A 121896-nucleotide genomic window follows, 5' to 3' on the forward strand; every position below is an offset into this window, starting at 1 on the left:
CTAAAACAAGACTCCTGCGTGAAAAACCAGCATTCCAGAGATATGTGGATTTTACAGAACAAAGACTTGCTTAAGCAACGTTTTAATAAATCTCTTTCGGTTTGGACTCCGACTCTGACATTTCCAGGCTTAGTCACTAACCCTCACGGCGTATTTCACAGCACTGAAAATGAAAAGCAGCAGAGAGATAAAGTAGAGAGCAGCAGCAGGCCCACTCTCTGCCGTCTGAGTTAAAAGGAAATAATGCATCTAACGACTCTTTTTAATAAAACTGTGAGCACAGTCTCATTCTGTTTCTGACTGAGATCCACATCTGGGTCGCAGAGTAGGTTTTATAGAGCAGGATTTTGTCCCAGTTCTGCAGCGGCAGGAGAGCTTCTTTCCCCCAACATTCATCTGGTTGGACCCTGGGGCTGTGAATCGACACCAACCACTACGCTGCTTTCTGATCTCTGGAAGGGGTTTTCAGGTCTTTGAACAGCGCGAAGGTTGATAATGGCATTTGGGGCCCCGGGGTTAAATGAGTTGCAGAGTTTAGTGGATTATAGTGCCAAATCAGCAGTTACACTAAAACCCTGCTTCCAATATTAATGTCTTTATGGGTGTGATTTGTTTTTTAATTAGTTGATTAAAATGATTGAAGGATTAAAAGTTACATGTACACATCAAGGCCACTAGTGTAAAAAAAAATCATCATCAGTGCCTAAAGTGAAAACCTGAACAGCTCGTCAGTGTGCACAAAAGCACAGGAGGTTAATCGACTGTTATCGTAATTAATGAAGGCAGACACACACACTGCTGCTGCTGCTGGATGCAGGCTTTTAACTCAAAAACAACTTCACACTTTCTCACAACAGGTGCGAGGTAGAATTCCAGGTGTGTAATATTCTCTTTGCTGTTTGTCTGAACAGAGAGAAACTGAAGTTAACACGACCTCCCGGCCAACATGGCCGCCGTTCCTTCCTCCGACTTCAGCATGTATCAGGACCTCGTTTCTCTCTCTCCCCATCGTTAGCCCTGAGCATTTGCCCGTACCGGCTCTGCTGGATGTGTGTAATATATTAATGTAATATTTCATCTTTCATATTTGTGATCAATTCTACTGTATTTCTCTTGTAAAGTTCGTCATATGATAAGATACTAGGTGTGTTTCCATCCATCTGTTGTTATGTGAATTTTCAATATAAAAATGTACATGAATCATGTGACTAAATGTCGCTCGTCGCAGGTCTGCGAGGAGCCGTGAGGAGGCCGGAACCTTCCTCACATCAACACATGGAACCAGCAGAAACGGCAGGTTTCCATCACGTTCTCCACGTGGTTTTCCATCGACTCAGTTTCGACTGCAGCTCTTTTAACGACCTCGTCTCGCCACGTCCTCTTCTTCTGTGGTGGTTTATCAGCTCAAATTCAAAATGCAGCAGTGGAGAGAACAAGACTTCACTCAGGTTTTACTAAAAAATTTTTCCCTACCTTTGTCGTGAAGCTTTGTATTTGTAAAAATGACTGTGAAATCACAATGGTAATGTTTTGTAAACCTCGTATTTATGGTGACCTATAAGTCATATGACTAACTGACGGACTATATATATAAAGAAACCGCAAACGGCCTCAGATAGCGTGAAAAATCGTCTGCTGAATAAAGGAGAGTGTTGTATGGGGAAGAGTTGTGTGATGAGAACATGTGTCACGAGCTGAGAAGAGTCCATTCACATGCTCACTGCTGGACTCAGAGCCAACTTCCTGTCACTGGGTGTGTGTGTGAGTGTGTGAGTGTGTACTTGTATTAATCACGTTTCAGGACAAACGTATTCATACAGTCACATGATCATCTTTAATAGAAAGAATTTTCTATTATTAAAAGGAAGGAAAAAAAGTCTTTGCGGAAATATCAGAAATCTTCCATATCGTCTCTGCCTGCTGGAGGGGCGTGTCTGCGTTTGACTGACAGCAGCCGGAGGGGCGTGTCAGAACGCTGACCGACAAACTGGTGCTGTAGCTACACTTCAGGGACACACGGTGTGTCAGTGGTGTTGAAGAGTGAGGAGCACGACGGCATCTAACCGGACCCGAGATCTGCAGGTACGTCTACCTGCTGTTTAACGTGCTGCAGCCGAGCAGCTGATGAGGTGAATGTCGTCACTCGTTCACCAGGCTGAGCTGCAGGACGAGACGGCTTCACGATTGTAAGGCAGATAAGAAGGAGGCTTCAGCAGGAAGCTGATGCGAGTTGTCGTCCGGAGTCCGCGCATGAGCCTCTGTCGGGCCTCGCGGCTTTATGCAGCATCTGGCCGGCTGTACGGAAATACGCTCTCCACCTCTGTAGACGCATATCTAACAGTCTTCTGTTGATTTCATGCAAAACCAGGGGGCGCCGTCATGAAACCAGAAAGTATCAAACACAAATTTCTCCGCTTTGGTTTCTGGCTTTTTTCTCAGAAACCAAACACAGGAGGACCAGAGATTTACAGAGCAGATATGTAGCTGGTGCAGACAAAATAAAAGATATTTTATTTAATTAGGATTTAATTAAATCAATGTTATTATGGTTTTGTTAACGACAATTCCATCCTCAGACGTTCAGGAAGTGTGCGGGAGTTTTGCCGTTTGCTCTCTTATTCTGGATTTTGGATCCTACGGACCTGTCACTCAGATCCTAAGGTGTGCAAGAACCTTTTTTGAAATAAGCAGTTCCAATGTGTAAAATCTGAATTATTGTTGATTATTCTCTTTTGGATCTTATTTTACTTTGGAGAACTTTGTGTCATTTTCTGTTCTTTGATTTGATTTAATTTGCTGAAATTGTGTGCAAAGCATTTAAGGCACAGTTTATCATTAGCCAGACTTGTTACTATACGGATACATCAAGAAACAGACATTATTAATTTCTCCGCCTTGAATCGCAGCAGAAGTCAAAAGCTTTCCGTCATCAGCTACATCACAAACGTCAGCTCAGGATGCAGTGAATTCAACACAGCAGTCCGGTCAGTTTTATTTATACAGGTCTTTACAATCTGTAAAACATATGACACCTTCTGTCCTTAGAGTCTCAATTCAGATGAAGAAAAATTTCAAAAAAACTGGAAACAGATGTTGTGTGTACAGGATAGAGAAAAAACAAAAGTAAAAAAAACAGAATGAGAACATTACTGAAGGTAATTACAGCGAAAACTAAGAAGTAAAGATTAAGTGTAATAAGTGGAAGAGTTTCGGGCAAAACTCATGTTTACATAAATCTCAAAAACCTCTTTTAAAGAGTAATACAAGTTAGAAAACATGAAATATACTTCAATTTCTTTGCTTCCCTCTCAATAGAATAAAAAAATCTAGATTCTGGGATGCAATACTATAATACAATATTAGGTAACAATATCATACCATCTAATTCCCAAACCCTTATGTATTAGTGTAAAGATTAATCAGAGGCTCATGGTGAGTTCCTGAGTTAATGCATTGACTAGATTTAATAGGATGGTTTAGATTCACTTAAACAAATTGAAATGTCCTTTAAAATGGTAGAGGACATGTGTCGTGTCTTTCAGCATAAATAAACCTTTGTTGATAAGCTATAATCTGCAAAAAGGCATCAGAAATCCCTTAATGACATGAAATATCCCTTAATTACAGCATCAAATTCTGTAATTACTGGAGGCTTGGTGGATAAACCCATGGACAAAACCTTGAACACCCCGGTCACTGCACGGCATGCGAACGAATAAATAATGTGGACAAATGTTTTGGGACTTTTCAGGGATAAAATCTAGCGTTTTACAGTAACAATAATAAACTGAGCTCTGCAGTGTTGGAGGGTCTATGCTGAGCTCGGTCCCTGCCTGAGTCCCTGTGCTGCTCCAGAGTGTCAGCTCTGTTGGCAGTTCTCCATTATTTACGCGGCAGCAGAGAATGTGACACAGATTTCCAGAACATGGTGTTCTGGGCGAACTGAACCCCCCGTTCTCACCGCAGCTGTGTGGGCGGAGCGCAGACCCAAACAAATCCAGCCTTTGTCCTGGTGCAGAACGCGGAGGGGAGGATTACCAGGACCAGACACCTGTTGTTGTTCAGACGCAGATACAGTGTCAGTGTAGGGCTGCTGTCAAATGATCAGTTGACCACATTATAAAGATCAAGATGCTGCAGAGGAAACTGTCAGGGAGTCTGGAGGTTCAGACTGGAGGTCAGAACATAGAAGCTTTCTCTTTCTTTCTGCTGATTGAAGTCCACTAACCTTAAATCAAAATATTCCAACAAACAAAATCAAGTTCGCCTTAACTCAAACAAAACTCCTTTAAAAAACTCCTTCGGGAATAAAGGCGGAAGTGAATACAGCTTTTCTTTGCAGTAGAATCACGACAAAAATAAAAATGTGAATCTGAGAGACGGGATTGAAAAGTTCAGGGTCATGTGATGATGCTGTCAGATTATAAAGGTTCAGAGAGGAGGAGGGGAGGAAAAGCTGCAGTAAAATGCTGAATTCACTTCATCTAAACCGCTTCTCTAAAACTTAGATTAACTGTTGGCCGAACACTCGACAAAAACCAAACCACAAATCAAGAATTTTCTTTTCTTCTTTTCTTTTTCTCTCTGCTGCTGCAAAACACTTTGGAGCAGCTATGTTGTGTTTAAAGTTCTTTATTCAAAATATTAAAAGTGCTATACGAATAAAGCTCAGCGCAACAGTTCATTTCACATCCACAATGCACTAATGCAACAAAATACCCGATCTACATCTCAGGAACGTCTGTCCCCCAACAAGAAAACTTAGTCAGCACAAAGCATCAGGTAGGTTCTCTTCTAAAAAGGGACTCAGCTGTGGTCGGCCTGCTCTAGTTTCAATTTGGGCTTTTGACTGACTGACTGTCTGAGTGATGAAGTTACACCATTGGTCGGCCGGCCGAGTGTTGGAGTTTCCCGTTGGTCGTTGCTCCTTGGAATTGATCTGTTGCAAACACTTTCTGTTGCGTCACCAGGGGTTCGTTTACGGGCAGTGTTACCAGCTTAGCACGCTTGTCGTTGGATTTACTGACTTTTCAGACCCCGTGGTGACTTTTCCTCCCCTAAGCGGCGAGAGAAGGGAGTCGCCAGTATTGCCCCGTGAGCGAGCGATCCTGTTGTTTTTCTTGCGAGGCGGTTTCTGAAGTTGCCTCAGTTCATCAACATCATCAGGACGTCAGGGGCATCACTTTGTTAGAGATCTCTGGCCTTTATGGCCTAGGCCGCTGAATACTTTGAAACGTGGTCGAGCAGAAACTGACAAACGGTCCTCATGCTCTTTAGTTTCCAGATGTTAAAAGGATTCATTCCACAAAAGAGGGAAGATAAATAAATGAAGTTTCCCAGAGATTTCTCGTTTCCTACCTTTTTAAAATATTTCTTGATGAAAGAGTGAATCATTTTCACACCTCTGTCCCAGCTGCTCCAAGCATCTATCTGTGTGGATATCGGGATCTGACGGCGTGTTATTGTTGGAGCTTTCAGGCTTTTATCTCGAGCTCCACCACCAGCTGAGTGTTTGGACTGTCACAAACTCCCATGTGCAGCTCATTAATCTCACCGCTGCTCATTTCCTGAGCTGAGTTTACGTTGGAGTCACAGAGGAGGTCTGAGCGGTGGTGGTGATGAAACATGGCTCTGGACTGGCGCCTGAGCCAGAGGCCTCCTGACAGCACCTGGATTAATGACAGTCTGATGTTTACACTGAGAGCTTCATTCACAGATCAGATTCCTGTAACAAAGTGAACATGTGAACGTTAATTACACCGATTTAAAAAAATAATAATCAGTGTTGGAGGCCAAACTAAAGACATCTCATCCTGATAAACCTGTCTCTGTGGACTGAGAAAATGGATTTATTGTTTCTGATGCGAAAGAGTGTTGAACCACATGACGCTGCAGATCCTGCATTATTCACCCATCTTGTGGTCTTGTCCTCTACAGAGACCCTGAGTCTAAACATGGCTCTGAAGACTACAAGTTAGAAAAGCAAAAGAGTCTGGGGGTTAGAAAGAAACCCCCCGTTCCGACTAACCCTAATCCCCCCCCATCTCTGCTGCAGGCTCCAGGCTTCAGGATACATTAGCTACTAGCATCCGATCAAACTGCATTGTGTATGTAGGCGCCAGCAAGAAGAATGTGTGGAATGAATGAAGGTAGCGCTCATCGAATGATGCGGGAGTGTGGTAAATCTGTGGACTGTATCACTGAGGGATCGGTCAGGCGATCCACGAACCTTATATAATTATGCCTCGGTCACAACACCAGTTTTTCTTTGGCCCAGAGCAGATGAAGCGAATGCAGGTGTGAAAGACGGATCATTTCTAACAGCCACTGTTTCTCCAGGTGAAATTTACATTTTGGATTCGAGATTACTATTCAGTGGCAGCCAAATGTATCTCTTATGTAAAAAGGCAATCGCAGTATAACCTGTAACCATCACAGATGCATACACACAGTATACATACATGCCGTTAAGAGTAGCACATTTCAGCAACAAGGCACTTCAAACTGCTATACATGAAACATAAGACAAAATATAAAAGAGACACAAGGCGATTTAAAAAGACACAGGAAAAGGATTTAAAAAGAGTAAAACAAAAGATGCAAATAGAGGAAAAGTAGAAAGTCTTTCTGTTAATGTGAGTGTGAATGCGTTCAGTTATTAGTGGGACCAGAGTGCCTGGATGACCTGACACCATTAAATCTCTGAACTAAACGTTCTGACCTGCATATGACAGATCATGGGTTAGCACGAGGACTGGCATTATAGACCTCTTCTGGAGCGTAATCCTGATCATAATGTGCTAATTGTTCCCAAATGTTCAGGAGGAGTGGAGGAGGAGGAGGAGGAGGAGGAGGTGAGCAGGATCTGATGAAGCAGAAGGAATCGACCCAAATGCACAGTATAGAAATTATTATTACGAAGAAAAGAATCAAACCCGAATCTAAACCGCAGCCTGCGGCTGAGCACACCTGCCCACCTCAGACGGAAGATCGTAGTAGAATCAAACGAGAGGAAACGTTTTCCGATATGTTCCAAACTGTTTTAAATTTCCTCACAACATTGAAGCACAACAGCCACAAAAAGATGATCTTTCAGCTCATTCGCTGATCTTCATCTGGGACGTGTGGATCAAATCTCCACTGCAGATTTTTTAATGTCTATGTCAAGCTCTGGCTTTGGTTTTGAAAGGTTCTGTACAAATAAGGTTTTCCTACTTTGCTTTTAGTTTATAGGAGGATTGAACTCATTGTTCACGATCGTTCGTGTCGTGCTTTCATTACTGGTGATGGGAAGTGTATTCATGAGATGCTACTAGTTCTAAAGAATTTAACAGTTTGCGGACTCATTTTAGTAAAAAACATTATTCAAGAGGCATTTAATTTCTTTCAAAACATATTTGCTGTTGAAAATGAGTAGCAAAAAATCATGTTTTCTAGGGGACAGAGTTGCATATTCTAACTGAAGAGAGCGAAAACAGTGAGGACAAAATCTGAAGACAGTTAGCACAAGCAGCCAAAAGTTAGCAGTGCCACGAACAGTAAAATGCAGACTTCCACCTTGAAAGATATTTGTGCTCTGCAGCTGATATAACAAACATCATACCTGAGCATCAGCACTTATGAACACTTCTTTCCTTCACAAAACAGGCCTGCAGCCACACGACTGGGCTGTTGAAACGAGTTTTTTTAGGTGGGAAAACTCAGAGTTCAGCAGCTGCACGATTGTCAGGCCGAAGAACAACACAGTGAAAATACATTATTTAGAGAGAAGCCTGGGGCACAGTCAGTAGACCCCCCCCCCACACACACACACACTTTGGGTCAGAGAAGAAACTAATGAGGCAAAATCTCTATCAGATATTAATATTTATATGACTTGTGACTTAGAAACACATCAGCAGTCGTACACTGTCTCATTTTCATGCGGTATGAAATGGAACACATTATTTTTAAACTTGCTGTCTTAAACTAGGGACAGAGAGCATCAGGACGCCTGCACAGCCACTGCTGCTCAGCTGTTGTCGAGAAACTGCGGCTACGTGATGTGCGTGTCATTAATTAAAGCCCCCCTGCTACAACAGGCAAAGGCGAACTATCAAATGTAACGGAGGCATATGTGTCCCACGCTTAAAGCAAATATTTCCCGATAATACACTCCATCAACTACAAGAGCATGTTTCAGTGATTATGGTACAGTTTAGTCAGACAGCAGCACTGTGTCAAAAACACTGTCACTTGCAAAAACAGTTCAACCTGACTCAACTTTAACAGTAAACCTGTGTGATGTCATCCAACAATGCAGTGTGTCGGCCAATTCAATTCATGCAAGAACACATTCCCGGTAACATGAAGAGTGTATTTCCAAAGTTCACCGTGAAAACCTTCCTGAGTTCTGTCTCAGAGGATTAGAAACTTGTACATCTGTAAACCTTCAAACTCATGGATCCGTCACTGAAACTGGACTTCAGATCAGATTTCATCTTCTGGGCCTGAAACAACACGCCACCACCAGCACTCTCTGTTTTTCTAATAAAGAGCTATTTTCAGTCTGAACTGTGATTGTCTGAAACTGTCATCTCACAGGCTTCGCTTCGGTTCTTGTGGCTTCTCTGCAATCTTAACAGGTAGGTTCATGTTTGTGGAGGTTCATGTCAGTTCGTACAGAATCTCCACATCAGTCATCGGGCTGATACACAAGTCTAAGTCAGGGTTAAAGAGACACCTGATTAAAGAGGAAGAGAGAGATGAGGTTTCAGGGACATGACGAGTCCACCATTTGTATTCTGCTCAAACAGCTGTCGACAGTTTAGGCTAAAACATCAACATCGGCCTGTTGCATTAAAGCAGTCTGAGAGTATGAAGGACGAAAAACGACATCAGCAGAAATAATTTAAAAAATACATTTCAGTAATGAAAAAGGCTATTCCTCTATTTTTACCTTCATTTCTTTATCTCTGGATTGTTATAGCGGTGTGATCGGAGCTACTGCCGCTGCCTTGACTTGACTGAAGTTGTTAAAACTGTGTTATCGATGCAAAGTTCTGGACAAGCTATTGCCAATGATTTAAGATAATAAGCAGACAGTGGATGTGAAGTTGACGTAGCAGTGCTAGACAGTCTTAAAGAAGTCTCCCGCCAACGTCATATCCTCTCGGGGACAGAGGAAGTGAAGACTGGACATCCATCGTACCTTGTACCTCCAGATAGACTGTAATTGAAGCTCACCTCCTTTTGGGGCACGCCGCTGCAGACATGGCACAGTTGTGTGGGAAAGAGAAATTTGTCATTTTAATCAACGTTCTGCCTGGTCTGTCTGTGGTTTACGTTTACATGACGATGCACCAGCAGTAGGTCTAACAATACTTCACTGGTACGATTGAGTTTTTGTTTTCTGTGACTGAAAAGTTCACAGGCACCGTACTTGCCCTTATTACTGCCCTCTTTGCGGTCAAGTACTAGATTTGTGCTTTAGTTCATAATTTAGTTCTGAGGCAGCTGTGATATCTTTTGATACACAATGAAATTAGTTTGACACTTAGGTTTGTGTTTCATTCATAAACTGAGCTCTCTCAGAGTCACCTTATCTTGGTCTATTGTGTTCATAGCATCTGTTGAATCTCTGTCGGGAAGAGTGCTCACTCCTCTGCAATTTTTTTATGGATCCGAATCAAGGGTCTAAGGATAGTAAAGGCCATTGAGGCAAATTTGTCATATTGAGCTATACGAATAAAACTGGCTTTACTTGAAGTAAATCTCTCTTCCAGTGCTTTTGTTGCAGACAACACAGGTTTACCTACAGCTAAGCTAACGACGGAGCAACTGACCTCTTGTGATCTCTGCGTTTTGTTCGTACTGTGGTCATATTTGTGTCACGTTAACTGTATGTTTCTGATGATCAGAGTCCACCTTCTATTAACTCCATTGGACGACAACTATCTGGATGAAACTGTCACCCAAATTCTGCAGGGTAATTTACCCACAGGTTGGAATTTGGGCTACTTGTGAATTTACTGCGAGATTGGGAAAGGGAAGGAAACACCTAATTCGAGTTTTGATGCACACCCTTCATTCAGTTGCATCAAGCAAGTAATCGTTGCAGCTCTACTCTCAAGTTCATTGTTGTCATGTACTGAAACCAGTGGCTGCCCTCCTCCGTTGTCAAAGACAAGATCAGAGTCGACTTTGAACACTGTTGTATCTGTTTGACTTGTCTGGAGGCCGTTCCACGGACCTGAAAAATATTTGCATCACATTAGAAAAGCCAAGCAGCCGTACTAATCTTTAACTCACAGCTCACTGTCAAATGTGAAAGCCCAAACGCAGTCCATCAGAAACTCCGATCCCATCAGTCAGTGGGATTTAAATTCTGGTAATACGCAAATAGTCACAGCAGGGAGGAGCAGTTTGTCAAGCAGCCATCTCCCGTTCTCCAGCTCACTGATAACGCACTTTTCTTCACAGGATAGTTCCACTGTACCGTCCAGCTCATAATGCAAATTAGAATGAATACTTATAGTTTTCACATCTTAATATGAAAATGTGTTTTTTAATCTATAAATTTAAGTTATTAATTGAATAATTAATTAAATGAGAAAACACCATTGACTGGTCTCAAATTACATCTACAACTATTTTATTTTTATTTAATTTGTTATCAGCAGAATATTCCTCAAGCAAAATCAAAGCCACCTGGTTTCTCTTTGAATTAGTAAATTGTTGAAACCATGTTTGTTCAAATAATATTTTACAAAGCAGCATCTGCCACTATAATTACGTTTTAAAAAAAGATTTATTCAAGTTTATTGTGTTTTAATAATGCCCTAGCACTCCCAGCTGGTGCAAAGTAGAACTACATGTCGTGATCGTGGAATTATCTTCATGTTGGTTTGCTGAATAAATTGTATTTAAATTGCATTACTATAAAACCATTCATTGACAATTTTTTCCTGATGTCAGATATTCTTTTTACTGTTGTATCCCAACTCATTATCAGTAAAATGTTTTTTGAAAAAAGTGATCATACCAACTCGATCGTCTCCGTATATCAAGGCCAGCATATGCGGGACTTCCAGGCTCAGTCCACCTAGGCGTGACCCATCATTGAGGGATTAGTGACCAACCATTTGGCCCGCGACAACAAAGAAGTCGCTCTCCAGACGGAAATGGGAAGTGGAGGGAATCAAACCCTCAAACAGCAGAGGAAAGGTAAACCACATAGAAGGTAATCTAAAGGACATAGATATTCTGCTGCCATACAGCATTGGTAGAGTAAATATCACTCAGCCACTGGATACTCAGGTTGAGTTAATCCTGCAGTCCCTAAGAAGGCTACAGGTTAAAATAAGCTATATTCACATGTATGTCTAAATCACCAAAACCATACAGAAGTTTAGACAAGATTGTTGCAAAGAAATGATGAGTCACACCTTCAACAATTGCTGGATCCCTTGAGCAAACAAAACACACACCACACGCATGAGTGAACCGAAAATGTAGTTATGAAAATGTAGTTTGCAGTTAGTCTGGAGGGATGATCTGCATTTCTACCTCTCCGTAACTTAAAGAACCTCCCGATAACTGTTCTCCACCTGCGTGTCACTGCTTTCACTGAGCCTGCACACTCCTGTCTAATGTCTGATATTTTAATGTTTGTCCTTCTTTGGACACATTAACACATTTACCCTTCAGTGTGCATGTCAATGGGGAAGCCCACTCAACATGAGCCATCTTATAAACAGAAAGGATTACCCTTTCCCTGTCCCCAGCACTGTCTCCAAGACCCAGGGCAAGACTCGGTGGTTGCTTTGGTTGATTTAAAATGTCTTCTTTGAATCTCTTTGCTGCCTCTGTGGGATCTGGCTCAATTTTAACATCTAAAACAGTTTAAAAAAATAAATATTAAAAATGAGTATTGTATTGTAACGTAACAGACCAGCAAAGCCTCTCTCCTCAATGGGATCTAGATCAGTGGTCTGAGGAGTAGGCACCTGTCCCTGAGGGTGTACACACAAACACTGCTCTCCAATAGTCTTCGATAAATAGAGGAGATTTTTGTTAGTGTAATCTTCATATTAAAAGACACATTTACAAAAACTGCAATGTATTACAACAAAAGTAGAAAAGGAAGATCGTATTAAAATAAAACATTTAAACCCAACAGCTCCTTAGAACCAATATCCAGAACCTGGATATTTGGGGTGTGACTTTTCTGGAATTAGAAGAGGAACATCTGGGCCCATACTTAAAACATCAAACAGATGCTGTTTCTCGTGATGTTTTTTTCCTCTTCATAAAGTTGTCTTGATCCTACATTCACACACACACACTGTCAAGATGCTCTACAACTGTTGGCTGGTGGTGGACTCACACTGCCTCACGCCCCCTGTCTGATGTATGACTACACATGCAATGTGCTTATAAATGTGATACCTCAGCTCTACGTACCTCATGCATTCATCACTATGAGCCTCGATACTTGAAAAAGGGAATTCCTCTCCACCAACCAGCTCGCTTCTGCATTCTGCTCGACACATCTGTAGAAGAGATCGTTTGAAAAATCCACACAAAACATAATGATACAACTGTCATTCATAGCCTGCATTTTTAAGAGGAGCATAGAACAGTAGCTTTAAAGTGAGATTCAGGTTCCTTTGAGAGTGGCAACACGACCAATCCGGGTTTGTGGATCCTTCAAATGTCGGACATGGTAGCCGTCATTGGGACAGGGAATGAGGACCATTCAGCGACTTCGAGTTGTTCCGGAAGTTTTATGCAATTCAAATTTCTGATACTTTAAGTACATTTCACTCGCAATACTTTGGTGCTTTTTAAGAAGGATTTTGTACTTGTAACAGAGTATTTATACATCCTGCTACTACCACTGTTACTTAAGTAAAGGATCAGAGTACTTCTTCCACCACTGGACTGCAGATCACGTTTCACAGAAGACTGTCGCTCACAAATTGCAGGAAAAGCGTCAGGACACAGAGACCTAACTTAAACTGATCCACTGAGACTCAAACTAAATTCACTTTACTGGCGGGTCACTGTTGTTGCTGTTTCAGCTCACGGTCACAGAGGAGTAGATTGGAGTGAGAACAACCCTGACACCATACAAAAATGCCAGAGCAGAGTACATTCAGAGACAATGCCTTTAAAATAACCATTTTCTTCAGTATGTGTCCATGAAAACTACAGTCTGGTCAAGGTTGTTTTTCTCTGAACAGTGGTACCGAGTGTAAACCTGTAAAACTGTGTTACAGAGGAATGAATGTGGAGGTCTAAAAAAACTTTCTGTTTCTCTGTGGTACAGGCGGTAGAGTGGCACTGACTGCAGCAGGTTTTAAAACATGCTGGTCAAAAGCTGTTTCGCAACCAGAAGAAGCCAAAACTTGCCCTGAAAACCAAAACCTGAGACGAGATGAGAAGATAAGTTTCTATTTTCAGCTGCCCTGCCTTCAAACTGCCAGCATTCCTAGCAGCGTATCAGATCGGATCCAGGGCTCAGAGGATCGGTGAAAGGCAGCAGGAGATGAGGGTGAAAGAAAAACATCTCAACATCAGCTCATATTCACAGAGGGGGTTATCCAGACGGACTCACACTGCTGACTAAGAGTCTTTTCGAGTGAACAGACGGCTGATTGTCAAATGGTGGGATCAACCAGAACCCCCATCAAACCAGGCTGAATCCATTTTCACTTTAACAGACTTTTAGGTCTGACTCAAACACTGATTAAGGGAATTGAAATTCCTGACAGTCTAGTTAGGGTATGTTCTCATATAGTCTGTTATCAAAAGATTACAATTTTAAAGTCTGTGGTAACCAGACAGTGGTCCCACAGGTGGGAACTAGGCTAGGAACTAAAGGTGGGACTCACAGTGGGAACCCTCCCATGGGAACTAAGTTGGTCTCTGGTGATTGGAAGACTCCAGGTTCAGAATTTATTATTATTATTATTGTTATTGTTATTATTTATCGGTAATTGCATTGATGACCCCTTTAGCACAGATCCAACACACAGACAGAAGAAGTAGAGAAACCCTCCCTCAACAGAGGAGGAGGTCTACGAAAGCACTCATCAACCACCTACAATGCTGTCCTCTCATCCCTTCCCAGGGGATTTAACATCCATTCACACTTGGCCTCAGGTGACTCCAACGACTCTAAAGACTGTCGTTACAACGGGCAGGAGCACTAACGAACCAAGTGAGGTTGAATACCTGGGACCCTCTACCAGCCAGTCAGAACTCTAGAATCCTCTTGGATGAGAGGTAAACATCTTCAAGACCTACAGCTAAGTCCAGTCACCCCCGATTCAACTCTTCTCGGATATATTTCTGTGATACCTCGAATACTTTGCATTGCTGACCAGGATTGGAGGTGGGAGTTTGGGTATGGGGTATGCAAGGGTAAAATCTTAAGTCAGGGGCTGAATCTGTACCCGTGCTCATCCAATCTGAGGTTTTCTGTCACAGCAGCATCAGCAGGTCGGTTAGGCTCCTTAGAGACAGTCTGACGTGATCAGGAAGTAAACGACTGGCTCAAAGTCTGTATAAGAGCTTGTTTCTGTAAAAACAATAATAAGCTTGTATGATTTTGACTGTAATCGGCAAATCCGTGTTGTATGTTCGGTGACAACATGACACCGAGACAATGCGTGTCCCACCGCACACGCATGTTTCAGAGTTGACACCTGCGAGTGTGAGTGTGAGTGTGTTTTGACCAACAACACAATGGTAACCTGGCCGTCCGCAGAGACACAGTTTAGTGACAATCAACCCCTCAGGTCATTGTCCGAACTCGTACACTGGCACTAACACCTGTCCAGATGTTCAGATGTGAAGTAACACACTGCTTTATATTTACCATGTGTATCAGTAATGCTGCTACGTTTTACCTACCAGACCTGCGAGTGATCAGCTGTGCATGACGTGCAGATGACCAAAAAGCTGTGTCCTGTGCTCCCGAGCCCGCCACGGCTGTTGTGTTCACTGTTGTTGGTTGACACGAACGTCGACACGAAGCAGCGAGTGTTACACATCCGGCACGTTTTGGACTGGTTTTAACGATGAATATCGAGGGAACGGACAGCTTTCTTTCAGCTTTTGGAGGATTTGGTGACATGACCAGTTACCATGTGAACCAGTTTTCTTTTTTTACTTTGCTCTGTATAACAAATGGCTTCTGTTGAAAGAACCATCATTTTTATTTTTTGGGACAAAGACAGATGTTTACTTTTATTTCAGAGTGTCGTCTGAGTTCATGTCTCTTCAGCTTGCCCGCACACGCTGTTCACTAATGTCCACATTCCTCAAAGGATTAGCTATGTGTGTGTGTGTGTGTGTGTGTGTGTGGTGGGGGGTTACATGTGTTTATGTTGTTATTTTCCCGAAAGTACACAGGCACATGTTCCAGAAGTCACACTTGGTTGGATTCATTCATGATCTACACACACACGGAGTTAAGTATTAGCAGATGTGTGTTCTCTGGCTGCCAGCCCTGCTCTCAGTCCTCTGCAGGTCTGATGGTTGATACAGACTCAATGCAGCATGAAACTGAAGGATCACAAAGAAGCGACACGAATCCAAAAGGTTTAGCACTAAACTTTAACCTCTGATGACAGAGGAGGTGAGTGCAGGGAGATTGTACGATTACACCCTGATTTTGTCATAACTGGTAAAGGAACAGTCCCACATTTATGCAGTCTTCACTATGCACAATCTTCTCCTGAGAAACCTGATGAATTCTATCAGAGGGGTTTCCATGCGTTTCTGTCTAATTAAACATGTTTACAACCATAAAACAGGGATCTGGTCTGCACTGGCAATGACGCTTTGTTTACAGGAGTTTTCCATGTCAGCATCAGATGCTCAGATACTTTCCTGATCCCCTGAAATCCTCAGACTCACCAGGGGACACCCAGAACCTCCACAATCAGCCGCCTGTTTGGATCAGACCAAATGCCAGAGCTGTGAATATGTACACACATCTGTCGGGATGATCACAGGTTGCAGGTGCTGCATGTTTTGACAGTGTGTTATCTATGACACAAGATGTTACATCAATGCATCAGACTAAAATTATGTAGATGTCTCGTCCTGAGAAGCAGAAACACAACACTTGTCTTTCTTTTGATCAGTGACCAACAGTTTGATGTGACTCACCTCCTGAAACACCTGAATCTCAGTAACAACTATTCAATTGTTCCTCCAGTGCTTCGGTGTGTCTCTTCCATTATTTAGTTGTTGTTGCGAGAGTCAGAATAAACACAGATCGTTCCAAGTCTAATGAGCAAAGGTGATCAGGGATTTCCTGACTTTCAGTCCAAAAACACTGGATCCTATATATCCCAGGGTCCCAGTCTGGTGCAACAGCTGCGATGCTTGGCTATTGTATGATGACCATGTCTTGGATCACTTTTTAATTTTTTACCAGTCTTCTCTGTGCTCTCAGCAGTACTGTGGCTGAGCGTATCCTGCTGTAGACACAGAGTAAAAAACCTCATCAACAAAGACAATGACAGCGCAGTGTTTTGCGTGTGGAGGAGTTCATGTTGATGTTGTACTGTGAACTGATAATGACAGGTTTCCAACTGAGCTCCCAGAGCGAAGTGTGATGGTTTCGCAGTTTAGTAGATTTTCCCTAAAGAGTCGGGCAGACCCAGATACAGTCTCAGACTGATTTTAAGCCTGACTAACTGTAGAATCGTATTGTCTGTGAATTTGTTTGGTCACTTGACACACAGTTGCCACCATTTACTGTAAACAAAGGTACACCTGGGTAAGTTTTCATCTTTTGAATATCTTGCCATTTTGCTCAAGGCGGAACAACCAGTACTCATTCTAACAATATACTGTTCAGCCCTCCGAAAAAGTTCTCCCTATTTCTCCCAGACTTCTCCCAGCTGGCCCCTCCTGTTATCACAAGTTATGATAGAATAACTTAACATGAATCTACTTGAAAGCCTTGAACCTACTCAACACGTCACAGAGGCCACCCACCAGCATGGCAAGATCCTCGATTTGGTTGGCTATTGAGAATGTGTCTCATATCCCTGTCTCTGATCATTACTGTGTGTTCTTTGACAGTGTTCTTTCCGTAGCTGGGATCACAGATGAGAGTTTGGTTCAGAAGTGATTTTTAGATGCTGCAGCAGAAAATGACCTCTCGGAGTTTGTAAGTTCTTTTGATCCATGTGATGTAGGCTGCTCACTAGATGAAATGTTAACACGGTTTGACATTGTCCATTAACTCTAGAAACAATGGAGGCAAACAGGTCTGGAGGTTCACCCTAGAATTTACAAATAATACATAGTAACCTATAATAACACTCTACACATTGCCAGAAGGGCTGACTTTTCTAAGATAATAACAGAAAACGAAAAATAAGTGTACAATACTGTTCTCTTTGTCATTAAGATTGTTAATGTGAGAAAACCGTCGTCCTGTTGTCTGGACCCAGTCCCTTCTGTACTCTTTAAGAGTGTTTAACAATATCGAAGACTCTGCCCTGAAAATTATTAACACATTCTTTGAAAATGGAGTTTGTGAAACCTCTTCTGAAAAAGCCTCATCTAGACTGTGGAATTCTGGGCAATTACAGGCCCACATCGATCCTTCCATTCTTAAGCAAGATACTTGAAAAAGTTGTTTACCTCCAGATACACAATTCTCAAAATAAAGATAATATTCTAGAGCAATTTGAATCAGGTTTCAGAGATAATCATAACACAGAGACAGCTCTCACAAAGACGTTCAGTGATCTGAGACTCAGTGCCAGTGACAGCGAGATTTCGGTTTCGGTTCTGGTTCTCCTAAACCACCTCGAGAACTGGGTTGGCTTCTCCAAAATTGTTATAAACTTGCTCCAAACATACTTTACTGGAAGAAAATGTTATGTTGGTCTTTGGGACCGTGTGTCAGAGAAACATGACATAACCTCTGGTGTTGCACTGAGGAGAGGCCTTGCCCCTCTGTTGTTTTCACTATTCATGCTTCCTTTAGGAGAGATCATCTTCCCTGATGAAGATGATGACATAATGTTAGCTTCCATAGCTACGCTGATGATACACAATTGTACATGTCTGTTCAGCCAAGTGATGTAGATGCCTTAAGCGCTCTCACATCCTGCCTGTTGGCAACAAGTAAATGGGAGAATGATAACTTTCTAAAACTGAAGAGAAATTGTCTGAGGAGAAGACAGAAATTCTATTATTGGTTCCAAAATTAAGAGGGATGAACTGCTTAAAAAACAACCAGAAGTAACAAGTCTGGCTGTTAGATATAATCATTTCTATTGTTACGTGTATAAACAGAGTGACCAAGGTTCGCTCTACTGTGAAACATGCATTTAAATGAGTATCAAAAGATCCTCCAGCTGCAGAAAGGCACCAAAACATCTGGCTGTGAGTGCACTTTAAAAACTGCTCCTGATTAAAGAATCAGACGGAGCCTGTGAAGGACTTTAGTGCTCTGATGTATGTTGATGAGGATCGAAGCAGACCAGCTGCTGACTGCCAAAACATTTGTGATATTTCTGCTGCTATCTTGTCACTGCAGCAGCAGCAGATGTTTTAAAAATTAAGCCTTATCTGACTTATCGCGGATAAACCAGATACTATGCCTCTTTACGAAAGGCAAGCGTTGTTCTGTCCAACCTGTGCATGGTGTCTCAAGAGACAGAGTGAAAAGAAACAACCTTTTGAACCGATGACTGAAATGTTTTGAACCTCAAACATGCTCATCCAGGACTGTGATACTTATGGTCCTGGATCCGGACTTAGACAGAGAGAAAACTGCCTCCATGACAGATGTCTGGATCATTCTTGTCAGCTTGATGGTCCTGTTACCAACAAAGGAGACTCCATTTCAGGAACAATCCTGCAAAGATTTCCACAGTTTTATTTTACTGTTAGGACCACAGTAAGGTTCTGGTTTTTGGTTCGGGTTCAGGTTTAGCTTGTTTGCACTGAGCTTCACCCCAGCAGCCAGTGTTTCTCATCCCGCTGAGACTTTTTTGACTGTTCTTCCAGGAAACTGATTCTTAACAGAGTTTGATTCAGACACAACACTTTTAGAAACTTGTATGGCTTCCTGGCTACAAGCAGGGAGAATGTGAACAGCTGACGGCAATTATAGAGATGAATTTAATGTTTATGATGTTACAAAACAACTGTTATGTAACTGAGAAAACCAACATACTCAAAGACAAAGAGAGAGAAATTAACTGAGAGAGAAAGCAAGTAGAGTTTACTGGCGACTTTTCTTTCATGTTTATTTGTTATTATTTAACATTTATAACTTGTCACTTTAAAGCCGAACAACCATGTTGAATTAATTATCTAAACGTCTGCAAAACATTTTATGGAATATCTTTAAAATCTGCATTTTTCAAGGGTTCCCAGAGGGTGGCAGGACAAATTTGAGTGGCCTTGAGATGGAAGGATAATATACAAGAAAGCACAGTTACCCAGAGCCCAGAGACCCCTTCAAAGTGTTTGTTTCGTCCAACCAACAGTTGGACAAACTACAATAATGAATAAAAAAAGACCTGGAACCATGAAAACTTTGGTGTTTTTGAATGAAAAATTACTGTAACGATTATTTAAATAGTTTTAGTTTCATTTTCTATCATTAATCAACCAATCGTTTCAGCTCACTTTACATCCAGTACTTGTGGGTAGTTTAATCTGTAACAATCCATCATATAACTCAGCATACATGAAAGCTGCTGCGGTGGAGAGCTCTGTCTTTTCCTCTTACAGCCACACAAATTAGTGGGTTTTTTTTGCTCTTTGTGATGTTGGTGAAGCAATGTGTGTGCTGAAATGTCAGTGGGTGGCAGTCAGATGTTGTATGTGTGCGGAGCAAGCCTACATAACTACATAATTACAGTTTCCATCAAGCAAAGAGCAGCTCCTACAGATTCTTCCTCTCAGCTCACCGTGGACTCACGAAGCAGAAAGCGCTCAAATGTTTTAATGTCTGAAGTGAGCGAAATCAATACTTTGTTCTAAGTTATCAGTAGTCTGAAGTATTGATTATCTACCTGTCTGAAGAGTTAAACTGAATTCCTTGAATTCAAAGCTCCACAGTGACCGTGTGAAGAGGAGCCGTGTCCTCCACTCGTCTCTGCACAGCAGATAGAGAGCGTTACGTCCCGCTGTCTGACCTCGATCTTTAAGCTGACGGACAGAACGAAGCTTGATAAGGTGAAGTCCCTGGACATTGAGCAGTCAGGAGAACATGTGGATCCAGCCAAGGATCTGTAAGTGACGTGCTCTGACAGCTGCTGCTACTGCTGAGAGCTCAGTGATACAGATGTTATCAGAGGACATACTTTTATTCAGCTACTGCACACAGGTACAGCTCTGCTCAGGTACTGAAGCTGTGAGCAGTGACATTAAACGCTGAAACAGTTTTTGGTTGTTATCATTGTTTTTCCTGTTCATACTGGCTGTGATCCAGATCCCTTCCCAGTGTGAGGACAGCGTAAGTGATGGAGGACAAAATCTACCGTCCTTGCTCTGTGTAAAGAAGATATGAGGGTTCATCAGTCTGAGTTTGACAAATTAACTGAGTATCATCCCAATGAGAGTGGGGGATGAAAAATGACCCACATATGCTCCGGACGGGACGTAAATCCAGTCTGAATGAGGCTCTGGTGGGTCTTTTTGGTCTCCACACCATCACTTGTACAGAAGTGGATGTTTCCACAGAGTTTCTGCTTGTGTTGACGTCAGTCGTTCACATAAAAAGAATTAATTCTGCCCTCAGTGGGAGAATAAGACGGAGCTGGACGAATGGACAAACCTTTCAAAGCAGATTCCCAGAGTTGACACTACGGGCTATGGCTGGTATTTAGGGAGATCTCTAGTGACAAATGGGGTGATTGCCTTTTATTCTGGCAGTTTTCGGGGGGATTTAAAAGCTGAGAAAAACTTGAGCAAATATAAACTTTAAAGTTTGTGGTCTGCATGTTTCTTGAGTGTTCTCCTCGACTCCCAAACATCTGGAGTTCAACAACTGACAAGAACCGCAGAGGGAAAACTCTCAGTGTGTCCTGAACTGATGGCTTGATCCATACTTACACACTCTAAGACTTCATCTTCTGGTAGATTACTCATAATTTCACTGGGACCTGAGGCCAGCTGCTTTGTGGTTGTGCAGCTGTGCAAAGAATCAACATTAATCAGCTGTAGAATAAAACCAGATCAGAACCTTCTGGTGGAGTAAAGTGGGTTCAGTTTAGATGTCCTCCTCTGGTCTGAGAGATTCATGTCCACAGGTGTGAATGTGCGTCACAGAATAAAGTGTTTCTTCATTCGGCACATTCGCGCTGCTCTCCAGCATGGACAAAATCAGCAGGAAACATCTGAGTCACGTTCTGCCTCCATCGCAGCTGCCGGAGACGGTCCGCTGCTGTTCAGTCGGTGTGTCTGTCCAGCGGGTCTGTGAGCCCGGCTCGCTCCCTCCTCCGTCATTTTTACGTGCCAGATCTATTTTTGCAGATTCTCTTGCATCTCTGACGGCCTTTAGAACATCTGTATTTACTGACAGTTTATGCTAAATTAATATTTCATGATGCATCTCACCTCTGCTGACACCAGATACCGGTCCTGTCCAGTCTGATGACATTATCAGGTTGATAATACGTTGATGATACGTTTTATTTCCACTGGCAGATATTTTCTAACACAGTTGTTGATCTTTGGTTCAGATGAAACGACCAGCAGAGTTTACTGTTGAGCCAACACTTGAAGATTCTTAATTGTATTTTGCTTTATTGGCATGAAAGTTTCAAAAACAATGTTGCCAAAGCATCAAAATACAATTAAGCCAAATAGAGAACCAAAAAACAACACCAAGAACAATATGCATGTATTTATTAATTGTATATTTATAGTCTATTGTGTGTGTGTGTGTGTGTGTGTGTGTCTAGGTTATTCACTGTCCCTCAGGATGTGGCATGTTGATATGCACTGGGCAAGTGAGATATGTCCTGTCTCCTTCTCCTGGGAGTATATTCTTTATTTCTGTCTCTCTCCCTCCCTCTCTCCCCCTATTTCCTCCCTCCTGTCCTCTCTTTTCCCTCAGGCTCTCTGTGCTGGACCATCATTGTCCCGGGACCTCTCCCCCTCTCCTGGCTGTTGGTGCTTCATTCCAGATGTTTTGGATCTGGACCTTCATCCTCCAGGAGTCCAGCCTCCTCCTTGTCTCCTTTCTACACTGTCACATATAGAGAGAATGTTCAGCTATCCACATGCTTTTGAACGTGTAGTGTATGGTTAAGATCTCAAGTAATAAAAGCACTCCTCCACATGAGAGCATTCATGGAATTTAAAAATATTTGAAATATCAGGTTAATGTTGAATGTGCTGATGCTGCTTTGGAGAGCTTCCATGTGAAATCTGCAGATGTTCGGCTCCAGCTGTGACCCGCACAGGGAATATGTGAAGCCGAACACGATGCTGAGCAGTAGGAGCAGAAGAAGAAGGTCAATGGGCTGAAGAGTAGAGAGCTTAGTGTGTGTTGAGTCTCAGAGCAGCAGAGCTCCGCTCATCTAAATTAATTGCTGTTGAACTGATGGAAAAGCACTTTGCCACGATGCTGTCCAACATCCTACAGCAGCCGTTTCCTGGAAGTAGCAGTGTGTTTCTGAGTACATGCTCTCCGAAGGCTGTTATTTGTTCTTTTTTATGTCTCTGAGCTTCGTGCTGTAAAAACACATCTCAGCCCAGAAACAAAGTAGCATCCAGCTCTCCAAGAACAAGTCAACATCACAGCATCCAAAAGCTTGACAGCCGACTGATCAGTGTCAGGGTTACCAGCACTCTGCTGTTTAGAGTTCACTGTGCCGCTCCGTGCTGAAACTGGAATCCCCTCGTTCGACATCTCCTCAGTTTATTCAGCGATTCAGCAGCAGTGTGCGTTCTTCACAGCTTAAAGAGAAAACCGTCTTATCAACCAGATGTACAATGTAAACCTGGATATAAAATTAGGGTGATGTGTAATGGAGAAACAAATGAGTTTAAATGAAGTCAACTCGAATGCTAAAGGATTCGACGTAACAACACAAACTCACTGCGCTAAATTTAAGATATCTGTACCTACAAATCTGCAGAAAAATCAACTTTTCACCCAAGGTCCATGCATCTGCGCTTCATTGAGTTATTTCATTAAGTGTGAAGCCTCTGTGTGAAGTCTGTGTGTAAAGTACTGACATTTATTGATGGTAAATATCTACTTATTCCCAGTGTAATTTACACCTTTCCATGATTTTTGTGTATAACGCTGTGTGAGTCACTTCTATGTTAATAACAGGCTACAGACGGTTAATAGTTCTCTTTTATATACGATACTATATACTATATACTTTAATACTTTCCCTAGATTTTATTTCAAATCACAACATCAATTAGCTTTCAAAAACACTGTAAAACCTTTTGTTCGACTCGCTGCAGTTCAGGCTTCGCTGACAGAGCAGAGAAACTGAGAAATCAGACTGGTTCGGGTTGTTGTTTATTTGATCACCAGTTCAAGATGAAAAACAGAAAAACGTAATTTTCTCTTTTTGGTGACTACAAAACATGTTAAACTAAATTCAGATTTGTTTTTGTTTTTTGCTTTTCCAGCCTGAATGAGATGATTGAATGAGCGGATGATAAACAGCCTGCACAACTACAACTATACAGCAGTTTAGATAATAATGGCATCTCATTTAGTGTTTTTATCATTTATTTAAGTCAAATGTGTAAAATAAGAAAACTCAGATGGTGTCCCGTTCACTAATAAACACACAATGCTCTACTTCTTTTTATTTTATTTGAAAATGACCCACTTGTGCGTTTGACATGGTGAAAAATAAGTCATAAGTAAAAACACAACCAGGTGGTAACCAGTGTAACAAACTGATCTCGACACACCACAGACTGCGACTGACTGAAACCCTTTTGCACCAAAATATTCAATGAACCATCATTTCTGTCCCACGAAAACAACAATCTGCATTTTGGAATATAAGCATAGCACATGAAAAACTATGAGGCAAATGATGGTTTACTGCCCACAGTGCAGTCCGAGTGTTACACCCAAACCGGCCAACCAGTCCTGCTGTGAGTGGGTCCTCGGTGAAATGAAGAGATAAAACAGATACGGATTCGGTCGCTCTCTGCCACAGATGACATCTTGACTGAAACCTCTGGATGCTGGGTTTCTTTGTTACTGCTCCTGATGTAGGAACTCACACGAGAGAGGTTTTCCTGTTGTGGATCACAGAGGAGCAAGAAACATGAATCGTCAGCAGGAGGCCAGGAGGAGTTCTTCCCACAAACAGCAGCGGGACTTCAGTGTGTGTAGTCTGAAGGTCGATTCCAGGACAGGTTGACCCTGATCTGTCCCGTCTGCCAGGACTGCAGCATACTGTCTCATGGCTGCTTTGTCTCCACTAATCAAGGCTTTTTAATGAGGACACTGTAGTTTCCGACGAGGGTCACTCAGAGGCTGCCAGCATGGAGACAACCTGGGTCACAGAGTCCTGCAGGAGAACAGCAGGTCCTGGATCAGCCAGAGAAGTCATGTAGAAGCAGACTGGTCGTGAGATGGTTTAAAGTGAAGTAAAGTAGAAAACCTACACTTCTGCTGCATATGTGAACCGCCTCCTCCCTCTCTGTGGTCACCCTGACAGCATTTTAATGCAGCTCAGTTCACCTGATAGTTGTTCTCATTCACACATTTTTCCGTTTAACTGAATGAGGATAAAATTTTATCACAGCTCGTAAATTTAGGAGCTGAGCTGTGAGATCGGTCGAGATACAGCCTCGAGCATCTGGTAGCATGTAAATGAGCTGCAAACACGCTTTTATGCTGTAAAACACGGTGTTGACCTGCAGTCGTTAGCTGCTGATCACATTTTATTTCAGCTGCATTAAAACTCAGTGAGGGCGATCACAGAGAACAGCAGGTGTGTGAACACTCGTTTCACTTGGCTGTCGGACGTGCTAACACAGTTTATTAATCTGCCCACACAGATTTCCACATCAGTAATTGTTTTCTAACACATAAATCACGGGGGCCCCCGCTATGTTTATTTTTTCAGGCTTTCATCTAATCTTGGCATTTTTCCATAATGAGTTACTGGATCAATCTACATTTCCAGGATCCAAATGAATAAAACTAATTCGATTTATGACTAAAAGTCTGTAAACGCAGACCGAAATATGCAGAAGTATTCTTTTCTTCAGAATTGCAAAGCTGTGAGTTCACATGATCATTGTGGAGCCTGACACGCACACCTCGTTTCACCTCCCACAGTTTCACAGAAATGGACGAATCAGGCCCTGAATCAGCCGTTTGCATGTCGATACTTGTGCTGCTCCATCACTCATTAGACCTGTCAGCGAGACGAGCAGCAAAGAAGTGTACGGCATCATTGTAGTTACATCTCTGTCATCATCAGGAGGACGATGGGTGATTAATTCATAGAGCTCTTATTGACGCAGAATGTACTAAGAGAGAAATGCTGGCTCAAATGTAAATAAAACTAATGAAAAAGTTTAGCACTCAGTCTATAAAATTGATCTGATGTTTTTGTAAAATGCCAAAAATAATAAGTCTGTCGGTGAAACTGGTGAACAACCTAAACAAACAGTGTTTTACTCTGAGGTTACGTCTCTCGCCTGATATTTAGCCTCGTCCTCATCGTTTCACCAGCAGATATCTCTATTCAACCGTGTGTTCGCTGCTCTGAGGTCTGTCAGAGGTGACGCGTGCTTCTTTTATAAACCAGTTTAAGTGGCAAATGGTGTATGTGTGGTTTTTGTGTGTATGTACCATTTATACATCAGGTCCCTGGTTTCTAAAAAGTATTGAAACAAAAGACAGTCAGCTCATTAAATGTGTCACAGGAGCAATGTTAAAAATGCAAACTCACCATCTTATTAGCAACTTACAATGTGGAGAAGTGTTATGTCAAGCAGGTGCAGAGTAGCAGAAACAAGATTTACATTAAAGCCGATCTAAACCATGTAAAATCAAAGGTTACAGAGGATTTGTTCTACACTCACAGACAGCAGAGTGCTCAGTGCTGCCCCTGGTGACCAGAAGATGCTGTCTATAAATGAGACTTTTCTTCAAAAACCGCTTTGAGACAAATCTAGAGAGTCGCCAGTGTTGCCCCGCGAGCGCGAGGTCAGGCTTTCCCCTCCACAGATCTTATTCAACTGACAGCACGGAAGCTGTCACAGGGGTAAATACACAGCATCAAAGATATAAAGAGTCTCTAATTAGTCTAAATGTGCGTAAGTTTGCTTTTGTGACCCCAATCGCCATTTTACTTCACAAACCTGTTCAATTCATAATCCATTAATCTTTCAATTTAACTCATTAATCTTGTGATGAGGGCCGAAGAAAAGCAAAGTCCCACGGTTTTCTTCATGTTGAGTGTAAGACAGGAGTTTTCAAACGGTGCTACTTTAAACTGTGACTACGGTGACAGCTGGGTAGAAAGTGATAAAACAGCTCTCCTTCATATAAATGAACAGTATATGTACTGCACATATATCTCTATATATTCTGATTGACGGTATTCAGTGCAGTAAACGCTGTGATTATTCTGCAGTCTTCAGACTCTTTGAAGCTGTCAGATGTACTTAACTTCACTTAAACTCTCAAAGGGAGGAAAAAATAAAATAAATAAACCCAGCCTATTCCTTTATTTCCAGTAAATCTATTTCCAGTGAGAGCAGCAGAATAAATCAATAAATCAGAGGCTTAGTTCTCACATCTTATTCATTTATTTATCAGCCACATAACTGACACCACCTGTGTAGGTATGCATGGCATCTATAATACTACATCAAGATAAATAACTAAATTAACCAATTAATCCTGTTGCATGTGGCCTATACTTTTTCTTTTAGAAACAAACACGTCCTTCAAGTGTAACTTTGAGCCTCTGGTGTTCATAAAGATCATAGCTGAGCATTTTCTGCGTAGCTCACTGTCGCTGATCGGGGATCTGCTGCCCCCTGCTGGTCTCAAACCGGTCACACAGCTGTCACAGCCCGAAGGCTGCTCTCACATCAGTTTGTATTTATAGCAGGCGAGGGGCGGGGTCAGCTCATGGACCAATTGGAGCGGACCTGGAGCGTTACCAAGGAAACGGCGTACAGGGCTGGGAGACGGTGGGAGGTTAACAGCAGTTAAGCTAGCATGCTAACAGGCTGGTTAGCGGACAGTTGAATCACCCGCGGCCGTTAAAGATTTAAAATGATCTACCCCGTTAAAAATTAAACGTTTAGGCCCAGTGTTTGACTCACGAACGGCGGTCACCGCTTCACCGTCTGTCGGCGTTAGCTAGCTCGCATGGCAGCAGCGGTGTCCGGCGGATAACGCTAGAGCTAAGTGTAGTGGTTAACCCGCTAACCAGTCACCAGACCAAAGATTTACCCCTATTTCACCCGGTAAAAGTGTTCATGTGCTCGGTCAGCAGGGATGGATGTGAGTTAAAGACTGGACTAGGACGGTCTGACTCGGGTCTTTGGCTCTTTGCAAGGAGCCTTTGTGTCAAGTCGAGCAGAGCAGTTCTCCTCAGCAGCAGCGTGGTCCTCCCGGTCAGGACCAGACTCTGGGAAGAAATGCAGCGGAGCGGAGGGCCCGGTAACCCGTGCTAACCAGGTCAGCTGCCTCTCATGTCGGGCTGTTTAGGGTCTACGGTTCTGTCGTACAAAATATGTAGATATGAAATAAAATTATCACGGTATTATTAACCACTGCTTCATTTTCAGAGCTTTTTTTCACTATGGATTAATCGATCACTCAATTAACAATTGCGCCTTTGATTAATCAATCAATCGATTGCTCTAAAAAATGGTTATAAATACCTGTCACAGTGACGGAAATTGTCACATTTAGGGCTGCAGCTAATGATAATCTGTATAGATCAATGTGATAATGATTTACTCAGTTAGTTAATTAATTGGTCTACGAACTGAGTGAGTATCAGTCTCCCAGACATGATATAAATCAGGAAAACCGCAGGCTTTGTTTTCAGAACGCAGAATTAAAAGAACCACAAACTATTCTAATAATCAGTTAATTGCTTAAGTAAAGTTTGAAGCAAACTTTCCACTAAATTGGATCATATTTTCTGTTTTTCTCTGTCTCATGTTGCAGTAAACTGAATAGTTTATCTAATCTCCAATGAGAAATAATGTAAATGATTAATTGATTATTAAAATAGTCGCAGATAGATTTTCAGTTGATAGAGGAATAAATTAACTGCGTACTCGTTGTAGCTGTGTTTGTGTTTGTTAGTTCTTATACTAAAGTATCATGAAACCACGAGTTTCCTCTGTGTTGGAGGTGGTGCGATGGTGAGGAGCTGTGAACAATGAACAACAATGTCTGTTGTTGAGAACACCACGATTGTTCGATAATGTAATGAAAACAAAGAGCGGACATAATCTCTGATGCTGAATCTTTTTTGCAGGATGGATGTGTGCAGTAGGAACCCAAACCGCACGGCACCGGTTGGTGAGGATGGCCCTCACCGAGCCGACGTGCCGCTCTGCTCTCGGACCAACGGCTGGAGCTGGCCGCCACACCCCTTCCAGCTGCTGGCCTGGCTGCTCTACGTCTACTTCGCCGTCACCAGCTTCGGCGTGTTCGTCCCCCTGCTGCCCGCACACTGGATCCCTGCAGGCTACATCGTATCCTTAGACTGCATGTTGACACTCACTAGGATGGAGCACTAGAGCCACTGTTGGGAAAATAAATAATCTGAGATTTCAGTCAAACTGTATCAAGATTTTAAACCTCCGCCCTGGTAATCGGGTGAGAGCAGCTTGATGTTGGTGACCTGAACTTAGAGGTTTCACCAATCAGACCCTCATTATCAGAGATTGTAGGAAGTTGTTTAAATAGATATTTTTGATTAGGATCCAATTGACTTGGTAACTGGACATGCTGCAGGGTGGTACAATGATCTTCCAGCGTTTCTGTGTGAGTCCTGATTTGTGTGTCAGTGTACGGGCATCATGTTCATCTGTCACCTGTGTGTCCACGTGATGGCCGTGTCCATCGACCCGGCGGACTACAACGTCAGAACAAAGAGTGACAAAGGTCCGGTTCCCGTGTTCGACCGCTCCAAACATGCACACGTCATCGAGAACTGCCACTGCTACCTCTGCCAGGTCGACGTGTGAGTAACGGACATGCACTCAACCTACAAACCTCACAGAGCTGTTGAAGAGTCAACACCTATGCTAATGCAGGTTTAAAGTTACAAACATTTCGGTACCGCCCGTCTTTGTTTTTAATGCAGAGCTGCCGAGGCCAATGTGCAACACACAGTGTGTCGACTGATGAGAGGAGGGGAGTGATTTTTTTTTTTTTTTTTTTTTAATCTGGGGGCCTGTGTATTACACTGAGTCAAATAGTTACATGTAATGCACTGAACACAGTTCATTGCATGGAAAATTTTGAATATTAATTTAGATAATTTTATATGTGATTGGCATGTTTTTTACATGGAGAGTGGCGCTTCAACAATTAGTCGATCGATGATTGATCGTTTTGTTCATTTTTATAAGCAAAAATACCAACATTTGCTGGTTCCAGCTTCTCAGATTTGAGGAACTGATGCTTTACTTTCTTGTACATGACAGTAAACTGAATATTTTTGGGTATTCGACCGTCGTTATGATAAAACAAGGCATTGTAAGATGATGTCGGAGATTTTAAAAAGGATTTATCACTATTTTTCTTTTTTTTTATAGACAAACTGATTAATTGATTAGTTGAGAAAATGATGTGCATTTTAAATAATAATGACAGTAATCAATAGTTGTATCCCTAATGGAGATACATTTCTGTGACAGATTTAAAACATATCATCCAGCTCTAAGGTTCATTTATTCTGCTGTGGAGAGGGTTTTGGATTTTCTTTAGCATTAGATTTGATTTTAGAAAGTGTGCAGATATCCTACTATTGTACCCAGTCATGATATATTTACATGATGACTATGTACAGCAACAACACACATGAAAGTGGAAGTAGCTGCTGGTTCTGGTGTGGTTGTCTGTCCATTCACTACTGACTGAGATGTTTAAGTCTTAACCACCGTGTCACGTTGAGCTGACAGTGTTAACTTCCAGCTGTGTGTTCCTGAAGCGATGTTCTACGGGAGCCTGTGAATCTGTTTCCTCCAGAGTGCGTGTGCAGTTGGACAGATATCATGCCCCAGCCGGATGCCCCCACCAAACAATCATTGTGGATGTAGTAATATCCGTGGTAATCAGCTCAAAAGCTCAGCTCTGTCAAAAAGACTTGTTATTGAACTTTACGCAAATTCACGAGTCAAAGTTCAGACAGACGGAGAGACGGACAGAGAGAGAGAGATTCAAACATCAACAGCTGCTTCTATGCGCCTCCCCCTGAGTTTAAGTGATTATGGTGAATGCTCTGGTTTTTCTAATTATATCACTGGTACAGGCCATGTGATGTAAAAGCCACTCCAGTCTAAAATGCAGACAGGGCACAAGTTAAAGGAAGAACCTGAAAAAAGGTGGAGAAACAGGATGACATGCCCCCACCAATGGTTTGATGAGTGTGAAAATGATGTGACTCATATGCTGTGGCCTTCACAGTCACCAAATCTCAACCCAGTTGAAGACCTATGGGACATTTTGGACTGACTTGTCGGAAAGCGCTCTCCACCACCATCATCAAAACACCAAAGGAGGGAATATCTTGTGGAAGAATGTGGTTCATCCCTCCAGTAGATTCCAGAGACTTGGACAATCAATGATGAGGAGAACTGAAGCTGTTCTGGAGCCTCGTGGTGACTCAACACTTTAATGAGACACTTTATGTTGGGTTGTCCTTTAATTTGTCACCCGTCTGTGTGTTACTTTATTTTTATTATGTTTTTTAATTTTTTTTCTCCATTTTTTTTCTTCTTTCTCGCCTGGCGACCCCCGGGAATGATCTCGTGACCCCCACATTTGAGAAGCTCTGCTTTAATAAAACGTTGTGGTAAAAAGCTGAGAGCTGCTGACTCCTACGTGTTCTACATGTTTAATGCAGCACAGTTCCTCAACATGGTGTAAATAATGAAAGTGCTCAGTGAAGGCAGGAGGTCTGATGTGAATCATTCTGATAGATCTGATCCTGAGCTGCACGAGAGCCTCAGAAAAACAGGTCAGTTGGCTGCTTCCTCCTGGGAGAACACAGAGAACTGGGTCAGAGGATCCAACGCACACCGAACCTGTAGTCCGCTTACATTATCCAGGAGAGTCATGTGACAGTCTGATAGTCCTAAATACTACCACAGCTCTGAGCCTCAGCTGCTGAGGACTGGTTTAAACAGTTGAATGTTTGAATAGGTTTCTCACCGTCAGCAGTGTTAATGAATAAGATGAAACAATCAATACATGCTCAGGTTTGACCTCCCTCACTGTCACAGTTCAAGATGTGTGTGCGGGAGCACCTCATGGTACTTTGTGTTTCCGAAAGAAACGGCTCCAAAGGAGACTGACGCTGACAGATCCGATGCGTGTGTGTGTGTGTGTGTGTGTGTGTGTGTGTGTGTGTGCCTGTATGTGTGTCTGTGTCTGTGTCTGTGAATCAGTGTATTGATCCTACAGTGTGTCTTGTGTTGTTTCAGGGGACCAAAGTCAAAGCACTGCAGTGCTTGTAACAAGTGTGTTGCCAACTTTGACCATCACTGTCGGTGGCTCAACAACTGTGTGGGGAGCAGAAACTACAAGTGAGTCATCTGTCTGTTGGACGTTTTCTGTCACTTATGTTCATATATTAAACGTATATATATTTATTATTATCATGTGTCCTGTTCTTTAGTAATCCGCTCTGTGACCACATTCATACACATAAATGTAACAACATGATTTTGACCTCCCACCTGTTGTAGCCATCACTGAGATCAGTGTTTTATTCAGTTCTCTTTGCGCTTAACTCTAGTTTTGAGGCTTCATGAAGCAGGCTCACGCTCCTACAGGATCCCGACAGGGACAAAACAGTTTACAAATAGATATTTTTTTGGCAGTTTGCTGTTTCAGCCTCTAACAAACAGAGGGAGCGTTTGTGGCACTAAATACATAATGACAAATCTGCAGGTTTACAAGGTTTGTTTGATTCCTGACGGTATTACAACAGTGTAAAATGCTTTCACTCTCATTCCATCACTGCAGCTCAGAACAACATGAGGAGACTCTGTGATGATAATTGTACATAAAAACGAAACCCTCTACCTTTTATCTGCATCGCATGTTCAAAACAGTTTGTTCATCATTGGACAGAAATGCTCACTCTGTAATAAAGACATGTAATGATTCACACACTTACTGTATTAATGACCTTACTTTAATGGAAATTAAAACTAGTGTTGCTGCAGCTTGTGCTGATATTCTTTACATTTCACATCACTGATCTTTGGTTGTGGGTATGACTGAGTTTCCTCAAGCGTATCATCATAGTATTTCATGGTTCTGATGTCATGAACATCTCTGCCTCACAGCTGCCCAGTAAATGAGCCAGATGTCCACCAGCTATCCAGGATCAAAGTGTTAGACTCAGTGAAGCAGGGAACCCAGAGAGCCTGAGCTGGTTCAGCTCGCTTCATGATACAAGCCCCTCAGTACAATACCCAGCTCCCCTTACTGAGGACAGCAGTACTGTATGTACTGTGAGCACTCGGCAGGACTGTGTGTACTTGGCAGTACTGTGTGTACTCGGCTTACCTTACTGAGGACAGCAGTACTGTGTGTACTGTGAGCACTCGGCAGTACTGTGAGCACTCGGCAGTACTGTGTGTACTCGGCAGGACTGTGTGTACTCAGCTTACCTTACTGAGGGCAGCAGGACTGTGTGTACTCAGCAGGACTGTCTGTACTGTGTGTACTCGGCAGCATTTTGTGTACTCAGCAGGACTGTGTGTACTGTCAATCCCGCAGGTTGTTCCTCCATAGTGTGGTCTCGGCACTGTTGGGTGTCTGTCTGGTGCTAGTCGTCGCCTCCTACGTCTTCATCGAGTTCTTTCTGGACCCATCCAAACTCCGCACTGACAAACACTTCCTGGGTGAGATCTGACTCTGACCTCTGAGCTGATAGAGCCATCACTTTTATAAAAAGTTTGAAATGACACGTCATTTTTTTGATTTCAGCGTAATGCTTCTGAAAGGCTTCAGAGTCCTGATTATCTGACCAGTACTGTTTTAACCCATTGTTACTGAAAAGCTTAGTTTACTGATAGATCAGCAGCAGAGCGCCCTCTGTGTACCATAAGCTGAACTACTTCAGACCCTGATGAGGTAATAGACTGTACATGTTGAACTCAAACAGCTTGTTACTGTTTGAATCTTTAAATTTTCCCGTGTTTCAATCAAAGTTCGAATTTTGAATAAAAAGTCACGTCTCTGCCTACGACTTGGTGTCATTTTACAGGCTTTACAGCTGTTTGGAAACAGTTTAGCGAACTGGTCCACAGACCTGCTCAGTGATGATAAACTGAACTCTTCCCTCTGCACACTTCGCTGCTTTTCTCTTTCTGAGAAAGAATCACCCTCAGGTCCTCCGGGTCTTACAATGTCCCCAGAAGTATAGGAGGACCATTGGCGAAATAACTAAAGTCTGCCTAATGACTCCCAGGGTTTCTTCGAACAGAGCTCACCTGTCTGTCTCTGTGTGTGTCCTGCAGTGAGAAATGAGACAGGTGTGTGGTTCCTCTTCCTGCCGGTGGCTCCGGTCCGATCAGCAGCAGCAGTGATTCCTGGTCTGGCTGCTGTCACCATCGCTCTGGGTCTACTGTCGTCGGTGCTGCTCTGTCACCTGCTCTGCTTCCACATCTACCTGAGTACGACCTAACACACTCACATGTGTGCTCACCTGTCCGTCTGCTCACCTGTCTGCCTGTTCACCTGTCTGTGTGATCACCTGTCTGTCTGCTCACTGTTCTGTTCACCTGTCTGTCATGTCAGTAAGCAGGGGTGGAAGTAACAAGTTACATTTACTCCTGTTACTATAGCAAAAGTTCAAGTTTTCTTGTGCACTTTAAGTCGTTTTAATAATCGGTAATTTCCCTTTTACTTAAGTATTTTTTAACTCGCTACATTTAAAGTGGAAATCGTTACAGACTGAAAACCAAAGTCACATGATGAAGTTATGTTTAAAGTGTGAGAAGGCAACAAATGAGAAGAACCATATGAGCAGCTGCAGCTGCACAGAAGAAGCTGCTGGTGAGTCTGTGGCCTATGGAGGGCAGAGCTCTGTGTTCAGAGAGGAGCCGCTCTCAGCTCACGGTCTACATACATGTTCTAAATGTTTACATCCACTGACTCAGGGTCAGGGGGGCGAGGGCTACGTTCACACCTGGACCAGGTATAATTATGCAGTAAAATAAGGATGGTGTCTTTATACGGCCATGGTTCAGAGTAGCATTACCTCAACATAGATAAAAAAAGGTTGCATCTACCTTCATTAATCACCGATTTAATGCACCACCCGGCGAAGACGGCAAGTGTCCCCAGTCAAACACACCTGCCATGTTGCCTGACCAAGCGGTGGCTGCTACTGGACCTTTCAGCTTTGACCTCTATATTCACTTCTACCTCAGTGAGGTGTGCACCATCTTCCCTGTTGTGACCGTAGAGCAAATTCAGCTCAGTGTCTGAAAACTTGGAGGAGCAGTGAGACAGAGTCTGAGTGGACTGGTTTTATTTCACATTGAGAATGAAATAGCAGAGAAGTAGGATTTAGAGCAGATGGAGGAGGACTTCGCCGTGCACAAGACTCTCAGAGTGACGTTTAGACAGGTGTGTGCAACAAACATCTCCGCCTTTTCTGCTAATTTATTTTGCTGTTAATGCTATAAGAAGTGGCACCTATTTGATTTATGTGGTTTAATATTGCTACACAGAGTCTAAGGAAACCCACTGTGGTATTCATGTGTTTCTATTATTTTGTTGAAGGTAGGCTAAATAACAGAAACACTTCTCTGTATAATGAGGTACAGCTCAGCAGCACCACACTACATCCTTCAAAATGATCAGACAGTTGAATCAATGACTCTAAAACAGTTTTTAATAAAAACTGAACATTAGAACCTTCATGAATGGGAGATTTATTACAGGACTGTTGTATTAGACTGCATTAGCTTTAGCGAGGTGTACCTAATAAACTGCCAACTGTGTTTATATTTGTAATTATCAGTTGAATGCACAGGCAGCACAGTGCCTGACTGGAATGTATTCCTTGCTATCGATGCAGTTCTCACCTGGGAAAATACCAATGCATGTATGCCTCGTAGCAGAAAGATCTTATTTAATGTAATAGTTTTATCATATGCCATTATTATCACCATGTAACATTTTTTTACCCCCTTCCCCCTTTTAAAAATGTAAAGCAGTAACGTTTACTCAGATTACATTTTTACTGACTTACTTTGTACGTACTTTGTAAGTAATTTTACTTCTACTTGAGTAAAATTTCTGTTACATATCAGTACTTTTGCTTGAGTACAATTTCCAGTTCTCTTTCCGACCCTGTAAATTACCATCAGGGTCTGAAAGGGGCCACAGACACCACCAGGTAGAGGTAGACAGTTCTATCATTAGTCTGTGTGTGTGTGTGTGTGTGTGTGTGTGTGTGTGCGCGTGTGCATGTGTGCACGTGTGCACGTGTGTATACAGTGTGGAACAGACTCAGTACCTATGAGTACATTGTGCGGCAGCGTCACCGTCAGGACAACAGAGACTCAAGGAAACCAGGACCAGTGAAGGAGACGGCAGTTCCTTCAGTCATCAAGGTAACTGATGCCTCTGACTCTGGTGGGGGTGGGAGTGTGGGGGAGGGGGTATTAATTCCTGGGCCTGAGTGTATGTCTTTTGCTGGCCCCCTTCAGGACTTGAACTACTCTGGGACTCTGGGTTACACCAACCCTCAGCTGGACGTGGAGGAACCTACCACTGTGTCTGTGCGGGGGGAGGCAGAGTAAGTCTTTCAGTTCCATCCTTTTCTAGTTCTGTTCTGATCCAGTTAACACACCTCGTTAAAACTGCATTAAATCCAGATCCCTGCAGACCTCGTCGTTGGTGCGTTAAACAGCAGACGTTCAGGTTCAGCCCACAGCCTGCTGTGATTGGCTGAGGCTGACTTACTCCGTCCTGACACGTTTCGGTAAACAGCCGCTAACAGTCATTTCATAACACAGTGAGGCTGGACCTCGGTCGCCATGGACACCGTTTTCTTTGCAGTAAACAAAGTGTACAAAATGAAATTCTTTGGCCGTGACTTCCAGGAAGCAAACAAAGTGTGTATTGTGTGTGTTTGAGCTGTGGGAGGAGGGAGTGGTGTGTATTAGTTTAACAGAAGGTCTTCATAAATAACTCCACTCACCGTGGCTGTTTGCCCTGAACCTCGCCTGCTGCCGGTGACGGAGGAAACTTTATTTATACTGCAGCTTTCACAGCAGCGGGTACAACAGGAGAGAGGAGAGGGTGGAGAACGTCTCCCAACCACAAATAGAAAAAGACAAAGAAAACCAAGTGGAAGAGTTACTGAATGGCATGTACAGTCACTTTTTCATAATGTCATTTGGTTCTGGTTCCAGTCGGCTGTGTACACTACAGTAACAACACGTATTTGTTTTGGTTTTTTTTGTTTTTTTTTTAAAGAAAACCTGGTAAATAATCCTGTAGATCAAAAAAAATAAATCCGTCATTTCACCTTGTACTCCACACCAGATCACTGGGGCTGGATTAAAACCATTGATTTCCCGATTAATTGCAGTTTTTATATGAACGATCCGATACCTTTTCAGAAGACATCTGTGCTAAATGTTTTGTGTGTGAAATGGTTACGTGTATAAAATAATGTGGAAAATGTCCACTTTTTGGAAATCGAGTTATTACAATGTGCACAAAAAGGTTATTTTAAGTAAAATAGTGATTTAGATGATAGCTGCTGTATGAGTCAACCTGAGTCACCACAGTCCTATAAACTGTGAGGTGAATAGTTAAAGTTTAGCCAGTAGTGTGACTTTATAATTTTAAATTAAGTTGAGTTGCTCACTTGTTGAATGTAGGAGAAATGTAAGTTCCAAGGATAAATTATCAGAAGAGCTTTATGCAAAATTGTTTTTTATCTGATGTAACTGAAGCATCAAAAATGAAATCAAATCGAAATGAATCGATTCTGGACTTTGTGAATCGAAACCAAATTGAATCGGGAGATCATTGTTAAATTCCAACATCACACTGACACTGTGGTGCGATAGCTCACAGTGTCTGGTGCAGGCAGCAAGAGTTTGTCTGTAATTACGGTTTTACTATGGCAGACTTTCAGATGTGTGTAGATGTATTAACTCGTAGAGACATTCATTGGAAAGACAGAGGGACACTGCAGCAACAGTCTAACAGAGCAGCGTGCTGCTGCAGTGACACAGATCAGAAAGTGTCTGATGGTGCGTCATGTTGATTCTCAGTTCTACACCACTTTGGCATGAAAACTGTACGTCTCTACTCTTCCACTGCCACATACCTCTCCCCAGGAGCAGAGTGGGAATAAAAGTCTGCTTGGGACTGACCCTACACCCAAGGTTAAATTAACTATGATCATTTGTAGAACAATGCATGAACCAGAAACACCTACACATGAATTATATTTCTGTCAGTTTGTAATGTTATAATCTAATTGTTATTTACACAGTTCAATTACAAATTCTGTGATGATTTTATTTCCGTAGTTTGTGAAGAAAAACTGTCAGAAACACCTTTTCATATTACAGTCCACAACTACAACACAGCTATAGTCTGAAAGTGACCACATAACTGAGTCCACACACTAACAAGTATCTACAATAGCTGAACATTACGAAGTGAGGTAGCTGCAATTTACTGCTGTTCAGTTTGTATATTATTAAATAGTTTTTTCTATTTTTCACTTTCCACTCTATAAACTACAAGTTAGTAGCTACAGAGAGTGAGATTAGAATTCAGACTGGACAGTGAAGCAGTAAATACAGCACCCGGCATACTTTAATTTTAGTGGCTTTCATTCCTTCATCTGTAATAAAGTCCACAGACTCTGACATCTTTAACCCTCTGGGGTCTTGGCCACGCTTTAAGTGCACTGGTGCCTCGAATCTCTTCTATTCTATTTAAAGAACTGTATGAATTCAGTACTGTAAGATACAAGCAAGTAACTGATATCATTTTTTTCAGCACAGTTGTGCTATTTGAAAATGTTTGTTGCTAAAATGCCACATGATATTATAAATAGTTATAAAACCGTAAAGCCAAAAGAAAAACTATAATGGAAATAGAATTTATAAAATTGTATTAATGCTTTTTTAACACAAAAATACAATGTACAGATGTTTGGAGTCTTCACCCATGAAGCTCAAGGCCTTAGGCAACAAACAAAATAAAATGAAGTCTCTACTGCACACACCGGCAGAGGTATTTGAATTTCTGTCTTTTAGACTGCAGTCATTTCTTCAGTGGTGCCATTGTGCAAAGAAGTTTCTGTTCAGGATAAGGCAGAACACCAAATCAAACACTCTGCACTTCCACGGAGTAGCCCGCTCATGTAGTTTTGACCAATCCAAATCTTTTCTACGTGAGCACAAACTTGAATTTCTCATGCTGATTTATTTTACAGGTTTACAAAGGTTGATTTACAACTACAACCTTTGGAATTATTTGTGAACATCACTACATTACAGAGCTTCAACACGTGATGCAACAACAATCACTTGAAATTCAATGTCAGCAGGACCAGACATCTGGTAGAGGGTCACCAGTGAACCAGGAGGCCCCCTGTCCTGGTTATCATCCAGAGAGAGGGGTTAGAAAGTGGAGAGGGTCCTTTAGGTCCATATAAATAAGAAAACTGGACTGGACACAACACTGATGCCCTCTTTAAGCAGACAGAGCCGGCTGTACTTTTGAGGAGACTCAGAGCCATGGTCGGGCTGGAGCCAGAGATCCTGGAGAACCCCTCTCTCATGCTCTATGACGAGCTCTGGCTGATGGACAGCTCATTCAGAGGTAAAACAGCGCTCCAGATGCTCAAGTGTGCCCTCTGCCTTCAGACTGTACAACAGTCAAGGCTTCAGACTGTCTGACCAGACAGTTTCATATTTTATGTACTTCTAATTCATTTATTTACTTATTTCTGTCCTGCTGCCGCAACACCTGAAGTGAGTGATGAGTGTCACTTATTTATTTATTTACTTAAAAGTTGCAATGAGGAGTCGATTTATCAATCAAAAATGAATAATTTTGCTTGAATAATTTTGATAGTCAATTAATAGTTAAAGTGAGACCTAGTGGTCACAACAAGAACTGCATTTCAATACAGTCGGGGGGACTAGTTTGATTTTAATTAACTCATGGGCCACAGGGCCCTGGACTTACAGTTTGGTTTTTACGAAGGTTTCTGCCGTCACTGAGCAAGTCAGACTATCTCAATTACCAGGTCAGGGTGGTAACCTCAGAATGTGTGTTTACCTTTGTTTGTCTGTGCGTGTGTGTGTGTGTGTGTGTGTGTGTGTGTGTGTGTGTGTGTGTGTGTGTGTGTGTGTGTGTGTGTGTGTGTGTGTGTGTGTGTGTGTGTGTGTGTGTGTGTGTGTGTGTGTGTGTTTACCTGTGTGTGTGTGTGTGTGTGTGTCAGGTTCCTGGCTAACGGCAGAGTAAGGAGTGTGTCCAGTCCTGTCGTGGAGGAAGACGCTCCACCCACCATTTCCACAGAGCTGAAAGCAGCAGCACATACACAAACACACCGACGCATGCAGGTAAACACACACGCGCGTGCGCGCGCACACACACACACACACCAACGCATGCAGACAGGTAAATGCACACTGAGACACCTGCAGCTCAGTGAGGCTGAAAAGGAAACTGAATCTGGTTTACGTTGTTGTGCCTTCACAGAAAAAGAAGAAGAAAGTCCATAAAGTTCCGGCAGAGGTGACCAGAGAGCGCTGCCCAAGTACAGCCCCACCCCCAGGTACACACACACACACACACACACACATACACGTACGCACACACACATTTCCTGCGCTTGTACTTACGTTTGACACACAGGCAGATGGTCTGTCCATCTCCAGCTCTGTTTCAGGATCTTCTTCTCTGCCTGAGGACGTTCAGTTGTCTGGCCTGCATCATTCTGGTTTGTCCCAGTGTCCTACAGATTGAAGACACACACCATACAACCACAACATCCCTGGTTCAGCTCTGTGTTTGTGGTTTATGGTGTTGAAACTCAGTTAAAAGGCGAATGGTAGATAAAGACACGCACACCGAGTGGTCGTTGTTTTTGGCTTGCGTTCATTCAGCCACCGCAGAGACATCAAACATGAATGAAGCTGGTGGGAAATAGAGGAATCTGTTATACAGACACACACAGCTGGTAGTTTCACACTTAGACTAAATGATGAAGAACGTGCAGAACAGTATTATTGTGCATCGTAGAAGGCGTGACATAAACGGACATACAAACTGTTGCAGCAGCACCTCATAGAAATAGAATAAAATAATTTAAATCAAACAAACATACTTTCTCTGAAAAATTAGGGATAATAATAATATTATCCCGATAATAACGGGATCACATCAGTGTAAAACCTTTGACGTTAATATTGCACAAATCCCAAAGTAATAATGGGGTAATCGTAAGGTGGGATAATATTTTGATGAGAAAGACGGTAAAAGTTTGGTAATCAGACGTATTTACACAATACTGTCACTGATGAAGGATATCAGTAAATTACCATAACTGTCATTAGTAATTATCAACGAATACTGCTGAGTTTCTTGATTTTCACCTCTACAGATATTTACTCTCTTTGATACCGTCAAAAGTTCGTAAATGCAAACACTGATGGTGGTTTCAGTGTAACCATCATCAGTCCGGGCTGGAAAATGCAATTTTAGAGTTTACGTTTTTGAGTTTATCACATGAAGCAGCACTTCATTGTCTTATTGTGTTTATGGTTTATGTTTGTCATGCTGCCTCTTGTGCGACTGAAATAACTGAACTGAGTCACAGATGGTGGTTTTAAGCAGGAAACAGTGTTGGTTAAGACTGACAATCACTTTTACCCAGAGTGATGTGATGATGAAAACATGCAGACAGAAAGAAGATGAGAGTAATGTCTGGGAAGGTTTCTCCTCTCCCTTTGTTATTCGCTGTCTTTTAAACCTGTGGCCTTGGGCACTACATTTCTCGGTATGCCGATGATATTTTGCTTTTTGTCCACAATGTCCGTCTGTCTCTTCCCAGCCCTCTAAACATTTTCTATAATATTGAGTCAGATCTCAGGATATAAAATTAAATCTGCTTAACTGCCACTCAGTGCATCTGCGACCACAACAAACATATGACAGAGGTGGAATGTGATTCACAACGATGGACAATTCCTTCCTTATTATTCACTGTCACATCTCTGTTATTATAGTAAAAGTCCTGCCTGCCTAAAGCCCACGGGAAAAATCCAGTCCTTAATATCCAGATTTGTTTGGGAAAAACCCCAGACTCAACACCGCACTCTCCAAAGACAAAAGGTGAAGGGGGATCTGTTTTTTTGTTCTTGCGCTGTCCGCAAATGATTCAGTCCTACTGATCATTTGTTTTGGAGGCCCAGAGAAGAAGACGTGGTGCACCCTCACGGGCCAAAAGAGCTAATCTACTCCAGCACCTCCATCAAAAAGTCAAAAAGGTAACTTGGCCCTATTATTACAGAAGTAATCAGCATCTTGCTGAGAAGCTCTGCAAAATCATTTCTGACTGATATCTCCGATCACCTATAGTTCATAGTAATTAATCTTTGATTGGGCGGGCAACCAGTGTCATTCCCTCGGTGGAGTAATAAAGGTCTCTGCGGGATGTGTGGGCCTCTGGGCGTCCCAAGATTTCAGGAAAACCTTTTTATTTACCTGACACCTCTTTTACCTCCAACTCTGCGCAGCGATGCACACTTCTGCACCATGAGAATGCACCCTTTGCACTGAAAATGCTTTGGACACGTTTTTTCATATAACTGGGGGTGTCCAGGGGCTGTGGATTACTGGACAGTTTTACAAATGGTTTCAAGTTTTTTGTCCAAACCAGTAGTAGGTTTGGAGCGTGTGCAAACCAATGCTGTTATTTCTTGATTTGGTTAATGCGTGAGTGACTTGACATTGTTTCTACCGCCTCCTCTGTGGATGAACATACCTTGTAACTCCAGCCCTTTATAACTCTGTTTAAATCTCAACAGAACAGTGATTTCTCCTGATTGTTGTTGGTGTGTTTTGTTGTCCTCCAGCAGAGTCCAGCAGTGTGTCCTCTGTATCCCTGAGTCAGCGACTTCCTTTTCCAGCATTCCCTCTGAGGGCCTCCCTGCCCCCTCTGGCCCTCACCGCGGGCCCCGTCCAGGCTGCCGCCCCTCCTGCTGACTACCACTCGGACTCTGCAGAGTCTCTGGAGGAGATCCCGGTGGCGTTGGCCAAATTGGGCTCTTCGTCCTCTGCAGCTGCTGCCGGAGACACCTCCATGTCTTCACACAGAGCCGTCCCAGCATTCCCCCTGCCCTCCCCCCAGCCCAGGACTAAAAGGAAGGCCTCCTCCCGTGCAAATAAGAGTGCAGTGGAGCTGAGGTTCGAGATGGCTTCTGCTCAGCCTCCCACCGTGTTCGTCAGCCGGGCAAGCGGAGAGGCTACTGGGCTCCGAGAGGAAGGCCTCAGTCTGGGCAGGAGGCAGACCGGCTCTAAGCCCAGCTCTAGGCCTGGATCCAGGCCTGGCTCCAGACCGGCGTCTCGTGCGTCACTGGGCTCAGGTGCGGCCTCCTGGATGGAGCGATAACCTGAGCAGACTGGAACAATCTAATCTCTTTTATCTTTTTACAATCACCTGTGCTCTCTGCAGCCACGCACAACAGTCTTTATTTAATCCAGTTTTATTTTTGAAGAGTTTTTGTATCTCTGACTATTTATTGGTTTTGACAATGACTCAACTTTTTAATTCTGAATGCCAAAGGTGAGATCCTGTCTGTGCACAATATCTATGCACTACCGGTCGAAAGATTTATAAAACCTCCCATTTTTCCAGTTATTACTGAAAGTTCAGCAGCTCAAGTCTACTGAAAAACCTTAACTTGGTACAAAGGTCAGTGGTAAACTTGTAGTCAACCAAAACCTGAGATAACCCTGTAAACTTTATAAAAAAATATAGTAAATGAAGCTTTGACTTTAGTAGATGACTGACAAACCCTCAATATGTACAAAGACAGTGTTGGAAAAAAGTGTGTTACTTCACCCTCTGATGCATTATAGGACAACGCTGTACTGCGGTGAGGAAAAGACAAGTAACAGAAAAAGACACACTGGTTGTTCAGGGCTTCATCCTACGGCACGATAATGACCCAGAACATTAGAAGAACAGGATCAGACGGTGGCCTCACATGATGGAAGACCAGCACAGTCTCCAGACCTGAACCCCATGGAGCTGGTTTGGGATTCTGGACAGAAGGTGAAAGCAAAGCAACCTGCAGGTGCAACAGTGTTGGGATGAGCTGTCTGAACAATGTTTGGTTTCCAGTGTAGAAAGAAACGTCAGGAGTGAGTTCAGCTGCTGGATGAGTCAAAAATTTAGATTCAATTTAGTTCAACAACAAGATTCAATGATTCCTTGTCTTTAAAATCTCAAACTGCTTATTTGTTCTGTGCTTTAATTTCAGAAACACTGAGTCACTGAATTATGTAAATTTCAGTAACAGCTGGAAAAATGGAGGCGTCCTAAGACTTTTGTTGGGTAGTGTACCTGAAGGACTTTGATTTCTGACTGGACGTTTTTTACTGAACCCCCCCCCCCAAAAAAAAAAAAAAATTACAAACTCATGAGCTCCTTGTTGTTGTTTTTACTGTTTCCGGAGGGCTTTATAGGAAGCTGATGTCCTGATATCACTTCCTCACACATCTCTGCTACAGCTGCAGTAACAACCGGAAATACACAAGAACGGTAGTGTAAACACCCCATGTTCAGAACATCTGTGGAGCCCCAAAAGGACCAGTATTAAATAAATACATGAAATGAATACGAGTCACTACAGTTTATAGTAAATTGTAGAAAAGAACCAATAAATTAAACAAAATAATTAAACTATTAAAAGTCATGGCTCTAACATATTTTTTCATCATTAGAACTCACTAGAACTTATTTTTATTTGTCTATTGATATTTGTATTTCAAAAAGCTTTTTTACTGCATTTTTCAAACAATTTTATTTTTTCTTTTCAGCCAATCAGAGACCACCTCCTTCTCTTTCTCTCTGAGTGTTCAGTGTTGGCTGATGTCCGGCCAATGAATGATTCAGTACAGAAAACCTCCTGAAACAGTTAGTTATTGTTTTTACACTTTGTTTTTTGTACAGAGGAGCCAAGTTAGTTGTTTCCCTCTGTTTCCAGTCTTGATGCTAAGCTAAGCTAACTCTTTTCCCTCTGTTTCCAGTCTTGATGCTAAGCTAAGGTAACTGTTCTCCCCCGTTTCCAATATTGATGCCAAGCTAAGATAACTGCTCTCCCCTGTTTCCAGTCTTGATGCTAAGCTAAGGTAACTGTTCTCCCCCGTTTCCAATATTGATGCCAAGCTAAGATAACTGCTCTCCCCTGTTTCCAGTCTTGATGCTAAGATAAGGTAACTGTTCTCCCCTGTTTCCAATATTGATGCCAAGCTAAGATAACTGCTCTCCCCTGTTTCCAGTCTTGATGCTAAGATAAGCTAGCCAGCTTAGTGGGCTCAGTCTGAACACCTGACTCTCACAGGGAAAGAGAACAGGAGGATGTACCTGATTGTTGAACATGAAGTCGTGTGCAGGAGGATGTTTCGGCTTAAGTCTCTTTTGAGATGCTTTTGATTTTATTTTTTTTCACTTGTCAGCTGATTTTATCTGTTTAACAATAAATGACGAAAACTGATCAGTTTCCTCTACCTTTATATGAAATGCTGGTCCTGATCCTTAAAGTCATCTGATTCATTCAAATTTTTGTTTTCGCGCGATGTCTTCGGCATGAAAATTCAGTTTTAAAACATGCACAAAAAAGTTTATATTCAATCTAAAAGTAACGCAGATGAGTCCTTACGATCCTGTAAATTGCAACATGCACAGCTTCATGTTGGTCTGGTTCTCCGTGGCTAACCTGCTTCTCTGGGTCGAACATGGCTGCCCTGGTGACTCATATCATGAAGCTGATGATCACCTGGCTCAGCTTCAGCTTTCCGAGTTTTCCAGTCGGTTATATATAATATATAATTCAGTTATCGCAGCAGAAAGGGATATTCAGCAAGGTGACATATAAACAGCAGAATCATATAACTAGAAGAATCTGCAGAAACATTGGAAATAATTTCCAAATATAAAAGTAAGGCAATAAAAAACTGTGTGAACTATTATTATGTCTTTATTGCAGAGTGATGCAGATAAAAAGTGAAAGTAACGTCAGACTTTTCTGCTTCTACATTATAGAGAAGGATACCAAATGTTCATTTATAATCTTGGGAAATAATTAACAGTGTTTCGGTCATTTTAATAACAACAGACAAAAGAGGGTTTAGTTTTTATTTAAAATTAGCACCACAGTCTCCTCGCGTTATTCTGAACTGCAGTGATGCAATCAAAAAGTAAAACCATCAGCTCCTGTGGGCATGATTCATTTTCCAGTGATCTGATTGGTCAGTAGTCAAGCCGTGAACAAGTGAGACCTGCAAACTAGAGCTGAGCCCAAAGAGAACTGATAAAACTGATCAGTTTGGGAGACGTGTCCCCGGTCCTCTCGCTGTCCTGAAAGTCGACGGACCCGTGAACAGATTTGACCTTGTTCAGCAGCTATCAAACAGATGTGAACAAACACAAACAGAGCAGATAAATCAGTGTTTGGACTTTTCTGCTCCGTCTCTGCTGAAGTCAGTTGAAGTATCTGCTGCTGACGGTCCACAGCTTTATGAAATGACCTGCAGATCTTTTATTATTAATGCTCAGCTCTCTTACACATGAAAAACTGATGTTCCAGTCATATTTCAATCTTCCTGACATTATTTTTTGCCCCGACGCCCTGCCGCTGCTATGTCTCTACAGCCACGAAGTCACGCTGTGAAAACAGGTGGAGGTAAAACTGTCTTTGACTCGCTGAGCTCCCGTTTAAACTGTTGATTGTTTCGTGCAAACAGGATTCAAAGGAAATCATGACCCGTGAAGGAAGAAGGAAAGGAAACGAGGCGACTGCTCCTATTTCTTGAGTGATTTCACCTTGATCGCAGATACGAACTTGGTTAGTACAGTGTAAATATTACTGATAGAAATGATGGACAGAACTATAAGAATAAGCCCAGAGTTGTATTGAACATAAAGTTATCCTTTAATGTATGTTGGCATGAACAGCTCAGGATGCACTAACGTATTCCTAGTCAGAAGACTTACTGTTCTGCCAGCAAAGGCTTTCCAGGCTGGTGCTCCTCATTTTTTACAAACAAGCTCCCAACAGCTCGGAGGACACATGTACATGTCCCATCTCTGAAACAGTGTCAGCAACAAGAAACTGATAAATGATCAGTCTGGTGGTGGTCTATATTTTTCACATAGTTGACAAATACAGAAAGCTCCTCACAAATATATCATTTCATTTTTAAAAAGGTTTTTAAATAGTAATTTTCCTAAAACAGCTGTTCGCTGTGGTTTTTTTTATCAAACAAACAGAAGGAAATAGTGACTTTGTTTGGGACTATTTTCAGCTGCGGATTAATCCACATTTGGTGCAGGACGGTGTGTGTCACTGAGTCAAAATAAACCAAAGTGGAGCTCTGAGGCTCAGAGGAACCAGATTCATCACAGGACGTGATGGAGACAGTCAGTGTTGGTTTGGCTGCACACGGAATCAGATGATGAGAGGAAAAATATAGAATATCACCAGACTTTTATTGGAACAGAGCAGCAGGGGTTCGAGGTCATTGAAACTCCTAAAACATGAATTGTTGCATGGTGAATTTACGACAAAAGACTTTGTGTTTTCCTCCTTCTTACTTTCATTATTTGTGGCTCAACAACAGCAGCCAACACGGTCACAGTGATGACATGATGATTTTCTGTTTCTCTGTTGCAAAATGGATTTAAAATGAAAGTTCTTGTTCAATTCACTAGAGACCCGGTTTTTCGCCTCAGCTGTTTCTGTTTCCATCCTCAGTGGTTGTGAGAAGCAGCTCAATTAAAACCATGCCGTGATGAGGAGTCCTGATGGTCCATTAGTTCATTAGAGTTACAGTCAGTAAGTCTTTTCCTCCGACTCCACACTGCTGACATCACCAGCTGGTTCCCACTGGTTCTTCACACAAACCAGTTACAGACAGCACTGGGATGAACCCTATGCTGCAGCGTGAAGTCACATTAAACCTAATAAATCAGATTATCATCAGTGATCAGGAGCAGCCTGGGCTTTTATTTTGACAGGCTGATAACATCTGCGTGTGTGTGTGTGTGTGTGTTTATGTTGTTGCATGTCATCATCCCTCCACGATGTGAGGAAGGGTTGCCCCGACAACACGCCACGACAACATCATAACAGCGTCAATCAAAAAGGAGCGGCAATGAGAAGTATGTGTCTCTCACACACACACACACACACACACACACACACACACACACACACACACACACACACACACACACACACACACGTGTTGGTCTTTCTATAGCTGTGAGGACACTCATTGAGGTAGCCCCTAAACCTCGTTCTAACCTGAACCCTAAGACCAGGCCTGAACCCTTAAACAGCCACTTAAACTTGTGGGGTCTAGCATTTTATTCCCCACAAAGCTGTCTGACCCCATAAAGATAGTGGGCTCCCGGTTTTCAGACCCCATGCAAATAGTAAAATAGGCCCACGCACACACACACACACTTACAGAGTCATGTTTCCGTAATTTCAGAGGACATCACACTGACCTACATTCCTTTCCTGGAGAATGACCCTGACCTAAAACCAAGTTTTCACCTTGGTTTTTGTCCCCACAAAATGAGTAAGACACACATACCCACACACACAATAACACATTTATCCTTGCGTGGTTCCTGTGGGGACACCAGAGACCCGAACAAGTCACTGAGAACAAACACACACACACGTCTGTGTGGTCTGTGGTGTGCCCAGTTCAGCCACAGCCTCATACTGGTTTCCACTGAGCAGCTGAACTGTTTGTTCTTTAACCCTCTGATTGAAGAAGTCACATAAACAGACCTGCAGGTTTTATTTGCAAGATGAAGTCAGAGGTTCCTCATGTACAGAACTTGTGAAAAAATGTGTAGAGTCAGGATTCTCTCTAAAATAAAGCCATGACCAGTTTCTATTTCTCGCTGAACTTCATCCAAAATGCAGTAAAGACAAAAAACCTAAATCAAATCACTATTTGCTGTGACCCCCCTTTGCCTTTAATCCAGCACCAGTTCTCCTCGCTACACCTGGACTCAGGTTTTCAGGTTCTTGGCAGGTAGGTGGTTCCAGCATCTTGGAGAACCTGCTACAGTTCCTCTGTGGATTCAGTCTGTCTCAGTTTCTTTTTTCTCTTCACGTGGTCCCAGACTGACTCCATGATGCTGAGATCAGGGCTCTGTGGGGTCCAGACCCTCTGCTGCCGGACTCTTTGTTCTTCTGGTCTCTGAAGACAGTTCTTTATGACTCAGGCTGTGTGTTTGGACTCATTGTCCTGCTGCAGGATTAATCTGGGATGATCAGACTCCTCCTGATGGGGCTGATGATGGAGAAGAACCTGAACTTCTAAAGCAGGGGAGGGCAAACTTTTTGGCTCAGGGGCCACAATGACTTAAAATTTGACAGATGGGCCGGGCCAGCTCCAGGTGCATACATATCAAACATAAACATAAAAAAAGCATTACAGTGTTAATACTTACATTCAGTTTTAGTGGGAACAGTGTTGTTTATCACCCTTTTTTGCCAGTGCATCAAAGTCTATCGTTAGTTTTTTTGTGGCAATTCTCAGAACAGATCTGAGGTGTTCATCACTCAACTGGGATCTGTGGGGTGCTTTGTTGGTGTTCATCACACTAAAAGTCTGTTCACACATATACTTAGAGCCAAACACCGGCATCCTCTGTGCCATCTTCTGGAGGTTTGGAAATGTGGCTGTGCTTAATGAAACATAAAACTCATCCAGTTCAAGAGAGTTTAACTTCTCCTTGAAGACGGTGTCACATTGGAGATCAATCAGTTCCAACTGCAACTCCTGTGGCGCCGTTTCAGGGTCTTGAGCGAATGACTTGTTTGACATTTGCTTTGAGAACAAAGCTATCTTGGTTTTGAAGGCCCTGACCTTTGTGTACATTTCATGCACAAACTGGTCTTTCCCTTGTAGCTTCACGTTCAACTCATTCATGTGTGTCAGTATGTCCACAGAATAAAGCTAAATCACAAAGCCCATCTGTGTCGTCATCAGGAAAATCGCCAGCTTTCTCAAGTAGCTCCAAAAATGAGGTAATCTCCTGTTTGAGCTCCCACACTCGTTGGCATACTTTCCCCAAACTTAACCACCAGACATTGGAGTGGTACAGCAAGTCCTGGCTGACCAGTGTCAGTTTCTTCAAGAAACTTACTAAACTGACGATGCTGAAGACCCTTCGCTCGAATAAAGTTAACAAGTTTTACAACTGGCTTCACTACGTGGTCAAGCTGCAATATGGATTTACAAAGTGCTTCCTGGTGGATTATGCAGTGTAAGAAAATTACCTTGTGCTCAGGGTCGTCCTCTTTCACCCTCTCCTGGATTCTTTTGAGCAATCCGATGTTTTTTCCTGTCAGATTTGGCGATCCATCTGTGGTAACTTTGGTGAGCGTATTCCAAGGTAGCATTTGCCTCTTGATGACCTCTGACACGCTATCATCTCCCCGCGTTTCCCCCTTTAGGGATTCCATGGCCAGAAACTCCGTGATCTCAAAATTGTCATTAATCCCCTGATAAAAATTAAAAGCTGAGCTGTGTCCTTTATGTCATTACTTTCATCCATTGCCAAAGAATATAATGTAAATGACTCCGCTTTTTTGATTAGCTTGCTAGCTATGTCTTCGTCCATTAGCTCAACACGGCGAGTCACTGTCCTGCGTGATAAGCTAATTTTTTCAAATTTGTTCTGGCTCTCAGGACACAAGATACCTGCTAGACATGCACTCTTTGAGAAACTCCCCTTCGGATAAAGGTGCTTTGCTGAGCCTACAAACTAGCTGCCAACCTCTGAGCGGTAACCGTCCGTTCTTACGTTGACTTGTTTTTAGCATAATTAGCATGCTTGGTGGAAAAGTGACGGCTGATGTTGTATTCCTTTAAAACCACAACAGTTTCTTGGCAAATAAGACACAGAGCCTTTGACCAGACTTTAGTGAAATAGTATTTAGTTGTCCATTCCTTATTAAACACTCGGCACTCACTGTCGACTTTTCTTTTCTTTGGCCCACTCATTGTTGCAGATGGGTTCAGAGCAGTAGCAGAGAGTAGCCTGGGCTCCGCAAAATCAAGTCAATGTATCAGTGCGCCTAATGCACCACCTGGTGGAACGCCAGGAATTACAAGACAAGGTCAAATGAATGCCGTCATAATTATGATATGATTTGATTTGGGCAATTCTGTACCAATCTTCGGCGGGCCGGATAAAAAGATCAACGGGCCGGATGTGGCCCACGGGCCATAGTTTGCCCACCTTTGCCCACCTGTTCTAAAGTGTTTAAACCTTTGGCACAGATTTAAACACTGCTATGATCATTCTCTGCAGGTTTGCATGTATTTACTTGGGGTGGGTGGATCAATCCCCATGTATCGATACTAGTATCAATATGATTGATACAAAAAAATGGATAAATCACATGTTAGAAAACATCCTGGACACTTGAACACTCTTCTTTGTGCTGCAGTATTTGGACCTCTGCTGCTGTTGTGTGCAGTGACGCCCTCTGTAGTTCAGAGAATTCACACCATGAGCATTTTGTTTGTCATTTTGTCAGCTGCTTTTAACAAAAAACTTCTGATATCAGTGATCCTCACCTGGTTTTACTTGGATTCAGATCCAAATAAAAATTTCTGGAATTGCCCACTTTTAGTATTTACTGACCAATAAACATCAGTCTTTATTGATCCAACATGAAAAAGTAAAGTGCTGGAGCCGTTGTTATATTGTTAATCAAACAAATGCTAAATGAGGTTTGGAGATTTGTTTTTAGAGAAGCCTCAGCGTCAGAACCTTCATGTGCAGTGTTGGGAGATTTAGATAATGAATCAAAGTATCCACATCATGTCAGATGTGTGTAATACACACAGGAGAGCTCCCAGTGTGATCCTCTGCCAGTGAGCTGGTCAGCAGGTGAAACACAGGTGAACATGATCTGTAAAAACAGGCAGTGTTTCAACACTGAAAGGATTCATTTGTTGATTTTTTTTGTCATGAAATCAACGAGAAAGCAGCTGAACAGCAGCGGTCTGACGATTCTGTCATGTGACTCTGTCCTCGCAGGACGTCCTCATTCCCAGTGACCCCCCACCCTCAACAACATGATGTCATCTTGAAGTCTTCCCACACTGACATCTGCTTCCTGCTGACACAACCACTGACATGAGGTCGTTGCCTGCTGCTGAGACACACACACACACACACGCACACACACAAATCCTTGTTTTACTACATTAGCGGAGACCCGTCATTGACATAGTGCATTCCCCAGCCCCTCACCATAACCCAAACCAGATTCTTACCAGAACCTTAAAACCAGTTCTAAACCCTCAACCAGCCCTTTGAAGGTGTGAGGACCAGACAAAATGTCCTCATAAACGACGGTTTCAAACCAACATGTTTCCACACAACCACAGAAAGACATGCAAACACACACACACACACACACACACACAAACACACACACACACACATAGTCAGAAGGTAAACACTTTGTTTAGTTTCTGAAGTGAAGGAGAACAATGATCCACAGAAAAGAACAACAGGTCTGTGTGTGTGTGTGTGTGTGTGTGTGTGTGTGTGTGTGTGTGTGTGTGTTTATTCATATCTGTCGTCGTGGAGACAGATGTGGAGCAGTGTCCCTCTGGTTGAAGTTTCAGTCTGTTTCTGCCCTGATCGCAGCACCATCACAGGTGTGCTCGGTGTCACCTATAACTACACCCAGCAGCGACTTCACAGCCTACTGCGGTACACCTGTACATCACTGCAGCCAGGTGTGAAGCTCAACCACCTGAGGTCTGTAGAAACAAGTCAGTTTGGATAAGTACAACCCCAAAAAGTGTGGTGACGCCTGCAGAAACACGATGGCGGTGTTTTCACTGTGACCCGGCCGCCATCTTATGAAGGCGGTGTCCATTTGTCCTTCACCCACAGATGCCCTGTGGTTGAGCTCAGACACACAAACAGACAAGTTTGCTTTAGCTCAGAGTGAACAGTAGTCAGTGACAGTGGATCTGACCTGAGCTCATTTTGAGTCCGATAAACATGAGAAGCTGCTGCGTGAAGGTTTTCTACTCTCAGCTCAGATCATGAGATGGAGAGAGAAAAGTATTTCACCAAAGTCAGTGTCACAACTGAGTCGGTCCGTTCACACTCTAATGCATCGGTGTTAATGCAATACATTAGAACATGCCAGAGCACTTTTACATTCTGATACTTTTAGTACATTGTGCTGATAATACTTTTGTACTTTTACTTCACTAGGATTTTGAATGCAGGACTTTTACTTGTAATGGAGTATTTTTAGACTGTTGCATTTGTGCTTTTACTGTAGTGGAGGATGTGAATACTTCTCCCAGCTCAGCCTGTATCTGAAGCTGCGGCAGAGCAGCTAACTGCTAACAGCAGCTGGCTCGGCAGCGCTAACAGCTGAGAGGTTTACAGTAGAGCTGCGCGATAAAACCATCTCGGTAATTATCGCGAAAAACATTCCCACAATAACGATGATAAACTCAATAATGTACGATGACTGTATCCGTTCTGCACAGTCAGTCTGTCAGGGTTGTTAGCTAAAGCTGGGTTAAAAGCAGAGCGAAGTCCGCCGTAAAATATGCAGTGACCTGAGCAGGTGAACAGGTGGTGTCACCTTCCCGCAGAGTGAACAGAAAGACAAAGTCTGTTCTCCCAGACTGTTAGCATTAAAATTAGCAGAAGGGCTCGATAGCAAGCCTCCTGTGGTGGAGTTAGCTCAAACCCCAGCAGCAGCCGCTCGTGTCGGACTTCACTCTTCTCTCAGTCTTTGTCAGGAACCAGACCACTCGCCGTTTGTCTGATTTATATATTTTCATTTTTTATTATTATGTGGCACATAAGGTAAATTTAAGGGTTGTTGTTGTTGCTGTGTTGAGGTGTAAATGTTAAAGCTTGCCGGCTACGGAGTAAATTATTGATTCAATGATAACTAAATATAAACTAGAACAAACCTTTATGTGATTTATGTAGGATTCAGTCCTAAACTGAATATATCCTTGGAACTTCAAATTAAAAGCCCCCCTGAGGAATTTACTTGTAAACAATGTTTTTCTTTTAAGTCTATCAAACATGTTGAATGCGTTTCCATTAATTGTATTATGTGTATATATCAATAATTATCTCTATTGACCAATATGAAAAAAATATTGTGATAATATTTTTTTCCATATCTTCCGGCCCCAGTCTGCAGTGTAGATTAGTTAGTAACTGTTATTAATTTGAGTTACACAAAGTAACTGTTGCATTTAACCAGAACTCACTTGGTGCAGCTTTAAAAACCAGTCGGCTGCAGCGCTGAGGACCTGGAGATTTCTCTGTCTGAACAGGTTGAGTGCTTCTTTTGTTTTATATTTGTGCTTTATTTGAATCAGTTTGTGTGTGTGTGTGTACGTGAGTGTGTATATGTATATATATATATATATATATATATAAATAATAATTTATATTGTACTGCTTTATTTCTAATAAGAATTGTCGTGGAACACTTTGATATGATCCTCTGACCTTTCACCTCCAGCTCCAGGAGCCAACAGGAGCCTGCATGGACGCCCTGCTGGAGGACCAACTCCTCCTCCCTCCCAACCTCCCTCCCTCTGTTTTATTGCCCTCCCCTGATGTTGGACAGGATGTCGTCATGGTGACAGGGTAAACAGATGATAACAAGCCCTCAGCATTTCAGGGCTCATTTGAATGCTGCGACCGCTGCTGAGGGCCAGAGGAAAGACGGAGGTGAAGAAGAGGAGACAGACAGAGGAGGACAGACAGGTAGGACACTGTGTCTTTTAATGCTGGAGAAGCAACTGGATTTTAGCAGATTATTGGGAAATGTAAGAACTAAAGAGACAGAAAAAATGTCCAAAAAACAAACAAGTTCTAATTACTGAAATGTTTTGTGGGAACCAGATTCCCAGAGTCTGCCTCTGGTCTCCAGTGGCTCTCATTGTTCTTTGCACCGATCAAACACAACAATAAAACCAGTTACCTGTTTAACTGCTGTGGCTGATCGGGGCACATGCAGTAACTGATGAACAGATTTATAGCAGGATAAATGTACACATTCAGCTAAACAGACAACACTCAAAACTGATAACACACATGTACAGGAAAATAAGTATGACAGAGGTATAAATACACAACATGACTCAATAGGAGAGACACTTCTAATGTAAAACATTATTTTGAATGTGCAAAAAGAGTGGACTGTGTGTACAGGTTTAGCTAATCTGCTGATTATTTACTTAACAAATACTGCAGTTTATAGACTACAGTTTATGACTGTCTCTATAAAATGTCAGATAATCATGAAGATTCCCAAAGTAACATCAAATTTCTAATTTCTTGTTTTGTGCAAAACCCAGAGAGATTCAGATTTTCTTCAGAAACTGCACCAAACAGCAGCAACATTTCACATTGCAGAAACTGTAACTACTTCATTTCTGGCTTTTTTGAAAAAGACCTGAGTGATTAATCTCTTAAAATTGTTAAAAACTTTTTCTAACTCTTTTTTTGTCAGTCAACTAATCGATGAATCAGCTAATTGTTTCAGCTCTAGTTGGTGTTGTGCTGTGCAATGCTGGAATAAATACTGTGAGTGTTGTACGAATATTAAGTGATGGTGGTGTATACTGACATCACACATGTACAAGACTGTACATGCTGTTACACACAGTGACAAACACACAGTGGCTGAATCTATAGTCGCACTGTGCATCAACATGTTTTCATGTTTAATGACCTCGTATTTGGATAGTTTAAGGACAGTCTGAAATCTGGGTTTCAGTGGCTCTAAATGACCTGAGTGACTCTGTGTGTCGACACTTAGGGTGCATACCAACAAACACACACACACACACACACTGACAAACCCATACAGTACACACACTATAACACGCTGTAACCAAAACGCACAGACTAAAGGAAACCTGCTGTTCTACTTGGAAACAGAAAAACCATGTAAATCAGCTTTATTTGTATCATTCACACAGACCTGCGGTTAACAATTATTCTTATTAATTATTGAGGATGTTAGTCTGTTAAAATGTCCAGGTAAAGACAAAAGTCTATCTTTGGGTCTCAGAGTCCAAAAGCAAAAAAAAACCCAATTGGTTTTTACATGAGAACTAACTTAAACAATGAATGAACTATCATGATAGTTAATAATTATTTTTCATAGATTAAATAAACTCCAACTAAATGATTATTCTTTTCTATCGTGTTGGAGCCTGACCTGCAGTGTCGCTGTCCTGCAGGGTCCCTGATGATGGTCCAAGTAAACATGTTTTAGCCTTTCACACCCAAGCCGGAAAACGCAAAAACTAGTTCTATTAGTTCCCGTATATTGTCCACCTGCCCCTTATTCAGAATTTTTACTGAATTCGCTGACTTTTTATCTGAGTTTGTAATTAGTACAGATAAAGTAATTACAGTAGGTGATTTCGACATTCATGTAGATGTTGAAAGCAACAGCCTTAGTTCTGCATTTAACTCATTGTTAGACTGAACTGGCTTTTCTCAAAATGTAAATGAACCCACTCAAGGTTTTAATCACAACCTTGACCTTGTTCTGACATAAAGTATGGCATAGAAACTGAATATTTAATAATGTTTCCCCAAAGTCCTCATCTGTCTGATCATTTTTTAGTGACATTTGAGTTCACAGTAATGCACTACACAGCATTTGGGAAAAAATTCCATTACAGTAGGTGTCTATCGGATATTGCTGTAGCCAAATGTAATGGAAGAATTCCTTTGTTATTTACTCCATTGCCATGTGTCAATACAATGGAGGACAGCTTTCCCAACTTTACTCCCACACAGGTTGTTGATCTTGGTGATAGCGCTGCAGCCTCACTGCTTATGACACACTACACTGTTGACCCTCCAAAAAAGAAGCTAGTGAATCGGAGGAGGCCAGCTCCATGGTACAATTCACAGATGTTCAAGGATGCTTTACCTTCAGTTAACACTTCCAAATTAGATCTGATCAATTTATCTTTATTAACGGGCTACTTATCACATGTCTTTAAGGTTGCAGTAATTAAACCTCTTTTTCCAGATTCCTCTTTTTTCCTCCCTTTTATTTCTAAAATCTTTGAAAAAGCTGTTGAAAACCAATTATGTGATTATTTGCATAGCAATGGTGTGTTTGAAGATTTTAGGATTTAGAGTGAATCATAGCACAGAAACCGCACTGGTGAAAGTTACCAACGATCTTCTCTTGGCCTCAGACAATGAACTCGTTTCTGTACTTGTCCTGTTAGATCTTAGTTCTGCACTTAACGCCATTGATCACAAGATTTTATTAGAGAGACTGGAACATGTCATTGGGATTAAAGGAACCGCACTAGACTGGTTTAAGTCATATTTAGATTGTTCGTATTGACAATGACTCTTCCATCTACAACAGTATCTATAGCTGCCCCCCCCCTCCTCTCAGCCCAACCGGTCAAGGCTGACGGCCGGCCACCCTGAGTCCGGTTCTGTCGGAGGTTTCCTCCTGTTAAAGGGAGTTTTTCCTTGCCGCTGTCGCCAAGGTCTTGCTCATGGTGGAACTGTTGGGTGTCTCTCTACAACATTGTCAGGTCTCGACCTGACTCTGTAAAGTGTCTTGAAATAATGTAAATTATGATTTTGTGCTATATAAATAAAATTGGATTAAACTGAAAATTGAATTAGTTCCAGAGCATCACGTGAGCGGAGTCAAACTGCTAAAAAATAAAATTCATGTTGCTGCACTAAATGGTTAGAACCTTGATGTGAATGACCTGGCTGGACTGGTCTTAAACAGTTACTGTGTGTCTGCACAGGAGGTGTTTACGTCGTGTTTTTCAGTTGTCCATCTCACACTTTGCTGACAGAACAGCTGACAGAACAGTTGTTCTACACAGGCTGCGTAACAACTCATGTTTTACTCACAGTATAAGCTCTTCAATGTGACCCAAAGCATATTACATGTGTAATAGCACCAGTTATTGTGTCGGGCTCCGAGAGCTGCCAAAACACAGATGACCTACAATCAGTACTGACCCTGCACACATCCTGTGTGACAAGAGACGGAGGACAAAGGCTACTGATCTACAGGGCGGGGTCCAGAGGGGTGGCAAAGTCCCAAACAGTTGGCTTGTAAATATAAAAGTCTCTGTATGAAATGACTCCGTCAAACAACAACTAAGAGACAAGACACAAAAAAGAGACAAGACGCAAAATTAACCACATTTTGCATCTTGTCTTTTTTGTGTGTCTTTTCTCTCAGTTGTCTGTCTGTGTACAATCTGTCTATGGCTGTAGGATAATTGGAGTTATGAATATTATTGATGTTATTTCATACTAGAATATTTAAAGCTGTTTATTTGTCAATCATTTACTACAGCGAAAAAACACAAGAACTATTATTAATGTGCAGTGTTTTATTAAGAATCAGGGCTTTGAATGTGAGTCTTGACATGTTTGTACACATCTTATAAAATGTGCCCTCCTTCTCTGACTTCTCTGTGCAAAGGTGATGGCCTGCCTGGATTGTCGGGACTGCCTCACCCACTCAACTCCTGCGCTAATGGCTTCAGTGATGGTCTTCAGGACCTGATCATGCCTCCATCTATACCATTCCTCTCCAATTGCCTTTCTGTAGCAGCTGAGGATGTGCTCCATAGTTCCTAGCTTGGAGCACAGAGGGCCCACTGGTGACTAAGCTTTGCCCCATGTGTGCAGATTTGATGGGTTTGGAAGAACATCGTACACTGCCTGAATGAGAAGTTGGATGTGGTGCGGCTTGGCTTTCCAAAGCTCAGCCAAGGTCACTTTCCTCTCTACCGCATTCTCCAATCTTGTGCGAGCTCCTTCCTGCTTTATTCCCACCGCCTCGTCTCCTCCACTTCTGCTCTCAACACCAACTCCTGAACTAGGCAGCGCCTTTCCTTCTCTTTGATGGTGCCACCTTCGGATCACTCGAGTACCTGTACTATAACACTTCTCTGGATCTTGTTACGTTGAAGACCCATTGTTGTCTTTACTTCCTCACCATAGAGGAGATTTTTGCCTCTACAGTTTCTCCTAGGCATGGGATATTTGGTCAGTGTGTGCTGCACCAGCTTGTGTGGAATTGAGCCATTTACATTTGTTGCCTTTGTTCTCTCTGGCCTCCTTGATGAGCTGTGTCATCACACCAATGTGCTCCAGACAGCCGGGCATCCCTGATATGCAGCCCTTCTGGACTGATGTATAGTTATTCTGTAGCTGTCTACCTTTGCCAGGTAGGATGGACAGCTGATTGGAAATGGCACTGAATAAGATCTTCGCCTCAGCGCACAGCAGGGAGATTATGCGGAACTGGTCTACTTGAGTGGAGTTTTCCTCCTTTAGGATCCACACACCTTCAGCCACTCCCTGTTATGGGATTTCCCCCCTACTCAAAAAGACTTGCAGGATCTTTCACAGATGCGGCAGGAGATTAAGACATTTGTTTTACACTTTATACGAGGTGCTGCTTGGTCCCGGAGCAGACCTTGCCCTTGCTTTGCAAACAACCTCTCTGACCTCCTTCAGTTGCAGCTCTGACATGTCAAACTGCCCATCTGGTTCAGAATTCCTCTTCTCCTGCCTCCTTGTACTGGGACTTCAGTGCTTTCATCTTCTGTCTAATTTTGTGGATCCTCAATGCTCTTTGTTTCTTCGATTACGATGCCCCTCTTCTCTGAACCTTTCAGCGGTAATGACGACAATGATTGTTGGAGCTGAATTGGTACAGTGGTGGTGTCAGGACATTGTGCTCGAACTCAGAGCTTGAACATTATGGCTCTCAGAGGGATTGGGGGTCCAAGACAGGTTACTTACTATGTTTGCTAAAGGAAACATGTAAATATATAAGAAACATTACAACAACCATACAGGTGATAAAGGTGTGCTTGCGTCTCAATCTGGTATGTGTTTTCTATTATCGTCATGCTTCACTGGGGGCTCAGCTGTTTCAGAACAGTGAGAGCAGTGATGTGATTGGCCACACCAACACCACCACCACCAGCACCACCACTGCCACTATCACCACCGCCACTACCACCTCCAACAACACCAATATCACCAATACCACCAACACCACCAACACCACCATCACCACCACCACCACTGCCACTATCACCACTACCACCTCCAACAACACGAATACCACCAACACTACCAACAACATTAAAACCAGCAACACCCCCAACACCGCCACTACGACCAACACCAACACTACCACCACCAACATCAACACTACCACCAACACCAACACTACCACCAAAATCAACACCAACAGTACCACCATCATCAACACCATCACCACCACCACCACCACCACCGCCCCCAGTACCACCACCACAGCTACCACCACCACCTCCAGTGCCATCGCCACTACCACCACCACAGCCACCACCACCTCAAGCACCGCTGCCACTACCACCACCACAGCCACCTACACCTCCAGTACCACCACCACAGCCACCTACACCTCCAGTACCACTGCCATTTCCACCACCACAGCCACCACCACCACCTCCAGTACAACCACCACAACCACCACCAGCGCTATCCTTGCGCCAACACCAACACCACCACCACAACCGCCACTACCACCACCAAAGCCACTACCACTACCACCATCAACACCACCGCCATCACAACCAACTCTACCTGCGCCGCCACCAATACCAACACCAACCACACCACCACTACCACCAACATCAGCATCAACACCAGCACCACCAGCACCAACACTAGCACCATCACCACAAGTGCCACTGCCAATACCAAACCACTGCCACTACCACCACCACAGCCACCACCACCAGCTCCAGTGCCATCGCCACTGCCACCACCACAGCCACTGCCACTACCACCACCACAGCCACCACTACCTCCAGTACCACTGCCACTACCCACACCACAGCCACCTACACCTCCAGTACCACTGCCACTACCACCACCACAGCCACCACCACCACCTCCGGTACCACCACCTCCGGTACCACCACTTCCAGTACCACCGCCACAGCCAACCCCAACTCCAGTGCCATCGCCACTACCACCACCACAGCCACCTACACCTCCAGTACCACTGCCACTACCACCACCAAAGCCACCACCACCACCTCCAGTGCCACCATCACAACCACCGCCACTGCTATCACCGCTGCCAAAACCAACACCAACACCAACACCACCACCACAACCGCCACTACCACCGCCACAGCCACTACCACCACCCGAAACACCACCGCCATCACAACCAACACTACCACCGCCGCCACCAATTCCACCACCAACAACACCACCACAGCCACCAACATCAGCATCAACACCAGCACCAACACTAGCACCATCACCACAAGTGCCACTACCAATACCAAACCCATGCCACTACCACCACCAACAACAATGCCAACGTTACCAACAAAAACATCAACACAACCACCAAACATATCGCCGCTATCACCAACACCACCACCAAAACCACCACTACAACCACCACCAACAGCACCAACACTACGACCACTAGCTCCACCACCACCAGTGCCACTACCAACACCAGCACCAACAACACCACTACCACCAACATCAACACCAGCACCACCACCAACACCACATCTGTAGATTTACAGAACTATAATTACATCCAGGTAACTTATCATTTCTCCGTGTCTGGTTACTGAAGTGCAGGTAAACACAGAGAGACTGAAGTTCAACGTACTGAACTGGAACTGTAAATGTGCTGACTGACAGGACATATGACACCTGAATACCTGTGTAAACACACACGAACACACGTTTCTACAGGAGCTGTTGCTGTCTGATAGTAAGAGCAAATTCAATTTCAATGTATTTATATAAATTGAAATTGAACCTTTATTTGAAAAGTGAATTTAGTGACAGACGTAACAACCGGTCTACCTGCAGGAGGATTCTGTAACTGCCACTAACAGAAGGTGATGTCCAACCAACAGTCCAACACCTGCTGACTGACAGTCCATACATCCATTTAGAAATCAGAGAAGATAGTTTTTCAGTTTGCTCCAGTATCACATGCACTGTTGTTCTCTTTGGACCCTGTATGTTTCATCTATATTTGTTTCCATTCAGTCAAACTATCCCAGTAAAAGTTGTTGAATCAGCTGTGATCAGCTCCTGTTTGCAGTGTAGCCATGGATGTAAAGACCACTATCAATGGAATACTATTTTTATATAAGTTTTTAGTTATTTATTAATATCTCAGCTGACTTCAGTAACGTGTAAAGTACAGATTCGTTCAGATGAAGTCATTATAATTCTTCAGTCAAACTGGGGTTGTCGACTTTCTGAACATGACTCATATGAGAGGTCTGAACTGCTCCTGAGATTTGTTTCTTTCCAAGAGAAAAGTCGAAGTTTAAAAACTGGTGAATGTGATGAGTTCAGCTCACTTGTTCCCACTTAATTGTGAGTCTGCTGAGGTGAATGGTTCTCACCTGAGGTCCAGTGTGTCGTTTTCTTTCATTTTGAGCGATTTCTTTTTGTTCCGAGCAGAGGTGGTTGAATTGATTTACATCACAGCAAATCATCAGTTGTGCTTTTCTTCTCCTTGGTTTTGTGTTGCAGATCTTTTCCATTATGGCGGAGAGTGCAGACATGGAGCAGCTCCTGACGGCTTTTAAAAAGTTTGCCATTCATGGAGACATGAAGGCCACGGGGAAGGAGCTGAATGGGAAGAACTGGGCCAAACTGTGCAAAGACTGCAAGATCATCGACGGCAAAAATGTCACCTGCACTGACGTGGACATCGTCTTCTCCAAAGTCAAGTGAGTCTGCAGACCACTTTCAGTATCCACAGTCGCTGATGCAACACATCCAGTCCTAACGAGTCAATTTCATTTCATCATTCATGGGTATTTCTGGTCACTCTTTCATACTTGACAGTCAGAGCTTAAGCTCTGCCTCTGTGTAGGTCAGTGTATCTCCCCCTTGTGGTGACCTGTAATACTTTGAATGCTATCCTCACAAATAATTCCAAAGGTTGTAGTTGTAAATCAACCTTTGTGAACCTGTAAAATAAATCTGCATGAGAAATTCAAGTTTGTGCTTGTGTAGAAAAGATTTGTGTTTGTAAAAACTAAATAAGAGTGTGGGAATAAAATCTATGAACAAATGATTCAGTGGTGAGGGAACACGAAGACACTGTGAACAAACAAGTGCTTATATTAGTACAGATATAAAGCACAAAACTGTGGAAAACTCAGTGTTTAAAGTTCCCACACTGTGTGTAACACTGAAGTTACATGTACAAATTTTGACCCTGCCTTTATACCTTAATTTGACTGGACAATGACAGTCCAATCACGAAGCAGAGTCAAAGTGTCCAATCAGAGGGCAGATGGTTCGGCTGTCAGAAAGGTGCAGTAGATTTTCAAGATGGGTGACGCAGCGGGCTCTTCCACGACCCAGGTTTATTTATATGTGGCGATGCTGTGGAAAAACAACATTTAATGTGCTGTGTATGTATGTAAACCCAATTTCAGGACCTGTGACAAAAAAGAAGGCAGCGGAACCATTTGCCCTCTGATTGGACAGTTTGAACTCTCTTGCTGTTTTTCCATAAACTGTGACATAAACATAGCTCGCACAAATGAAGCATAGGTTAGTTCAGACAGAGCACTGAAGTCACTCTCACATCAGCTGATCAGCGTCAATCATCGCATATCATCGGCTTATTGATGCATCTTGTATCATCCAATCATATTCATCCAGGCGTTTTATAAACTGTCTCCATTACTCTCCCTCCACCACCCCAGTATTATCTCACTCAGTTCATGTTCATATATATTTCTATCTCTGATGCTGTCCAGCAGTGGTGAACAAAGATTTCTGATCACGAAAATAGCACTACTGCAATTTAAAAATACTCCGACATTGAAGATTTCAGCAAATTGTACTTAAAGTATCAAAAAGCGGACGTCGACGCCTCATAATTCAGTAAAGTGCCCCCGTGACTGCTATATTCTATTGGTATTATATTACTGGATTATTGTCAGTGATACAGCATTTTACAGAGGTTTGTTGAGGTCACGGTATATCGACCCACCAAGACACCATTACACCACTGGATCTTCTGCCCTTTCAGAGGTTCCCAAACTGTTGTATAAACTTCATTCATATAATAATAAGACAATTCAAGTAAAACCAAAAAACTGTGATAAATGTTTTGAAGATGCTTTCTGACATTTTATAAACTCAATCATGATAAAAAGAACCCACAGATTACTTGTCAACACCTGCAGTTCTTTCACAGTTAACAGTAACTCCAGGTTGGTGGTTTCTGTGACTCTGAACTCTGTCTATGGTGTATGTGTGTTTCATTGCACAGACAGAAGACATCTCGGGTCATCACGTACGAGGAGTTTCAGAGAGCTATGCAAGAGTTGGCTCCAAAGAGGTTCAAAGGTCAAAGTAAAGAGGAGGCGCTGCAATCAATCTTCAAACTGGTGGAAGGCAGAGAGCCCACCAACGTTGGAGTGACAGTGAGACAAGGCGCTTTTATTAAAAACTCCATCATGTGTTTTTAGTACAATCAGGAGGGTGATGTGGACGGTTTTCTGTAGTGACAGTCTGAGGGTAAATGGTATATCATATGACTTGAACACGACATTAAACACAAAACTGTCTTAAAACTGATAAAAGTGAAAAGTCTTGGTCATTACAGCCAGTTTACTGACATGAAAGCTGAAGCCTAATACAGCTCTCACCGCCGAGCATTTGACACCTGTTGCACACTGAACACACGGAACACATCATACAGACAGAAGAAAAAGTCAGGATGGGTTGATCTCGGGGTTGAATGCGTGTCTTTGGACTGTCCTGATGCTGTTCGCTGTTTCACTAGTGGGGGTGGGCACAGTAAAGTCAACAAAAAAACACTTTTCTTAAGCCACAAATAAAACGTGAATGCTGTGTAAAATGCTATATCATTAGTGCACTAACTCTGCACCATACCCATGTTTAGTTTCTATGATAGTGATGAGGAGCTTGATTTATAAAACGGTGCGTAGGATCCACACTGAAACTTTACATGTGCGCAAAAGACAAAAATGGTGTAAATTTCCCTTAATGAATCACAATCAATTTGAAAATGTGTGCACGTGGATGAGCCTCATATCCCACCCACTACTATCCACAATCAACGATAAATGTTAAATGCAAAACCGTTTATGAATATTGACAAACACATTGTTCTTGTGAAGAACAGCAACAGTGTTAGAAACAGAGGAAAGGCTGATGGCTGCAGCAGCTGCAGTCAGTTCAACAAGCAGGACCATGAACAGCAAGAACATCACTTGTGTACACCATCAGAGTGGCACTGCTTGGTAGTAGTTAAACATCTATGTTTCATTTCTTTCTTTCTTTTGAACAACAAAGCACATGAATGAAGATTTCTGTAAATGTGTCAGCGTTAATCAGCTGCAGTCCTTCAGATGCTGCCGGAACCAGTGCAGGTGACGGTTACAAATTACAGGCAGAAAAGAACCTGACGCCATAAAGGTAGCAACTGCAACATAGTCAGGATTCTCAGTGCACGAGCCATGAAGAGCAATGGTAAACAGCAAAACATCGGTACGATGATAATAGGAGCCGTGCAGCAGCACAAAGCAAGGAAACGCAGCGAAACAACACGAGTCCAGGGGTCCCTGACACTTGCAGAGCGGCAGAAAGACGGAAATAAAATACCACAATCGTGATGCTGATCTAGATTCAATGTTAAAAGGTGCAGTTCTAAGTTAGTAAAATGTTATATCATACGCCAAAGACATGAACCCTGCAGCACAAAGGTCAGACCGCACTGGTCATAAAGTAGCATTGAGTACACCAAATAACACCGGGTAATAACAACAACAACAACAACAACAATAATGACGACAACAACAACAATAATAATAATGACGACGACAACAACAACAACAACAACAATAATAATAATAATAATAATAATATAAAAGGACCTATGCATGTTGTAGATTAAAAGTCTCCATGTCTAAATTTTCAGAAGCCAGACCTTGAGACTTTGTCTGAAGGTTCGTGGTACAGTTTGTTATTTAAGTTGGGAGGGTGGTAAACAATTGAGAAGCTCTTACAGAGAAGCAGAATTGGCTGAAGGAGCTGGACCTGTTAGGAATTACACAGTTCCCTCTCACAGAACTGAGAGGGAACTCAACGCTCAAGTACATCTGTTGTTTGAGCTTTTCTGTTTAGATTTTACTGGCAGGAGTCAGACAGTGGTGGACTTGGAGGAAACCATGCACTTGTTCTTACCTACATTTAAAAAAATTTGGTGAATAGAAGTGAGCATTGGAAAAAGCAGAAGACGATGAGTAAGAACCAAAAGAAGATAAAACTGTGTCATCTGCATATACGTTTATATTGCTTTACTGATTAGTTTACACAGATTTTAGAGAGGACATTACATTGATAGTGGAAAAGTAAGGTGGATGTCCCCCATCCACAGTGGACGTGACAGCTTATCTGACACCAGAATGAGGTTTGATCTTGAGTCCAGAGCAGATGAGACAGCAGAGCGTCTGTCTGTGAAGAACATCATTAAAACATGATCGGACACGATTGATGATCTGCTGCTCATCTTTAATATCAAGCACAAACAGCGGCTCATTGTTACATCACCTCTGGCTCATTTTCACGTTGCATCGTTCAGCTGCAGGAAACGAGTCCAGAGCTGCTATACAGACCTACTGCTCACTCTGCTCTAATGTCTCAGAACTGCAGCTGTCAGACATCGCAGCCTGTTCATTAATACTTATCAGATCACTGCCGCAAACATCAGAGAGGTTTAATATTATAATGATGAAGTCATCAGAGTCTGAGCCAAGAGGTGAGACAGTCTGGATCATCTTCAGATCATTAAACACTCTGCAGTCAAAAGAGAGGATCCGGTAAACACCAATCTGGCTGAAACACACACTTTTAAAATGGTAATTAGACACACAACGATTACACTCCAGTCCCTTGTGAGTGTGCATGAGGGGAGCAAGAATGCTCCAAATGACTGAAGTGTTTTTGCTTCACCCATCACTACAGCCAGCAAGCTTTGGGAGCTGACTGTAGGTAATGGACCTTCCAGTGCTTGTATTTCTGATCTCTGAGCAAACGCGAATGAGGATACACAAGACCAGTTCACTGTCCAGAAAACTTTTAACCATTTCTTCTCAACTTCATTGTTTCTGTAGCTAGTGCGCTGTATACTTTCCTCACCTGTTGGGGGCAGTACGGCTGCAGCACAGGTAGGTGGGACAGTTGGGACTTTGGTCTGATTTGATTTATTTCCTGTCTTCTGTGTTTCCGTCAGAAAGTGGCGAAGACGGCGGCTGTGGACCGTCTGACTGATACATCCCGCTACACTGGATCGCACAAAGAGCGCTTTGACGAGAGCGGCAAGGGCAAAGGTCGGGAGGGCCGGGAGGAGATTGTGGAGAACACGGGTTACGTGGGAGCGTACAAGAACGCCGGGACATACGACACCAAGATGAAGCCCGAGAAATAACAAGGCAGGAGGCTGCGCCCCCTGCTGGGAGCTGAAAGAAAGTACAGCTCCTCTACAGCACTTAGTCTGGATCAAACCTTGAACTCTGAACCCTCTGTGTGTGTGTGTGTGTGTGTGTGTGTGTGTGTGTGTGTGTGTGTGTGTGTGTGTGTGTGTGTGTGTGTGTGTGTGTGTGTGTGTGTGTGTGTGTGTGTGTGAGAGAGAGAGAGAGAGAGAGAACTGGACAGACTGACAGAGTTTCATGTTCAGTCTAATGAGCTACACTCAGATCAGAACTGTAGACTATAATAACCCATGTATATGACAGAAGTATCACAGTTTGTTAGTAATGATACATGACCAGGTGTCCTTATTATGAACAAGACTGTCTGTAGACCCACCAGCCCAAGTTCTTTGCTTCTAATTTGACTTTTGTGTGAAAATGGAGGAAGTCAAGATGTTTCTGCTGATCTGACGAGTGGAAACATGCTGACACCAACGTACAGGCCTGAGTAGGAACCAACATGAGGACAGACAAATTAAGACCATGAGGAGAGAAAGACCCCGTATGGTCTTTTGTAATGTAGCTACAGGTTCGTACGTCTTTTTAGCCTGTATTTGTTTCCATTTGGTCCAACTGTCTGTGATACTGAACAAAACTTAAAAAAAACAAGATTCTGAATGAAGTTCTGCAGCCTCTTTTCCTCTGGTTTCTAAGTGGATTTCTGGAGGTTTATTTTCAGACCTGTTGAATGTCCATGTCTGTTACTGACCAGATCCTGTCATTTCACCAGGGTTAAAATGTCGTCCTGAACCGTGAGTTTATTTACCGAAGAGCACAGTAAGGATTTCATTCCCAACTCCCCCTGTGATGTTCATCCTGACTGAGTGGGGATTCAGTTCTTGTGTAAAGTTCTTCTTGTTGAATTCTTAGTAACTACTAAGGAATGTCTCAGCTAGTTAAGACTAAAGTAGTGTAATGTCTTCTGAAATATGTTGTTATAGCATCCTAATTCAATCCCCAAACATCCTCTGAGCTCACGGTTTCAGCTCTGAGGACAATTTGGGATTTTCAATCATGTGTCTTCAATCTGCAGCAACTTTGGGATCCATGTTGAATTAAACTGAAACAGATTTGCAGTTTTCTGAAAACTGAAGCCATGTTGGTATTTTTTCTTTGTTTTGTAATATATTATTTTTGCAGCCTTGTTCTTTATCTGCATTATAATAATTTTAAACTTGCCCCATTAACTGGTTGTGTATGTCTGAAGCTCTTTCTGTTTGGAGTCTATGCAGGTGCAGAAACTCGAAGCGGAAGTGACTTTATTGAATGAATAAAGACCAGTGTTTTCTGTTCTCTTGTCCTCTTGCTGTCTGTTTCCACCGCAGAAACATTTTTAGGAACATTTTTTGGAACTCAGGAACCTTTTAGACCCACGTCTCTCTGTTCAAAACGTAGGTAAAGTTGATTAAAAGTTCCTGAAAAGGTACTTGTTCCCCTGTGGTGCCTGCAGGGTTAGCTTTTGAGTCACTTAATGCTCGTCTCCTCAGGTGGACCAGACACCTTTAATGGTCAGTGCAGACTACAAGAATTTTGCCGTGATTTGCCCAGGCACATTTTTTGATCTGAGACTAAAACCCTTGAGTCGGCACAGAATCCTCACCAGGGTCATTGAGTGCAAGCAGTTCAGTGATGTGAGCTTTGTCAGATGGTACCACAAGTTTTAATCATTATTACTATTATTAATATTACATAATTGTTTTTTGCTCTCACTTAATGCCTGATGTTACTGAAATTCCTGTAGATTAAAGGTTAATTCATGTTTCTTTGTTAATCTACAACCTTCCATGTAGCTCATTAGGGTTAGGGCGAAGACTTTTAGACTTTTATTTTGAAGACTTGATTTAAGGTAAAGGCTGGTCTCCAGGGCTGGAAGTCAGTATAATGTCCTCTGAAGTGGTTGAGGCTGAGTTTATGTCAAAGAGGACTGGAGGAAGGAGGAAGGCAGCAGAGACGTAGACAGGAGCGGTGGACTGGACCGAGTAAAGAAACCGAAGGAGAGAGAGAGAAGGAAGGACACTAGTAGGACGCCAGCGGTCCAGCAGCCACGAGCCCCAACTGAACAACACCAGACCATGAGGGTGGGCCAGTCGAGCTCAGCCAGAGGTGAGGGTGACCCACCGAGCCAGCAGGAGACGAATCCGGAGGTTGGCTTGTTGGAGTTCAGCACCTATAAGAGCTCAGTAAAAGAAAGTCAGCTGCATACAGAGCTGTGTGACTGCAGAAGGGCCTGGGGAGACCACCCTCCCCTGAGTTCTTTTGAGACCTTCCCCCATCCTGGACTGATCAGGTTCTGATTTAATTTGGTAATTCATTTTGTTCTGGGTCATGTTTTATTGAATTGAATTAATGTTTCTGTTACTTTAAATACTGTCATATCTGTGGTGTTTGTATGTTCTCTTTTAGGGCATGGGAAGTAAGTTATTTTATCGTATTTTATTTAGGTTCTTATTATTTATTAAAACCTGTTTGTTGGCCCAAGAAATTCTGTCTGTCTGGTCTCTAAACACTGGAGTTTACTGGAAAGCAAATCGTTAGCCAGCCCCCAGTAGCCGGTGCGAGCTGACACAGCGTAGCCCCTAGCCTCCTAGGCTGCTTAAGGAAGTTTTACCCTTAGTTAGCACCTCTTTACTAGATATAATCAATATGTCTTATTAACAGGCTATGTACTGCAGTCCTTTAAAACAGCTGTAATTAAACCTCTTCTTAAAAAACCTACTCTTGATCCAAGTGTCTTAGCCAACTATAGTTTCATATCTAACCTTCCCTTTCTCTCTAAGATGTCACTCTCCATCTGATCCAGAACGCTGCTAGAGTCTCCAAAAGAACAATAGGAGGCAGAGCTTTGAGTTATCAGGCTCCTCTACTGTGGAACCATCTTCCAGTTTGGGTCCCGGAGGCAGACAACCTCCTCACGTTTAAGAGTAGGCTTAAAACCTTCCTTTCTGATAAAGCTTACAGTCAGGACTGGCTCAGGCTTGTCTTGAACCATCCCCTAATTATGTTTCTATAGGCCTAGACTGCCGGGGGACTTCCAATTATGGACTGAGCTCCTGACTCCTCCTCTTCTTCTCCATCTGCACACATTCATATGGCATCAGTGCTCGTTACTAACTCGGCTTCTTCTCTCTCCCAGAGTTTTGTCCTTCCTCGTCTCTCTCCTCTCTCGTCCTGTCGCTTTCTGCAGGTATTTCTGTCCCTGGTGCTGCAGAGTCTGGATCTGTGACTGCAAACCACCTACTGCCCCATGATCCTGCTCAACACCCACTGCTTCAAATATTATGATTGTCATCTATTATTATATCTAGACTATTAGTAATATTATTATAATCATTAGTTTTATTATTAGTCTCATTATTGTGATACGTCTACTGTGCTATGTTCTCGTTCCTCCCTCCTGCCATCCCTCTCTCCCTCCCCTCTAATGGGTCGGGGCAGACGGCCGCCCACCATGAGGCGGGATCTGTTCAAGGTTTCTACCTGTTAAAGGGAGTTTTTCTTGCTGCTGTCACCAAGCGCTTGCTCATGAGGGGATGTTGGGTTTTTGTAACTATAACCATAAAGAGTCCGGTCTAGACCTGCTCCACATGAAAAGTGCCCCGAGATAACTTCTGTTATGATTTGGCAGCAAATAAATGAAATTGAACTGAATTGAATTGACTCTCCAATAAGCTAATACCGGCTGGCCCGATTTATTGATTAAGTTCTAGTAACAGTATTAAAGGAAGGAAAGCTATACTTAATTCTGAAGTAAACAGCAATCAAGTCAAAGATCTTAGTTAATTTCCAACTCTATAAAGGCCAAACACTGGATTCAAAACACCTGGGATGTTTGACTGTTTGTGGAAAATTTGAGGCTGAAGGAAACTCAGTGTTGTGGTTTGGATAAAAATGCACCACAGCCAAGTTGATCCAAGCTGCTGAGCCCTGTTGCTGATGAGAAATGACTGACAGCAGCTGATGGTGCCGGGCTGATCTTTAACTTAGTTAGACGACCAGTTAGCACCATCTACTGGACAGATAGTAGAACTCCATTATCTGAAGTTAGACCACCGGTTTGACAGATTTTGACGTCCCTCTGATGAGAGGGAGAGAAATCTGTAAATGTCTGATTACCGGGATCACTTTGATCACATTGTGTCGTTTGACTGCAATCTGGACGATGATTCTGGATGATCTGTTTAATTCTTCCGATTTTTATAGAAGAGTTTTATTCTTCAGAGTTTCTCTCTGGCGTAAACCAGAGTAGTTTCAGAAGGATTTGCATGTTTTACTGTTGGTGGTTTTCTAGTAAACCCACAGCAGTTTGATTGTTGTTTGAGCTCCCATCATCATCTAAAAATGCAGGGAATGTCAGAACTGGTCGAACAGTAAGAGAGAGGAATGAGAACTAATGTGTCCTGTGATGGAAAGCCTGTTGTAAAGACTGACTGCAGCTCTCCCAGCAGGTGGAGGCTCTGCTATGAATCAGTGTGAGGATGGAGATGAGGGAGTCGCTCCCTCTAAAACCAATCTGTGTGGAGAACATGAGAGCCAGACCAAAGTTCAGAGGTGAGATCAGGATCTCTAACCGTCCATGACTCTTCTCCATGTCAGAGCTCAGCACTCAGATCACTCCACCATCATTATTCACACTTACTGTCACATCTGCCATCAACTACTCAATAACAGCTTAGAAGAAGTAATAATGAAATATGAACTGTCTTAGTGAACAAAGAGCCAACCACTAATTAGTCAACGGATCAACTAAGATGAGATCAGATTACACGTCCATGAACATGGACATAATGAAAATGGCGATGTCTATTCATTCAGGAACTCAAGCCGCAGTGTGTCATCAACAACTCAAATCTACTCTACAGGCAAAGTCCCAGTGTGTGTTTGAAGGGGCTGCTAAAGCAGGAAACCCAACCCTTCTGAATCAGATCTACGCAGAGCTCTACATCACAGAGGGAAGGACAGGAGGGGTCAGTGAAGAACATGAGGCCAGTTTGAAACAGCATCCAGGAAACCACAATCAGACAAGAAGACATCTTTAAAGCCTCACCTGGAAGAGGTGAACCAATCAGAGCCGTGATGACAAAGGGAGTGGCTCGCATTGGGAAAACAGTCTGTACACAGACATTCACAACAAAGTTGCAGCAAATTTTATTAACTTCTGGCACAAACGGCCCCAGAAGGTGATGGAGGTCAGGGCCTTTTGAAGAAGAGCATTCTGTAAACCGGAGCAAACATTTATCTTTTTTAACACTGGTAACCTGTGCAGCATTAACGTTCATTAAACAAACACCACTTCCTCCCCTGTCTCATGAGCGGACCATAAGCTGAGGTATGATTGTATGGGTCATTATAATACGGACAGTATGTAGTGAACGTCATTCATCATTTATTAGTAAATCCTGTCAGCAGCAGTTTGAGCAGCTCAGAGGCACAGACAGGTGAGCTGCAGGTGAGTCCGGGTTTCGGCTGTTTGGCTCAGTTAAAACAAACTGGTGTGGAACAAACACCCGGACCGAGACCAAATGAAAGGGAGGGTTTTCACTGTCGTGAGTACAGAAGAGACCAACAGTAAAATTACAAAAAAATGGGGATGTCACTGTTACACATACTGTATATAAGGTCCATTCATATTTATATATGTATGATAGTTATATTAGTTATTTTGAGGTGTATGTTTAAATATTTAGAGCTGTGTTTACGTAGAGGCCCTGGGTCAAAGGTCCTCAGAGGGTGCCTCACAGTTTGGAAAAGGAAGTTAATGCTTTGTGACTGAAACCATGTGTTAGTGACAGTCTTCAGGAAGGCAACTGCCTTATTTAAGAGTCGGTGATCAAGGCTGATTCTCAGAGTGGTTCAGTGGCTGCACACCCTCTCACGAGCAGATCTGCAGATGCCTGACTTGACGCTGTACTTCTTTGTAATAAACCTTTATATGCAATCAAGACGGTGTCAGCGGAGTCTCCTTCATCCTCTTCACATCATCATCACCACCTAATAAACTACAATTTTACTGTAATGTTGCACAATAACCTGTGGATCTACTGCAGTAGTATTACACTTGTAGTATAGTCATGTAATAATGAAATCAGCAAGGTGTTGTGGTGTTTTCGAATCCAGTCCCGAGCGGCTGCCAGCAGATGTCCCTGTGCTGCAGCTTCAAATTGTCTTCCACCTCAAACAGACAGAAAACCCAAAGACGGACGTCAGTTGTCCTTGTCCCACGCCGGGTGTTCCCAGCAGGTATTAGACACCTGATGATGTCACTGATGATGTCTTGCGATAAACCAAATACGATGTGTTTACATGCACACTAGTATCCTGGTTATGTTTTGTGCTGGATATTCTATCTGGAGTACTCCAATAGAAACCGGGAAACTGTGGTATGTAAACACCTTATTCAGCTTTCTGAACCATCTCAAAGTGGATGAGATTGTGAGACATCATGACACACCTGCACACAGATGATCAGAAACCTGGATATTGTTATGATCATGTCGACAGGGATATGAATAACCAGGTTTTTCAAATTCCATGTAAATGCCATATCCCGAATATGATCGAAAACAGGATAAGGTTCAAAACCAGGATTCTGATGCACATGTAAAGGCACTCTGTCAGGATTTAATGTAAGGTAGTACACTAGTTCTGATTAGTTGTGTTTGAAGTGTTCACTTACAAAATGATGAATGTTTTTGTTTTTAGTGTTTGAACTGTGGACATTCGATGACAGAGGTCACTTCCTGTCACCCACCTGTGTTAGGTGTTAAGAGCCGGGCACACACGAATGAAGTCTGGTCCTGACTCAGAGGATTCGCTCCTGTATTGAAGCTGAGAAGAAAACACATGAGAAGTGAATTCAGGGTCTGAATCTGAAAACAGTAACAAGAACAAGCTCCTCATTTTGATGAGAAAAGTAAATATTTTGATGTACAGAAAAACACTGTACGTCTCAGTGGTCAGAATAAAGACACAAGTTTTATTCAAGTTTTTATTGTTTCTGTTCATTTTTCATTCTGTACTTTTATCATGACCTCTGATGTTCTTTAAGTGACGTTTGAAGTAACGACAGAATGACTGTGACAGTAGATGAGCTGCAGATTCATGAAACTCAGAAACCATCCCTGCTTCATTTCAGGTTTAATGTGAGTCTCAGAGTAACGTCCAGCAGCAGACCGACCTCCACCCTGCATGTGTGTCCTAAAACAGGTGCCCATATGAACGCAACTGTTTTTCTTGCTTTAATTACACTTCCTGTTCATACTGGACACTAAAGGACTCCCTCCTAATGACAGGAGGGAAGGGATGGGGGACAAAATCCTCAGTCCTTGTTTTGTGCAAAAATATTGTCTGAAGATAAACTGAAGCGTCAGCAGTCTGAGTGAGTTATCCTCCAAAGTGACAGTTTTTTAGTACAAAAGTCCCTCATTTTGTTGCACCGTCCATGGAAACACAAAGTGGGAATTTTAGACTAAAACGACTTTGGAAGTTTTCCACTTTGACCAACCCATACTGCTTAATCCTTGTAAAAGCATTGCTTAAACTTTTGAATACATTTTTGCACAAAACGAGGACTGTGGATTTTGTTCATGATCACTTCCATTGAAAGCTCAGAATGAAGTAAATGTCTTAATTTCCAGTATGATCTAGAGGAATGATTACAGAATGCAAGACCTGCAGCAGTGTTCATGAGGTCACCTGGCTGTTGTTTCTTCGACAGACCTGAAAAATTGTGAACCTGTCTTCTGAACTCCAAGAATAAAACCTTTTTTTTTGTGTCCTTTACAACACCTTGTGATGTATAATTCTAATACGGCTAAACATATGAAGTTACTTTATAGTGTTTTCATTATCATCTTCAGCTCCTCACACAGACGACGTTAGGAAGATTTTAGTTTGAACTGAAGTTCTGACGTTTCAGACAGTTCAGACATTTTACAACATTTGTAGAAATGAACTCTTTAACTTCTAAGATCAAACGTTATTAGGAAAAGCGGCATTGGTGTGGACACACTGTGTATTGGGGAGGATGTGTCACTGGCAGCTGCATTTTTAGATGAAAGACACTGGTTTGGCCAAAACAGCAGCTGTGGACAGATGCAAAACCAGAAAATTACACAATTTTAATTTGACATAATGCACTATGTCACATTTTCCACACAGTTTAATCCAGGTGAGAGTCTGACTGAGCATGTAGCTTTTCTCAGATCAGTTTGGATGTGTTTTCAGTTTGGTAGTTGTGTTTGCTCTTCAGAGCTCAGTTTTACCGCCTGGTCTAGAGACTGCTGCTGCTTTTATGTTTGGTGATCCTATCAGAAAGATGCCTGAGATCCTGAGACCTGTTACTGACCTCGTACCACCCGCTCCACATTAGATCTGATTATTTTTTACCAGAAGTTTGGTTTATAACAATATCTCACAGCTTGTTGCAGAGAGAAGTTTAATCTCAGTTTTTCCTCTAAAGTCAGACTTTCACATTTGTGCTGTAGAAGATAATCTACTTGGTTGATGGAGACCAAGTGGATTATCAGATGCTCTCTTCTTTCAAAGAAATACTAACTTCTGACGACTAACTGGTCTCAGCAAATAGCCAATCAAACAGCAGCGAGGCAACAGGTAGTCAACCCCACCTGACCACACTTTTCTTATGCTGCCAGCAGGTGGAGCTTTGCGCCAGATGACCCGCTGCCTGTAATCATCGGTATGAAATTAGACCTTTACATTAAGAGCCAGTATTTCACTTGAATAAATTGTTGTGTGGATTTGATCCAAACAGCAGCAGAAACTAATAAATAAGCTATCCGTGTTCTCTGTGCTACATTTTGAAAGTGGTTTTGGAGGCAGAGTCGTCCTAAAGTAGATTTACCTTCAATCACCATTTATTAAATCTCCATCCATTAAAGAGCACTGCCCTCTGTCCTCAGTAGCGTCCACTAATCCCGATTACAGAGGGAGAGAGAGGACAGGGTCTCCGTCTGCCACATCCCACCCACAGATGCCTGAACGAACCACAGAGTGAAGGCTGCAGGACCGCAGGAGGACACAGGAGACAGTGGAGGAGTCACAGGGGACAGAGACAGAGAGAAGAAGGAGGAGGATGAAGGTGGAGGACAGCTGAACCCTCTCAACATGGACAGCAGAGGGAGGAGAGGGACTAACGGATCCTTCAAACGCTCGTCCATCAAACGCAGCGCATCCTCCGGATCACAGAAGGTAAGACTCGCCTGAGACCTCCTGACCTCACAACTTCATTTACAATTCTAGAAGAGACCAAAAAGTGTCACTTCAGACTGAAGTTTGGGGGATAGTGTGTGAAATCATGCAGTGGACTCACAGGACAACATTTTTCTGAGGACAGACTCGCACTGTCTCTTCTTGGTGGAGTCTCGTAGTTCAGCAGGTCCTTGACCAGAAAGAAAATCTGCTAATTTGTGGGATCTTTACATCACAGTGACTCAGAGCTGGATCACGCTGCCCTGTGAGCACATAGAAAGACACAGACTAGATATGGTACAGCCTACAGAGATCACCCACTCAGAGAATCATGGTCACACACGTAACTTGTGGAGCTGTAACTGCTTCCTCCTCCTCCTCCTCTGATCATGTGACCTGACCAGTTCTGGGTGAATTGAGTTCATGTGATTTTGCTCCACAAACACAATCAGCTTTATTATTTTCATGTGACAGTGAAATCAGCCTGAGGACTCACTGAACTGTCCTTGGTCCGTATTGGTGTCACTTTGGAAACTAAAAAAAAACCCATGACATTCAAACAAAGAAAGGCCTCTCTCCCCAAACTACATTTCTTATATAATGATCCAACCACAAAGTCATTACAGATGGTTTAAATGTTAATGAAATACAACACATCCATAATAAAATCCACTTCATTTTTAAATGTGGATTCAAACCCAGCTGCACTCGGTTTGACAGAAGCGGGTTACTCTTTGTTGTATGAAGATCATCTATCAATTAAAACGCCAAATTTTCATTCATGTAGTTAATTGATGAACCATTATACTGTGTAGAAAATGCCAACCGTTAAAGATACTGAAGTTACTGTCACCTGAGACAAAACAGCAGCAAAGCTTTACGGATGAGAATCGATTCGATCACTGAAAGAGATGCATGTTATTTTTTCCATCAATCGACTGATCAACTCTAACTGACTAACTGTTGCAGCTGTAATGCACTGCTATACTTTAGATGAATCTCCCCCACAGTACATAAATTAAAATCAACTGCAGAATCAAATGCAGCTTTTACATTAGTGCATGACTGCGAATAATTCATAAATATAATTTATTGTACTAATATAATTCTATGTTTTAATTCTATTGCATTCACAGTGAAAATCGCAGGGTTCACTTTACCCAGTACCAGGGTGTTGTTCCAGTCGGGTTATTCACCCAAACTAAGATATGGTTTTAGTAGTAAAACTAACGGCAGGCATCAGTTTATCTCAGGTTTGATTGGTTTCCATTTGGCTTGGGTGAAGTTAACCCAGGACTGTGTTTGGTTACAGTTGCTCCCCAAACTGGGCTTAAGGTTTGGGTAAACTGGGGTCTCTGATCGGTTCAGAGTTGCAGGTCCACTTCCTGTCTCTGTACAAAATAACACAACAGCTCATTATGCAAACAAGTAGTTCCTCTGAACAGCATTAATCTCATTTACAACTCTGATAATCTAAATCCTCCCGACCTCTCTCACAGTCTCTGGTCATTGTTGTGCTGAGTCTTTTCTTTCTTTAATCTGTCGCACTCTTGTCATTCCACTGGTCATTAATAAAACACACAGTTTGTTACTGCACATGTTGGGCAAAGTGTCAGCGAGCTGCACGTGGACTTCAACACAAACCTTATTGTTGGAATAAACTGAAGTCATATTTTTTAGATCTGTAGAGGTCAGAGGGAAAAAACTTCAGCTAAAGGACATAAAACCCCAGTAATGTGTTCAAGTACAATTTTGAAGCACTTTATACTTTTACTTCACCATATTTCAGAGGGAAATGTACATTTTACTGCACTACATTTATGTGGTTACTGGTTTCCTCACAGGATAAGATTTGATCATTTCATTAAATATGGTGCAGTTCTTCTGATTAAACCAGTAGTTTCTGACCTTTGTGGCTCTGGCCTCATTTGGATTTCTTATTTTTTCAGGCAAACAACCATGTAAATAAAAGCGAGTTCTTATTCTCAACCAGGATCACAAAGAATTCATTTAGAGCCAAACCCAGGCAGAAACAATTTAGAGAAAATATACCTAAACAGTCCAATCAACAAATAAAATTTGAAAATTTTGGATACTTTTTAAATACTTAGAGAGTGTTATGGGGTTTGGTTGGTGCTGAGGGAATTTGGACTTCAGTATTTCTAAAATCCTGGTTGTGGATCTGATTGTAGAGAAGTAAAATGAATACAAAGTCAACAAAATGGAAATAAAAGTAAATTAGTAAAGAAGCAGAATTTCTAAACTGGACCGAAGAGGATGGACTCATTTTTCACATCTGTTGAAAACAAACACTGAGAAGGACGAATTTGAGTTTTTTCACCTTACGGAGTTTGGATGTTTTGTGCAGATTTCAAAAAGCAGATTTGTTGAGCAAGGCTCCAGCGAGGGATGAAAATACTCTTGTGTTGAAGCTCGACCGGTCATGAGACTCCCAGAAGGATTACCTCGGACCAGAGTCATGAGACCAGCTCCAACAAAGAGCCCTGCTGCCTCACATGCTCGTCATATGAACCGGCTCAGCCGCATCAAGTCAACTCCTCTCTTATCTGCTGAGCTGCACTGAGACTCCAGACTGAGACAACCGGTCTTCACAGAGCTGCACTGAGACTCCAGGCTGAGACACCCGGTCCTCACAGAGCTGCACCGAGACTCCAGGCTGAGACACCCGGTCTTCACAGAGCTGCTGGGGCCTCACAGAGCACCTCAATCTTCAGTCCAGATCAGTTTCAGGGACAAGACGTTGAAGTAGAAACAGGAGATGTTGCTGCTGCGGGACGAGCCGTCCAGTCAGAATTATGATTCTTCCTCTACATGATCTGAAGATGATGCGTCTCAGAGGTTTGATGGGAGTTTAAAAGTTTCTTCATTTGATATCCAACATGTCTGAGTGTAAATAATATCAAAAAACTGTCAAGTCCTAAAGGTCTTCAGAAACAGTCAAAATAGCCACTTTGTTTCTACCCCAGTGCTTCCTGATTTGGTCAATTGGAAGGAAACTGGGCAAAAAGTGCAGGAAAAAGGAAGTAATTTCCTCTTTTATAAAGTCTTATAAAACAAACAAATCTGTTAGTTTCTTCATTTGACATCCAAAATGTCTGAGTATGCAAGATGTTATCAAACTAGAGTCCTAAAATTGACATCAGTCTGTCAATCAACTCTGCTGGTTTCAACACAAAAATTGCACAAAACTTAAAAAAAAAAAAAAAGTCATTATGTCTCTTCTCAAGTCACAAAACTCTTCAAAAAGGAAAAAAAGAAAAAAAGATTTGAATGTGTTTTCTGGATTCCACTGCAGCAAACTGCTTTAATCTGCTTCTAGGAAATGTATGAACAGTTTTAACTTCATTCTGGGCATTTAAAAAGGACATTCAGAGCTTTGACAACATAAAAACGCTGTAGCTGTGTCTCACCTGACGCTCCTCCATCATTCCACTGAAAGTAAATCATTTTACCATGAAATGTCAGTGTATCAACTTTAAAACACTTTTCTGACTCACTAAATGACATGTACAATCACTTTAATACGCTCTCTGTTTCTCCTGGTCACATGTTATGAGATACTGTTAATTCCAACACAAGTTAATTTCCTTTTTCCAGAAAAAAAATCCGCTAATTCTGTGGAAAAGTGACACAATTTTCAAAAACATCAAAAAGTTGAAGTTACTCTAAACAGTCATTCTTCCAATGAAACAAGAAAAGTAAGTACATGAGACTTTTGGTCTTTATGTGAAGTTTAAGTGTCTGAATGAGGTGTGTTGTGGTGCAAGTATTTCATCATTTCAGTTTAAAGACCAGCATTTAAAGAGCAACTTACCCCCCTGTTTAAGCTTCACAGGTTCAAATAATACATTAGGACCCCCCTCCCCATTTACCCTCTTACCCCCCTTGATTACCCACTGAAAACATCTAACGGTTGCCTGGAATTCATAGAACCATAGTTACATTTGTAACTCTAACGTCTGCACTGCCCACTAACGGCTCATGAGGCCGGTATACTGACCCCCCTCCCCACACACACACACACACACACACCATTCTGACATCACATCAAAGGGGTCCTTTTCCGACCATTTCTGTACCTGGCATCACTCTGACATCACAGCCGACTCCCTCTGTGATTGGGCAGCTATGTGCAGGTGAGAAAGTGGGCAGGTTTTGAATGTCTCTCGCAGGTCTCTGTTTCTGTTACTTTTCATGTGAACATCTGGTGTTGGGATCAGGACACAGCTAGTCTTTCATAATTTCCAGCCTCTTCTCAACACATGTCTCTACAGGCTGCTGATGCCCTGCTCAAGAGCTTTTTTCCTGGAAAAAAAATCTGATGCACTTTCACCTCAAATTCAGTTTGTTTAAAACTTGTCTGGTGGTGCCAACCAGGTTCAAACTGATGAATTAATAAGCAGTTTGGTTGTGTTGATGATGATGGTGGTGGTGGTGTTGATGATGGTTGGTGGTGGTGGTGGAAGTGAGGATGATGATGATGATGATGGTGTTGGTGTTGCTGGTGGTGATGATGATGTCGGTGGTGGTGGTGATGATGATGTCGGTGGTGGTGGTGATGATGATGATGATGGTGGTGGCGGTGGCACTTTGTCGTTCACGTGAAAAAGACAATGAAACTGAGGCTCAGTTGATATGATTCACTTGTTAATCCTCCATCATCCAGAGTGCAGGAATTTGACAAAGTGCTTCAGTGAGTCACACACACAACACACAATAACACACAGAGTCATTAATGCTGTATGGATTTAAACACACACAGGAAACAGATTTAAAGAGCACTTCTGTGTGTTTTTCAGTGCAACAGGATTAGGACGGAGGTTAAGAGGATTGGATGCATAAAGAAATGGAAAGCTCCACTCTCCCAGTAATTAGCTAGATACATGCACACATGAACAGTTTGATGTTTCAGCTGTTTGTGGCAGTTTATTTATTCATCCATCCATCCATCCATTTTCTGCAGCTTATCCGAAGTCAGGTCAGCAGGTTAAGCAAGGTGGTTCACACGTCCCACTCCCCAGCGACGTTTTCCAGCTCCTCCTGGGGGACCCTGAGGCGTTCCCAGGCCAGATGAGATATATAATCTCCCCAGCGTGTTCTGGGTTCTGAAAGCGCCTGAAAAACATCCAATGGAAAGTGTCCAGGAGGATCCTGATAAGATGCCTGAGCCACCTCAGCTGGCTCCTTTCATTAGGCATGAGCAGCGGGTCTACTCTAGGCTCCTATAAGCTCCCTCTGGATGTCGGAGCTCCTTACCCTGTCTCTAAGGCTGAGCTCAGACACCCTGCAGAAGAAACTAATTTCAGAGTTCATGACCATAAATGAGGGTCAGAACATAGATCTACTGGTAAATCAAAAGTTTTGCCTTCAGGCTCAGCTCCCTTTTCACCACAACAATCCTGTACAACACCTGTTTTACTCCTAATGCTGCAATGATCTGCCTGTCGGTCTCATGCTCCATCCAGTTAATTTATTCTAAATTAATTTTGGCCTGTAAATAATCATAGAAGAAACTTAAAACACAAATATATTTTCTCTAAATAACATTTTCTTTACATTCAACAGTCCAACACCCGTTTGATGTCAAAAATTACATTTTACTCTCTCACTGCCACACTAATGCCAACATGACAGTCTGATCACACATTTACATTTGTGCCTTAAATCATTTTTATTCATTTTAAATTGTCTTAAGTTCCTCACTTCAACTGTCCCATAAATTCACCTCTTGAACAGAAATACATTCATATTTTCAGCCTTTTCCCTTGGGTTACACCGACAGAGTTAGTTGTTCTTCTGTAGTTTAGTTTACACTTCTTAAAGATCTTGTTAATATTATAAAGTATGTGTTTTTTTTAAATATTATCAGTGAACAATAATGAAGCTAAAAAAGTTTTTAAAAAAAGTTGTTGTTGGGCCTGTACCTACCCCACTGTACACCCACACAACCCAGAAAAAAGCTAGTACACTACAGCAGAAATAATTAAGTGATTAAACAATTAGTTGACTGTGAGAAAATTCATTGGCAGAAAATGTAATAACTGATTAATCAGTTTAATCGTTTGTTTTTAGTAAAAATGCAAAAAATTCACCGGTAGCAGCTCCTCACGTGTGAATATTTGGTAGTTTTAGTAAAAAACTAGCAAACTCAAAATTTGCAAAAAAGTTGTGGGTTTTGACTGTTGCTATGTAAACTAATGTAAGCTGCAGGGAATAATGAGGCATTTTCACTATTTTCTGAGATTTTATAAACTGACCACTCAATTGATAAAGAAAATAATTGTCAGATGTATTGATAATGAGAAAAATTGTTGATTGAGGTCTTACAGTTCTCCTATGATGCAATAATACGACTTTACCTGTCAATTATTGAGACACAGAAATATTAAAGCAATGTGATGTAAAACACACAACTTTAAAACAAATGAGCAACAGATATATACTAAATTTGTATAGATTATATTTACGAGTGTATAATTTAATTTAACATTCAAATGACACACAAAAACAGCAAATTTTTCACATTAGAGAAACTGGGGCCACATCACAGTTAAAGTTTTTATTGTAGAAATAATTTAAACAATTCAATGATCATTGGAATGATCATTGAATGAATTTCTGTTGACTAATTTTTAATTGTCTAATCATTTAAGAAAAAGAAAGTCCCTCCAGTCTGACAGTGTATTACAAAAAGTCCGGGACCACCTTCCTATGGGAGAGTGGCCTCAGACATTTGGACCCCACTGTATGTCTGCAGCATAATTTTACACACATTTAAACCAAATTCAGAATGACACACTGATATCACCTATAAAATTTTAAATAAAGTTCTGAGTTTGTAAAGATGGAAGCATTAGTAACCATTGGTAAACTATCACAACTTGGTTTCCTGGGGAAAACAAACGTAAATCTCTGCACCAGATCTTCTTAATTTAATTTTGGTTGATTGTTAATGTTCTTATTTATTGGCACCATTACTGAACTGCACCATGGACACAGGAAAAGTTCTTCCGATTAGTCAATTAAGATGTTTTGTATTTGAGTTTAGATTTACAGTACAAAGAAGAAGACACAGCAGCATTAGAAGAACTCAGTGCTGATGTTTAAACCTTTGTTTTTCTTCAGATTCACAGAGTGTGGATCGAGAAGACTTTCCAGAAGAGAGAATGTATCCAGATTATTCCCAGCAAAGATGCCAGCAGGTACTGACACATACAACACATTCACAGTTTTACCCAGATTTTACTGTAACTCAAAAATGTATCTGAATCCAGTGATTGTAAGGAGTGTTGGACCTCACAGAGGTGGAGAGAAACTCAGATCATTTACTTAACCGTTTAAGTAAGTGGTTGTTTACCTGAATACCGGGACTTCTGCAGAGATCAGTTATTGTCCAGTATGATGATTACAGCAAGAAAAACCTGTTCACATGTTCATATTGTCACATGACTGTTGTTTTAAGACAGACATAAAAAGCTGAAAAACTGTGAACCTGTCCTTTCACTACAACGTCCTTGGTTTAAGTCCAGTGGTGGATGTTTGTTGCATTTCTCCATCATTGTCATCTCTCTACTGTCTAATAAAGGTATTTCAGTCAGACAACTCACATTTAAAATGCTTATAACAGCAGCAGAGCTTAGTTAGATATTGGTGCCTGGGCTCTGATCTTATCACTGCCCGCAGATATGTTTACACAGAAATATTGGGGGGTAATGAGCAAATATCTTAATTCCTCAGCCAGAGCCTGCAGGTGGACTCTGGGGTGGTGGTGGGACTGAAAGAACAAGCAGCAATACTGATGCGTGGTGGCAGTAGCATTGACAGCAGAGGGGGAGATGGGAAATGTGGGTATGTTTGATAGATGATTGTGGAGAGTGAGACATGTTACACGTGTATAACAGTGCAGCTTGAGCCAGGACTAGCTCAAAGGTGTTGCTCATGTCTCTCCTTTGGTGGTGTTGTTGTTCAGGTGCAGTTGTGGTCAGCTCGTGATACAGCACACCGCCATCCCTCAGGGGGCCAAAGAGGAGGGGGCCCCACTGGTTCAGCTGGAGAGCCAACCTGCAGAGAAATGGAGTCCCCTCAAACACACTCAGACCTCCCCAACCGATGCCTATGGAATCATCGAATTCCAGGGAGGAGGACACATCAACAAGGCCATGGTACCAAACTGACACACTACAATTCTGGCGAAAAAAGTTGGTTTAATGGTGAGATTCATGTAGGAGATCTTTGTCACTGACAACTCCTCTTCCTCCTCTTGTAGTATATCAGGGTATCCTATGACTCTAAACCGGACTCCTTGCTCCACCTGATGGTGAGGGACTGGCAGCTGGAGCTCCCCACACTGCTCATCTCCGTCCACGGAGGCCTTCAGAACTTTGACCTACCACCCAAATTGAAGCAGGTTTTTGGGAAAGGTCTGATCAAAGCTGCCGTGACCACTGGAGCCTGGATCTTCACTGGAGGGGTCAGCACAGGTACGACAGTTCAGGCTCCTCCCGCACCTCCTACTCCTCCTAGATCTTGTCAGGTACATGTAGAGCAGGGTTTAAAACAGGTATGTTGCAGGGAAATTAGCTCATTTCAGTGGATTCACTCTTAAATGTCTGCTTTGACTGGACGTTCCTTCTGGTCTTTTCATTCAGACTGACGTGATCCATACTTAATAGTCTGCACACACAATCACTGATCACTGACTGATAACTGACTGATCAGACTTTTCAGATGTAACCACCCCTTAAACTGAAATTTTTAGTTTTCAGATATAAAATGTTAATCTGTGAATTCCAAAGGCGTTTGTTGGTATGTGGACTTTGTTCCCTTTCGATAGAACTAGACTAGCTGTTTCTCCCCGTTTCCAGTCTTTATGCTAAGCTAAAATGGCTGTTTCCCTCTGTTTCCATGCTAAGCCAAGATAAACATGTATTGAACATTTCACTCTCAGAGAAAGAGAATTACAGGTTTTCTCAAAACCCTGAATTATTCCTTTGAGTTAACAGGAGTGACATTAACATTCTTTTAAATTTCCAAATAGCCAGTAAAACATAACTGATTATACCCTTTAGCGGTTTATTTTTTAAGTTTCATTTCAAATATCTTCAACTGTAACTTATGATAATAATAATGAATAATGTTATAAGCGAGACAATAATTTCAATGATGATAATTGAAACACTGATTCAGAATCAGTTATGAAGCTGTGGATGATCCACTAAAAATTTCATACAGAAACGATGCTCTGAAGAGTTAAAATGCTTTCACTGAAGTTTTTTCTCAACTTAAACTGGTTTAAAGTAAAACCATGTTCCCACACCGTCTTTAATCTGTCAGGAGGGGATGAATTTAACGGATATTCTTGTGGTGATCAAATGAAAACCAGCCAGATGACGATAATTATATCAGATATTATCTTTATAAACTCTTCTACCAATTGGATCTTGACCTCCTCTGGGTCCTCTGTGGTGTTTCAGGAGTGATCCGCCATGTTGGAGACGCTCTGAAAGATCATTCGTCCAAGTCCAGAGGGAAAGTCTGTGCTATCGGCCTTGCACCGTGGGGGATCATCGAGAACAAAGAAGACCTGATCGGGAGAGATGTAAGTCAAACCAGAGGGAACCGGACTGAATCAGATCGAACAGGACTGAACTGGTCTCAACCAGACTGAATCAGACTAAACAGTACTAAAATAGACTAAACCTGACAAGACTGGACTCAACCAGACTGAACAATACCGAACAAAACTGAATCGGACTGAACTGGACTGAACTGGACTGAACAGGACTGAACAGGACTGAAGAGAACTGAAATGGACTCAACAAGGCTGAACCAGACTAAACAGAACTGAACAAGACTAAAATGGACTGAAATGGACTCAACCAGACTGAATCAGACCAACCCAGTTCAACACAATTGAACAGAACTGTATTGGATTGAACTGAGCTGAACGGGACTGACCACACTACCATGAAGACTTGGTACTTTTCTTTCTTCAGTCCAGACTCACCTGTGATTTGTAAAACAGTGACTTCCTCCTCCCACCCCTCATTGGACCAATCACATCTGTGGGTTTCAGGTGACTCGGCCCTATCAGACCATGTCCAATCCGCTCAGCAAGCTGTCTGTCCTGAACAGCAGCCACTCCCACTTTATCCTGTCTGATAACGGGACCAGCGGGAAGTACGGCGCCGAGGTCCGCCTCCGCCGACAACTGGAGAAACACATTGCCCTGCAGAAGATCAACACACGTGAGTTGCATGACGTGCTGACACAACAAATCCCTGCTTCACTGTTTCAGCTTTTCTACCTTTACAGTGTACCTGAAAAGGTTAAAGGGCAAGTTTACCCAAACTACTGATCAAACGAACATATCTCCTCTCTTCCCGAGTTCACTCCCAGACGTTTGGTTGTAGTTGTCTAGGATCTGATGCTTCTGACTTTATAATAATGCAGCTCTAGTTTTCATTGGGGCCGTGTAAGACCAATATCAGCCACAACATTAAAACCAGTTACTGGTTTGTATCACCCCACACATTCTTCTGCTTTTTCTAAACCCGGGGCCTACTGTGCCCACAATGCACCTGGCTTTCTGACAGTTGGGTGTCAGAATGGGGTGTGTTATGTTAGATGGAGCTAATGTATCCTGGTGCCTTTACTTTTCAGACTTGTAGGCTTCAGACCAGGTCGACGCTGATTCTGAATCAGTGTCGGCCTGGTCTGAAGCCAGCGTCGACAGCTTTAGGCAGTAGCACTCGCCAACACCTGGAGACACACGCTGAAGTGGTGAATCAATGAAGGTCGATTTTAATCCTCCAAATGTTTGTTTGTTTTTTTACTTTTTTGAGCATCAGAATTTTACAGAAACAAAACCATAAACTTGCAACCAACTTTTAACAGTAGATTTTAATGACAGGTGAGTTGGGAACAAATAACAGTGGAGTGTGCTCATCATTCTGCTGTGTGGTGAGGAACACTTTATTTCACTGTCTGAGCTGGACCTTTTAGCTATGTTTAGGAGGACTCCTGATGGGGAGACTGTGTGAATACGACTCCTGGCTCTTTATCCAGGCTCATCAGTCCTACCTGCTGTAACCATGCGACCAACCATGTGACCTGTGGGTTTCCCTTTGTCATCCTATGCCTGGAGCTGTCTGTAAGGCAGGGACAGCAAAGGGAGGCTCAGCCGTCACCTCTCACGGCAGCCACAGAGGAACCAGAGGAACACACAGCAAATCCAAAGTGTTTCTGATGACCACTGTCACTGTCAGTCACACACTTGTTTTGAAGGAGCTAGGCTCACAGTTTCCTCCTGTCTCCAGTCTTTGTGCTAAGTTAGGCTAAACACACCCTGGCCCACATAGAGAGACGAAACTGGAACATCCAACTCTGGAGGAGACAGAACAAGAGGATTTACAGATATCTGACTTTGTGTTGACGCATGGAGCCCTGGAAGTGACAAAAGGCAGTAAACTGGTATCAGACAACTCAAATACAACTGAATACATCAGTAATCAATGTTGTTGGCTAGGTCATTCAAATTCAGTGTAAAAAGCAATCTAAACCATATTGAACAAACAGTTGCAACATTTTTGAGTTGTCTGATAACATTTAACTGTCAGTGGTCAGATCTGGGTTCCATATTATAGATCAGGATCAGATCCAAGTTTTACAAATAATGTATCAGTGAAGGTTGTTACAGCAGTGCTTCAACATTACAGATAATGGATATGTGTGTGTGTGCCAGGTCTGGGTCAGGGGGTCCCAGTGGTGTGTCTTATCCTGGAGGGGGGTCCTAACGTCATCTCTATCGTGCTGGAGAGTCTGAAGGAGGAGCCTCCGGTCCCTGTCGTGGTCTGTGACGGCAGCGGTCGAGCCTCTGACATCATTTCCTTTGCTCACAGATACTGCGAGGAGGACGGGTGAGGATTTCTCTCACATTCATAAATTAAACTCCAGACAGGTGGCCATATTTAGCAGGTATGACCTCAGGGGAAAAATATTCTAAGAGTCACAAATGCATCTTGTTGCAGTCCGATCCTGGTGAAAGCTGCATCTTAGTTCTTAGGAGCGGCTTTTGAAACCATAGATAATATTTTATTGCATCATCCGAAGAAATTGGTTTGGATATCAGTTACAGCACTGGAATGGTTTTCCTCCAATTTATCAAATTCATACTTTTTCATTTTGCTGATAAGGTGTCTAATTGATCTGCTCTGACCTGTGAAGCTCATCAGAGATCTTTTCTGGGTCCTGTCCTGCTCATATATTAGTGAAACCTGGTGAACTTTCAAATCTGTCCATTTTACAGAATTGTCTCACAGATATCAATGCCTGGATGTCTCAGAGTTTCCTGCAGTTGAGTCCCAACTAAACTGAAGATCTGCTCTCGGCACCAAATCAAACTTCTGATGTTTTTCATCAACACTGAGTCTTCGGCCTCTAACTCAAAGTTGGTTTCCAGAACCCTGTGGGTCGGTTTTGAGTCCCAGTTTTACATACAGAATCATTTTAAGTCAGTTATTCTATCATCAAATCATTCACTGTTGCGTCTCTTTGCATCTTGACTATTGTAATGCTCTGTATTCTTGCTGACGGCGAGAAGCCAAAGCACGAGTACAGTTAGTTAAAAGTTCTGCTGCACGATGACCGACATAGACTCCGTGGTGTTCTCATATCACCCTGATGCTGTCTGCATCACACTGTTAAATCTAGGGATTAATTTAAAAACCTTCTAATTACTACTTAGGCATGTCACCATATATCAGTCAGTTACTTCTAGTTGTTTCACGTTCAAAGTTCAGGAGCCGTGGTGACTGAGCTTTTTCTGTCCTGACCCCTGGACTCTGGATCAGTCACCCTCTGGGGGTCAGATCAGCAAACTATTGACTGTTTTAAATCTCATCTCAAGATCCTTTATTCTTAGATTGTACTGATTTATTCTTTTTTTTTTTTTAATTTTTGCACGTTTGTTGTATTTATTTAATCAGATGCTTTTGTCATCTTTTTGTAACAGTGAAGCCTGGTTTTGGAACATGTAGATGGCTGCAGTGTGGCCAAACTGTTACCACAACCCTGTAGACTGATAGGAAGATGAAACTCCCTGAATTAACTGACGAGGCTGTAAAATAACACTTTTTTCCATTTAAGAAACACAGCAGACACCCAGACCAATACCAGCAGGATCAAGGCTGAACTGCAGGAAAGATCTCTGGATTAAATCCTCCACCAAATGGCAGATGTTACAGATGTTACAGGATCTGACAGACCTCGATTCATACAGGTCCAACATCCATGATGACATCAAATCCTAACCACGACCTTTGACCTTTAGGGTCAGTCAGACAGAGACAGATGTGGAGCAGGTTGTAACTGCTGAACTGTGTTTAACTTAGGAGGCTGGAGGATATGAAGGGGGGCAACAAGGGTGCGTGTGGTGGTCTAAATGCCCCAACTGCACCTGGTGTTAACATGTGTTCTGTATCTGATGTGTTACCTGGATAATGATATTTGATCCACAGGTCTTTACCTTTACACCTGTGTTTAAAATATCTTTTGTCAATCCTGCCCACTTGTGACCATATCTCAAGCTGCTGGGATTGTTAGCTAACGTTAGTAAATTACTGCTACTACCTGTTGTTTTTGCCGGGCAGCTTAAACTAACAGCTGGAGTCAGTTGACCTTTCAACTTGCTGGCGTGTGTTTCTTCAGAATGAGGTCACCTGTGCAGATGCCATTTACACCTGCTGAGATCTGATCTCAATGTGAGCCAGGCTACCTCCAGATGTGGTCTGACGGATCCAACCTCACTCTGATCCCAAATATGCCCTGCTGCACTTCTACCTGCATAACAGGAGGTTTTTTTCTTAATCTAGTCCCAGGTCTCTGGTTAATGCCAGGTGTAAATCGTGACACTTCTCAGATTGACAGATCCTGACTGCGTCTGTCTGAGTGATACATCCAGCCTGACCAAATGAGACAATGCTCTCTAACCGATCACTGTGTGCTGATTTTCATATGGCAGTCTGGTGTTTTTCTTGCACAGGCTGGTGAGTGAGAATGTCAAAGATCAGCTTCTGGTCACCATTCAGAAAACCTTCAACTACAGCCGCAGCCAGGCACAGCAGATCTTTCTGATGGTGATGGAGTGCATGAGGAAGAGAGCTCTGGTAGGTCAGACGGGCAGAAACACTCAACACTGATATCATGAAGGCATTAAAGTGGGTGTACTGTCTTACCTGAGTGTTTCATATTCATAAATGAATCTATTTATCCGAATCCAGAACAATAAAACAGCTCTCCATTGACAACTCGTTCTGTCATCTGTGTGTCATCATTCATCTTTCACACTGAACGCCTGCTGAACAGATCATCATTCACCATCATCAACCAACTCTGTCTCCTAGAAATTACAATTGTACAGTACTAAACTGTTGTCCCATTTCTGTTGTGGTGTCAGACACAATCTCTGCCTGGATCATGTTCATTGAATGAAGCTCAACGTTCCCCAGGGGTGGCCAATCAGGTTCTTGGGTGGGCCTATGCCACCCATCTGGCCGCGGTGCACCCCTCAGGACATAAATCATATATATCACCACATTGTAAAACCTGCTGACTGTGACCTCAGCCGTTATGACATTAACATAATGATGAAGGTTTTACCTTTGACCCAAAACTGCAGCTTTTAGTGGAGATTGTTCTGTGACCCTCCACCGTTTATTTAATCCCACAATCCTCTGCTTCCTCCTGAGAACAGCTGCAGCAGCAGTCTGGCCATAAATTTAAAAAAAATTACATCTCATCACTTAAAATGGTTTGTTGTCAGATTAAAATGCTCTGCTGCAGGTTGAGATGTTTCTCCACAAACCTGACCAGCAGTCTGAAATTAAATGGAAACCATCAGGAACAAACCAATGCCGAGTTTTTGGTTCACAAACCAGAGCTGGTCAATATGCTCATATCAAACAAATATTTCACCAAAATGTGCAAAAAATCTCATGTTTACCAAGAAATGTGTATCTGTCACTAAGTGCTACAAGTCTTGTTTTCAGCCATGTTGACAGCATGGCTCTGTGGATGGTAAAGTTTTTAAGTTCACCGCTCTGGTCCAGAACTCAAAAATCTTAACGACCAGAGATGTTAGGATGGAGCCCAAAGCCCCGCTGTGTCTTAGAGCAGCCTCACAGAGCTGTTGGTATGGCTAATGTAACCCTGGTGAATTGACAGGATCTGGTCTGGAACAGACATGGACATTCAGCAGGACAAAGACAGAAGATCCCCCAGGGGGCGCTGCAAAGCTGAGAAATAAAGATACTGTGTGAGATGAATTAGAGTCAAAAATGGTCCTCCTTCTCAGAGTCCTAACTAAGACAGATATTAACACTGACATGAAACTTGTTTTGTTATGTTTCAATGTAACTTCCACTTCCTGAGGATATCATTATTTCCAATGTCCTTCCACACTAAATCCACCTAAAAATCTGAGAAAAAAAGGGGCTGCAGGACTTCTTTCAGAATCTTCATGTTTTTAATTTTTCTTCAGTATCACAGTGATCCAGTGATACAGTCCTGGTTGAAATTATTGGCAATCCTGAATTTCAAGCCCAGAATTTTATAATATCTTCAGAAATAAATGCAAATTAAACAATATTGTATAATCAGAATATTTAATAAAATGTCTGCAGGTTAATAAACAACAACAAAAAACCCAACTTTAATGTAGTAAAAAAAATACAGACATAAAATTACACGACATAATTATTGGTTCCTCAAGCAAATAACAAATAAAACTCACTTGTTCTTAATTTTTAGTTTTCACATGATCTTAATTAACCAATGAATGGTGGTTTGGCTTAAACTGCAGTAAACTGCTTTGTGATTGGATTGCCATTGTCCAATCAGAATCAGGTATAAAGGCAAGGTCAAAGTTCGTATATATAACTTCAGTGTCACACACAGATTGGGAACGATCAGTTTCCTGCTTTATATCTGTACTAATATAAGCACTTGTGTGTTCACAGTGTCTTCGTGTTCCCTCACCACTGAATCATTTGTTCATTGATTTTATTCCCACACTCTCATTTAGTTTTTACAAACACAAACTTGAATTTGTCATGCAGATTTATTTTACAGTTGTGTAGATCAGTGTTTGTGTGTGTTAGTGTGTGTTTGTGTCTGTGTGTTTGTGTGTGTATGTGTGTGTTTTTGTAGAGCAGTTTGTGTGTGTGTGTGTGTGTGTGTGTGTGTGTGTGTGTGTGTGTGTGTGTGTGTGTGTAAAGCAGTGTGTATCTTTGTAGAGCAGTGTATGTGTGTGTGTGTGTGTCTGTGTATAAAGCAGCTTGTGTTTTTGTAGAGCAGTGTGTGTGTGCATGTGTTGTGTGTGTGTGTGTGTGTGTGTGTGTGTGTGTGTGTGTGTGTGTGTGTGTGTAAAGCAGCGTGTGTTTTTGTAGAATTGTGTGTGCGTGTGTGCATGTGTTGGTGTGTGTGCGTGTGTGTAAAGCAGTGTGTGTTTTTGTGTGCGTGTGTGCATGTGTTGGTGTGTGTGCGTGTGTGTAAAGCAGTGTGTGTTTTTGTAGAGCAGTGTGTGTGTGCATGTGTTGTGTGTGTGTGTGTGTGTGTGTGTGTGTGTGTGTGTGTGTGTGTGTGTGTGTGTGTGTAAAGCAGTGTGTGTCTTTTTGTAGAATTGTGTGTGCGTGTGTGCATGTGTTTTGTGTGTGTGTGTGTGTGTGTGTGTGTGTGTAAAGCAGCGTGTGTTTTTGTAGAATTGTGTGTGTGCGTGTGTGCATGTGTTGGTGTGAGTGCGCGTGTGTAAAGCAGCGTGTGCGTGTGTGTAAAGCAGCGTGTGTTTTTGTAGAGCAGTGTGTGTGTGCATGTGTTGTGTGTGTGTGTGTGTGTGTTGCTGTGTATAAAGCAGTGTTTGTTTTTGTAGAGCAGTGTGTATTTGTGTGTGTGCATGTGTTGGTGTGAGTGCGCGTGTGTAAAGCAGTGTGTTTTTGTAGAGCAGTGTGTGTGTGCATGTGTTGTGTGTGTGTGTGTGTGTGTTGTGTGTGTGTGTGTGTGTGTGTGTGTGTGTGTGTAAAGCAGCGTGTGTTTTTGTAGAGCAGTGTGTGTGTGCATGTGTTGTGTGTGTGTGTGTGTGTGTTGCTGTGTATAAAGCAGTGTTTGTTTTTGTAGAGCAGTGTGTATTTGTGTGTGTGTGTGTTGTGTGTAGCTGACGGCGTTGTGTGTTGTTTATGTAGATCACAGTGTTCAGGATGGGCTCAGAGGGACAGCAGGACATTGAGATGTCCATCCTCACAGCTCTGCTCAAAGGTAACATCAACACTTTTATTCAGCAGATGTTTCATCGTTCTACACTCATTAAAATCACTGAGGTTTCACCAGATGTAAGTACATGTCACATGTTTCAGCTTCACCTGACCTCCAGTTTACAGGGATGTACCTTTTCTGTGTACAGGCAGTGAGTAATGAGTGTGTGAATCTGAGGAGAACACCTGTTGTGTTTGTGGATGATGATTTCAGGTACGAATGCGTCGGCGTCAGATCAGCTGAGTCTGGCTCTGGCCTGGAACAGAGTGGACATCGCTCACAGTCAGATCTTTGTTTATGGACATCACTGGCCTGTGAGTTTACAGATACAAAATCTATACATCTATTAATTTGTCTATTGATCTGACCATTGATCTGTCTGTCTGTCTTGCTATGGGCAAACATTAAGGTGGTGTTCACTGCCTCAGTGTTCTAGTCCAACACCGTCTCTTCAAAACTACAATCATCAAGTGTCCCTCGTAATGGAGCTCAAATTTTAATTGAATTTACAGAAAACTTTACAAATAAAACTTGAGTGAAGTCTTGTTTCTCTCCACTGCTGCTGTGTGAATATGAGCTGAGCAACAGCAGGGGGAGCTGATTCTCCAGTCGCTGCCATTAAACCACCACAGAAGAAGAGGACACAGCAGGATGAGGTCATTGAAAGAGCTCCAATCAAAGCTCAGACGATGGAAAACCATGTGGAGAACATGATGGAAATCTTTCTCTTGATTTCATGTGTTAATGTGAGGAAGGTTCCAGTCTCCTCATCGCTCCACACTGATCTGATGGTTTCGTCTAACCATAAAGATCCATCTTTCCTGAACCTGAACACAGAGCTGAGAGGATCTAAAGACAAGCAGAAATCAGTTTCATCAGGATTTATTTGCTATGAATGGAGTTCCAAACACCACCACTACTAATGCAATGAATACAATTACATGTTCAATATACACAAATATATAGAAATAAGGTGTATGTATACGATAGGAAGATAAATATGATTGCATTCAGATATTCCCTGGACACCTCAATAGTAAGTGAGTTTCTTATCTAGCAGATACATTAGGCATTAGGTATATGTACTTAATACTAATAAAACTCCAGTTATTACAGTCACTAAAATCATTAGAGTTATTACAGTCTGTCTTTGCTTTCATAGATTAGGTAGATTTAAAGTCTCATGCAAGACAAGGTCTCAGTGACATCAAGAAATGTAACTATCTGAGCATGTATCATTGGCGGGTTACAGTGTAGACGGAGGAGGTTTTATTACACAAAGTAAGTGTTGCCTTGTCTTCTCCTTCCTTACATTTTCTCCTGATGTCTGAAGTTGGAAGAACAGAGGAGAAAGAAACAAATGAAAGTGAAGGAAACAAAAGGGAAAAAAAGGACAAGCCTACAAAGTCTTTCTGTCCCTAAGCAGCCTTCTTCAGCCTGCCTTCTTTTGGTTCTCTGTTTTCACGTATCATTTGTCCTATTTAAGTCCATTAATAGACCATGAATGTTTATTTTTCTGATACTTTGTGGGGGTATCTTTGTGCAGCCTGTGAGCACCTTACCCACCGACCGCCCTAAAAGCCCAGCGGCACAGAGAACAGCAGCAGCATCAGCAGGAGGAGGTGGTGGAGGGAAAGGGAAAGCCAGAGGGAAGAAGGGTAAAGGAGGCAAAACTAAACCTGAACCACCAGAGGAGACCGACCCCAGGAAACTGGAACTGCTCAACTGGGTAAGAGACTGGAACCAAAGTGACATAAGAACTTTGATAACCACAAACAGGGTCAACTTTCAGTCCAAGAAAAACGCCAACACTAAATACCTCTAGATGCCTGTTTATCTGTTCATGCCATATTCAGAAATACAGTGTAGTTTATATTACAAACAGCTGAATCAAAGACAGAGGAGAAAAGTTTCCTACCACACTTTCCCCATGTACGCTGTATCAACTACAGCTGCAGTGATCATTTGATTAATTGATTATTTGATCGAAAATTAATTGACAGATATTTTGGAAATCAATTAATTATTTCAGTCAATTCTTAATAAAGAAATGACAGATGTGTATATTTTCTGGTTTCCTTCTTTTATGACAGTAATCTGAATCTCTTTGAATTTGGCTGCTGGTCAGATAAAACAAGAAGATGTAGCTTTGAACTCCGGGAATTTGTGATAGATACTATTTTTTGCTTCATCTTATCTGAGTCAGTTTTAATAATGAAGCAGACCTGTTAGTTAATTAATAAATCTATTCATCTGTTAAACTGAACCAACGTCAAACCACAACCACACTGTTTTAGCCTGTCAGTCTCACCGAATAATTATTACAGGAATCTGCATTTCAGAGTTAAAACTCACGTCACACAATGTTTGGAACCTGCTGGTCGTTAGCACTTAATGCAGTTAGTCAGGTGACTGTGCTCAAAGGTGATGATGATGATGATGATGATGATGATGATGATGATAATGGTGACAATGGTGATGATGATGATGTGACCATGATCATGATAGTGGTACGTGTGATGATGATTATGGTGACGGTGACGATGATGATGATGGTGATTATGATGGCGATTGTGACAATGATGATGCTGCTGATGATGATGATAATGACATTGATGATGATGATTGTGATGATGATGATGATGATTCTGAAGATAATGATGGTGCTGCTGATGATGATGATGTGACGATGATGATGATGATGATGACGATGATGATGATGGTGACGATGATGATGACTTCAATGGCGATTGTGACGATGATGATGATGATGATGATGTGACGATGATGATGATAGTAGTGTGTGTGATGATGATTATGATGATGGTGACGATGATAATGATGATGATTATGTTGGTGATTGTGACAATGATGCTTCTGATGATGGATGAAAGCTCTGATGGCGATGATGATTCTGAAGATAATGATGATGATGATGATGTGACGATGATAACAACGTTGATGATGATGATTGTGATGATGATGATGACGGTAATGATGATGGTGATGATGGTGATGATGATGATGACAATAATGATGATGATAATGATGATGATGGAGTCATTGATGATCATAATGGTGCCGATGATGATGATCGGCGATGAAGATGATGATCATAAGAAAGATGGTGATGATGATGATGGTAACGATGATGCTAATCCCGACTTTGATGATGATGATGGTGATGATGATGAAGTCGACGATGAAGATGATAATGATGATGATGATGGTGATGATGATGATGTGACCATGATGATGAGGGTGATGATGATGATGAGTGAGTGAGTGTGCTTATGATGACAATGATGAGAGAGATGGTGATGATGATGACGATGATGGTGATGATGATGAGGAAGATGAGGGTGATTGTGATGATGACGATGATGGTGCTGATGACAGGTGAACTCTCTGGAGCAGGCCATGATGGACGCTCTGGTGCTGGACAGGGTGGATTTTGTGAAGCTGCTGATTGAGAACGGTGTGAACATCCATCGCTTCCTCACCATTCCTCGCCTGGAGGAGCTGTACAACACGGTGAGAAAACTCTCTCAGTGTCTGTGTCAAGAATGAAAAATCACCTGTGTTCAAGTGCTGGCAGCTAGGAGCGTGTTAGAGGCAGAAATGATTTCAGACTTCAGGGTGGTAGCTGCAGTTGAGGACACGGAGCTCACGGTTCAGTCATCTTTCTGAGAATTGGGGGCTTTTAGCAACCTGGGGACTCACATGCTGTAGTTACAGACTCTTAGATGTCAGTATAGTATTTGATGTAATGCACTCAGGGCATATCATCCCTACTGTTTTTCATTGATAACTTTCATTCTTTGGCCAGTGTGACACAGGTAGGAAACAGGTACTAAATGTCATCCTATGTGGTATTAAAACTGTCCCAAAAAGTCCTGAAAATCAACTTGGTGAACCTGCAGAAACCCTGAAAAAAGAACATATGAATTAATTTTAAAATACTGAATACAATTTTAAATATGAATTACACATGGAACACCATTTTTCAATATGTGATCAATTCTCATACTGTCATCTCTGGTATTTGGGCATTTCACATGTGATAAATCTAAATGCTGTAATCATGTACACCCGGTTGTCAGTTTATTAGGTACACCTGGCTAAAACTAACGCAGTCTAATAGAACAGTCCTGTAATAAGTCCTCCTTCATGACGGTTAAAATCCACTTTGTGTTGAAACTGTTCAGAGGTGTGGTCATTTTGGAGGCTGCAGTTTGTGCTGCTGTTGACAGGTGTTTCTATTATTTTGTCTGCCCCATTAATATTGATGAGGGTGGGCTAAATAACAGAAACAGCTCTCTGTATAACGCAATACTTCTCTAAAACAATTTGAGCTAACTCTGCTGTCGTGTCAGAACTTCCATTTATAGACAAGTCAGAAGAAAGATCTGACAGACTGCTTAAAAAATGTATTGAAAACAGTGATGCGGCTCAGAGGATGATGAACATGAGCTCTCCTCTTGTACCACCCTCACATTATTAAATTAGTTTCTCATGTTAAATAAAATAAAATGTGAAACACTGCTCTTCTGAGGATGAGTTATGAAACAAAGCTTTCAGCTTTAACCTCTATATTCTTACTGACATGTTTATCTGCAGCTTAACGTCCATCAGTGATCCACTTCATCTTCTGTTATATCACTGCTGCTGTCTCTAATCTTAATCTGCTTCACTAAAATAAAAAGGTCTTAAAACAACATGTCAGTCACATTATTGTCAGATTAAAGTGAAGCTCTCTGCTCCCGTCTGTGTTTGACCTGCTCACTTTGATTTTTGGTTTACTAATGTTCACACACTGAATTAATCTGTTCATTTGTGAAGTGAAACAAGTCAAATTAGAATAAACATTTGTTTGTAATCACTCTGCTGACAGCTGCAGACTAAGAAGAAAAGCCTGTTAATCTGAGAATTAGTTATTGTTTGATTTTTCATCAGTTTGCTGTTTGACCATGTTTTTCCGCAGAAGTTGGGCCCAGCCAACACGCTGCACTTTGTGGTCAGAGACGTGAAAAAGGTGAGTGCTGTGGCTTTAATTAGGGTCATATGTGAAAGAAACGTTCAGATTTTGTTAAAGACTGAGCTGAGGCTAGGCCTTTATAAACAACTCAACATTTCTAATCAAAGAAATACGATGAATTAAGAGCTGTCATTTCTCTAAGTCGACTTATAACAGCCCGTGCAGCTGCAAACATCTGATCCTAGATATGTTGGTGTTTTTTGGCTCTGGCACAGGAATCATTCAATCAGCTGATTTGTCCTGAAGGTCAGCTGGTTTCAGCTGTGAAACAGAAACAGGATAAAAAAAACTAAGCTCATTAACACACCGTAAAAATACAAAAAATAGAAATGAGTAAAAAAAAAAATGATGCAAGTTCAAACAGTTTAAATTCTGAATAAAAAATATAAGTGGATAAGATATGTACACTGTCACATCCTGTCAGAGGGGAAGTCACAGGTTTTCTACATTTTGGTTTTGGCTGTAAGACTCTGGATGGAGCTGTGAGACTGAACAGACTCCTTTAACAACTGTTTGTTTTACAGCTCAGACAGACGATTACATCTTGTTCAGGGCATTTTTCTGTTGACAGTGGAAGAAAATCGAAGAAAATGTGAGAACTGATTCATGAGAAGATTTGTGTTTCAGGGGAATCTCCCTCCAGATTATCAGATCACGTTGATCGATATCGGACTGGTGCTGGAGTTTCTGATGGGTGGAGCGTATCGCTGCAATTACACCAGGAAGAGCTTCAGGACGCTGTACAACAACCTGTATGGTCTCAAAAGAGTGAGCAAATATCCAGTACTAATAATAATTTAAAAAACCCTACAGAGTCCACACTACAGGAACGACCTCATGTGGCTGAGTTCACAATTTACACTAAAATATTAGTGACTTTAATCCACATGGGGGGCAGGACAGAGATCAGAGTCAACATGAGGCTGTCTTGTACTTCAGACAAGAGCTTTACAGATTTATTTTTAGTCTTGAGGAAAGAATCACTGCAGTTTCGCTATAAAAAGACAAATAAACTGCTGTACAATGAACATTTCAGACTGAGAACAGAATCTGCTGATGGTAGAATAAAGTGACTGGACAGATCATTAATAAAACAAAGCATTTAGTGTAAATTTACTTTCAAAGGATCCAGGGCCTGAGGAATCAACTTAGTGATCTTAAAACGAAATTTTTGTACATGGATCTGCTATTTCATTTGAGCGCTGTTCTGCTGCATATTTGGGGTCTTAAAACCGAGCAGAAATAACATGTGGCTCTAATATTAGTACAATATCATGTCTGTAGTAATGAACTGATCTTGTCATCTTTTCTCTTACAGCCTAAAGCTCTGAAACTTCTTGGGATGGAGGTATGTTATTTTGGATTTTAGAGTGCTGTTTATGTGTTTTAAGAAGAATACTTCCTGGCGTGTTCGTTACTGTGAGTCTTACATGTGGACTCGTCCTTTCAGGACGACGAGCCCCGTCCGAAGGGAAAAGGAAAGAAGAACAAGAAAAAGGAGGAGGAGGTGGACATTGACGTGGACGACCCCGAGGTCAGCAGGTTTCAGTACCCCTTCCACGAGCTAATGGTGTGGGCAGTGCTGATGAAGCGCCAGAGGATGGCGCTGTTCCTGTGGCAGCGGGGGGAGGAGGCCATGGCCAAAGCTCTGGTGGCTTGCAAACTCTACAAGGCCATGGCTCACGAGTCGTCTCAGAGCGAGCTGGTGGATGACATCTACCAGGACCTGGAGAACAACTCCAAGTGAGTCAGACACAGCCAGAGTCCAGGTCCTGTTTAGGTCCTGCTCAGAACCGGAGAGTCCACATCAATTCTAGCAGACTGGAATCTGATCTATTTTATCAAGTTTTATCATAAAAAAATAAAACAGAAGAAAGTACTTCGCCGGAATTTAAAAATAAGCAGCTTGGGCAGAAGCTCTGGCTCATGAACCTCAGCTGATCTGAGAACTGTTGCTGCTTTAAATTAGAACCACATCCTGTTTTTTTTCTGTGTTTCGTTGCTGTGATGTGACCAGCCCATCGCTCAAAACAACAAGGTTTTAAAAAAATTCAGGTGTTGCTTTCAAATTGAAATGAAAGTCAGCGATGGTCGAGCTGAGTTAACTTTGGTGCCATAACAACAAACCTTCAACACAACATGACAACGTGACAAAAACCACCATGAACTGTAAATAACATATTAGAAAATACCATGAATTTAAAAGATAGGCTAAAACAAAATGAGCCTTAAAGTGCCATGGGTTTATCACTCAGGACGCAAATGACCTAAGGGAATGTATTTGTATTAAACTGCTCAGATTTTAAACAATTGTCAGTTTCCTCGCAGGCGGCAGCTGCTGACTGAGAAGCAGCAAAATTTTGGGTGAAGTTGGACTTTCATAAACTGAGGAGAGAGCTGAGAGGGAGGAGTCAGAAGTTTAAGATGCAGTCTGAACTGTTTTCTCTCATGCAGACAAACTGTCTTAGAGAAAGTTAGCACACTTTCTACAGCCGATGGGGAAAACTGGACCATAGCTTTACTCAAAATGACTTATTTCCTGAACTTCTGCAAAAAATATAATCTCTGAGGAGCTAACTGTACAATTTGTGAACATTGCTGCGATGGCTCACATGATCAGACACGTCCCTCCGATATGCTGATTCAGCTGATCTTACTACTAACCCAACCACTGTGGTGTCATCACACTGTCATGACTAGAACAGTCATTTGTGTACATGGAAGAAAGCAGCGTAGATGGGCCGCCTTCTGCATTAACAGCACTCCGAGTCCAGACTGATCAAAGTCTGACAGTGTAGAGCTGAGTGTGACATGTCTTAAAAAGGCTACCACATTGAGGATTAACCCTTTGATTTAAGTAGCATTATGACCTCTCATCAGGAAAAACTGTTCATTTTTACCCCACTAGTGGTAAGGAGCTGAAGGTGTGATTAGACTGAGCAGGAGGTTTCACAGTTGCATGTAAAGGGAAAGACTTGATCAGACACAAATTAGAAAGCATGAACTGAGGCAAAGAAGCATACGCCCCAGCTGAAAATGTTTTCACTAGAGGGAAAAGTTCCTGGAAGTTTCTGGAAAGCTTTGTGTTAGAGCCTCGTGTTCAATCTGAACACACCTTAAGAACTGTAAAGTTGTGTCCGTTTTACTGGTGTGTATTGAACATCACAGCCTTATGCGGGCGCTGTTATTTTCTGTGCAGGGAGTTTGGTCAGCTGGCCTACGAGCTTTTGGATCAGTCGTACAAACATGATGAACAAGTGGCCATGAAGCTCCTGACCTACGAACTGAAGAACTGGAGTAACTCCACCTGTCTAAAGCTGGCTGTAGCTGCCAAACACAGAGACTTCATCGCCCATACCTGCAGCCAGATGCTGCTGACTGACATGTGGATGGGCTGTCTGAGGATGGGCAAGAGCAACAGCCTCAAGGTACCAACAACACAGCACTGAATGAATCCAACTAAAAAAAGCAAAAGCCCTGAAAACCCTAAGACAGAGGTTTTCAAACTTTGAGGAGCCTCCCCAGGGGTGAGTAGGAGAAAGGTGAGGCAAAGTTAATGTGTGAGGTGAAAGAACCAGCCTCTCAGATCATCAGCATAAAAATGAAAAAAGAAATATGTTCGATAAATTTAGTTTACAGTTAAGAGATAAATGAAAAGATAAGGGATGAGTGACTCCACAAGTAATCAAATATTCAGCTGAAAGATTCAACATACAGTTACGGAGTAAGTTGCAATGTGCCACAGCATTAAAACCAGTTTTAATGCTGTGGCTGATTGGTGCACATTGCAACTTACACCGTACTCCTAATGGTTTATGTTAATACAGTTCTGCTGAAACTGTCCTTTGTTCCCCTTGTCCTGCGTTCAGGTGATTTTAGGGATCATTTTCCCTCCTGCCATCCTCCTCCTGGATTTTCGTCTCGGAGATGAAGCTTCTTATCATTCGTCCAAAGAGAACGACATCAGTAAAAGTAAAGACGACGACAACAAATCCAGCAAGGTACAAACGAAACAGAGGAGCTTCAGTATTGTTCATGTCATCAGAGAGAGATCATTCTTTTAAAGCAATCTGAGTAATTAAGAGTTTGTTTCAGGACGCCATCTCCAATGTTGACACTACATCAAAGAAAGGAGACGAAGAAGAAAACCAGAAGAAACACCGGAGGAAGATTCCCATCGGGAGGAAGATCTACGAGTTCTACAATGCTCCTTTCACCAAGTTCTGGTTCAACACGGCAAGTACATATTTTTAAAAAAATAAAATGTACTTTAATATCAACCAGTATTATTACAGTAACGGTAATATTAACTTCATAATGATCTACACTTTATTAAAGGGTCCAGTTCAGTGTTTCAGATGGTTTAACCCTCAGCATTTGATGAAATTAGGCAGATTTCTTCCCACCATGACATGTTGTAGTTTCACATTCTTACTGTAGATTAAGATACCAGTGTCATTATTCGTCGCTATACAAGATCAAAAATCAATTCAAAGACATAAAGAGCATTACTGAACACTTGTTCATGAACATTTTCGTTAAAGGTTATGACAGTTTGTCTCACCCAGTCTTTATGATGAGTTACAGAAGGACAGGAGGACAGACAGTATGTTGGAGCGTTCACAGAGTGGAAAATGTTTTAAAGATTTCTGTCATCGGCTACAGTATCATGACCAAATGAAAGCTTCAAGTTCCCAGTCTCTCTCCTCTTGTTTCAGTAAAAATAACAGCATGTTAGCACAGTGGTTGGCCATGCGTGGTTATGGCGTCTTTAAATACGTCACAACACAGCAGCAGACAATTGTTAAATGACAACAGTGATACTCTACGTATATCTTGTCTGGGATTCCAGGGTTTGAGCCAGGACATGCTACTTTAGTTTGACAAAGATTCCCATAAGCCTTGACCATCCTCCAGAATGGACGCAGACATGCTTCTATACAATCCAAAAACCGCAGTAAAAAACATGCTGACTACCTCTTGACAGCAAGAAGAAGAACTGAACAACATGAAAAAATCAGGAAAAGAAGACATTGTGTGTCACTGCTTAATGAGAACAGGACCAAGGGTGGTGATACAGAGAAAACTCACAGAGCATGACATGAGTGTCCACTTTACTCCTCTAGCTCATGCACAGTCAGTGTGCAGTCACACATTTTGGGATGCACGCAGATTTCAGTGTGGTCATCCAAGGACATGAGCAGTAGGTTTGGTTTTTAACTTTGTTAGTGACTTTTTTTTTTGTCAGACAATCAGTATGCACAGCTGTGTATGTGTGCACATGTGCTCTAACTCTTCTTCCAAATACTACACACATGTGCACACACATACACACACATGAGAAGCCTGACTGCAAAATGTTTACTTCATCATACGGAGTAAACATGTATGATATGAATTTTTCTCAGATTTTAAACGTATACTTTACATTTTATTTTATTGATATAAATCTGAGATTAAAATTATTACTAAGAACTTAGATTTGGTAGATTTTCACAATAGATACATCAGCAATAACGTTTGTTCATAATAAACTGTAGGTATTGCGTTACCCTTTTTTTTAACTGCCCGTTATGAAACATCCTAAACCTGAGAATCTGCAACTCTGTCAGTCTGGGATTTCAGACACAGCTCAGCCGTTTTCTGAGGTTAAAAAAATGGGGCTTCATGACAAAGACACAGCAAACAGAGGATGGAGTTATTATTGAAGGTTTTTGAGTTGAATCATGTTGACAAGTCAAACAGCTGCACATCAACTTTGTGTAAATCTGACACAGCAGTGCTGCACCATGTGACCTGTATATCAAGTTAAATGTGAGCCTGTACTAACCACCTGTCTCTCTCTCTATTAGATCTCATACCTGGTGTATCTGATGTTGTATAACTACATCATCCTGGTGAAGATGGAGCGTTGGCCGTCTCTGCAGGAGTGGATCGTCATCTCTTACATCATTACTCTGGGACTGGAGAAAGTCAGACAGGTAAACTGTTCTATTTGAATTTTTCTTGTCGAATTCAGCTTTTTGTTAAACTCTGACGGTCATTTTCTCCTTTGACCAATAACAATAACTGTATTTTCCCTGTTTAGTTTATATTTATGTCTTATTTATTCATCTCACTGCTGCCTTCAGCAAAGTCCATTGCTCCATCTTCTTGGACCACCTTGAGCATGTTGTCGGTTTTCAGGGACAGGCCATTCAGTGGTTTGTCTCCTACCACCAAGTCAGATCAGCCTCTCCCTTACTCTGCACCATTCTCCTGTGGAGCACCACAAGGCTCCATATTAGGCCCCACTTTTTTTTACCTTGTATCTGCTTCTTTCGAGGTCTGTATTTAGAAAACATAATATCACCTGCAATTCTTATGCAGTCAACCCCCAACTGAACCTCCTCCTCTGAAAACTACTGATACATGCAGTGTTAGCTCCCCCCTGAACTGCACTGAGTAAAATACTGGATGGCAAAAAGCTTCCTTCAGCTAAACCAGAATAAAACTGAGATCCTAATTTTCAGCCCTGCAGACATTTCGTTGAATTTTGACTCCAACGCAAGAAATCTTGGACTTACCTTTGATTCTGGTTTAAAATTTGATAAACAAATCACCTCTGTTGTAAGCATTGGCTTCTTCCATCTTACATCACTTGCAAAATTAAAATAATTCCTGTCTGTTATGGATTTTGAGATCATAGTTGCAGGTCTCTCTATGCAGGAATCAGTCAGTCAGCCTTATCGTGCCGGCGGCTGGTTCAAAAGGCAGCTGGTATCAAGAGGAGAGTACAGAACTGATTTTATTTGTTTTTAAAGCAGTGGCTCCAGATTATATCTCTGAACTCCTTCAGACCCGAGATCTGCTGACCAATCACAGCTCTCCATTCCAGATCCCACTTAAAATCTGAAGGTGATCAAGCATTTTTCTGTTGCTGGTCCTAAACTGTGTTAAACAGTTTGACCCTCACTATTAGATCTTCCACCCCAACTTATATATAGACCTCTCTCTCTTTCTTTATACCTTTAATAGTCATCATGAAGACAGGACTTATCACAGTCAGTTTTTATTTATTTGTTCCCTGTGCAATGCTGTTGTGTTTTTATCATTTTATCATCACTTTTATCATCATCATTTTAATTTATCTAATTTACTTCAGTCCTCTTAATTATGTCTGTTTTTTTATTTGATTGTAATCATTAACCAAATAATTTCATCTCTTTGTAAATCCCCCTGGTCAATGTATGTTGCTTTTAAATGTGGTCTATAAATAAACTGATTTGACCTGACTTACTCTGTTGTTGCCAGATCCTGATGTCGGAGCCAGGGAAGCTGAAGCAGAAGATCAATGTGTGGTTGGAGGATTACTGGAACATCACTGACCTGGTGGCCATCTCAGTGTTCCTGCTGGGTTTACTGCTGCGGATGCAGAACGAGCCCTACATGGGCTACGGTCGTGTCATCTACTGCGTCGACATCATCTTCTGGTACATCCGAGTTCTCGACATCTTTGGAGTCAACAAGTACCTGGGACCCTATGTCATGATGATTGGGAAGATGGTAGGACATCCTATGGTGACATCGAACATGCTAATCAATTTAACTTTATTCTTCGGGGAAAAGTCATTTTAGAGTTGCGTGGACACAATATTTCAGACCAACAGTGGTGAAAGAAGTAATTAGATATTTTACTGAAGTAAAATTACCGATACCACAATGTAGAAATACTCCATTACAAGTAAAAGTCCTGCATTTGAAATCCTACTGAATTAAAAGTACAGATGTATTCCAAGCTTCATGTAGTTAAAGTAGCAGCTGTAAAAGTACTTAATTCTGCAGTAAAATGTCTTCTGTGACTGATCTCTGATTCTTTTTTTAATTAAATACTTAATAATTTAACATCTTTGGTCCTCACACAGTTATTTAACTGAAACCATGTGAGAGGTTTAGAGGGCAAAGACATATCTGAACTATGTGGGGGGTTTTTTACAAAAGGTGTCAAGACAAAAAAGTTGATTTAATCTTTAATAACGTGTTGTATTATAGAAACGTATAAAATCCTTTGTTATTGTTAAATCCTAATCTGCAAAGTAACTAATCTGGTAAATAAATGTAATGCAGTAAAAAGTACAATATTTCCTTATGAAATGTGGTGCTGTAGAAGTAGAAAGAACCATAAAAAAATTAAAATACTAAAGTACAGGTACCTCAAAATTGTACTCAAGTACAGTACCTAAGTAAATGTACTTAGTTACTTTCCATCATAGCAAAACAAGGCAAAAATTTAAACTATAATATGAAGCAGTTTACATGTATTAATCACTTTTTTTATTGCCAATGTATACACAGATTGTAATGTAACTGAAAGAATTAGACCTTCCCCAACTTTCTCAGTTGTCTGTAGCAGCCTGTAGACTGATTTCTATGTAAAGGACTCGGGAGAAATTTTCCAGAAATATCCAAAGGGGACGTTTAAGATCGCTCCTGAGTGCTTTGCCTCAATGCCTCTATTCTGCTCCCCTACACGCCCAAGAGTGTACACCACTAGCTAACGTTAACTTTGAAATAGAGCCAAGAAATGACCGGATCACACCACAGAACAAAACGCCTGTTCTTTAGAACCTTTTACTGTGCAGATTTTATGTGCATTATCTCCAGTCTAACATTACAGATTTCACTCCTGTCATGTGTTTATAATTGAAGTTAGTTTAGGATTATCGGTGTCTCAACCCACTGCCAGAATCATTCAGTACAGTAACGTTACTTGACAATATAAAAAGTCACTTCTATGATGATGAAAAATTAGCACATCAATTTAGCGTTGTGATGGAAACTTTTACATCAATAATGAAGTGTGGCAACACATCTCATTGATAATGTGCCCGCTATAACCGCTAGCATTATCATCCAGCAAATATAGCTATGCTGACATTGCTGAGTGTCAGTGAAAGCCAGACAAACAGTGATAAATTGATCATTAATAAAGCTGGCTAGCTAAGGCCGAGGTATCATATAAATGTAGATAATGTATCATGCAATGAGAACGAATTAGTTCAGCATCACTAGCCTATATTGTGCTTGTTAGCAAGCTGATAACGATAATAGTCTTTATAAATCCTACTTCAAAAAAACGTAACATTAGTCAAACTGTAGTCTCACATAACCTCCACACTTCGCTTTAGCGCTTTGCCTGTGCAGGTAAGTCAAATATAGTCTACAGTCTCACATATAGTTTATAGTCACACTATAATAACTGTGTAACATTAGGTACCTCATCTATCAACATGGTGCCAGTCAGTTACATTCAGTCTTTTGTATGTCACGTCTCTGTTTTGGCCTATGACTACAGTTCACTTAATGGCCACCGGTGTCATTAATTTCAATTCAAGGGCAACATCATACAAAATAAAAACAATAGACCTTTTTTGTGTTTGTAAGCAGCATTGACGTTTTTTTTGTGGGCAGAGCCAAACTGGTGGCAGATAATGACAGTTAGTGGTGTCAGGTGTCCATTTACAACATAGGAATATAGATCAAACAGATGCCTTGTCCAGTTATTTTAGTGGTTTAACAGCATAAGACAGGTTAAATAAGCTAATAATTGAACAATGAGGGAATGAAATCTGGACTTTCTGGATCCATGGATGCCTCCCCTGTAAGACAACCTCAGTCATTACATTGTAACGCCAAGGATATTATGTGGTCCCAAGGCTTAGCTAATTTTGTGCTCAGTCATATTGTAAAGTAAATTTCTTATCACAGGTATGATATTATTGTATGCCCCAATCATTCATTAAATCCTTGCATAAATGCTGGTGGAGGTTATCGTTAAAGTGCCTATGAGCAATTTGGTTTGTTTACATGCTACCTCTGCCTCCGTGCTAATGTTGCTAATGATGGTCAATGGTGTTTACCATTATGAAACAGGCTACTGAGAAAGCCAGCCTTGTGGTTGCTGCTTTTTACTAATTTATCGTTATTAACTACATCATTGATTTTGCCTTTGTGTGTGCTAAACAGTGGAGATTTAATCAGTCCAGTGTGTCCATTTAATGGCTTTAAAGCATAGATTTCTGTGTTTAGCTTCGAACAGCGTCTTTGACGACGGTATTCTATAAAAATGAAGCTCATCTTGTTTTGCATCCCTATTCTGACATCCAACCACACAATAAGACATTTTTTCCTTATCCCGGAGATCTCGCCCACTTCCCTCCACTTGGTTTTCCGCTGTTTTTCTGGCATCACAATGCAAATGGAACTGCAGTGATGTAACCATGACGTCCAGTCCAAATTGGTTTATTAAACTGAAAGCTTTAAGAACAAGTTACGCTGAAACACTTACTGTCCTCTCTAATTGTCAACCTTAGAAAATAAATACTTAAACGTCTGGTAACACTTTATAATTCAACCTGTGATTTACAGTATAACTTCACTGTATGAATCAGGTCCGAGTAAAACACTGACTTCCTATTTGTTGTTAAATGTAGGTTCAGTGGAAGAAAACAAGACTGTGAGGAAAAAGGGAGAGGAAAAGAGAAATGAATGATAATGTACCTACAGGTACAGTACTGGAACAGAAAACTGAAGTTTGGGGAAAATGGTGTAACAACCCTTTTTTTATTGTGCAATTAAAAGAATTTAAATAATAATTACTAAGTTCCTCATGAAACATTAAAGATTAGGCACAAAACAGACACATCTTAGATTTTTTTTCACCTTAACCTTCTAAAACTAAATGACATTTAATGATGTAATGTATAAACCGACAGGTTTTCTTCCTACACTTTCATTTTGATTTGTGAGTCCAAGATTTGATATTTGGTGGTATTTCAGAAGCTCTTCTTTTTAAATCAGTAAAATGAATATATCCAGGAAACAAATTTTTATATTTTCCGAACCGAACGGAAAGTTTGTTTCAATCTCATTTTTATTTGTTTTCATAATTTAATCAGTTTTGACTTTGTGGTCTTTATCGTCTCTAACAAAGTGTCTTTTATTTTATTATTTCCATGAGGTTTTCTCTGTGGTACAAGATGTTATTCAAAGAATATTCATAAGTTAGATAAAACCTATTTTTATTTATCACGTCGACGAATGAACTCACAGTCATTCTATAATAAATGTCTCTGATCCTCCCTGTGTGTATCCAGATGATCGACATGCTGTACTTCGTCGTCATCATGCTGGTGGTGTTGATGAGTTTCGGCGTAGCTCGGCAGGCCATCCTCCACCCAGACGAGGAGCCAACATGGCGTCTGGCTCGGAACATCTTCTACATGCCGTACTGGATGATCTACGGAGAGGTGTTTGCAGACTCCATAGACCGTAAGACTAGAGTTCATAGTAAGACTCACAGTCAGTCACCTGTTAGTCTTCACCCTCTGTCCTCACCCTCCATAGACCATGAGACTACAGTTCATAGTAAGACTCTCAGTCAGTCACCTGTTAGTCCTCGCCCTCATCCTAACCATCCTATCCTTGTATTTTAAATGTATTTTAATCTTTTGATAATCTATTTTGATCTTTTTACATCATATTAAACTTAATAATATAAAGTGATGAATAAATGATATATATATATATATATATATATATATATATATATGTACTTCACAGGATGTAAAATGGCAGTGAGATAAACATTTTGATTCATGTTGAAATTGTCAGCTTAAATTGAACAAAACAGTTTTTCAACTCAAGAAATTCTTATTACACTTCATTATTTTTTTCCCCACACATTCATTTTCAGCAGTGGAAACTTTATTCTTCATGTATTTTGACATTTTTCATGTTAAGTTGACCTGTTGTGTAATTATTCCAGTTAATTACAGAATTTATTCATCTCTCTTTAACTTTTAATCATTATCAAATTAGTTCTTCAACTGATAATTATTCAGAAATTACTGACTAAAATAAAGTGTTGTGATACTGTTCTGTTTCCCCCTAAAGTTGAATATTTTTCTCCTTATCCATCTTGTCAGTTTTGACCTCTCTTTTTTACTGTTATTTTTTTTAAAGCATTACATAGTGTTTGAGTGAATTTATCACGAAATCCCTTTCCTCCTCGCTTACTGCTGATTGTCAAAATGATGTTTCTTTTCTGTTCTTGATCATTTTCTGTCTCTTTGTCTCTTTTCTGTTTGTCTTCCACTGTTGGACAGTTTATGCGATGGAAATCAATCGTAAGTATCTCAGTCACAAAGAACCTTTGTAAAATTTACTGTGAACTGTAGATGTTGCTGTCAGTCACAGCTCATTATTCATCTATAGTGGCAGACGCAGAAAGGTAACTGTGCACACAAAGACATTGTGTTACCTGGACCTGCTTCACAATAAAAGCCAGTTTAAGTGTTCTAATGTGCAGCGGCCGCAATAGCAAATGTTATGTTAGCATTAGCATTAGCACTAGCTGTGATACAGCTGCAGGAGAGTGAACTGATATCAGTCACGTCAAACAACAAACAGTAACACAGGCTTACTGTAGCGTTTCCTGTGAAGCTGAGTGTGAGTGTCGAACTCTGCCACGAAGAATTTAAAACCTCACTTCGCTTTCGATACTTTCACTGTACTTTTGTGAATGCAGGATGTTACGCAGAGTGGAGTATTTTTTTATAATGTGGTATAAATACTTTTACTAAAGTGAAAGATTTGAATACTCCCTCCACCAGTGCTGGTCCAGCTCCACATGATCAAAAATCCAAATAATTGAATCACAGAAATATTACAGTGAAACTTTGCCTTTTTTCTGTCCAGTAAAGTTTTAATCCAAAGTGTGGATACTCTCCATGTCTCCCTCATGTTTAATTTATTATTTATTTGTTCACTTATGTCATTTATATATTAAAAACATGCAGGAGATTAGAAAGAAATGTTAGCATTTGATTTATTGTACCATCTGCGGCCCCTGAAAAGGTCAGTTACAACAGACACACAGAGACAGGCATCATGAACCATTCGGACAGGACTCATATTACAGCTGGTTCAAAAAGGTCTACATACGACCACAATCTCTTATTCATGAGTAAAATCAGTTCTGAACATTCCTGTGTGAAGTTACTAAGCTTGAGTGTGTGTTTATGTCTCAGCTCCGTGTGGAGACAACATGTACGATGAAGATGGGAAGAAGCTTCCTCCCTGTATCCCCGGAGCCTGGCTCACTCCGGCCATCATGGCCTGTTACCTGCTAGTGGCCAACATCCTGCTGGTCAACCTGCTCATTGCTGTCTTCAAGTCAGTACTCTGAACACGGGCTTACAGCACACAGGCAGACCTCACATCAGTTAGAGCAGCAGGAATGTCAGTGGTTGAAAATGGACAGCAGCACAGATTCAACATCCTGCTGTCAGAGGAAAATGTCTCCAAAAAGAAGAGAAAACCTTGTATCTCTTGTTCTGTGGATTTTCACATGTTCATTCCTGTTTCTAGAAGAAAGGAAAGTGATAATGACAGAGGGAAGGAAAGAGGGGAATTAAAGACGAGAAAGAAAGGGAAAAAAAGCAGCAGAAGAAATAGGAGCAAAGAAGGGAGTAAGGGTGTATTCTCCAGGACGACTGGTCGATTGGTTGGTCGATATGCTCTCGCTCGACCAAATTCTCATTGGTTGGAGAAAAGTGCTCCATCAATAGTCTTCCAGAATTAATCCATTATTTACTGCGGCGGCAAGAGGGAAAGACTCCCTGTAATTTTCAAACCCCCCCCCCATTTTCACAACTTTGAACTTGCCCAACCTAAATGACACTGCTAGGTCTAACTTATGTACTGTTTATTGAACATTTACTGAACGTTGACAGAACATTTACTCTGAGTCAGCTCAACTAAATGACATTATGTCAAAGAAGTCGTCGGTGTAGCTGCATTTTGTTAAACTGATGATAAAACGTTGAGTGTAAACATTGCAAACAGCAGTTTTCATTTCACAGCTCAACAACCAACATGGCCGATCATCTAACAACGGTAGCTAACTGTTCTGCATCAGGTTGCTCCGTCAACGTTCGTGTTTAATGAGTGTGAACGTATCAGAACTGGTGTATTTCAGTATGTAATGCTGCAAATACCAGCTGTTTATATTGATGTATAATTCATTTAGGCTAATAAAGCTGCCAGGTAGACTGAACTCTGCGGCTGAATTAGTTCATCTACAGATAACGTGCAGATTTTTTTCTCCCCGTGACCAATCGATTGGTTCGAGAGAAGCTACGATTTTCAGTCGACCAAGATTTTCTCAGGTTGATTCCAGCCCTAGAAGGGAGAGAGGGAAAGAAGCAAAGAAAGGAAAGAGAAGAAATTAAGAAAAAATAACAAAGAAAGTTAACAAGGTGGAAGGAAAGAAAGAAAGAAAGAAAAATAAGACTGAAAGTTCCTGTGTTTGCAATCTGTGTTATTAACATTTCTTTTTAGAGGACTCATCACATTCCTTCTTTGGAGAATCTGCTGATACCAAGTCTGATCCGAAGTTTATATGTATTTATATTTATTATATTTTTCTTTAATACAGCTGCTCAACAACAGAACTTTATGAAACACCACAGACACAGATGAAAACACACATTATACAAACATTATTTCCAAAAAAGTTCCAGAGGATGAATACAATCCACAACTGGTCCTGACTGCTTATTGTTATTATTATTATTATTATTATTATTTATTTTTTTATTTTATTTTTTCTTGTTGTTGTTGTTATTACTGTAGTATAATGGAAGCTGATTTTTGACAGACAAACTGTGTAATGGTTCATTTTTAACCCATAAAATGTTCAGTATGAACCCAGCTCACAATTCTATAAAAACATTATGTGATTGTTTGTTCGTTTGTTTGTTAAAAAACTTACCATCACCTGTTATATCATTATCAGATATTTTAAACTCAAAAATCCACGTTACTATCTGCCTAAAATATTCATTATCAGTCAGGGTGTATTATTTATTATTACTGTCCTTTTACAGAAGGATTTGGTTGTTTTTTTGTGACTGAATGTGCGTCCAATTCAAAAAGAATCCTGATTCACAAAGGCTTGCAGTTGTGTACGAACAAATCAGATATCTGTGAAAGTTTCATGAATTTCTTATTTTAATGTCATTCACTTTATACAAAAACATTAAAGAGGAAAATAAGACATGATTCTTCATGACTCCAGATAAATGGGGTTGTTCATTTTTTAAGCAGAAAGTCTCCAAAACCTGTAGTAGAGAACTGAAGGAAATGGACCTCTGCAGAGACTGGGATCAATAAACTAATTAAAACTTGAGATAAAATTATCTTTCAGTCAATCAATTCAATTCAAACTTCCCTCTTCTTGCTCACCACAGCAACACGTTCTTCGAGGTGAAGTCCATCTCCAACCAGGTGTGGAAGTTCCAGCGGTATCAGCTGATCATGACCTTCCATGACCGTCCTATCCTGCCCCCCCCTCTCATCGTCCTCCCCCACATCTACATCGTCCTGAAGAGGCTGTGCTGCCGCTGCAGACGGAAGCCGGAGGGAGAGCGTGACGACCGCGAGAGACGACTCCGTAAGATTCACCCCCGGAGAAAGATTAAAATCCTCCTTGTATTTGCTCTCTCGCAGTCATGCCGGAATTCAATTGACGTTTGTTTCCCCAGAAAATTATGAATAAAAGAGTTGAAAATGTAGAGTTTGAAATCACGAGTTTAAATGGTGTTTGTTTCCTCAGAGCTGGTGCTGAGTGCAGACGAGCTGAAGAGTTTGCACGAGTTCGAGGAGCAGTGTGTGGAGGAATATTTCAGAGAGAAAGATGATGAGAAACAGTCGTCCAACAACGAACGAATAAGAGTCACATCTGAGAGGTAGGGACCACACACTCAAACACCTCTATTTCTCTCTTTCTGTCCTCTTTATATTTGTGTTTGAATATACAAATATACAATAATATTATGACCCATGCGGTGACGATTTCAGCTCATAGTTATTTATTTGATTTTCTATAAACAAACGTGACTTTTCTTTCTGAGACTGTGAAAACAGACACTGGGGCATTATTAGTCTGATAATAATGAAACACACACACCAAACATTATTGATTTATTTATTTATGCTTTATATTTACCACGAAAGTTCCACTCAGATAAAATATCTCTTCTGCCAGGATGTCCTGGTCAAGATGGTAATGATGAATTTAGAATATTTGAAATATGTCAGGGCAGGGTAACGTTTCTAAGTGAAGTACGCCTTGTAGCTCATTCCTAGCCTGTGGCACCGCGTGCAGTCAGTGCTGCCTCTGCTCGGCCGTCAGGCTCATACAGCAGTGGTAACAACAAAAGGTAAGGTATAAACAAAAGTCCCATTAGTGACAGTGCCCCTACATGTCAGAACCACTGCTTTGCACCCGTTGCGTAATGCAGACTTCCCAAAGTGATCCAAGAGATATGAATGCTGTATCGTGGAAATATCGCTGAAATTCTTATGTAGAGCAGAATTTATAAGATTGATTCTTATGTGAATATGAAAAAAAATGCTATGGGAACAATGTTTAAGGTAGTATGTGATTTTGTCGTGCAGGCATAGATGACATGAGTTAAAGGATACAGGATAGTTGGGGAATCGGTAACACAATTTGGAGAAAAGCGAGATAGTCAAAACACTGGATATTCCCCAAATTAATTGAAGCACTCGTTTTTTTTGTACAACCAATTTACTGTCATCAGGCTGCTGGTTTATTTTATTTGTACAACACAAAGTGCCAAACATCACAGGAGTCAAATAAAAATGTAAAAACAGAGTGAAAAAGTGAAGTAGCACTTAAACACTGGTGCCATAGGACTGAGAATTCTCAGCTGCCCTGCAGATGTCCCTTGTATCCAGAGCAATGGCTTTAACATTACTACTAAAAATTCAATTTCAAATTAAAGGTAATGTTTGCATTACTCATACAGTGCAGTAAAGGGAAATGAAATGTAAGCAGTAGTCTTTCAGGCAGAACAGCAGGGACCACCTAAGAAAAAATCGTTGGTTGCTCCACATCCACACAGACCCTGACCTCAGCCCCAGACGGTCTGGGCTTAGCCCACGACCTTGTCGATTCCTAGAAACGCACCTGGGTTACATGCACAGGTTTTTTCTTTCATTCTGATTGAAATCATTCTGAAGTAAAGAGTTCAGGTCAACTCTTTACATGGGACTTAAACACGGTCTGGTGATTTCATCAAGTGCTAAAGTGATGAATACTTCACGCATTTGTCTTCCTTAACGGCAATCTCTATCTTTGGCACACATTTGATCAGCTCCCTGAAGATGGATATTTATTGTCTGTTCAGCACAGTAGCTGCCATTATTGTGTTGCTCTTAATCAGGCAACAGCCTGATGAAAACACATTGCTTACTCCTGCCGGAAGTAACGAAGGGGAGCAGGCGAGCACAAGAAGGCGGGTTTGGCGATGGTACTGTATGATGCGTAACCTTTCCTAATCAATAATGTGAAGTTCTTTAAGATTTTGAATAAAAAACAAACTCTCCACAAAGGAACAGTTCAGCTTGGAAGCTGCCATTTTTGGGAAGGGGAGAAACGTATGTCCCCACGCATTTGCGTTAAGACCGAGGGCATGCGCAGAAAGAACGCATCCAGAGAAAATGAAGGTTAACGTGCCACAGTTTTTCATCTTATCGATTTAGGAAACTAAACTTAAACTACCCAGCCTGTTTATTCTGATTGATGTGTTTATAGGGAACATTTTTTATTGTGTTTTGGCTTTTATACATATTATAATTGGAATATTTGATTTTATATTTGATTTTTTTCAATCATGTAATGCACAACTCCTGAAAAAGATGAAAAAAAAAAACGATTCACAATCAAATTACAGCTCTAAATGAGAGTAGAACCCATATTTTACTTGCCCCTTACTCCAAACAAAAATCAGCCATGAGAAGGATCAAGTCCAACACCAAATAGATGGTTTGTTAATTACAGTTGCTTAACAGCCAACAGCCAAGAGCCATCAAGAGCCATACGCAGTAATTCACCGTTAATTAAGACAACACATTGCCTGACACCTTCACATAGTCTAATTATATTTTCTGTTTTTTTCTAAAGATATTTATACCCTTTAAATCATTCTGAAGAGAATTCCACAGTTTGACACCAGCTTCCGAAATACATACCTGCTTTAAGGTAGTTCGTGCATACTGATGCTTAAAATCAAAGTTCCCTCTATGGTCCTCGTCGTCAGACTTTGCGTGTTCAAAACAGAAATATTCTTAGATACCTTTTTTTTTACATGTGCTATATGAAATTTTTTTAATCAATAAATACCCCTAGTGTATATTTCTTACTTCCTATTGCTGATGTAATTTCCTCCATTAATTTCTGTAATGCTAATACTGTAGATCGATTTGTCTGAAAGCCAAACCTACTCTCACTCAACACTTTATTCTTTTCAACAAAAGTGTCTAATCTTTTTACAAACCGTTTTTCAAGCACTTTGGAAAATTGTAAAAGCAAAGACTGCTCTGTAGATAGAAAAGCTGTGTTGGTCTCCCATTTTAAAAAGTGGAATAATCTTTGCTATTTTCATTGTGTCTGGAAAAACACCTGTATGAAAAGAAAGATTGAAAATAAAGGTTACAGGTTTGGTTATACAGTCAACAGTCTTTTTCACTACGATCCTGTCGATCCCATCACTATCAGTTCATGCCTTATTTTTGGATCTTGCTAGAGAATCCAGTAATGTCTTTACACTGGACATCAGGTCACTCGCAGGCATTCTCCCACTGTTGGAGTGGGGCGTCCGCCAGCCTGCTGCCTGCAGCATAGACTCCAAGTCTGGATCCCCTCCTGGAATGTCCATGTTGACACCATACTCACGTAGACCCTCTGCCGTGGCTTGGGGGTTTTGAAAACACTTCCATATTTCCATTCTTCTCAAATAATTTCAGTCTTGCAAGAAATATTATGCGTGGCTTGATCTTTCTCTCGTGAAGTTGTTTTCCTACTTGTCTGTATTTTGCATGCTCCTTAAACACTTGGGTGGGGAAGTCTTCCTCAAAATATATCCTTTGGTCATTCACCCAAACACCCTTCTTTGCCCAGGAGGCTTGAAGCACCATTTGCCTCATGTTAGGTTTGAAGCGAACGATTATTGATCTGGTATGATTGTTGTGCCCAGTGTGTAACCCAGTTGCACGGTGTGCTCTTTCAATGTGGATTTCACTGTTAACATCCAGTTTCTCCAGTTTGCACAAACTCCCCTTTGTTATTTCCCTCACATTTTTCAGGCACTGAATAAATTCGGAGGATTCTTCCTTCAGGTACAGCCTTCGAGATCTTCACATTTTTCTTCCAGTTGTTCCTGTAGGAGCAGACTGTGGATAAGCACTTTGGTCGTGCTGATTTCACAGTCCTCCTTTTCCGCAATTCTATATCTGCTGCATTAATTCTTATTTTTATTTCTCCCGACATGCCTTCTCCTAACTTGGTTATTTCCTTCTTCAAAGCTCCGAAGTTCACAGTAGTTTCTATGCAGACTTTTATGATTTCTTTTTTCTTCGATCAGACCAAGCATCTCATCAACATGGTTCTTATTAAATACATTTCTTGCCCTGTGTGGCCCTCTGCTGTGTGTGTGTTCAGGGTGGAGAACATGTTCATGCGTTTGGAGGAGGTGAATGAGAGGGAGCACTCCATGAAGGCATCCCTGCAGACAGTGGACCTCCGCCTGGCTCAGCTGGAGGAGTTCTCTGGCCGGATGATGAACGCTCTGGAGAGGCTGGCGGGCATCGATCGGGCTGAGCTCATCCGGACGCGCTCCAGAGGATCGTCTGTCTGTGAGCCAGCTTCTCTGCTGCGACACAGCAGCATCAACAGCGCTGACGGCTACAGTCTGTACCGATACCAGCTGGAGCACGACGACAGGATCTCTGTGTCTGGAGACATGGAGGGCAACGACAGGAAGGTCCAGCTGAGTCCAGAGCGACAAGGAGGAAACACAACAGGTTGGACCAGACACATGACACATTAGAGCAAGGGATCCTGTGATGAGACATTACCAGGGGCAGGGCCAAAGGGGGGCACAGAGGCCCCCTGGAATCTGGCGCCCCCCCACCAGAGAAACAAGGTGATAGATAGCCGGCTTTTTAACATCATAAACTCTGTACAAAGTGACCCTTGGAAAGTCGATCAGGCCACCTCGGAGAGACAGATTTATGTCTGTGTGTGTTCGTCAGATTGACAGTCCAATAAGAAATGGTCACCTTTGTTTAAGACTTCCTGCTGTTCTGACAGACTCTTTGAACATCTGGATGAAACAAATATTCTGTCTGCTGCGACATAAACAATTTTGAACAACTCTCTTTTCTAATCAAGTGGCAGCAGGATAAAACATGTCCTTGTTTCTTGTTTCTTGTGTTTTTTGTAAAAACACAAGAAACAATGACAACTTTTTTTGGTATGAATAGAAAATAATAGAAAGAACATTAATATTTACCAATGTATCTGTGCATTTTATGTTTGTTAATTTTGATCATACATTCATCTTGCAGTTGCCAGCATCAGCATCTAGTCCTGCAGTTCACGCTGTGCAAGTCTTATTCTGTTTTAGATAAATAAATAAGATTTTATATTTTCATTCATGTTTTATCTTGCTGCCATCTTCAACATGTTCTTATGTTGCAGCAGACAGAATGTTTCATCCAGGTGAAAAGAGTCTTTGAGGATTCTGAAAAAACAATCAGAAAAGGAGGACTGAAACAGGGCTGAGGTTTGATACTCAAACTGAAGATACACGCAGGACTGTAAAAATGAAGCCGGATAATGAAACCTGTGTACATATACAGTTTATATACACAGAAAGACTGAAGCTGAATTTGAGGTAAATAATGTGAATTCCTAGTTTGAACTCGTGTTTTCTGTTCCCAGGTGACGTGAAGGAGTTCAACTCGACTCTGGAGGTGGAAGGAATGAAGGAGAGGACTCAGTCCCTGTCCAACGTCAACATCCTGATCTCCCCCTGCGACCCCGACCTCAGACCCTCCCATACCATTCCTGCTTCACATCAGGCTGATCTGATGGACGCAGAAGGGGAGAAACCAGCTGAGAAGAGCCGACTGGAGGCAGCGGTGTCCTTCCCTCTAGAGAGGTCAAAGGTCATGCAGTATTTATCTTCTCCGACCCTCAGCAGCTCCCCCTCCTCCAACAGGAAGTCCATTAGCAGCATCGTCTACAGCCCCACCCATCAGGACCAGGAGGGGGCCACCGGCTTGACCCCCCCCAAATCACCCAGAGTGTCTGTGGAGAGGAGTGGAGGAACCGAAACCAAACAGGAAATGGAGGCATCCAAGTTGTCTGACTGGGAGCAGGGGAGTGAGACAGTGGACGGTTACCACGGTAACGGAGGGGGGGAGGAACTTTCGGAGCAGGTGCTGGTAGGGGAAGACAGGATGTACCCAACGCTGCGCTCCAAGAGTCTCAACACCAACCCGAGGAAGATGAGGAGGAAGAGGAAGGAGAGCGAAGAGATGCCTCGCTCGGCCGGCAGCGTCAAAGACCTGGTGTCAACGTTCAGTGGGGGGGCAGGGGGGCCTCGGTCCAGGACCGGGTCGAGAGACTCTGACTGGTGATCCTGAAGGACTGATGTGAACTCTGAACTGTCGACTGTGTTTCTGTTCACATCAGCTGAATGCTTTAGTTCTTTGGAGATACAACAGCAATATTTCTGCTGAACGTAAAATGTAAAAATTTCCACAGTTACTGCCGCTGTCAGACAAACGCAGTGAAGGAAAAAGAAAAATATTTTCCTCTGAAAGGCTGCGGTCAGCGTATCAGAAGCTGTAAAGAAGAAGAGAACGTCATGTTTGTGGATTATAGTTACGCATGATTAAAGGTGAAACTGTGGTATTTGTCTGTGTCTTAACCAGGGGAGGTCCAGAGGGGTGGTCAGTGACAGCAAAAAAAAGTCACCCAAAACCACGGAAAACCACCACAAAGAGATGCAAAACCACCACAAGGACACGTAAAACCACCACAAAGAGAATTAATCACGACAAAGAGATGCAAAACCACCACAAAGACACGCAAAACCACCACAAAGAGATGCAAAACCACCACAAAGAGAATTAATCACCACAAAGAGATGCAAAACCACCACAAAGACACGCAAAACCACCACAAAGAGATGCAAAACCACCACAAGGACACGTAAAACCACCACAAAGAGAATTAATCACCACAAAGAGACGCAAAACCACCACAAAGACACGCAAAACCACCACAAAGAGATGCAAAACCACCACAAGGACACGTAAAACCACCACAAAGAGATGCAAAACCACCACAAGGACACGTAAAACCACCACAAAGAGAATTAATCACCACAAAGAGATGCAAAACCACCACAAGGACACGTAAAACCACCACAAAGAGAATTAATCACCACAAAGAGATGCAAAACCACCACAAAGACACGTAAAACCACCACAAAGAGATGCAAAACCACCACAAGGACACGTAAAACCACCACAAAGAGATGCAAAACCACCACAAGGACACGTAAAACCACCACAAAGAGAATTAATCACCACAAAGAGATGCAAAACCACCACAAAGACATGCAAAACCACCACAAAGACATGCAAAACCACCACAAAGAGATGCAAAACCACCACAAGGACACGTAAAACCACCACAAAGAGATGCAAAACCACCACAAAGACACGCGAAACCACCACAAAGAGAATTAATCACCACAAAGAGATGCAAAACCTCCAAAAAGAGATGCAAAACCACCACAAAGAGAATTAATCACCACAAAGAGATGCAAAACCTCCAAAAAGAGACTTGAAATCTTCAGAAAGAGATGAATACAACTATGTTTTTCGTGTCTTCTTCAGTCTGGGGGTCTCTTTCAGTCTTGGTGGGACATCCCACCCGTTATCTGTGGGAGGGATGTTTCAGCTGTCCGTGTCCAGGGGCCTGTTGTCTTTTAACCAATCCTTGGCTGTAGGATACTTATTATGAAAATATTTATTTGAAAATGTTGAATTTAAGTCTTGACACATTTTTACTCACTTCCCAAATGCCCCCCTTCTTTAAAACTCTACCCCCCCATTCAGAGGTTTGTTAACCCACCCCTGGTCATACCTCACTTCATATAGAGGACTTCTGCATCTTAGTTTTTATATGTTATAAAGTATAATGTATTTACTGTTTGATGTAAAATATCCTGATGACTTATTAACAGTGTTGAAGGTCTTAAGGACAATATTTCATTAA

General features: G+C 41.8%; 3 protein-coding genes across 6 annotated transcripts; all 3 read left to right on the top strand.

Annotated features, from left to right (window-relative positions):
• Positions 1–27174: 27174 nt before the first annotated feature.
• Positions 27175–44976, top strand: zdhhc1 (zinc finger DHHC-type containing 1). Of its 3 annotated transcripts, XR_005708227.1 has the most exons (12): positions 27175–27676; positions 28491–28710; positions 29026–29201; positions 31669–31770; positions 32975–33099; positions 33718–33873; positions 35708–35823; positions 35920–36008; positions 39693–39813; positions 39953–40028; positions 42331–44695; positions 44780–44976. XR_005708227.1 is itself a non-coding variant. In XM_040137055.1 (11 exons), the coding sequence occupies exons 2-11, from the start codon at positions 28492–28494 to the stop codon at positions 42864–42866; spliced, it is 1716 nt and encodes a 571-aa protein (XP_039992989.1). In that variant the 5' UTR covers positions 27175–27676; position 28491; the 3' UTR covers positions 42867–44976. The 3 variants fall into 3 exon arrangements, 2 of the variants coding, with proteins under 2 accessions (XP_039992989.1, XP_039993001.1); XM_040137055.1 differs by having other exon boundaries at positions 42331–44976; XM_040137067.1 differs by having other exon boundaries at positions 42334–44976.
• A 9271-nt stretch (positions 44977–54247) lies between these two features.
• tppp3 (tubulin polymerization-promoting protein family member 3) lies at positions 54248–67210 on the top strand. 2 transcript variants are annotated; one of them, XM_040136357.1, is made up of 4 exons: positions 54248–54293; positions 62133–62332; positions 63895–64048; positions 66883–67210. In XM_040136357.1, the coding sequence occupies exons 2-4, from the start codon at positions 62145–62147 to the stop codon at positions 67075–67077; spliced, it is 537 nt and encodes a 178-aa protein (XP_039992291.1). In that variant the 5' UTR covers positions 54248–54293; positions 62133–62144; the 3' UTR covers positions 67078–67210. The 2 variants fall into 2 exon arrangements, with proteins under 2 accessions (XP_039992291.1, XP_039992368.1); XM_040136434.1 differs by lacking the exon at positions 54248–54293 and adding an exon at positions 61096–61177.
• A 9033-nt stretch (positions 67211–76243) lies between these two features.
• LOC120795714 (transient receptor potential cation channel subfamily M member 1-like) lies at positions 76244–120245 on the top strand. The gene is made up of 28 exons (XM_040137837.1): positions 76244–76327; positions 83474–83550; positions 84318–84510; positions 84615–84828; positions 85822–85946; positions 86424–86595; positions 88092–88266; positions 90390–90513; positions 93583–93655; positions 93866–93966; positions 95199–95381; positions 97052–97186; positions 98637–98687; positions 99318–99458; positions 100009–100038; positions 100141–100433; positions 101890–102118; positions 102560–102691; positions 102786–102926; positions 104543–104671; positions 105984–106235; positions 109826–110018; positions 110837–110857; positions 111761–111905; positions 113984–114186; positions 114349–114481; positions 118261–118622; positions 119545–120245. The coding sequence occupies exons 1-28, from the start codon at positions 76244–76246 to the stop codon at positions 120243–120245; spliced, it is 4812 nt and encodes a 1603-aa protein (XP_039993771.1).
• Positions 120246–121896: the final 1651 nt, after the last annotated feature.

The sequence above is a fragment of the Xiphias gladius genome, chromosome 1 (genome assembly GCF_016859285.1).
Source record: "Xiphias gladius isolate SHS-SW01 ecotype Sanya breed wild chromosome 1, ASM1685928v1, whole genome shotgun sequence".
Lineage (NCBI taxonomy): Eukaryota > Metazoa > Chordata > Actinopteri > Istiophoriformes > Xiphiidae > Xiphias > Xiphias gladius.

Excerpts from the sequence above, each read along its gene's own strand:
- LOC120795714 (XM_040137837.1), top strand. The coding sequence starts at position 76,244 with ATGGACAGCAGAGGGAGGAGAGGGACTAACGGATCCTTCAAACGCTCG. Across the intron at positions 85,947-86,423 it reads AAGACCTGATCGGGAGAGAT|GTGACTCGGCCCTATCAGAC; the intron begins GTAAGTCAAACC and ends TGTGGGTTTCAG. Across the intron at positions 102,119-102,559 it reads GCAAGAGCAACAGCCTCAAG|GTGATTTTAGGGATCATTTT; the intron begins GTACCAACAACA and ends TCCTGCGTTCAG.
- zdhhc1 (XM_040137055.1), top strand. The coding sequence starts at position 28,492 with ATGGATGTGTGCAGTAGGAACCCAAACCGCACGGCACCGGTTGGTGAG. Across the intron at positions 31,771-32,974 it reads GTGGGGAGCAGAAACTACAA|GTTGTTCCTCCATAGTGTGG; the intron begins GTGAGTCATCTG and ends TCAATCCCGCAG. Across the intron at positions 33,874-35,707 it reads CTGCTTCCACATCTACCTGA|TGTGGAACAGACTCAGTACC; the intron begins GTACGACCTAAC and ends GTGTGTATACAG.
- tppp3 (XM_040136357.1), top strand. The coding sequence starts at position 62,145 with ATGGCGGAGAGTGCAGACATGGAGCAGCTCCTGACGGCTTTTAAAAAG. Across the intron at positions 62,333-63,894 it reads ATCGTCTTCTCCAAAGTCAA|ACAGAAGACATCTCGGGTCA; the intron begins GTGAGTCTGCAG and ends TTCATTGCACAG. Across the intron at positions 64,049-66,882 it reads CCACCAACGTTGGAGTGACA|AAAGTGGCGAAGACGGCGGC; the intron begins GTGAGACAAGGC and ends TGTTTCCGTCAG.